The sequence below is a fragment of the Hippocampus guttulatus genome, chromosome 5, assembly GCF_054856545.1.
Source record: "Hippocampus guttulatus isolate MCC_2025c chromosome 5, RoL_Hgut_1.0, whole genome shotgun sequence".
Classification (NCBI taxonomy): Eukaryota; Metazoa; Chordata; class Actinopteri; order Syngnathiformes; family Syngnathidae; genus Hippocampus; species Hippocampus guttulatus.
In genome coordinates, this window is record NC_141265.1 from 2070891 (window position 1) to 2201337 (window position 130447).

At 42.7% G+C, this 130447-nt stretch overlaps 2 protein-coding genes across 6 annotated transcripts; one reads left to right on the forward strand and one right to left on the reverse strand.

Moving 5' to 3' along the window:
* Positions 1–757: 757 nt before the first annotated feature.
* Positions 758–20031, forward strand: traf2a (Tnf receptor-associated factor 2a). 4 transcript variants are annotated; one of them, XM_086111502.1, is made up of 10 exons: positions 758–1357; positions 2419–2497; positions 2768–2866; positions 4215–4376; positions 9674–9748; positions 9897–9971; positions 11424–11879; positions 15525–15702; positions 15796–15944; positions 17476–20031. In XM_086111502.1, the coding sequence occupies exons 1-10, from the start codon at positions 1170–1172 to the stop codon at positions 17692–17694; spliced, it is 1680 nt and encodes a 559-aa protein (XP_085967628.1). In that variant the 5' UTR covers positions 758–1169; the 3' UTR covers positions 17695–20031. The 4 variants fall into 4 exon arrangements, with proteins under 4 accessions (XP_085967628.1, XP_085967629.1, XP_085967632.1 ...); XM_086111503.1 differs by lacking the exon at positions 9897–9971; XM_086111506.1 differs by lacking the exons at positions 15525–15702; positions 15796–15944.
* A 2049-nt stretch (positions 20032–22080) lies between these two features.
* On the reverse strand, positions 22081–69329 carry tncb (tenascin Cb). 2 transcript variants are annotated; one of them, XM_086112012.1, is made up of 23 exons: positions 69049–69329; positions 55676–56230; positions 53411–54631; positions 52318–52581; positions 52115–52230; positions 51329–51482; positions 45861–46130; positions 44961–45146; positions 42576–42665; positions 41723–41986; positions 36367–36642; positions 31932–32204; positions 30789–30911; positions 29858–30001; positions 28628–28747; positions 27466–27609; positions 27195–27325; positions 26932–27064; positions 26054–26205; positions 25083–25179; positions 24530–24691; positions 24244–24407; positions 22081–23980 (listed from the first exon to the last, which is right to left on the reverse strand). In XM_086112012.1, the coding sequence occupies exons 2-23, from the start codon at positions 56160–56162 to the stop codon at positions 23870–23872; spliced, it is 5082 nt and encodes a 1693-aa protein (XP_085968138.1). In that variant the 5' UTR covers positions 56163–56230; positions 69049–69329; the 3' UTR covers positions 22081–23869. The 2 variants fall into 2 exon arrangements, with proteins under 2 accessions (XP_085968138.1, XP_085968137.1); XM_086112011.1 differs by lacking the exons at positions 31932–32204; positions 36367–36642.
* Between the last annotated feature and the right edge of the window lie 61118 nt (positions 69330–130447).

Sequence of the window (130447 nt, forward strand, 5' to 3'; positions counted from 1 at the left end):
GTGTTGTCACGTTTGCGAGGTGGTGGGCCCCAAAAAGCAGGCAGGAGGGAGGTGCAGGGTGTATTTGAAGAAGTGTATTGATAAAACACAGAAAACTAAATCCTAAACAAACAAAGTCCAAAGTAACAAACAAAAACCATGACTTAAACAAAAACTATCAATAACCAAAACACTACTAGAACAAACATGACAGCAGCAAAGGAACAGCAAACAAACAAACATGACAGTAGCAAGAGCAAACAGCAACAATGACCCGACACTGAGTGTTCGGGCAGGGAGTCCTTTTAAAGCCGCTAATTATCTAACGACCAACAGGTGTGCAGCTGCAGGGTAAAGCCACACAGTGCCACCTGTTGGTCACAAACCGAAACATGACAGGTGTTCCTTAAAACTGGTCTGGTTTTGGGATAACAAACACAGAATTTTAAATATTTTTTTGAAATCAGGTGTAAAGGTGAAATGACCAATTTCAAAGGCATTTTATTTTGAAATGCAACATCAGAGCTTAATTTGGTTTGTTTGAATACTTTGCGTAGCCTAGTGTTCCCTAGAACCGGTCTGGTTGCAGAATAACAAAAATTCAAATTGTTGTATTTTTTAAAAAAATTCAGATATAAATGTCAAAATGCAGATTTCAGATGCAGTTTATTTTGAAATGTAATATCGGATATTAATGAAAGCACTTTGGTTGGATACCTGTGGTGGCCTAGTGTACCCAAGAACTGTCCTGCTTGTGTTATAACGAAAATTGAATTTTTAATTATTATTTTTTGATCAGATGTAATTTTAGTCATTTATGCACATTTAAGATTAACTTCTATTTCCACCTCAACTTTAGAAGGTTTCATGATGCAATTCTTAATACCGTTTGTATTCTCCCTGGGTGATCTCATGGCTGCCTGAAACTGAATCGAAACCACCGACAAGCATGGGTTATTTGTGTAGCTTTTATTTTGAAGATTACCGTAATGTACGACGTTAACAATCGCTGTGGCGGTTTGGTTGACATTGAATGTGGAGGTTGGCTTGACCGCGGTTTTATTTTTCCTCCAGCAGCAATGTGTGTTTTTTGTTTTATAGCGGTAAATCCACTTTTAGCTGTGTTTCCTCCTCTGCTTTCTTGAACACACCCCAGTGAGCGAGTATCCCGATATTGTGCGAGGGGAATAATGGCTGCACAGGAGCCGTCTCCACCATCTTCCCTGGAAGGAAACAAACCGGGCTTCCCAAAGAAAATTTTAGCCAACAACCTCGAGGACAAGCATTTGTGTAATTCCTGCCTGAAAATCCTGCGAAGGCCCTTACAAGCGCAATGTGGTCATCGCTTTTGTTCGTTCTGTTTCAACAAAATAGTGAGGTGGGTATCGTGTCATGGTTGCTGACGATATTGCAGTCCTACGTTCATTTACATTTGGCCACTATGCTTTCTTAAAAGCATCATTTGAACGCTCCTGTGTACATTGTCACGGGCAACGCCAGACAGGATTAATTATAACATTGACATTCCAAATACATACCCTGAATTCGGCGTACGGACATTGCACTAATCGTAACTTTATCCCTTTTAATGGCCTTGGACGATATCTTAATTTTACAATGTCCTCATTTCACGTTGACCGTATTTTTGTGTCGCGTCCTTTAATGATAACTCTTAGTGGTAGGGTAACGGTTCATTATTGGCATATTCATCGATTAGCTAAGCAACGTTCATCAGCAATTTTAGGATGAGTTTGGATGACTTTTGTTACGGTGTGCTTCTGCTGATTTACATTTGTTTTGTTACTGATATCGTAAGACATTGTGGGTTTTTTGTTGTTGTTGTTTTTAAGCCCACTGCTTGTATCAAATGAGTAATAGACCAGACATTATTGGACAAACAATAAAAGGTAAATCAGCAGCTATCTGTTTATCGGCATTTGATCAAAAACAAAATGAACCAAATTAGACTGTCACAGTGTATAAAATGTGAATTTACATTGGTTGTAAATAACAGTGATGTTCAGGCGTACTGTATGAGGTATAGAGTGAATTTCAAGCGAGCTAGTACATAGTAATAATGATTTCCACAGCTTATGTGTCCCATATAATCATTGTAATAACTTCGGATATCCTTGTAACACTGAGAATTGCGGGATCTTTCTATCTAGCTGTAATTCATTTTTCAGAATCAAATTCTTTTGTGTACAGTGTATGTGAATGTAACTTCATTGTAATTTGCAACAAAGGCTGATTCAGAGTTCTGAATCTTTGAGGATACAATTACCTGCCATTTTAATCTAATCTAACCAATGCAACTTAATGATTATTAAGTAGATAAAGTTCAATGCTATGTTCTGTGCCCGCAATGTGACACATTGTAGATGTTTTAACAATAACACAAAACATTTATTTGTGGAATAATAATGTGTTGTCGTATAGTTCTGGACCCGAGAAATGCAATGCTTGCATCAAAGAAGACTTATTTGAGGAACCCACCTCTATTCTCAAACAAGGAGGTGTAAGTAAATTTTTACCCTCATCTTTGTTTATCGATTAGCTCAAACTAACATAACTGAAGTGATGAAATGTAGAATGTAATGTATAGAGAGCACTGCTGCGTCATTTTTCCTTTTATTTAATTGTAAAGAGCCAACACAACAACAGCTGTTGCTGCTTATGGTCGGCTCCTTCTTTAGGAAACTGCTACAGAGTAACACAACCTTCCAAACTGTAACCCCAAACACACAACAGCCTGCTAATGGACAGGATTCCCTGCACTTCTTTCCAGGCTTTTCCAGACAATGCAGCCCGGAGAGAAGTGGAAGCCTTAGCAGCCGTTTGCCCCAACGAAGGATGTATGTGGACAGGGACTATTAAAGATTTTGAGGTGTGTATTACTGCAGGGATTTGACTAAATACAGATTATATTCTGGTGATGAATGTGAAACCCAATTTACGTTCACTGATAGGCTCTAGCCTTGTACATTGAGTCCATGCTTAATTATGTATACAGGACATCTCGCTGGCATTGGGCTGAAACCTCCTTTGGCACAATTTAATGCGTTTATTTTTTTCCACAAATCTATACTATTGGTCAGTCCACACATGGTGTGTTATTATGATGATGATGATGATGATTTTTTTTTTTTTTATGCAGCAATCCTAGCCGAAAACTTGCACAGTGTTTTCTGCGAAAAAATTACAGACGTGGCCATCCAATCATCAAGCTCAAGGGAAACAATTTATGGTCGTATTTTGTTTCCGGACTTCTGTTCAATAAACACATAACAGATGATAAGATAAAGGCTCATTTTCCATGGTTGAATTTTCGATTTTTAAATGAAAAAAACTAGAGATAGCTTCTTCGTTCAACAGAGACAGCATCAACTGCGTCCTAATGGACGGCGGAGGGATGACCTTTCCACGCGTGAATATCTTGAGACTTGTGTGTGTGAATATCGTGAAATGGCAATTGACGTTTGTCTGAAAAAGAAATGTCGCCCCCACTGATCCACAAACACACATTCAACACTTCTCAATCAGATTTGAATATTTACAAGTCATGATAAATGCACTCACAATATTAGAAAGCATGTGAAAATCACACATCGATTTTTGGATCTGCAAAAACACATAAAGTCGCAGCTGTGTTTATGTAAATCATTTTGAAACATATCTCTCCCCATACTTTGCCACGTAGCACTTTGTATATAAAGATTGCCAATGCAGTGAAGCTAATACAAGAGAAATATTAATCTGTTCTTCAGCTTCTGGTTAGAACTCGTGCAGCAGGGTTTTGAACTAGATGGAGAGTCTTTATAGGCGTACTCGGGCAATCTATTAGCAAAGAGTTGCACTAATCCAGCCTTGGTACAACAAAATAATCAACTAGTTTCAGCATCAGCAAGGGCAAAGGAACATTTTTCTTTTTTTGCCAATTAAAAAAACACTTTTCTGGACTCTCTTTTGTGAGAATTAAAAGATAGCTCCTGATCCAGTGTGACAGCAAGATCCTTTGGTGTCGCTGGGGATAAATGCAAAACAATTGAGAGCAGTGTATATCACAGCACGGTGTCAGACAGGTGCTCAGTGCCCAGGGCTATAATTTTAGTTTCATTTGGATTTCCTTTGAAATTCTATCACATCAAAACATGAGCAGGAATTTTGACGTTTCAAATAATGACATTTTTCATGCCTGTTTATTCATTGAAAACGTTGTTGCTGATTCACTGTAGGCTTGCCATGAAGGCCACTGTGACTTTGCCATCATCCTGTGCCCTTCCTGCAAAGAATTGATGAGAGCCAATGAGCAGGAACGTCATGATGAGCGAGAATGTCCCGAGAGGACACTCAACTGCAAATACTGTAAAGAACCATTCCTTTTAAAGAACATCAAGGTGAGATTTTTCTACCATCTTTGCTTTTGGTTTGTAGATTTTTTTAAAAATTTATTTAGAAATGGGAAGACAAAGTTGTTATCTGGAGTCTTTGTCGATATGATGGTTCACTCTCCTGACAACGTGGGTTCACGTGAGTTTCCACTCAGTGAGGGTGTGAATGTGAGGTTTGTGTGTAGTCGACATGTCCACGTCACTGATGATAATAGTTTGAAGTCCGTCAATCGTCAATCTCGTGTTGTGCCATTTAACAACACGGATAACTCGAATCCCAAATCCATTCTAATGGATTACTTATTGTAAATACTGTATGTCACACACAGACATGAGATGTGTGTGTGTGCGTGCGTGCGTGCGTGCGTGTGTGTGATGTGACTCAAATCTGGAAATGCTCATTTTTAACACGCAGTTCGAGTCCTCACCGATTCGTGGATAGCCGAATAACCGTGGATATATATATATATAATTACCGTATTTTCACGACCATTCGACGCACCGTATGGTTGGGCGCAGTCTCATTAATGGGTGCTATTTCTGTATTTTACACATAGACAAAACGCACTGTATCATTGGGCGCAATTTTAAAGTGGTAAAACATACGGCATGCATGCGCGCACGCTAAAAACACGTTAGCTTGTAGCATACGGTAGCATGCCAAGACATACAGATACAAGCTAAAAACACGTTTTTAAAAAGGCAACGAAGCAAAACGGAGTTCCGTTGTATTTTATTTAGCCATCGTACAATGTACTCACGTTTTTCGATCAATCATCACCCAGAAATCCATCAAAGTCCTCATCCTCTGTATCAGAATTGAACAATTGTGCAAGTACCGGTAATCCATCAAAAACGCCGTGTTCCCTCTCGTTGTCAGTCACTCCCATTGCCATGTGGCTCCACAGAAATGATGCCGGCTTTGCCAAAAACCCGAACAACAGTGCAAGCAGACACGTTCGTCCAAGCAGCCACAATCCATTCGCAAATTGTGGCGTAACTCGCCCGGCGCTGCCTCTCACTCTTTGTAAAGTTGTGTTTGCCATCGTTCATTCATTGTTCCCATGCCGTTCGCAACTTTACTTTGAACGCCCGGTTGATGCCGATGTCCAGCGGTTGGAGTTCTTTAGTCAAGCCTCCGGGAATAACTCAGAGTTCATTTGCTTGACTTGGTTTTTCACCGCTGCTGTGAGATGGGCACGCATGCCAAAAGCATAACCGATGGCTTGAAGTTTGAACTGAGCTTCGTAGGCGTGTCTCTTTGTAGAATTTATTTTCGGGGGTTCTTAGAAACCAAAACCGAAGTTGTTTTGCAACAATGCACATAGCCACACTCTATACAGGTGTTGGTACCTGCTTGTAGCGTCCCTTTAGCGTCCACTTACACGCCCACCCTTCACTCATTGGCGGACTGCTTCCCCGCATGCCTGTCACTCATGTCTGCCTTTTCTCTCTCTTTCTCTCCATATATGTATATACACGCCCACCCTTCACTGATTGGCTGACTTCTTTGCCGCATGCCTGTCCACAGTCACTTCCGCCTTTTCTCTAAACAGCGTGTCGGCTGTCAGTCAGGTTTTGGAACTCAGCGCATAGACAAGACGCTCCGCATCATAAGGCGTCCTGTTCATTTTGGAGAAAATTTTAGACTTTTAATGGCGCCTTATAGTCGTGAAAATACGGTAACTAAAAATTAATCGTGACTACTCACGCATTTTTTATCGTTTCTGAATTTCCTTTTATATTTTTTTGTCCTATTTTTCCCCACTTTAATGCTCTCATCAACATGGAATCATGAATCAGTTTTCTATGTGCAAAATGCAAATATTTACTGAAATAACAATTTTCAATTTTACATGAACATTTTTCACTCGGAGCAGTTATTCACACATAATCTCATCCATCCATCCATTTTCCACCGCTTATCCGGGGTCGGGACGCGGGGGCAGCAGCTTTAGGAGGGAAGCCCAGACTTCCCTCTCCCCAGCCACTTCTTCGAGCTCTTCCTGGCGGATCCCGAGGCGTTCCCAGGCCAGCTGGGTGACATAGTCTCTCCAGCGTGTCCTGGGTCGTCCGCGGGGTCTCCTGCCAGCGGGACATGCCCGGAACACCTCACCAGGGAGGCGTCCAGGAGGCATCCGAATCAGATGCCCGAGCCACCTCATCTGGCTCCTCTCGATGTGGAGGAGAAGCGGCTCTACTCTGAGCCCCTCCCGGATGACCGAGCTTCTCACCTCATCTCTAAGAAAGAGCCCGGACACCCTGCGGAGAAAACTCATTTCGGCCGCTTGTATCCGGGATCTCGTTCTTTCGGTCACGACCCATAGCTCGTGACCATAGATGAGGGTTGGGACGTAGATGGACCGGTGAATTGAGAGCTTCGCCCTTTCGCTCAGCTCCTTTACCACGACAGACCGATACAACGTCCGCATCACAGCAGACGCTGCACCGATCCGCCTGTCGATCTCTCGCTCCCTTCTGCCCTCACTCGTGAACAAGACCCCAAGATACTTAAACTCCTCCACTTGGGGCAAGATCTCCTCCCCGACGCGGAGAGGGCACTCCACCCTTTTCCGACTGAGGACCATGGTTTCAGATTTGGAGGTGCTGATCTTCATCCCAACCGCTTCACACTCGGCTGCGAAACGCTCCAGTGAGAGTTGGAGAGCCCTGCTTGAAGGAGCCAACAGTACCACATCATCTGCAAAAAGCAGAGATGTTATACTGAGGCCACCAAAAAGGACCCCCTCAACTCTAGGCTGCGCCTAGAAATTCTGTCCATAAAGGTTATGAACAGAATCGGCGACAAAGGGCAGCCTCGGCGGAGTCCAACCCTCACTGGAAACGATTCCGACTTATTGCCGGCAATGCACTGGAGACGCTTTATTTTCAGTGTGTTCGCGACCACTGCACCGCTGAACTCTCGACGTGCACCGTCGCTGTCAGACGAACACAGAGAAGCTTCACCCCCATTATTTATATGGCCACGGACCACAGTAACCTTCCACACAAAATAGTTCCAAACAAGTAACAATCGCGTCAGTGGCATACATCGAACTCAACAGAATGCCTGCTCTTTATTCACCAGCCGCTCATCAACCTAGTCTCTTATTTCTCTCCCGAAGCAGTGTTTTCTCCCGCTTGGTGTACCTTAGCCTTCTCCGCTACGTACAATTTCTGTTCATAGCTTGTAATGGAGGCTCTCGCTGGCAATCCGGAGTGGAGTCGTTAGATGCAATGCGAATGATTTCAGCCTGAGTCTGGCTGTGGACAATGTTGACAGGCTTGCATGCAGTAGCCATACATTTAGCTATGGCTTCAGCAAATTTTTTTCTTCATCGTGTTATCCATTTTCTTCGCTTTGAAATGATCCATAGCTGTCTGTCTGAGACGAGGGGGCGGGCTACTCACGTCAGCTGTGTGCTAGGCCATTAAGTGGTATTTCAGACTCGACATGCTATGATGATAGCTCAGTTTACGACTGCAAAACAGACAGGTAACTTTGCTCTTGTCAGTGGAACTATCTGGCAACTTTTTAAAAGTCAACTTTCCATTCATAAACTCTTGAAGTATCCGTTTTCGGTGTCTCAAGCTGCCGTGGCTGGCAAAACAAACATGTGCGTGGACCTGTGCAGCGCGCTTGTTGTTTTTGTTTCTGGTTTATTTATAGAGCAACGTGACATCCGCTGTGACGTGTGCCGCGTTAATCTCGTGAGAAAAATTTTAATCCCGTTAAAATTCATTTAAATTAATGCCAATAAAAACGCGCTAAACTGACAGCACACACACACACACACACACACACACACACACACACACACACACACACACACACACACACGTCTCTTTACCATTTCAAAAATTGATTCAGATTTGTTCTATTGTATTCAGTGTTTATTAAAGTTTTTTATCTTATCACACTGCCCAAAGATGAATGTGTGGGATCATGTGCAATCGAATAATTGGTCCATTTTTCTTCAACGAGACATCCATTTCTGCAAATGACCATTTCTACCTTGGCCTTTGAACTGAATATGTGGCATCACAACTGAATGACCTTCAACCAACCATCATATTTCAGCAAGATGGTGCACCACCACATTGGGGGCTGCATGTTCGTGGGTTCCTCAATCAAACATTTCCAGACCGGTGGATTGGAAGGGATGAGCCGCCACGTTCACCAGATATCACTTCCCTGGACTTCTTTCTATGGGGCTATGTTAAAGATATCGTCTGTCAAACAAAGATAAGGGACATTACTGACCTAAAGCAAAGGATTACTGATTGCCGCAATTGCTGAGGCTATGCTACAGCAAACATGGCAAGAAATCGAGTACCGTCTTGATGTGCTTCATGCAACTCATGGTGCCCATGTCAGGTTAAAAAAAACTTTAATAAACGCTGAGTACAATAGAACAAATCTGAATAAAATATCTAATCAATTGCATTTTTAAAACATTTTTGAAATTTTAAAGAGACCTTATGGACATACACACACACACACACACACACACACACACACACACACACGAGGGTCATTGAATAAATAAGGTAAAAATTTCGGGACAAGAACCTCTCATACAGATATAGAAGCTTGTTTTTTTATTTTTATTTTTTCCAACGTCGTGTCGCTGTCCCAGCACTGTCACACACCTTTCCCATCTTGTGCACAAGCTATATTCCCTCAGCGTAAAAAAATCTTTGGATTTCATCATACCTCTCTCTCTCTCTCTCTCTCAGGGAAGACATTTGGGTCTTCCTCTCTGTCTTTTGAAATTCCTGCCACAGGAGCGATGGCACTTTCTTAATGTGGCATATTGGCAGCTGTAAGATTTTTGTAAATACCGCAACACGACTTTGAGGACATTCACTACTGTAATTTATATTAATAATAATAATAATAATAATAATAACAGTTGCTGCCATTGATTTACTGTATATTTGTAGGAAGTGAGACTTGAATATGATTCAGACCATAATGAAGTCACATTTGCAGTTACGTATTCTTTATCATCCTATCGCAAATATCCCATTGAGACTCAAAATGTACCTTGGAAACATTGTAAAAAGGTGCTTATGCTTGAAAAATGTTATGAAGTAGATCTATTTTGCATGCATTAGTTTGTGTTAAAAAAAAAAGACCTCTATTTACGATAAAAGCTTTTCATCATTTTAAGTTTTATATTAACATTTATATTCTGGGGACAGAAAAGTCACCACTAGCCACGAATAAACCTCATACTGTAATTAGGATACTATGTCAGGCTTCTGATTGAATTGTTCTTTTGTAATTTGTTTTGTAGGCTCATGATGAAATTTGCCCGAAGTACCCATTGATCTGTGAAGGTTGCGCAAAGAAAAAGATACCCAGAGAAAAGGTATCCCAAACATGGTCCTTAAGTGATTGTTTATTTACTTTTTTTGACTTCACAATTCTCTTCTCATTGACTCTCATTTAGCTTGGGGAGCTAATCCGACAAAGTAATCTGTAGATCATTAGCTTCTTTAATTTTTTTTGTTTTGCAGTATGTGGACCATATTAAGTTCTGCAGTAAATTTAAAGCACCATGCAGATTTCATGTTGTTGGCTGCGATACGTCTGTAAGTAGACATTTTCATCATAATTTGCTGTGTGTGACGCTCGCTAACGTAATAAACTGCTGAATCATTTTTCAACTTTTCAACTAATTAATAGGACGTCATATTAACACACTCGAGACAAGACCATCACAAGTTTCTTGGCAACGTATCACAACTTTCATGATGGAAACTTTCATTGGAAATCAACAGATATTGAAAATTGCTGCCAATATACAAAGTATTCTTTTTTTTTTTTTTTTAATTACGACTCTTCAAAAACCGATCATTAGAAGCTTTGAGACTTGTGACGCAGTCCTCTGACGGTGCCTCTCTGCTTCGCTGAAACATCTTTTGCCACTTAAGGCCTTGCAGAAGGTGTCAAATGTTTTTCTTTGGTGAACAACAGTTATGGGTAGTTGTTAGTGCATTTGTTATTTCTGGGTGAGAAGATTCTTATATACATGCCGTGTTCGATTATATTTCAGGAGGGGTTCTCCATTACCGAATCGGAACGCAGAACGCAATGTCTGTTCATGCAGCATACTAAAAAAGAAAAAATGGAGAAAAAAAATTACGGCCAGAAGTCATGACGGAAGTGTGGTTGAAATACACGATGGACTGACTGACTGACAATTCCAGTTTGGTTCAGCTTGAAAAAAAACGGCAACATTTTGTGAATTGCCCACCTCTGATGAATTGACATTTATGGGCAATTTCAAATGGCTGCTGTATACTCGATAACACTACTGACAGTTGTTAGCACTACTGTATGTGGTTGAGTGGACCCGTGGGTAGATTTCTTGCTCCCAGTAAGCAAAAGGAAAAGGCGAAAAAGCAGTTAGGGTCAAAGGTGCAGCACATCAGCCGTCAATCCCCATTGCCCTCTAAAAATGCCATCTTGAATTACATTTCATTTTTGGTTCTGTTTATTTTAATGTCCGAAATGGCACATAAATGGTGGATATGGTGCATGCATCCTGTGTGCTTGTGTTTTTGTTTTGTTTTTTCCTGACTGTACATCATCATCATCTTTCTTTTGCTGGGGTCGTGTATTGTAGGGGTCACCAACATGGTGCCCACGGGCGGCAGGGACCCCCACCCCACCCACTCCCCCAAGGACCACGTTGCGAGTAGCATGCAAGCCAGTTGTAAAAATGGTTCACCAGTCAACGAGAAACATGTCGTCGACGTGCCGATTTGAAAATGTAACCACTTGAAGAGATTTTGAGAAATAAAATGTGTTTTCTACCCTGTTAACGCATGTTTGGTCATTATTAGTGAGAAATCCTTGCCGTGATCAGTGTGTTTACACAGATGAATCACGTTCATGAACAAGAAGATCAATTCAAGGTAAATTGAGCAAATGTGTTATTTCCGAATTGGGGATCAAACCGGAATCACAGGTTGGTGACCCCTGGTGCTTTCTAAACAGGGCTGTTTTGTTCTTAATCTAATTTCTTCTCTAATACGCAGGTGGAGAAGGAGAAGATTCATGACCATGAGCGTCAATGTTCTTACGAACACCTCAACCTGCTTCTGCATTTCATCATGGGAATCAAAGTGAGCCTGGAGAGCCTGCAGCCTCAGAGCCTGGATGTAGCTGGCCACAAGCTGCACGAGCTCCACCAGTCCCTCAGAGACTTAGAATTCAAGATGAGCCAGCTAGGCGGAGGCGGCGCCGTAGCTTCCACCTCCTTCACGCCGCTGCCCAGCGCTTTGGGGGCTGCCCTGGAGCTACAGCTCCAAAGTGAAAAGACCAAGGTCGTCGAGCTCAGCCGACACTGCCAAGAGCTGGAGCTGAAAGTGAATACGTTTGAGAACATCGTTTGCGTCCTCAACCGAGAAATGGAGCGCTCCTGCGCCGCCATGGAGGCCTACAACCGGCAACATAGACTGGACCAGGACAAAATTGAGATCCTCAATAACAAGGTGACAAATGGCACACTGGAAATGTCTTTGTCTGTCACAAATATCGAGATTGTGCTAAAGTAAGTATGAAAGCTTGTTCAAGCAGGCATATTCCAACAATTTTGGCATTTCGTAGGTAGGTTCAGAGCCATAACAGAGGCACGGCACACCTTTTGAAAAGCCCGTACCTCGCTGAGCTGCGCAGGTTTGCACGTCTGTACGCGCACAACAAATGTGTTGGGTTCGTTCAATGTTGCAAACGGTTGCAAAGGCGTTGCAAAGATGTGGCACAGCCATTCCTAAGCAGGTTTAATAGTTGTAAACAGTTTTTCCGGTCGGCATCAAATTTAAACATGTTCACAATTTTTTATTTATTTTTTTGCGACAAAAAAAAATAACTGTTTGAGACCATCAAAATTGTTGGTGAACGTCTTTGCGGCCCTGACAAAAAGACATTTTTGCTCCTCTCGGTGAGATCCAGCCGTCAGGGCATTCTGCCACTCAAAGTGTGAACTTTTACACCCAGTTTTACCTGCCCTGTTGCGTTGGAAACAATTTTCAGCCGAAGAAATATTTTATGTACTGAAAGATCTATTTCATATTCGAGTCACAATTACAAACCATATCACCATATACTCGTGGAGTTATCCGACTATGCAAGATGTTATGTCACGAAGTGACAGCACACCCATTTGCTGCAATATCGCACATTGCTGGGTTTGCTTTGAATGGCAAAAGTGGCTTTTTGTATTTTGCAGCGTGCCATGAATCTTGATAGAGTTCAACTTTCAGTTCTATCTGGTTTTGGGCCATTGCTTGATGCATGATGAAGCTTCAGTTTGGATGCATTTTTCTTTAAATTGCCAGACAAAATGCTTTTGTTGACTTCAGCATTCATTCTGCTGCTATTGTCATGAGTTATACCATCAGCCAAGAACAGATGCAGCGATGCAAGCGCAAGCCTTGACATTACCTCCACCATGCTTCACAGATGCGCTTGCGTGTTTTGGATCAGAAGCCGGTTTGGAAAGTGGGCTAGGTAACGCTGACCCAATTTCATTGACCAACCAGTCCAAGCTTAGAGGAGGACCCACCTCTTCCTCCAGTGTTTCATCTTATTAAATGGACTCTGACATTATTCTAACCGACATTGTGTAGCACCATATTACGTGAAATGTCGACTCTGCATCCATTGCAGCCTGGTCATCCTGGAAGGGGGGGATTCTCCCATCTGCGGACCCTTCTCAATCCCCCCACTCCCCCTTTGTGCTCGTGCGAGTGAATGAAATTAATATTTGTCAGCTGCGGTGAAGACTTTTAAGACTTTGTGGTGATTAAGGCTGATACAGTATAAATTTGACTTGACTTTTGACTTGACGAATTGTTTTGTGAAGCACATGTAGATTTACAGTATTTTTTGGAAGACTATCGGTGAATTATCATTCTCGAGTTTTTGGAATAAAGCCCGCACCAACCCCTTAAATCAAATACCGCATGTGCTGGATGATGCCCCCATTCCTGCACCATTGCTATAGCAACCGGTCAGATGGGTCAATAATGTGGCCCAGTCTGTATAGGGCGGCGGTCGGCAACATGCGGTTTGGGTTAGGGTTTGGGTTTGGGTTAGGGTCAGGGTCAGGGTTAGGGTTAAGGGTAGGGTTAGGGGTTAGGGTTAGGGTTAGGGTTAGGGGTTAGGGTCAGGGTCAGGGTCAGGGTTAGGGATTAGGGTTAGGGTTAGGGTTGGGTTTAGGGTAGGGGTAGGGGTAGGGTTAGGATTAGGTTAGGTTAGGGTTTGGGTTCGGGTTGGGGTCGGGGTCAGGTTTAGGGGTTAGGGTTAGGGTTAGGGTTAGTGGACATTACTGAGCTTTATAAAAAATGTTTGAAAATGGAAAAAGATTTTGATAGTAGGCTAAGATAGCTCAAATAGATATAGATGTTGCAGCTCCGAAAAAGGAGAGCTGTGGTGTTGGTTTTTTAAACTGTACACTTTGTTTATGCTTTTAGGAGTCTCGACAAACACAGACACGTCTGTGTCCGACTCCGTGCCTTCTCTCATCTCGTTTGACTCGAGAGGCGTTCAAAGACAGCCTCAGAAAAACGGAAATTAATCATCACTTCACTGACACTAAGAAAAGCGAAAATAATGCACCAAAACAAAAAATCAAGCGAGGAAATTACAAAATAAATTCTATGGGGGCGTTTGTGAACACACAACAAAGGAATGAATAACAAACAATTCCGCGACAGTCCAGTCTCCTACATACAGTACATACAGCATGTGTTTCCTTCATTGTAAGTTTTAAGTTAAGAAAACCTTTATTAGTCTCGCAATGGAGAAATTCCCAATTCACAGCAGCAAAGTTATGAAAGGAAGAAGTAGAACAAAAAAATATAGGAGCTGCTGGAAAGGCAGCCACTCTCGCGGCGCCATTTTGAAGTCAAAATAACAAAAATAACACAACACAACACAACACATAGGACACAGACAGTCGTGCAATCTTCACCAATTTTCTGCATACACGTTGTCTGAAGCAGTTATAGATGAAAGAGGAGAGGATCAAAGTGTCCTTTCACCAGTGGATCAGAGACGTCATGCTGAAAATGTGCACACGTCTGCTACAAGCTAAGTTTTGAAAGCAAACACGAAGCTGTAGCATCCATTGACGAAAAGAGATTTGTTCACTTCTCCTGTCCCACGTAATCCGCTTCAAACTCCAAGCCGCGACTCCCAGTTCCAAATCCGCATCGGCGCTCCGCGCTAACGCTCCTTTCTTCTCATCGTCGGCTCCTCAAGCCTTACATCCATCCAGCCGCAGACCGTTCAACAGCACCGATCTCTCCGCTGAACAAAGCGGGGCTGTGAAAAATGCTGCCCCGGGACTGTCCAGCAACGACAGTCAAATTGCGCCGACATTCCTCCCAGTTAAAAACAGTGCTGGTATACCCATGCTGCCGAGAAGGCGCAACCACCCAGCACAGAGTCTCCTCCTTGATGAATGTCGTTTTTTTGTCCTCTTTCAACATTTTGGGTTGCCGACCCCCGGTATAGGGTCAGATCCCATTTGGACACTTGCTCAAACAGTGTGGACAGTCAGCCCTCAAAATCAAATTGGAGGAGGAATCTGATTGGAATCAGAAATTCCTGCAGCCTGAACGCGTCTATAAATATTGCATTGCATTTCTATTTTGAAAGGAGTTCAGGTGCTATTGTATTTGACTTGGGGAATTTGTGGATTTATCAACCATCGCAAACAGAGTGTGTTTGTTGTTGAGGGTCTTACGAATGATTTCAGAAATTAGCTTTGCATCGTCAAATAGAGCAAGCCATTGTCAATACTTTAGGTTGGTTAATAGTGAATAAAAATAACACCGACATGTTTGTACTGACCAATCATTGAGAGTTGTTAAAAACAAAAAAAGTATGGAATTTATCAAATTGTGACATTGGAGGTCCCGTTGCCAGCAATCTCTATATTTATATATGTTCAGAATGTAAAGCATTGTATATTCCTTTCCTTCCTAAAAGACAAAAGACAGTAAAAACAGTCAATCAGATTCAGCTACAAAATTCACATTTTGTCTACATCATGTACAATAATTCAAATGATTCGAATAATCATTTTGATTTTTCTTGAGTATGAAAGTTCATTTGTGTGTGTGGTTAAGGTTCGTCAGCTGGAGAGAACTGTGAGCTTGCGGGACTTGTCCATCGTAGAGATGGAGGGGAAGATGAGGGAGATGTCAGCAGCCACATATGATGGCATCTTTGTGTGGAAGATCTCCGATTTTACAAAGAAGAGGCAGGACGCTGTGGCTGGCCGAGCTCCTGCAATGTTCTCTCCTGGTAATTATCCGAAGATAAGCATTTCGATTATTGTTGAGAGGCTGATGAGTCTTTCTTTTTTGATGCAATAACATACATTCTCATGTTTTCTAGCCTTTTATACCAGTAAATATGGCTACAAGATGTGCTTGCGTATTTACCTAAATGGAGATGGGACAGGAAGAGGCACCCATTTATCTCTGTTCTTTGTGGTGATGAGAGGACACAGTGATGCACTCCTTAAGTGGCCTTTTAATCAGAAGGTAACGCTTATATACTAAGTAAAATGTCATCCATCCATCCATCCATTATCCGAACCAGAGGGTCGCGGGCGTACTGGAGCATATCCCAGCTGTCTTCGGGCAGTAGGCGAGGGACACCCTGTACTGGTTGCCAGCCAATCACAGGGCACACATAGACAAACAACCATTCATACTCACAATCACACCTAAGGACAATTAAGAGTGATCAATTAACCTACCAAGCATATTTTTGGAAATGTGGGAGGAAGAGTGCCCGGAGAAAACCCACACAGGCACTTAGAGCCCAGTGAGATATAAAATGTGTGTGTGTGTGTGTGTGTGTGTGTGTGTGTGTATACAGTGAAACTCCTCTACAACGAAATCATGTTTGCAGCAAGAAATTTTTCACAACAGGGGTTTTTTCACTGTAGCAAATTTGAACTCAGATGTAAACACACACACACACAAACATATGTGTACACACACACACACACACACACACACACACAAACGTATGTGTACTCTTTATTTTTATTCCAATAGTGCATAAGTATGAGCACACACTTATTTGTCACTTCATATAGTCTGTGTAGAAAGAAAAAAAAAGGGAAAGAAATTGCGAAATGTACGTTCAGCATTCACTTTCACTTACATCAATGTCTTGGATAATGTATTTTATTTTGCTTGCTCCGTCTGTCATTTTGATCACTTTTACCCTCTCTTCCAGCGTCAGAGCGTTTCTTGTCTTAGCTGCTTGACATCCAAAGGTCCATTTTGTAGCCATTTTAGCAATGCAACGTTCATGCTGCGTCCGAATCTAACAATAACAGATACTTCCTGGACCCGGTGGCTTTTCTTTCCACCATCTCACTGTCTCTAACTCGACCTCCCCTCGATCGCCACCCAAGACAGCGTTGATCAGCTGATGTCATGCAATGAACTTTTAAGCCAGCCATGAGACGCTTCGTAGTCCTCGATGGCCATAGGTAGCACGATGGAACTCGCCTTCTCTCTAATTAGCGCTCCAGTTAGTGTAAGGTTTTTAGCATGATAACAAGTAAAGCATTCCAGGAAACGTTCGTTTATTTGACGGTCTGTCGAGCCACAAGCAATTTACTCTGAGCAGCTAATCGGATGCATTCCACTCTATCTTCCACGGATCTAGTTACAGTATCTACACACATACTGTAGCTGAAGTAACCGCAATGACTTTTTAGAGCCAGAGGGTGTCAGTAATGAGTAACAAAGTAACACAACAGCTCCCCCTGAATACAGTATATTATCAGTCTCATTTGCGTGATCTACCAAGAACAATGAGTTGCAGTGGAAATGCAAACCATCTGGGCCACTGAAAGTTTGTATTCCCTGGAATTTATATAACCAGGAACTAAAGGTTCCCGGGCCTGTTGCTGGAAAAGGAGCTATTGAGGTACAAGCTTGGTTGTGGAACAAATGAAAAACTCTTAAATGGTGGCACCACTGTATAACAACTGGCCTTTTTACCGCATGTTGGAAAACTTGTTTTAAGGAAGCTGTCCACATCTGTACCCAGGTCACCCTAATGCTGCTTGACCAGAACAACAGGGAGCACATCATCGATGCGTTCCGGCCCGACATCTCGTCCTCATCCTTCCAGAGGCCTGTCAGCGATATGAACATTGCCAGTGGCTGCCCGCTCTTCTGTCCACTCTCCAAACTGGAATCTAAAAACTCTTACATTCGTGATGACACCATCTTCATCAAGGCCATCGTAGACCTCACTGGGCTCTAAATTGAAATCAGACATTTGTATTACCACTAAGTGACATTTTTCTTTTGAGTCTGTTATTTGGCAATATGCAAGAGTTTGTAAACTTAACTGCCAATGTTTCTCTTCGTGTACCCATCAACGACAGTGTTCTAAAAACACCAACACAAATAATTATTTGCTACCAAAACACATTACTGAGTGGACCATTAGTACTTCACTGAATTGGTATTTTTTATTTAACCAATATAGTTTAGCGAGTTATTAAAATAACCGTGGTGAAATGACAGTGTGCCTGCCTCATATAACATGGTTGAAACGCATACGGTTCATAAGGAAAAATAATCCCAAGATTTTGTTTATTCCATTTTAACATCTATTTTTTTAAGTTTCCCCCAGCACATGTATATGATGGACCAAAACGGATACCAACACATGTGCTGTTCATTTTGCCCCCCCCCCCCCAAAAAAAAACTGGATTGTAGTTGCATTAACTTGTTTTTTTTTTTTTTGATTTGATTAAAGGAGCAGTATGCTGTTGATACCACTTCACTTTTTCAACCGTGATCAGCGTGTGATTGTGGACTTGACTTGAATTCCATGAATTCTGAGTGCAGTACTTAAATCATGAATGTTGTGTAGTGTATGTGTGCATCTGAATGTATGAGTGCTTTTATTTATTTTATTTTTTTACTCTTGAGTTTTGTAACAATAGTCAAGTTGAATAGCCAAATTCCACCAGATGAAACTTTTTTGACCATACATTTCAGGGGTGTCAAAATTCATTTTTGCAGCGATTTTAGCAAGCATCATGAAAGTTGCCATCTTTGATTTGCTTTCGCGGGCCACATAAATGAAGTGGCGGTCCAAATCTGGCCCCCGGGCCTCTAGTTTGACACCTGTGGTATATATGGGCATATCTCACCCATTGTGCACTTCAGTTTAACTATGGCTGTTTTACTAATACAGTAACTGATGTACTAACAGTCGCTGTGATCATCTGAGGTTTGTGTATAGTCAAAATGGGCAGTTATTACGCTAATTTGAGATTGAACGGGGAAGCTATTGTTGTCTTTTACATCCCCTAAAATATTATTTCAGTGTTTCAGTGTTTCTTTACGATGGAACCTTCTTGAGGAGGAACAGCGGTAACTTATGGTTGATTATAAAAAGTCGGTGTTTGCATATAAATGGAGATGGAAAAAAATTGTTGCCATATCTTTTCTTTACCGTTTTCATTCATATTTATAATAATTATTATTTTTTAAAATGAAACAAAAAAATTCCAAATACTGTAATTGAACAAGTCGCAAAGTCAGCTCCAAATCAGCCACGACCCTCAATGGGTTAAAACTAATTATTAGCACCGAACGCCCATTCCACTCTGCGGTGATTGGATGAAAACTTTGATTGCGCCATGAAGAATCTTTCTAAATAGCTCCACGTACATGTAATCGAAAGTACACATTCTGTGTATCTGCAGGGTAAATGGTGTGCTCAAAAAACACAATACCTCCCCAAAAGAGTCAATGTGAACTCAGTTCGGTCCGTCTCATGTACGATATTTCAGTCAGTGTGTCGAGTGATGTGTTCAGAGGAAGTGGATGTCATCGTCGGTTTCAAGTCTGCTTGCTGCAGCGTTGGTGTCTTCATAGCTATCCGATCGGAAGTTATTCATTGTTGTTTTTCCATTAATTCACCATTGTTTTTACTTGCTTAATAATTGTGAGGTCTCAATCCATCTGCGGGACGGGCCTCTTATAAAGATTGAACAGTCCTAATGACCTTTTGTAATTATTATTGATACTACAATTGGCTGGGAACCAGTCCAGGGTGTACTCCACCTCTCGCCCGAAGTCACTCGGTCAAGGTTCCGGCTTTACCAATGACCCTGATGAGGAAAAGCGATATAGAAAATGGATGGATGAAAATATGTGGTCGTATTTGTTTGCTGACTTGAAGAAGGCTTTTTCTTGTCATATTTGACCATATGGGGTCTCGATCATTATTTGGCAATTTTTGCATCGATTTTTCTTGTTCCATTTCTAAATGTAAGTACCGGCACTTTTTGTTCCTGAGAGAAAAAAAAAATCTTATGGTCCTATTTTCTTTGCCAACTTTATGAGTTTAATGATCTACTCTTTGCATTAAAAGTGCCTGTATGATTTTGTTTAATGTTCCATGAAGTCACTGAACGTGAATGTGCTTTTCTAACAAAACTATTTTGAACTTTTTATGTGAATTTGGAATTGTCATTGTTTTACACTTTTATTTGCCAAAGTCTCAGTGACACACATTGTTTCAGTCATCAATTACAAACTCGAAACATGAATGTAATCACATTAAAGTGAGATATTGTCATTTCCATCTAAATTGTGTGTGATTTTGCAACTCAAATGGTATTCATTACCTGTGCACAAGAGGGGCAAGTAAAAGCTTTGCAACCAAAAGACAAGCCATTTAGCCACAACAAAATGAACTGTGGCATTCTCCTGTGACAGCGTGGCCAGACAGTCGGCAGAATAATGAAAATAATAGCCAGAAATGTTTACACTGTACAGTTTTGCACGGAGTGTGTCGATCATTTGGAAATTGAGGGTAAAGCAGTGAGTTACAAAATTAAAAACTCAATCCCAAACTGTTGTTTGGGCTTTTAGTTTTGCAAACTCTGTGAGTGGTTTTGCGATACATATTAGGGGGAAATTGTCCTAAAAGAATAATGTTAGTTTTAGTACTCAAAAATATACCGTGATCATTGGAATTATAATTTATTTTCCGATTGGAGGCACACATAAAAAACAAAAATCATGTCTCACAATCCTAAAATGATTGTCGTAAAATTCATATTTGACACAGCCAATGTCGTTTGCCCGAGTAGCTTGGCAGAGTGCACTACTTAATTTTTACACTAGGTGGCAAGGTAAGAAAGGAGAAGAAGTCGATGTTGGTTCTCAACGCTCGTGTTTCACTAATAAAGTGTTTCTCCCCACCGCGACTATTACTATCAATTGTCTATAAAATACACCTCTGAGTATTGTATCCTTATTAACACACAATATCGATAGTGACGTTGATTTTCTTCATCTGTGTTTTGGACGGTGTGTCTTTTAAGGGTTTGTTCACTGCACTTTATTTCTCCTGCTGTGGGTGTGCGTGTGCGTGACGTGCGCGCGCGCGCGCGTGTGTGTGCTTGTGCATAGGCAAGCTTTTTTCTGTACTAGAATAAAGTGTCAGTTAAAAGCAATTAGTTTTGGTGGCAATGCGCTCAGATTGTAGGAGTGCTTAAGGAACATTAGCTCGAAAGTGTAGTTTTTTTTTTCATTGAGCTTGCACACGCGCACACAAACACACGCACACGCAAATATACACTTGTACACATATCAGGGCCAATAATTCAAACCTCAGTTTTGTCCTGATTGTTGAAATGCTCTGTCATCCATGACGTCATATCTAAAATACAATTTCAAAGGGTTCCAATAGGCCCTGTATAGTGAGGAGTCACTCACAGAATTCTCATTTGCTCTCAAAATTATTATTTTTTTGTTTGATTTCATGTTTTAATGCTAATTGTTGAAAGATGCCCCCATTAAGAAAAATATTGGATTTAAGTCTCAACATAATACTTTGTATATACACAAGAACTGTGTCTACTAACGCATCCACCCATCATTTAGCCGAACTGCTGGAGCCATTCCCAGCTGTCTTCAGGAAGTAGGCGGATTGGTCGCTAGCCAATGATAGACGAACAACCATTCGTGCCCACACCCACACCTAGGGACAATTTAGAGTGTTCCACGAAACTACCGTGCATGTTTTTTGAATGTGGGAGGAAACTGGAGTACCCAGAGAAAACCCACACAGGCACCGGGAGAACATGCAAACTCCACACAGGAATGCCGGAGTCGGAATCGAACCCTGCACCTCTGCACTGTGAGGCCGACGAGCTAACCACTGGACTACCAAGGTGCCACCGACTAAACACATTTGGAGGATAATTACATCACGCGAGACAAGTTTTTGTAAAAATGTAAAATCTTTTAAAGTGGCATCTTACCCAATGGCTCAGGGAAGGTGACAATGATTTTTTGAGACAATGAATTACAATTTTTCATGCTGTTTTGGTTGACTTTCCAGATTACAATGTATGCAAAGCTGCCCACTTTTGACATATATTGAGGTCCAAATTATATTGCGTCTTATCTGGTATTCAGGGTTCGAAGAAATTACTAACATAGATAATCGCTGCTGCTATCATTAATAATATTATGATGGACAATTTAGGGGCATTTTTAGAAGGTTTTGTCAATATCCATGGTTCGAGGTTTCTTCAAAGTATATCTTAGGCCTGCAGGTTTCTTATAATGTGTGACAAATTTCTGTAGCAAAGAGGAAATTGTCATTAAAAAAACATCCTTTAAAACAAAGTTTTATTGTAATACAGTTTACAGAGAAACACCTGTTGTTCACCCAGTTATAAACAAACAAATCAATAAGAACAAAATAAACTTACACAAGCATTCTTTTGATGGTCAGTGGTTCGGTATCCTGCCACGGCGGGAAACGGGGGCTTGAAAACATTTAGCAGTTTTCTAGTTAGCTCATCCAAACATGTTCAACGACATAATGAGCTTGCTAGGTTTTTACATTTAGAGCGTCAAACTCTTGTGTGTCACAACACGACAAATCTTTTTGCGACATATATCTATTGTATTCGCATTATTCCAAGTATGAAAAAAAAAATATACTCAATAATAGGTCCTGCCTTGGTTTCATCAAACACATGAATATAAATGAGTGTCTTAAAGGGGACATATGAAAAAATGCAATTGCTTGTATCCAAATAGTTGAGTCAGAGAGTGCTTAACCACTCACCAAGTGTGATATGGAATAAGCACGCCAATCTTTTGAGCTGCCCATTTCTGAAAACGTGTCTCTGAGCGAACCATTCTGAATTTTGCATCACCGTGACCAACTGTGAGACTAACAGAACCTCCATAACGCGTTTCTCCAACCATGACTTGGCGACAAGTGGTGAGGAGTCCCAGTTTTCGGAACAACCAAAGGGGGTCTTCGTGTCCGGCCAAATGCGTGCGCCACAATCACTATCTGAAAAGTGTAAAAAAAAATAAAATAATGTGTGGCTTGGTTTAACCCTTCATGGGAGAGGCACAAGCTGCCTCCCCCATGAACACAGCCTGAAGCTCCGCCCCAAGTTGTCATGGCACTTGAAGCCAATTGGCTCTGTTGAACAAGGGTTGCATGGCCAGTGGCTCAATCGCCTGAGACCGAACCAATGAAATTGAACGTTATAAGTGGATATTACGTGAGTCGCTGCAATTATGCGAATGCATTATGATCAAGGAATACCAAGGATGTTTTATCAAGTTGCCTGGGAACCTTTTGGAATGGTGAAAAATGCGTAATATGTCCCCTTTAATGCACAGCGCAGTGGGGGGGGGCTCTCAAAATGAGTGGAAAGCATTGTACCCAATCTGTTTTTCTCTTTTCGTATCAACACCTATCCTATCATTGATTAGCATGTGTAGAGGGGTGTGAGGAAACCAGAGGAGGATAAAGTGGCACAGAGACAACAAAGTTTAGTCACACAAAGACCAACAAATGGCAATTTACGTGGAGGGTTTCAAGGGGGCGGGGCGGGGGGGGGGGGTGTCAGGTGTGGGGCAGGGAGGGTAGTATCTTTGATTGGACTTGTGCTATCTCTATTCCAATGTTGTAATCATCGATGTGCTTTGCCTGCCGTAAGACCTTATTTTCCAACTGTGAAATGCACAAAGTTAACATGGCTCGGCTAGTGAGATGCGTCAATTCACGACTGTACATAACGAAATGCCGGAGCTGCACACATGCCTTGCGACGAATGCTGCACACACAAGAGATTTGGATCATCGGGTCTTGCGCAATTGTTTTGTTCTCTTTGGCGTGTGACTTAGAATGTGTTCGGGCTTCAATTAAGTCCAGTTTGCAACATGCATATACGTTTTGGCACAGGCAGCAAGGGGGGGTGGGGGGTATAGGCAGCCTGTAAGAGAAGAGTAAGTTGTGTTGATCTGCATGGAAGCAGCACGGGCCTTGGCAGTGGCTTTGGTTGTTGCATGGCGGGGAGAGGTTTAGGTTTGGGTTGAGGTGTTTTGTGGGGAACGGTAGCAATGTTGTTGCAGTTGTTGTCGAGGCGATGCGCTTATGAGCGTTTCCTCCGTCCCTCCAGATTCCTGAAGTTGGATGGCCTAATTTTCATCTCTGCAAACTCAATGGAGTGCTCGTGGCCCTTCCAGTGGAACCAGTTGACACCCTGAGGACGGACAAGTGCAATTCGTTTCAAAAGAGGAATGGCTGCGACCACATTTTCGCGGGACACTTTGCATAAAAGTACAACTGATGATGTTGCGGTGGGAATATTCAGCCCCCGTTTCATGAATTTGTCAACTGAGCTCCGTCTCTCTGAATCCTTTCATCCAAATAGCGCAGCCGGTTGAAAGAAGTCGCCCATATACCGCACGTGTTGTATTTCTGCCAGCGTGCCCCGTTGTACGTCGTACTGCGAATCAATCGTACCTTGCTGTGACTGTTATCACCGTATCTTCCCATGAGGTTGACACGGTGGCAGTTTTTATACCAGAAGGCGCCCTTGTATGAAAGAGCACAGTTGGTAACAGCGATGTCGTTGTCATGGTCATAAGTGGAGAAAGGACGCCCATGGTGGTAGGTCATTGAATCACCTTCAAAGACAGACAAGGCGGTCAACTGTGGTTGAGCTACATTTTTTTTTTTGTGTACGCTACACAGGAGATTTTAAGTCCAAGAAGTTGAAATACTTTGGTTGGCTTTTATTCATTCTTACCTGCCGTTCCGCTGTATCCCCCAACATGGACTTTATAGCGAGTCCTTGGCTCGGAGACAGAGAACTTGTCGTAGTGAGCGTAGGCCGTTTCTCCTTTGTCCCTGAGGTCCACACGCAGCTCATACTGACCGCCTGCTGTAATCTTATGCAGGTTGGACAGACCTGAGGGGCAAAACAAAGTGTTGCAATTGCACTTTGGAGGATAGTGAAACACAACGTTTCCAAAGTTTCACATCCACAGTGTGCAGTATTTTTACTCACTTGAGTGCTCAGCTTGAGACCAAACTTATCTGAGTGTATTCTGCCGATCACTCACCAAACAAATACCGGTCATTACGGTAAAAATGTCAACGGGTGTCGAACGTACTCTGCTTTCCTTCACTGTTTCAAAATGAACACGAATAACTTGGGACAACATTTTTCCAGACATGGACGTGACGCTAATGTACTTAATGATTATTGAGTATGAAAAGTATGAAAACAGTAGCCGAACGGAATACAGTGTCCAGAATCTGGTACAAACGTATTTTGTGAGTGATTTACTAGAAATTACCCAGCCAGAATTCATCATTCATGTCTCCAAAGCCGGCTGTGTAATTCTTCCAGTTGCGGAAAAACTCCAGTCTGCCACTTTGACGTTTGAGGAAAATCTGTCATGGGGACAAAAAGGGACAATATGTGATTTTGCAGTTTGAACGTCCGGATGTACACTAGGTGACTTTCGCAGACGGGCCAGCTTCACGAGGAGATGTTGTCAAAACATGATTATAGCCATAATTTTAAAGCGATAATATCGTACTAGTGTATTCAGAGGAGCGGCCCGGTGGTCCAGTGGTTAGCGCGTCAACCTCACAGTACAGAGGTACCGGGTTCAATTCCAGCTCCGTGGGTTTTCTCCGGGTACTCCGGTTTCCTCCCACATTCCAAAAAACATGCACGGCAGGCTGATTGAACGCACTAAATTGTCCCTAGTTGTGATGGGACAATGGGCGTGGATGGTTGTTCGTCTGCGTGTGCCCTGCGATTGGCTGGCAACCGGTTCGGGGCGTCCCCCGCCTACTGCCCGAAGACAGCTGGGATAGGCTCCAGCACCCCCTTGTGAGGATAAAGCGGATCGGAAAATGGATGGATGGATGGATGGATGAATGTATTCAGAGGTTTCATGAAATATAACATACAATAAAATGTATTTAAAAAAAATAAATATGCTGATCAAATGCCTTGATGTGAGGCAGTAGAAATTTAGCATTAATAATGGGAGTGGTGAAGTTACTTTCTAAATGACGTTATAATAAAGAAAAGTGCATTAAGCTAGAGTGATGATAAAAATCCACCCATTTTCAACAACGCTTATCCTGAACGGGGTTGCAGGGAGTTGATGAAGCATATGCCAGCTGACTTTGGACGGAAGGTTGACTACACCCTGAACTGGTCGCCAGTCAATCTTTTAAAGAATTTGAAAATGATGCCAAAATAATGTTTACCGTCTCTGTCCAACACATGTTAAATACGTCAGGGACTCACAATCCATCCGCCTCCATCAGTGGTCATGTCGCAGTTGACTTGAAGGGGCTGGCTCTCATCTCCCCCCAGATAGATGGTATAAAGGCCAGATGTGATTTCACCATTTAGCAAGGCCTGGGAACAGTCCCTTGGATATTTGTAGAGCACACCAGCTAGAAACACGAATGCATATACACACACACACACACGCACACACACACACACGCACACACACTCACTTAAATTCTGGCTCTCTAATGATGTAGCGCAACACAAGTGACTGTTAAATGAAAATCATTTGATTTTGTCTCTTTAACTTTAATATTTAATTGCCAAGCAATGCCTTCAAATTAAACGCAAGAATAAATATGTGGCCTGGAAAACAAATATGAGACAGAAATGAAGACAGAAAATCCAAATAAATAATGAAGCCGCCTTTGTTATATTAATAATCTACATTTACCACAAAATGCCGGAGCTCCGTCTCCCCAGGGCAACAAGTTGTAGCGCACACAAACCATTTTATAGATGAACTTAGGAAGTGACTGACAATATGTTCTTTTAATCTGGGAAGTAAAATATGAAATGTTTCCAAATACCCCCCTGCAATGTGCTCATGTACCTCAAAGTTGGGAAACGCCACTGCAGTCGAGCATCAGTGCTAACCGGATCAAAGAACCAGCGAATACCAATATCAGGAGGTCGACAAGCAGGAGTGTCTTATTGAATAACTTCCCGTGGCACACGGTTTGATAATCATTGAGCTATGAAGAAACACAATGTTTATTTTGTAGCCTGATCTATTTATGGGGGAAATAATAAGGACTTATAGGTTGAAAATCCTGTCGAATGCCCCCCCCCCCCCCCCCCATGCAGTGGCCATGTTGTGCTCTACTTACAGGTCGTGAAGACAGTGCTGATGACTCTGCTTCTCTTAGGACCAGCGATGGCCTGCAGCCTAACTGAGTATTCTGTTGAGGCGCTGAGCTGAACCATGTTGTAGGAAACTGCAGTGGGACTGAGAACCACCTCCTGAGATGAGGTCAAAAGATGTCACGTTACTGAAAGCATTCTTTATGGTGAAAATGGGAAATTACAGAACAAATATTAGCAATGTCTGTCTTTAAAAGGTCAGAATACATGAAGTGCAATATCTATTTACCCGGATGATGCCGTCAGCAGACTCAAAACTGAGGATGTACCCAGTAATGTCAGCACGAGGGGGCCTCCAGCTCAACATGGCTGATTCTGTCTGGATGTTGCTCGCTGCCAGGTCCTGGGGGGCATCCACATCTTAACAGAAAAAGGCTTTTTAGCGGCTACGAATTGCAATGCTCTCGTCTAACGCACCACAATTTGTGTTTTGATGAACATTTTCATGAATTCAATCGGCAATTCAAATGCTGGATTCTTGAACGGAAACAAAAGCCCACCTGTGATGAACTCGGTTGTTGTGACCGCGCTCTTGGCCAAATCCCTAATGGCATAGACCTTGACGGTATATCGTGTTGCTGGCACCAAGGTGGTCATCACAAACTCCACCACATTTCCTGACACACGTTCCATCACCGGAGCCACTGTGGGGGTCGGGGGGGGGGGGCATGGCAAAAATGACACAGCATGAGAGTCTTTGTTACGTCTCGGCTGGATTCCTGTCATGTCCTTTATTTTGGAAGCTAGCCAGTCCTCCCTCGAGCATCTCCAGTTGGTCCAAAATGCCGATGAACTTCCTTCACTGACTCCCGTACATTTCATTACATCTTTAGATACTTTGATTTCTTTTCAAATCTTTAAATGGCCTCGCTCCACCTTAACTCTCTTCATTGATAACAGCACTTAATTTGTGCTATGATAAAAATACTTGATTCGTGTTATTAATTTACTGTTTTCACTGTTCTCTTGGTTGTTTAATGACTGATTTTTACTTCATGCGTGGTAATTCGTATGCAGCAAGGGTTGTTTTAAAGTGCTATGTTCATAAAGTTCAGCTGAGAGGGCTTGGGTGTAGTTTAAGTCAATTAAAGGCTTAATTTAAATATGTTTAATGATGGGCGGCCCGGTAGTCCAGTGGTTAGCACGTCGGCTTCACAGTGCAGAGGTACCGGGTTCGATTCCAGCTCCGGCCTCCCTGTGTGGAGTTTGCATGTTCTCCCCGGGCCTGCGTGGGTTTTCTCCGGGTGCTCCGGTTTCCTCCCACATTCCAAAAACATGCATGGCAGGCTGATTGGATGCTCTAAATTGTCCCTAGGTGTGAGTATGAGTGTGGGCGTGGATGGTTGTTCGTCTCTGTGTGCCCTGCGATTGGCTGGCAACTGATTCAGGGTGTCCCCCGCCTACTGCCCGTAGACGGCTGGGATAGGCTCCAGCACCCCCCGCGACCCTAGTGAGGGTCAAGCGGTTCGGAAAATGGATGGATGGATGGATGTTTAATGATGTGTGAGAAAAAGTAGTACAGGCATCCAACGCCTGACAATGAAGCTCTTCGAATCACTTCAGCGTCTTTGCAAATATGGCAAATAGGCTATCATGTATGGATGTTCACAGTTCGTATTTGGTAATTGTTCTCGGTTTCAAGCAATGTATATCCATTCTTACCCGAGTCTGCACTGTAGGAAATAACGTAGCCATCTACTGTAGCGATCGCAGGCTGCCAGAGAAGTAGAGCTTTGGTGTCTGTGATATTGACTGCAGTCAGACCACGGGGTTTATCTAAAGCTGTAACACAAACAAACACAGTAAAACATGAAGCTGGTGGGGAAGTCTGGAAAGTGCGATGGCATCCAATTCAAGAATAATTTCTTGGATGCATACAGGTCTTTCTAAAAAAAAAAAAAGCATATTATGATAAGGTTCATTATTTGTCTGCGATGTACTGATAAACATTAGGCTTTCATATATTTTAGGTTCATTACACACAACTGAAGTAGTTCAAGCTTTTTATTTTAATATTGATGATTTTGGCAAAAAAAAATAAATAAAGGAAAAACCAAAAATCCCTATCTCAAAAATAATGTGCATATTTCATCCGACCAATTGAAAAAAGTGTTTTCAATTCCAAAACAAAAGTCAAGCGTCAAATAATTATGTTCAGTTATGCACTCAATACTTGGTCGGGAATCCTTTTGCAGAAATGACTGCTTCAATGCAGCGTGGCATTGAAGCACGCCTGTGCTCAGTGGTTCTGGATGCTTCTACTCCAGACTCAGTTCACTGCTTCCACAGGTCCACCAAGGTCTGGAATCGGCCCTTCTCTATAATCTTCCTCAGGGTCCGGTCACCTCTTCTGGTTGTGCAGCGTTTTCTGCCACACCTTTTCTTTCCCACAGACTTCCCACAGAGGTGCCTTGATACAGCCTGGGAACAGCCTATTCTTTCTGTGTCTTACCCTCTGGTTTGAGGGTGTCAATGGTGGCCTTCTGGACAGCAGTCAGGTCAGCAGTCTTACCCATGATTGCGGTTTTGAGTCATGAAACAGGCTGGGAGTTTTTAAAAGCCTCAGGAATCATTTGGGGTGTTTTAGAGTTAACTCGTTGATTCAGATGATTAGGTTAATAACTCCTTTCGAGTACCTTTTCATGATACTGTATGCACATTTTTTGAGATAGGAATTTTGAGTTTTCATGAGCTCTAAGCCAAAATCATCAGTATTAAACCGATCAAAGACCTCAAATATTTCAGTTACAATAAATCTAAAATGTATGAAAGTAATGAACTTTATCACAATTTTTGGATCTTGCATCTCATTTCACTTGGTAGGTCTTCCTACTGAAGTTTCAAAGTGTCGCAAAGACTGTGTTTCTTTCGTCAGTGTCGCACACATCTTACCAGTAGTGACACTGTCTGATGCAGGCTCACTCTCCCTTTGAGACTTGAGTGCAATGACAGTAACCGCATAGGTGACGCCTGGTATCAGGTTGGGTAGTACGGTCTGTGAGTTTGATCCATCCACTGTCACGGTCTTAGCATTTCCTGAGTGTCCAAACACACGAGCACATACACACACACACAGATTGCAGATCATTCATGGAGGTAACATTTCATCACTGAACTTTTTTTATAAAACACAAAATTACTCAATACAATTACAGTTGTCAAATAATCTGGCAGTCTGAATGAATGATTCCACAATGACATTCAGCCAAACATTATTTTCATGCTGCTAACACCGTTCGCAACTCTGTGCTAACACTGTATCCAATAGCCAACAATGTATCTGTATACAGTCAAAAAGTCAATTTTGCAAAATACATTTGCCGGTATGATTCTCTTGAGCACGGCGGCCCGGTAGTCCAGTGGTTAGCACGTCGGCTTCACAGTGCAGAGGTACCGGGTTCAATTCCAGCTCCGGCCTCCCTGTGTGGAGTTTGCATGTTCTCCCCGGGCCTGCGTGGGTTTTCTCCGGGTGCTCCGGTTTCCTCCCACATTCCAAAAACATGCATGGCAGGCTGATTGGACGCTCTAAATTGTCCCTAGGTGTGAGTGTGGGCGTGAATGGTTGTTCGTCTCTGTGTGCCCTGCGATTGGCTGGCAACTGATTCAGGGTGTCCCCGCCTACTGCCCGAAGACGGCTGGGATAGGCTCCAGCACCCCCCGCGACCCTAGTGAGGATCAAGCGGTTCGGAAAATGGATGGATGGATGGATTCTCTTGAGTCACATTTTTAAGTAGCAGCGTGCCAGCGGTTAAAAGGATTCAGAATTTTTTGGTCGATTTCCTTGACAGAGATCATCATGTTGTTCTAACATGATGAGACTGACCTCCATGAGCAGGCACGTACGTGACCCTATAGCTGTCCACTCGGGCTCTCGGAACTGCCCAGTGCACAGTAGCAGATGAGTCAGTGACATCAGAGAAGCGTATGCCTTTGGGTGGGCCCAGATCTGGTGCAAATGACACAAAAAACACAATATAGACAAAACAGAAGGTTGTGAGTCAACGTGTGTTTTGCCTTCTTAGACAAGTGAGTACTGCAGAACGGGAACATAAGAATATGTGGGTCAATGAGTATGTAATTATGCAGGTAATCAAACATGTTTGCGTTAGAACACATGAGTTAAAGCAGAAAAGACTGTGATTCACAGTCCTTCACTATAAGGGACAGAGGAAAGGAGGGGAGGACAGAGAGATGATGAAGTGACGAAGACAGACAAAAGGAGACCATTGGAAGCCAGTGCTGACATAGAGCACTTCCCAGTGACGGCCAGGGGGAACAGTATCTTGCGTGCCAGACCTGAGGAGATGAACTTGCCCCCATTTCATCAAGAGACAAAACATCCGCCGCCACACAACCCAAGAGTAAAGGCTTACCCCCAGGGAGAAAAAAGTACACGGCCATAGACACCAGTTCTATATGACAAAGACAGTAGCCCCACCTCTTTCCCATTAAAAAAAAAAGAATCAAAAGACATCACTTGTAGGACAACCAGCCAAAGATGATATCACAATAGGATTGCATGAAAGCACAGTAAATGTCCTGAGTGGCAGCCAACTGACATGGCTGATGATTTTAGGATGAAACTTTGGACCCAGTTTTCAATATCAACATTTTTAATGAGGGTTGCAGTTCACTTCTACCACTCAGGAATACTGGTAGACGTCAAGCCACTGACACAAGGCCACACAAATACGACTACGGTACGTCAGAAAAAAACGGATGTTCTAAATCTGTTTCAAAAAGGACGATTTTAGAGTTTATATTGCTCCGTCAAGTTGATTGGAGATAAACTGTTCATTGTTTGGTTAGTAAACAAAAAATAAAACAGATACTAACTTGGACCTTTCCATGCTTGTGAGAGCGTACATAACAGGACAAAAAACACTGATCACGTTGACAAGACAAATACAGCGAAAAATTCCTTCCCCAAATGTTCATTTCTTAGGACCATCCTTTCAAGGTGTACCTGTTCTCACCCCTTCGATTACAGACTTGGAGCGCCTTCCCAAAATTAGTCCAAAGATTTCAATTTTGTACTCTGTGTCCTCGCTGAGGTTTGTCACTTGTGTGCTTCTCTCTTCGCCGCTCAACACAAGCTCTTGTGGTTGGTCTGGGCTCTCAGCCTGGCTCACCATTATGACAAAGGTGTCAAAGGCATCCTCTTCTGCCGTCCAGACCAACCTAAAGCTCTCAGGACTGATGTCAGACAGTAGGATAGCCTGCACCTGTGGTTCAGTCTCTGAGTGACAAAGGAAAGTCAATTTTGCTATATGTGAAATTCAAGAATGCTTTGATGTTAAAGTAACAGTGTGATAAAAGAAAATGGACCAGGTATTTCTGATATGGAAGATAAGCATCACGAAGCCCGGCTTTTGTTAGTGGACATAATCTCTCTGCAAATCCAGTACAACGCAGATTAAACAAATTTCAGACATAATTCCCTCATCCTATTGAAGTAATGAAAAGTATTATTTTGAATGCAACTCAAATTCATTATATGCTACCTGTTAGTTTCATACTGAAAATAAGTAGTGTCGTGAAAACCTTTGTCCAAACACCAAAAGATCATCAGCAAAACTGATTATATTTTTCATTTATAAAACTGTGGCCCTCTCCAATTTAATCCACCAGAATTCCTGGACTACAAAACACAGCAGATGAAAGAAAAAGCAGAGTAGAAAGGAGTTTAGTCAAGCGATATGGCATGACTCCTTCTTGTGACAGGCTTAAAGTCAGCCCTTAGGTCAAGAAGCCCCAAAATGTCTTTACGGATGAGACAATAATCCAAAATAACTTTTGTTTGAGTGGAACAGTTCATCCCGCCTCCTCTCATTTTGGCTGCTCTAAAATGGCAATGTAAGTGCCAGTTTTGCCTTTCACAAAACATATTTTATGTCTGTGTGGAGTCCTCCCAGATCATCCAAAATGAACTAACTCTTCAGCAAAGCAGATGCAATGCCAAGTGTGCCTAATTAGTAGATCAGGTTCCACATCTGTTTGTGTGCGTGCGTGTGTGTGGTGGTGGTGGTGGTGGTGGGGGGGGGGGGGGGGGATCAAGTGGTTTGTGCACCAAGTGCTTACAAATGAGTGTATCGGTTGATGGAAAGGTGCTAGATGAGCTGTTATCAGCAGCCTAGAGGAAGACAACAGTCTACAGTTGTTTGTGAAAACCCACGAGCTAATTAGACAGAGTAACCTCCGGTAGCACGTCTGGACATAAGGATACATCGTCCAGAAAGAACTTTAAAAGCAATCTGGAAACAAAAGGCATATTAAGGCTCAGACACGCCCGGAATAAAGCCTAGTGCCGCTGCTCATTAAAACAACACAAAATGTGGGGGTCACAGGGGTCCGTTTCCAACCCCTTTTTTCTTATGAGGAAAAAAAAAAAAGCATGAGGCATTTGCTGTGAGAAGAAGCAGTGGAAATGAGAAGCAGAGGAGACAAATCCCAGGGAGCTGCCACTCTTCATTAGCCACCAGCGGCAGCTTTAACTGGTCAATGCAACAGAAGGAGGGTCACATCCATCAGCTTACAAGCGCAAGCTCGCTTCTGATTTCACCCTCTCCGCCTCACCACCGCCACTTCCACTGTGTCTCCCCGCATACCCCCACATCCTGAGGGAACTGAACCCCCCGCTCACAAAGGCGAGCTTGTTATTTGGATGAGGCTATGCAGCGACGCCCGCAGTAACTACGCGTCACCTGACAACTTTACCGTTAGTTTGTGGTGGTAGAAATGCCGAGCGATCCAAGCGAATTCGGCATGCTGTCCACATCTGTTTGTGGTTCCGTCGGTCATTTGTTACATAAAACTATTTGGTGAATCAAAGTTTCCTCACTTAATGTTTTTCATTTGGAGGACTTAATCTCCCTTGTAATGTCTTTCTCCACTTGACTAGTGTTGGCTAGTGTGCACGACGTAATTAAGTTAGTCAGTCCCTGCATTCACTGCTTGGAGTGTTCAATGCTTTTGAAAAAAAGATGGTTTGATCGAGCATTAACATGCAGACAATAGTCTGTGTTGAGTGTATGCCATATTCTGCATGGCCTGAGAAGCCCCTGGCACCCAAGCACTAGAGCCCAGGGGCAATGGCAGCCTGAGAATGAAGAGCGGCCCGGTCTTTGGGGGACTTGGGATGCATACAGACGAGCAGCCTCATACAAACTGACAAAAGCCTCGGGGTTTTTATTTAATTCCTGTCAGTTGTCCCATTTTTTTCTCCACTCACTTGACTGATCTGAGTCTTTAAAATGTTGAATGATGATTAATGCCGGAATGGCACACACTCACAAAACTGTCAACGAACCCAGGATAGGCTCGGTTGTACTGTGATGCAAATTTGTCCGATGAGACTAAAGTGGTTTTATTTTCGGGTATGTTTGATTTGAAAGGGGTCTGTTGAGATATTACAATGCATCATTAGTAATTGCACTTGATTGATTACAGCCCACTGATGGAGTGAAATTCACAGCATTGTAATAAATGATAATGACTGTGATTGGTGAAGTGGGTCGGACAACAGTGCACCTGTTTTAACAGTTAAATATTCATGTTCTTCAACAGGTTTATGCATGCGCAGTCAAGGGCCCCTATTTTCTAAACCAGAGCAAGTTGAATGAAAAGCGCGGTCTAACTGTACGTATGGGTGGAGTTTTCTTCTGTTGGGGAGTTTTGCAGTTAGAAATGGGTGTTTGCGCAGTTGTGGGAGTGAACACAATGGTAGTTGCTTTTTCATTCCTTTTCTTTCACTCCGCTTAAAAATTGTTATAATTAACTGCAGTAACTGCACAGCCATCATAAGAAAAGATAAGAAAACCTGTATTTGTTTCACAATGGACTAATTGTGAAATGGAGAAAATATAGTTTTGTATTGCACCACTGATTACTTTGTCTCTGCTCGATGACTCGGCACATTGCCGAACAGCTGTCGTTGGGTGGTACGACTGCACAATGGTACCCTTATATGATGGAAAGTCTTTCAATACTTATATGCCATGTCTTTGTTTATCATAGTTGCTTTATGCCCTAGAAAGTTTTGACTGTTTTTATTTGTTATTTTAGACATCACAACTTGTTATTTCCTCTCAGAAATCAGTAATGTTAATTTTTTTAAAACAATCGTGACTGCAAAAACAGTCCCTTACCTTACCTCTCCATACCTGTCAACTTTTCGGAGCGCCAACCTGTATAAACTACCAAAAAAATCCTTATAAAGAGCAAAAAATCCTTATAACATACCAAAGCATTTTATGTCAAAATAACGGCACAGAAAAAAAAACCACGGAATTTTCAATGATATCTATTGTGGATCTCCATAATACAATGTCTGGTTAATGTCTAATCATCATTCTACTTAGTGGCATTACTGTGTTCAGAGTTGTATTCCGGAAATGAAAGCATTCGAGTAGACGAGCACCATTCTGGGCAAAAGCAAACGGAACTACCCGTTAGGGAGGGGGGGGGGGGGGGGGAACAAAAAACGGAAATTTTCAGAATCCGTATGATTTGTGCGATACGGCCATATACGTAAGATTCACCACAAAATCCGTATGAACTATGGCTAAACCGTATGAGTTGACAGGTATGCCTCTCACCTGTGGTTGAGAGGAAAGAAATTTCACCTGTGCTGTATGTTGCACATAGAGCACATTTGACAATAAAATTGACTTGACTCGAAGTTTGCTGATAAAATTATATGTACAATAAAAATACAATACTTAAGTCATGTTTTTTTGCATTTGACAACATACTACAAGGGAGATACTTCTGACTTCTCTGTATCCTGTAATGGAGCATTAGTGCCTGAATCTTGCTTCGTGATAGGATGTTGTTTGGAATTTGAATTGGTTAAGCTGCCGGAATGGTGCTTCTGGCATGAAGTCTGGCAGAGTGGGTGATGGTGAGTCTGTGTTTGTGTTCTCCTTTTAATGTGTTTTTCCAACAATTAAAATGTTTGTGCTCACAAATGAGCTGGAGGAAAGAGAAGTGCTTCATTTTTCTGCAGAGGTTAGACCAAAGATTTTGACGTCCATAGGAAAAAAAAATATATATATATATATCCATTGCAAGACTAATAAAGGTTTCTTATCATATCTTATCTTATATATACTGTATATACTCCATGAAGTTAAGCCAAGGGCAAATTTGAGGCTGCAGTTTACAGTTACTACAATGAAAGGGAAAGAAGCAAACACCAACTGTTTTTTAACCTCCACATGAGTCACCTGAACACTTTGGGACGGTGCCGAACACAGCGGAATTCCACGAAGACAATGTGACAGTCTCAACTACCTCTCGTTTGGAAAGTCCACACAGATAATCACTCTCACAGTCTGAAGCAGCAAGAGAGCACTCAAGCAAAGGAAAGAGGAAGGCCCCAGCATTGACGGTGTTTATACCTGTGATGGTGTCTGCAAAGACAGGGTCTAAGAAGAGGCCCTTGTACACCCCGTACAGATTGGCCCTGTACCAGGTGCTGGGTGTGAGGCCAGAGATGACAATGCTGCGAGCATCGGCGGGCACAGTGTGATTTTGCCACCCAGCGCCCGTCTCTGCATCGGTAACCTCGATCAGAAACGCTTCAAAGGCCCCCTCCTCTGCGGACCAGGAAAGGAGGAAGCTGTCCCATGACACATCGCTGATGGTGACATTAGTCACCAGGGGCTTCTTCTCCGCTGGGTGATGAAAAACATCAATATGGAGTTACATGGATGGTGACAATACAAACAATGAACAGGTTACCCTTGTGGTTTCCAAAAATTGTGGAGAGCCTCGCTGCCCATGAACACCATCTGTGTAGATGTCCATTTCAATCAACTTTTTTGCCAAGTGAATATCAATACATTATAATATAGTTTAAATAGTTCACGTGTAGAAACTGTCAGGATTCATTCCTGTCACTTTTCCACCGTTGCCATGCGTCCCTCTTTGGGGTCCAACTCACACTTTGAGAAACTCTGGGTTCGAACAAATATGGCTTTCAAGGTTTGCCTGGTGCTGCTGACAGTTTGGACTGGATTGCTGGTAGTGTAAGGACAATATTTTGATAAATTCCGCCTGATATTGGTCTGACCGTCGGCATACAAATACAACATTCTGGAATGTTTATTACATTCAAGCAAACAGCAGAAAATGGCCGTTGACACTAATGGTATCACATTTGTAGTTGCGTCCTTTCATTTTGCCGTCTCAATGGAAAATGCTGCTTTCACGTGACTGAGGTAGAAATATTCCGCAATTGTCACTACAAAAGACCAGAGCGAACAAAGCATCTCATTATTGACGACTGCCTATAGCCATCCCCTCCATATTACCATATGAGAGAGAAGACTTGAAGATTGAAAGCAGCAGCGAGACATGCAATGCAGTCATGTGCGGTCATGACCAAGAATAAGCCATTAGCATTTGAAGGTGCGGCGTGGACATGCCGGGAAGGTAAGAATGTACGCTGTCCACTTCTAACCTATGCCAAAGCCAAGCAGAACAATGCGCAGCAGCCTGTAATCGGAGTCCAATGTATGCGTGGCATTCAGAGAAAAGATAGAGGGTGCACACAAACATCACGACTCCCATTATCCTCTCAACACTGCCAAGCTTATGGAGAGCAGGTGTCATGAACGACAGTGTGACTGACATGTGGTGAGTGCCTCTGTTGAAATCACATGATCACTGCTGAAGAATTATGCTCTTCTATGCCTTTCCATTCCAATTCATTCTATATACAATTTTAGGGTGGGGCAGTATTTTAATAACTTTTTTTAGTTGCTTGCATCTGCGATTGGCTGGGAACCGGTTCAGGGTGTCCCCCACCTACTGCCCAAAGACAGCTGCGATAGGCTCCCGCACCCACTGCGACCCTAGTGAGGATAAAGCGGATTGGAAAATGGATGGATGGATAGTTGCATGCATATATACACAGTGCAGTTAGGTCTCGGGGGTTTTGTGGCCATGACTGGGAAGCTAGACTCCCTTGAAGCTTTGCCACTTTCAAGTGATGGCCAGCCAAAGCATAATTAGAGCTGCCTTGAAGTTATTATTATTATTATTATTTTTTTTTAAAGCGAACAGTGTTAGCTTCTGATGAGTGGCCCATATTTGATTCTTTGCTGAAGTTGTCGATCATGGACTTTGCATATCGGTAAACTAATCTAGGGGTGAGCAACATTCAACAGCCAAATAATCAGAGGTAGGCATTCCGACAGACTGACGGAAGGCCCATGACTGTTTCTGTCAGTATTTCAGGCCGACCGAGATTGGCCCAGCCCATCCCTTGTTGGCAACTGCCAGTCAGTGTCGAGAACATAATTTCCAAGTCACACACAGGCGCCGCAAAAGCTGAAATGCAGCCATTTAAAATTTGAACAAAAACAACAGGCACGTGCACTGTGTGGTGGGTGATTGGTGAGATCAAAACAACATGGGACACGTTATGGGGGTCTGTGGGAATAAAAGGTACCGGTACATAGCAGTTTTTAAAAAAAAAATTCTGTATTTGGTTAAATTGCATAAATTAAAGCCAGTTGCTGATGGTGCAGTGGTACACTCGCCGGATTTGTGTGTGGGCAGCATGGGATCAGTTCCCACTTGGTGACGGTGTGCATGTGGTTGAAAACGGTGGTTTGTCGTTTGCGACTGACTGGCGACCAGTTCCGCCTGAAGTCAACTGGGATTGGCTCCAGCAACTCCCTGCGACCTTGTTCAGGAAAAGCGGTCTTGAAAATGGATGGCTGGAATTTAAAGCCAAACTTAACTTAGCTTACTGTAGTCAGCTGTGAGCAATAACTCACTTTCAAAACTGTTGGGTGGAAAATAACCCATATTGGGTCAAAAAATAACCCAATAAAAAATAAAAAAGACATAACCAACCTTTGGGGTTAATTAATTTAAGTTTTTTACAAAGCAACCCAATTTCGTTTTTTTTTTGTGTGTGTGTGTGTGCAAAACAACCCAATTTTTGAGGTTCACTTTTTTTGTACAAAACTAAATTCCGGGTTGTTGTTTTTGTATGTTACATGCAAGTGGGTTGCCTGCGATTAAAGGAATAACCCAAAAAGTGGGTTGGTGCTTTTGTGGCCTAATTTGATTGATTATCGACCCAACTGTTTTAATGTCTTTAAAAAATACTATTTCACCTAACATTGTTCAATATCACGTTGATGTTCTTGCATGATTGTAAGTTGTTATCTGAGAGGCTTGGGTGATGCTTGTTTGTCATATAAGTCATGCGTGTTTTATATTAATGTTAGAACAGCACCATCATCTTCAAATTTAGAAATACATTTGAACAATTAACAAAGTAATTTAAATGAAATCAAATGCATGTTATTTATCTTCTAAAGTCACAGAGCGCTACAGCAGGATGAAAGAGCCAATTGTGCTCTGCGGGCCGCAGGTTGCAGACCCGCTGATTCGAGTCTATTTATTTCCAAGCAAAGTACATCATACCATGCAGACAGTGCAAGCTACCGATGAATTCAACAAAGAGAAGGAACGTGGTACATGAGCTAAAGGTCAACAATGGACACGCTGCCACAGAGGGCGACTGAACCGAAACAACTATTGTTCATGCATAACCGTTCATATAGGTCACAAAAGTGTCCCTACAGAATGACCACGCAAGGCATACGATGGCATGCTGGGACAAAATTGATTCGACCCTCATGATGACAGCGGTCCCTTTCTCCATTTATCATTCATTTCAACTGTTACATTGGTGTGATATATTTGCGTGTGGTGTTGCGTCTTAGCAGGTCAGTCTAAAATCAAATTCCTGTAATCCTCTCCATGGCATCAAGGCAATCAGCAGATCCCTGAAACAACCCCGTCTCACCTCCACCCCTCCTCTTTTCTCCAATTCCTCCTGTAAAATGTGTCCAATCTATGTTCGTGTCTGGAGACGATAAAGGCTGCAGATCAGCGCAGGCTGTGGATTAGAAGGCTGCTGATTTCGGAGACAATATTTTAACAGGAGTCCCAGCATGGGGCCTTTTATCTGACACGCCCAGAGTTCATCGTGGTCAAATCGCACAAAACCAGAGGAGAGCAAGGCTCACGTCAACAATTAACACATGAATGAACATTGTTCAATGACCCTCCCCCTCCCTCCCGCTCCCTTCCACCACACACACACACACACACACACACACACACCACTGCCATCACCCTGCCCATTATACTTTGTGTTCAGTCCAAAAATACACAATGAACAGTTATTTCTATAAGCTTTACAGATAGATCCCCCTCCTCTTTCCCCCTAGTATTTAGATTTCTGTTCACAGACATTGGATCAGCATCAGTGGAAAAATGAAATGTGTGGTTTGGAGTCAATTTGACCACTGTGTATAAGTCTGCCACAATTATTTCATGTCTTATTTTTAGAATGAAAAAGAAAATGAATACGGTATTGGCAAAGATATTCATACCTGTCAACTCATACGGTTTAGCCATAGTTCATACGGATTTTGTGGTGAATCTTACGTATATGGCCGTATCGCATCATACGGATTCTGAAAATTTCCGTCCCCCCCCCCCCCACCCCCCAGAATGGTGCTAGTCTACTCGAATGCTTTCATTTCCAAAGTAAATATGAACGGATGCTGTAACTTCGAGCCGATGGGTCAGCATTTGGAGTTGGTGAAAAAAGTAACGCAGGAATACAACTCTGAACACAGTAATGCCACTAAGTAGAATGATGATTAGACATTAACCAGACATTGTATTATGGAGATCTACAATAAATATCATTGAAAATTTCGTGGGGTTTTTTTCTGCCGTTATTTTGACATATAAAATTCTTTGGTATGTTATAAGGATTTTTTGGGTAGTTTATACAGGTTGGCGCTCCGAAAAGTTGACAGGTATGGATATTCCACCATGCTAAACATGAGCCCCAGTCGGATGCATAGTCAGAATTACTTCAAGCATACAATTTATAGCAATGAATAACCGACTACTGCATTAATATGAACTACAATATACAAATGGGCAGGATGGGCTAAGTTTCTAATTGCTTCCTACTCCCTTTTGAACATATAAACTGTGCTTAACAATGGCAATTGCTGATCTTTCTTGTATTTTAAAAATGTTTTGTACTTTCTAATACAATATCTTCTGTCCACAAGTGGTTCGGGAAAGCTACTGGATTGAGGATGGTTAGAGAAGGGAACAGCGCATATGAACAGCGGAGTCTGTGTGGAAACAGAAATGGCGTGACAGAATCGTAAATGGAGTAAAAAAAGCCATAAAGCTCATTGAAAATGGCGATGACGTTGTCACGGGTCCATGTTGACAGAAGCACTGCTATCGCTTTGATTGCAAAATTAGGAAAGCCATGCTTAAAAATGATTGCTGGAAGCCTGCGTTGCAAGGATTTTGGTTCGATTTCAATGAAAAGCAATGCGCTGTGAGTTGAAGAAAGCAGGCTTAAATGCCTAAAAAGAGAAATGAATAAACCTCCAGATATGTAATTAAACTGAAAAAGAGATGCAGAAGGTTATGTATTCATCACTCTGTTGCTTAGTTACAGTACTTTAGATGGGTTATGCATGGATGAAGGAGGGAGGCATAAAAATATTATCCCCAGTGAACAAAACCATAACCTGCAAACAAAAACCAAAAAGCACACAAATACGGAATTCCACATTTTTTCAGAGCGAGGCTTTGGCTGAAATCTGTTTTCTATTGTATGGATGGAGGAGGATGTTACATTTGTCAAGATCACTCCAAAAAGACTGCTAATCATTCATATTTACCGACCTGTAGGTGCCGAGATGGTAGATGGTGCACTGGTCCTGCGGCCCCGCTCAGCAGTGATGCTGATGGTATAAAGCATCCCTGGTGTCAGGCCTCTCAAGGTGTGAGACTCAGAGCCTCCCGGAACCACTTCCTCTCCCCTTTGGCCATCAGCGGAAACATGGACAAGTCGGTAGGAGTCCAGTTTGGCCAGGGGGCGCCTCCACTCCAACATCATCGTTGTTTCCGTCACCTCGGCAACAGTTAGGTCCTTGGGTGCATCCAAGGCTGAAGCAGAGAGGTTTGAAATTTGAGTTTGGACATTAATTCAGGGTCACAGGTGAGCCAGGGTTTATTTGAGCTCATGAGAGGCAGGGTACTCTGTCACTCCTGCCAGTCAATCACAAGGCAGATATTTTGCCATACAAAGCAATATAAAATGTTATGACATGAGTTCAAGTCAGGATACAAATAAAAGTGATTTACAGGCACAGGGAAACTAACGAAATACAGCAACTGAGATTTTAATCATTAACATTTTTTTTCCAGTTACTGACATATTGTACTTAAAGTGTGGCCCCATGAGCTTCTTCCCCTTGCTTTAGTCCTTTGACTAAATTATTCCGACATTAACTGCATACACACAGAACGGAAGCTAATCTGCTAACCTGACAGCCGAGAGAGACTGTGTGACACAATTACTGTCACCACTGCAAGGCCAAAGATTTGTTGGCGTATAAACTAATGCATGCACAAAGCAAACTGAAATAAGATTCTATTCGGGTTAATCTACCACATACAATTATTTTGACGTTTACAGACATTGTGAAGGTATAAATTAATTTATGGTCGTAAGAAACAAGTGGAAACGTCATACCGGTCACAGCATTGGTGGTGGTGGGCAGACTCTCCCGTTCACCTTTCACTGCTGTCACTCCCATTCCATACTCTGTGCCCGGTCTCAGACCTTGGTAAACATGCAAAATAAAACAAGCGATAGTCAGAACTTTGAGAAGGAAACAATGTCATATAATTGTTTGCTCAAATTCCTATATCTTTCACCCGGTTGAATGGCTTTGTCGTCAAGTAGCCAGCTGTTTCTGCTCATGGCTTCAGTGGCCATGGCAAACACAAAAAAAAACGCTCTCATGTGGCGTGATGGCACAATAGGTTGCAGCCAAATTGCATTTCATGGTAAGCTTGAGCTCATCGTGGACCAGGCTGGAGTATTTGCATTGATGGATCTATAGGGCCCTTGTCATGCAGCAGAAACACTACTCCCAATGATACAGCCGGCTTTGGAAACCCTTAGGTTTCCACAATTAAGCCCTCTCTCGGCCCGATCGCCTTTAATTCCTTTATTAACTCCCACAGAGGTCATCACACGCAGAGTTCTGTGGCATGAAATTACACCTAATACCCAGGAAACTCATTATCAATAAAATCACGAGCGTGAAGGCAATTACAGATAATAACTGTGTGAAAGCACTACTGAGGTGTGTGGAGAAGAGGGGGACGTCTGCTGAATGGACACAATGCTTTATTTCCATGAGATGGGCCTCCCGAGGACAAAGAATTGTGCCAGACAAAGACACTATTAGCCAAAGTTGTTTTCCTCTCTTTCATTGTGTCTAATCTACAAATAAACAAAAAAAAAAACAAAAAAAAACCACACGCCCTCACACACATCTACACACACACACACACACACACACACACACACACACACACACAGAGCTCAAAGCGTTGCTTTGTAACGTCAATAGCGTTGATAGATGCAAACATGCCCGCATCTCTTGCTTCAGCAAAAGAGAAAAAAGCTGCGGTGTGATTCAATTTAAAGAGCGAATGCCAAATCCCCCTGGGTGGTTTTCTCATAAAGTGGGCCTATTGTAGTTGGGAAAACATTTCACAATACAAAACAAAGACAAGCCATTGTAGAAATGAGCTGGCAGAACTTAACATTGTCCATTTAATAAAACAGACACTACGAGTACCGTCCATGTCCAAATAATAAGAATAAACATTTGATATTGCAAAACTTGATTTTGCCACAAATGTTTTTCAGTTGTGTCACTTGATCGTGTGGGCACTGAATAAAGAAGGAATACTTTGATCAGTACCGGTACCAGTCCCTTTGGTTTGGACACACATTCATTGGTACAAGGTCATAAAATAAGTTATCCTCCATCACTATTCTCTGTAAACTATACTTATAAATATCTGTGACACTTGTGGGGCCTTTTTGAAGTGGCTCTCCTATTTTCCCTGCACAGGATAAAGTGCATTGGGGATGCTCAATGGATGGATGGTGGATAATAACAGAAACACACTCCCATGGTCTGTATCTGTTTGCAGAAATAATCACATTTCTCATTCAACGTTCAACCTCTGCTGTGACCTTCAATTGTTTGTGGTGAACTGATTTTAGAGACCAACCAAGAAGACAAATGTGATCGCAGTGTCACAAAACGGCACTGGAGTCGCTAGGCCATCGTTAGGCCAAATTGAGTTTCACCATTACGATTTTTCAGAGGTGGGAGCATCAGTATATACTGAAGTGCTGGTCCGCCATTTGGCAGTGCCCGGGCCACCGATCCGTCATCGTGAGTTCATCATTAGTTCAAGCCTACCAAATCTGTCCCCGTCAATCCATCACTCCGTCATCATTATTTCAACTGCGCTCCCGTCATTGCAAACCTATTTACAATCATCTCTTTCACGCAAACATTGATTAATGCTTTTTGTCTGTCTCCCAAGCGATCTCTCTCTATCTCTTTGATGTACGCAGACGTTCCATTTGTGAAGTGGCGTGACGTCATCTTTAGCAAAGGCCTTCATCAAATGACGAAACCAAGGAGCCACCAAACACCCCAAAACATTTCTACCTCCTCGCTCTTTGATGGAATTTATGGTTAGATGTCCCGCGTGAACAAACACGCGAAACATGTGGCGCGTGTTTCCGTCAGTCTTCAGCGAAATGGGAGTTGGTCAGTGATGGTCTGAGATGATCCATAGGTTCTGACCCGGTTATTGACTAGTCCGGTGACGGATGAAAACCAACTTGTGTCGATGCTTAGTCTGTCCATTTTTTAAACGTTTTCCGTGATTCATCATTTGGATTGATGGACCTTCCGTGAGTACTGATGAAATGTCCACCTCTGCTATTTTCAGTCCAAATGACCATATAAGATGCTGGGCAGACTGCCTAAATTCCCTCCGTGCAATACATAATTGAGACTGAGACGGTGATTGTGTATACCGATTATCTTGGCCTGTGTTGTGTCTTTGGGTCCAGCAGGGAAGAGCAGTTCTCTGTGTTCGCCTCCAGACAGCGGTCCGTACTTAATGCGGTAGTTGTCCACCTGAGCTTTGCTGTTTTTCCACTCCAGGGTGATGCTTTCATCAGTCAGTTCCAGCTTCTGAAGGTCCCCGGGGGCATCCAAGTCTAACACACACACAGAGAAGTTGATTTCATACTGATCCTAAAGGGCTAACAAGTTGGTTCCATTCGGGGGCAATGGCTGAAAGCTTCTAGTACACGAAATACGTATTCATCGTTATTCTGAACTTGGTGGGATATGTGGTCCTTTAAAGAACAACCATCATTAAACACACCACAGTAGGATATCCTTCCTCATAAACCTATAGAATGTATGGTCTTTAACACACCTTTATTCCAACCTCTTCAAGGTGATATAATACTACACCAGATCCTCAGCCTGTTTGTCATGAAAACTACTTGTCTGTAGCTTTTTATTCAGGTAATGCACCTTTAGATTATTACCATTCAGAACAGTGTTTTGCAACTATCACCTTGGGACTCGGATATTCCTTTTGTTGCCTAGCGCCCTTTTTTTGTAGACGTTAAGAACAATAAAGACTATGTTTTGTTTAAATCTAGCATCTGATGACACATGTATAGCATGTTATACTTTCAAAAGCTGTTTAAAATTTGTTTCATGTACCACCAAAAGAATAGCGTACGCCATGACACCCGCTAGCCAAAAGCTGAGCTGCACTGTTTTTGTTTCCAGAGTAAATTAGTGGCTAAAGTGCAAAACAGCTAGACTCCCTTTAGCTTAACCAATTATGTTCCACGTGGGAATTTGGTACACCTCTGTACTGGTGTACAGAGGGTCTTACCCTGTAAGGGTCTTACCTGTGAGGAACGAGTCATAGACTGGGACACTGGACCGCTCTCCCTTCCGAGCTGTCATAGACACCTCATACTGGGTATCTGGGATGAGGCCTGCAAGATGGTATTGGGTCTCTGTGGATGGAAGCTCAACCACACTGTGATCAGCAGGGCTGGAGCCAGGCCCAAAAGAGATGCTGATCCCATCCACATTGGCTACAGGATGGACCCAGGTCACCAGCGCTGTTGTGTCTGTCACATCACGTGTGCTCACCTGGCTCGGGGCATCAATTCCTGGTGGAGTAAAGCACGCAAAAATACATTTTGTGACATGTTTCAAAACATGGCTAGATGTAGTCAAGGCACTTAACATAAATAATGAATAATAATAATAATACTGCATCACATTTACTGGTATATGGCACTTTTCTGGAGAAATAGACACTCAAGGCACTTACATTGGATATATTTTTCATGCACTCGCACATTCATACTGGCAGTAAACTACATACGTAGCCACAACTGCCCAGGGGCAGCCTGACCGAAGGGTGGGCGCCAGTGTGTGCCTACGGCCCCTCCAACCACCACCAACCATTCACACAGCTGCACATCAGTGTCAGTGGCACTGATGGCAAGGTGGGTGAAGTGTCTTGCCCAAGGACATAACAACAAATTATTTGGACAATCCAACAGTGGACCCTCTGGTTCCTGGACGACCCACTCTACCTCAGAGCCACAGCCGAATAATCAATATTCCCATCTGCTTTTCAGTTCTAATACAAAGCTACATCAATGCAAGTGCAGGACAACACTTTAAAAATGACATTATTGCACAGGCCAGAGAGACTCCATGGAAATGAGACTATCAACTCTGTTAACAACACTTGCATTTACAATGTGTTTGTTGTAAGGAGATCAGGAACTTGCACAGTTCTTCAGCTAGAGGGGCAGTGGTGGACAGTAAGTAAAACAGTCATTTTTCTTAAAATGTAATAAGTGCGACCAGTCCTGGGTGTATCCCTACTGTTGCCCAAAGTCAAATGGGATAGGCTGCAGCTTAACTGCAACCCTAATGAGGATAAGAGGTATAGGGACTGGATAGGTGGTGTTTTGATGGATGTACAATTTACTTGAGTGCATTTTGTTTTGGAAGCTCTGAACTTTGACTCCACCATGTAAGAAAAGCAAATATCACACTTTTGTTTCCATGACATCACTAAAAAGCATTTGTTACTGTTGCACTGGAAAGTTCCAAAAACTCGATATATTTATGAGCCATCTCTTGTGTAAAAGTGGTGTTGCTGGATCTGTCTCTTGCTCATCAGCGCCTCAGTTTGCTTGCAGGTAAAATCGAAGTCGGAGAGGCAAGGTGATGGGAGGTAGCTGTGCACCGCAAGTCATGGACTTGGCAGGGATTGAAGACGAAGCCGCTTCTGCTCCCCCTTTTTACCCGTGACCATACCTGACCCCTACGTGCTCACAAAGCTGAAGAATGATTCATATCGTTTTAAGTAGGTGCTCTGTTTACCACACCCAAATTTCATCATGGCCTATAAGGACATACAGAAACCGGGAGACGTCATGAACTGTGTGTGTGTGTGTGTGTGTGTGTGTGTTTTTTTTAGGTCATGAACGTGATTTATCACACACAAGATACCTAAGTCAAGCGCTCACTAATGCATCTGGTGAGAGCAACTTAGAAAGTCTGGAATGCTTTTTATTGTCTCTTGTGTATGCAAGTTAGCAAGTCGCACACGTCCTGCATAGCAAACGCACGCAACTTAATAAGTCGCACATGTGCTTGATGAATCCATAATACTGAAGGAATACTATCGGTATGCTTTAATGAACCATGTCCCTTCCTCCTAAATCAGTCCTCACCTCCTTTAAACGGGAGCTCAAGTTCATGGAGCTACAGGTAATAGGTACAGGTATTAATATTTTACTTGTGATACAACCTAGGAAAGATAAGAAAGAGGGCTGGCATATTTCAATAAAGCGCACCGGCACCTTACACATCTCGCAGACAAAAATTTAATTATTCAATACAGTACAGTAATCCCTTGTTTATCGCGGTTAATGGGGACCAAAACCACCCGGGATAAATGAAAATCCGCAAAGTAGCGACCAATAAACATACAGGTAAAAAAAATATATATACAGTATATACAGTATATTTTTTTGTTTTGCATTTTGAACGGAATTCTTTTTTTTTTTTAATCCGCAAACAACGGTCCGCGAGAAGCTGCAAAACAACAGCAGAGTCACAAAGAGCAACGTATACAGTACTGTACTACATGTGTATGAAAAAAAAAAAATTTTTTTGGAATATGTTTGAAAACATCCGCGGTGCACTGAAGCCGCGATAAACGAACCGCGAAATCACGAGGGATCACTGTACTTACTTATATTGTAACTTCTTAAAGCACGTTTGTGACTCGCTAAATTGTGCTCGCAGGAAATATCAGGTGGGTAGCACTCTATGGCGGTGCAAAGTATTTACAATATTTTAAAAAGCAAGTGCTTTTAATCAAGTCACAATTTGATTCAGGTACTTTGACTTGATTTGGAGCAACATTTGACCATGAGGATCTTTATTTTGACTTAAACCTTTGTCAAATTTGTTAAGCGTGTCTGCACAACCTGACCGTAGAATATGGTATTATTAAAATGGCCTCTTGAAAAATCTGGCCCCATCTTATGCCTCAAATTTAATTTTTAACAATCATTTCTAGACTTGTCACGGCTTCGAGAAACTGGCCAACCAGCAACTGTAGCACAAAAGGTGTGACTTAAAAAATGTTTCAAACATTTTTCCGTGCCCGCCATACATATCCACTCACATGCACACTCAGTTTGTCTGTTTTTCTGTTACCTTGCGCTGATTATTGCACATCTAAAGTAAAACAGAAGGAATTAGACAGCCCTCGGGACAAACAAAGGTCCAAGTAAACCGTGGCCAAATTTGTCATACTCACCGGGTCGTTAAAATGATCCCTCTTATATTTTAAAATGATTGTTCATTCCGAAAAACAACATCAAACCAGTAACACTTCCTGTTTGGCGCCTTTCCAACATGAAAAAGCCATGCTCCCAACGTAGCAGCCGTGGTTAACGTCTACTTGTACACAGTGCAAATTGGCTGCATGTTGCCCGCATGTTCATGAGGGCCGAAACTTTGGTCCAAGATGCAAAAGTGGGGTGAGGGCGAGTGAAGTGAAGCTATATTCAAATCTTGCTCACAGCTTGAACATCGCAGACGCTATCTTTTAAGTGCTTGGGCTGTGTACTTTGCTCACTGCTGATGGGTTATTGGCCACTTTATTTTATTCATATATTCAATTCGATTTTTAATTTCGTCAGCGCGGAGCAATCAGCATCAACTTTAATTTTGCTTAGTTAACACATACTGTATTGATGGAACAGTCTCAAAACAAATATGTTTGGAGATTTAGTCACACATTGGAAACAAAATAAAACGGTGAATTTTCAGAGAGATGCTAAGTGGAGAAAAAGGTACTGTCTCACAAATCAACTGAATACAAATATTTGCAAGCCGTTATTTTCCTAAATGGTTCAAAATTTGGTTCTTCCCCTCAACACACACACACACACACGCACGCACGCACACACACACACACACACACAAACACGCACACACACACACACAGTTAAGTATCATGTAAATGTGTGTATTGCTGTAACATCAACTCACTGTATAGTTTTGCGTATAGAAAAAAATATTGATTGTAAAAACAATCAAACCACCGTTCTACAAGATAATTGCACGTCTCTGATTGTCTTCAAATTTGTCACACAGCACACACCAATTACCTCTCGCGCAAGATACGAATGTATCCATTTAAACTAGAGTGGTATGCATTTTATATCGATTTCAGAAATGCAGTTGCAGACACGCTTTTGCATTTATGAGGTCATTTAAACATGATACAAGTCAAAGCCCCGTGATGGACACCTTTTCGCCAGGGCTTCAATCAATGTGTCACACACAGGCAACTTTAAGAAAGACATCCCTCTGTGCAAGTGTGATAACACACATTTGAGCTGAGCACAGGCTGTTTGTGACTCATTTGGGAGTCACAAGACCATTCTTTGGACAGACAGGCGGGTGGGTATACCTCTAAGCCTTACTTTGTGGCTGACTGGTACATTCTCAACATGGTAGCTGGCGTGAAATGGGAAGCGGAAGCGTCAGGGTTTATGTGACACATTTAAAGCTCTCAGCATGTTATGGGAGCCTGAATGACACAAGGAAGCGCATAATCTATCTTTTGCTGATGTATGGCATGTATGTGCTATATGTGTGCATAAAATGGCTTTCATCTTGAAGTATTGCTCCAGAGATGCATTCGGAAATTAGATAGGCAGAAGGTGAAATTACAATTTTGTGACAGTTAAAACTGTGACAGCTAAAATTGTCATCAGCATGCTTTCAAACTATCGAAACAAAAAAAGGTCTCATCACAAATTCACTCTCATGAAGACGCAAATCAGCATTTCCTTTTGCTCGGCCTCTGAACAATGCGATTATTGAATTCATCTGACACGCTTGACAAGTCAAGCACTTAATTATCCATGATAGTCTGAATGACTCAGGTTCTGTTTTTGCATTCCAAGGTAACAGATTGCGCATTTTTTTTCCTCATCGCTTAAACCGCTTCCCAGCTGTCTTGATAACATGACTGTGATATGCTTTCGGTCTCCTATTTGAGTCTCGCTGAACTCTTTTAAGAAGGTGGTATTGTCTCAAGCAAATTAGATATTGCTTGAATCTGATTTAAAGTCATTTTGTTTGGATTAACTCTGGAGAGTCCACGGTTCTCCGAAAAGCAAGGCACTTTCTTGGACCACAGACACCCCCGATCCATCTCTCTCTCTCTTTCTCGAGAACAATCTCCTCTGACCTAAAAGATGTATTTGCAAAGACATAAATTGAAATCTTGTGTATTGTTAAGAATATACAGTATTAACGGGATACTAAACGTATTCAGCCATTTTGAGCAGTGCAAGATGAATATTTTGTCAATCATGAATTTGATAACTTCATTATTTTTCAGGTACAATTAACAACTTTATAAATGCATTTTTCCACCAGCTGTCGACTGAAACCAATCACGGCTCAACCTGCGAACGGCACACGTGACGTTTCCAAGTTTAGCCCTGATTGGTCGTTACCTGAGCCCTGAGCACGTGATGTCATTTACAGTCGACAGTGAGTGGCAAAATTTGTTTTTAAAGGTGTTAACTGTACATGGTAAATAATGAAGTTATCAAATTAATTAATGACAACATAACTTTTTACTGCTGAAAATAGCTAAATAGGTTTAGAATATTTTTAGCATAACAAAAAAAAAACCAAAACGATGTGCAATAGTCAAAACATATAAATAGGGTGGCACATACGAAGCCCATTCAGCATCATCATCATCATAGTAGTAGCAGTAGTAGCTTGCAGCATGTGACACACTTACTTGTGACAACATTCTTGGAAGCAGGTGGACCACGCTTCTTGTTCTTCACTACCTCCAGTTTGACTTCGTACTCCTGGCCAGGGCCCAAGCCAGACTGCTCAAAGGTGGTGTCTGGTCGGCCAAGGGAGCTCAGAATCTCACCATCTTCCTCTTTCTGCCAGAACCAAAAAACACCACTGAGTGCAGAAAAAACAACAACTTTGTAGCCCTCCCTTTTATCAGGAAGAAGATCCTTACAACCCTTATAATAATATGTCATATAGATTTGATGATCCAATATATCCACAATCTGAATTGATTGCCATTATTATTATGCCAACATGAGGCATATCCTCCACTGCAGGAATCATTCAGACAACCATTTCTTTCCACACCTATGGTAACCAATTGGAAATCAATCCTACTGTAACTGCACGAAGGTCCGCGTAGAGTAGGACTACACGATGAGTGACAAGGCATGAAACCACATTGAATAGACTTTGAACTGATTTGAGTGGTAGTGTTTTAAAAACGCCTCTTCGGGCATGTGGCAAAACATATTAAATACGAAGACAATTTCAAATTTGGTTTCTTATGCAGTGAGTCTCCATGCTGTGTTTCATTGTTAGTCCGCTCACCCTAACGCAGGGTGGAATTATGAGTTGATTTTGGATTGTACACGATTCGCAGCATTCAAAACAAACAAACAAAACAACAACAACAAACAATACAATAACAGAGGCTGCAACAGCGTTTGGAAATCAACCCCGCACTGGAATAAAGCGACGATGTGTCAGCAAGACTCACGGTGTTTCTGAAGATGAGGTTCCAGCCATCAAAGGGGATGTCCAGGGGGTCCCACTGTACCTCCACAGATGTCTCACGCACTGCCTTGAACTTCAGTCCCTCAGGCTCAGGAAGGTCTGGGATAGTTAGAAAAGGTTCATTTATAACCCTTTTAATAGGCTTGAAACTGTTTTATAGTCACACGTGAACTGAAACTCTCATACGTGTTGCCACCCTTGCGGTAACAGGAATGCTCCTCTTGTTGTTGAGAATGGCATAGACGCTGATCAGGTACTCAATGCCCGGTTCGAGCTCTCTAATCGTGGCCTTCTTCTGGTCCCCTGGGACCCGCGCATCCAGTTCCAAGCCTCCGTCGGCTGTGGGAATGTAGGTGATGAGGTACTCTGTCACACGCATCTCATTCTCCCAAGACAGATCCACTGTCTCAGGTGTGACTTCTTGCACAGTTAGGTCCTTTGGAGGTGAAACTGTGGACAAACAGAGAAAGTACCTCACATGCATAAAAATGGGAACTGTCAAAAACCAAGTAACCCATGATCACAAAAGTTTGTATTTCTATTATTTGTGCACTTACAAATAGGATGGGCATAATATTTTATTGTGTCTTTCCAATTTAACCATGGCTATTCTTTGCTTTCTTCTGACCAAAAGAAAACGTCATTGTATTTGTTTCCAGATTTTCAGGCTGGGAGGAAGTCTGTTCTGGAAACTAAGCCATTTGACTCCTCATGTGATTAGAGCAGTGGTTCTTAACCTGGGTTCGGTGAATCGGTCTCAGGGGTTCGACGGAGCCTCTGCCATGGAGGTTAAGACACACCCAGTTCAACATGTCAATGAGTTAGGACACGCCCGCTTGGCCATCACTGGCTGCAGATGATCACATGAAATTTAGTTTGCTCAGTAGTCAGTGTGTGACTGTCATGATAGTTTGTCTGTCATGACTGACATGACTGTCATGATAGACAGCTTATCGTGTTATCTGGTTACAGCATGAAAGGGTTAAATGATTTTTGGACACATTAACATTTTTAAAAGGTTAAGGGAGAAATAAGCAAGTATAAATACAATTGGATTTGTTCACAAGAATCATCATTTTAGTTTGTCTCCCAAGATGGATAGCTAGTCAAGCACTGGAATTAGTGTACAATCCACATCTATACATGGTTGCATTTTTAAATAATTCTGTTTAAGGTTAACACCATTTAGATCTTTATTGAGAATGCATTGCAACCACTTTACGAGGCACAGCGATGTCTGAAAGGCGAAGTCATGGCCCAATTCCTGTATTGTCCTTACCCGCAGAGCAGTCTTCACCAATGAAACCCTCATTGCAGACACACACTCCATCTTCGCAGCGCCCCTGGTTCTGGCAGTCCCCAGGGCAGGTGAGGATGGAGCAGTCGAGCCCACTGAAGCCTTCGTAGCATACACAGATGCCGTCATCGCAATATCCTCTGTCCAGACAGTTTTTAGGACACGTCTTCTCACTGCAGTCCTCACCAGTGAAACCCTTGTGACAAACGCACTGGCCGTTCACACAGTGGCCACGGCCGAGACAGTCATTGGGGCAGGTCAGTTCACCACAGCCTTTACCGGTGAAACCAGCAAAACACACACACTTGCCATCCACACACTCCCCACGTCCCATGCAGTCTTTCGGACAGGTCTTGATGCTGCAGTCCTCACCAGTGAACCCTTTATCACATATGCATTGGCCGGTAACACAGCGTCCATGATCTTGGCAGTTGTTGGGGCAGGAGAGCTCACTACAGTCCTCGCCTTGGTATCCGTCATCACATAGACATTCTCCGTTTATGCACTGGCCTTTGTTGCTGCAGTTTTCAGGGCAAGACAGAACAGAGCAATCGTCCCCCTCGAATCCTGGGTCACAGATGCATTTGCCGTTGAAGCAATGGCCTCGCTCATTGCAGTTTTGGGGACAGGTGAGCTTCGAGCAATCCTCTCCACTGTAGCCGCTCTGACACACACACAGTCCGTTCACACACATGCCACGGTTGTTACAGTTGGCAGGACAAGTGAGTTCGCCACAGTCTTCTCCGGTGAAGCCGTCCTCGCAGAAGCAAGTGCCGTTGTCGCAGCGTCCACGGTCGTAGCAGTCGTTTGGACAGATGAGCTCAGAGCAGTCATAGCCCGTCCACGGCTCATCGCAGACACACTCGTCCTCAACACAACGTCCGCGACTCAAACAGTTGTTGAGGCAGTTTGTCTGAGAGCAATCCTCACCAAAGAAGCCCTCCTCGCACAGGCAAGCCCCGTCAACACAGTGACCGTAATCACCGCAATCCAGCAGGCAAAGCTCAGTGCTGCAGTCATCACCACTGAAGCCTTCAAAGCATTCACATTTCCCATCCACACAACGGCCCTGGTCCTGGCAGTCATTGGGGCATTCGGGTTCTGTGCAGTTGGGGCCTTTCCATCCTGGCTCACATACGCAGCTGCAGGTGTCAGCGCTCCAGTTCCCATGGCCATTGCAGTAAGGCTTTGTGGAGACTTCTCCTGATAGATGAGAAATAGGCAGAAAGACATATGAAGCAGATTTTGAACACACTAGCAAATGCAACTCACGCAAAGATTGGATGGGATTGGATTGGATCGCAATCTTACAAATTATTGTTTTGTTTTCATTGACTTCATTAGCAAATACCCTTGCATTGAAGCTCAATCAAACTAAGACACTAGTAGCCGATGGTTCAGATGGAGCAACAATCTCTGCAAAAGACAAAGACCATCCATGACAAGGGCTCTGTTAACATTTGAATTTTCATTAATGTGTGAGGCGTGGATGGTTGTTCGTCTCTGTGTGCCCTGCGATTGGCTGGCAACTGATTCAGGGTGTCCCCTGCCTACTGCCCAAAGACGGCTGGGATAGGCTCCAGCACCCCCCGCGACCCTAGTGAGGATCAAGCGGTTCAGAAAATGGATGGATGGATGGATGGATGGTTGTAGTCTACTGCAGATGCAGCTCAGTCATAGCTCTCACAGTGCAGCAGCTCAGCTCTCCGTCACTGCAACCGCCAACCAAAATTAAAGTTCAATTCGTACTCCTCCAACACTATCAACCAAAACTAAGTATTTTAGGTTGTGCAGAAGTACATCATTTTGAGGAGCAGGGGTCACCAACATGGTGCCTGTGGGCACCGGGTAGCCGCCAAGGACCACATGAGTAGAATGAATATCATAGTTATTATTCATAACATATACTTGCATTATTTTTTTTTTAAATGTGTTGGTTCAAAGCACACTCTGGCACAAATTATGGATCACATTTTCTTGTTTTGCCAGTAGACAGCACTGAAGAATAGTGAGACATAATTTACATTTAAAGGTTTGCCACTGAGCTTTTGATTTGTACATCTGCAGTGAGAGTTTGTTTTCGATGACTCTACAAGATAACACGTTTCGAGATGTTGTCGGAACAGTGGTGATGGATTTTCTTTGCCTTCTCTTCAAGCGCGCCTTTGAACAATTCTTTGAACATAGACCTATTTATATCACACGCACGACAGCAAACCCCGCATACAGTGTGTCATGTTAACCTACCGGTAACTTGAGATCCGCAGCAACCTGCGCCACTGCCACACTGTTCTCTCAGACTGGAAAGTTCTGACTCCAGCATCTCAAGCCTGTTTAGGATTTCTTTTATATCAGGTAGCTGGTTGTTGCAGCCACACGCCTGCTTGGGGATATTAATGCGGTGCGTAAAGACGATCTGATTGTCACCATCCACCGTGTGCTCCATGTGCTCAGTATTCCGCATGTCCAGTGGGCTATTCTTGTGATTGGGCACGGTGCCGCCAGGTGACTCGAGGTCTACGGAACACAGGGATGTGGAGGGAACGTTGATGTTGTAGACGTGGTTGAAGACAACTGGTTGGTCAGGGTTTGGCAGGGTGTGGTTCTCGTGGTTCTTCTTAGGCATGAGAGCCTCTCTGCGATGACGAATGACCTTCTTTACCAGGCCGGCGGCAGAGGGCTGGAGGACCACGGCCACAATCGCGCAGCCCAAGATGAGGCCTTTCATCCCCATGATGAACTTCCACGGGCACCAAGAGTGGACTCGATATGCTGAAGGTGTTCCAATTCTTCTTTTGAAACCTTTCATCAAAGACAATCAAAACAGAGGCGAAGGAAAGGAGAGGGATTTGATTGACTCTTTTCTTGAACATTATGGCTAAACAATATTGAACTCCATACATACCTGTTGCATACTGCATGTGGAATAAACGGTATGAATAGAAGCATAATCGTATCTGGCCTACGTACACATGGTCACTGTCGGGCGGAAACCTTCTATGCCCAATATATATTTTTTTTTATTCCCTGAAAAGTGTTGGTTTTGAAGATGTGAGGATTCTGCCCAATGGCAGCAATATATATTTATCGACTATTTTTGCGACTTGCGATTTTTGCGGTCGCCAGTGACCGGAACAAATGGAGGAGGCTCGTCGCCCAATGTTCCAAATAGGAGCGGGCGGAACTAACTAACTAACTAACTAACTTTGCGACTTGAAATGCCAATCTAGTGCCTGTTCAGACACATGCAGTGAAGAAGAAAAGAGCAACCACAAAGTGCATTTTTGTTTCATTTTCAGTGAGATGACAATGTTTTACCATGCACACCCAAATTTGAGCCCGCTTATTGTGCTTCTTTTAGTAGTCACAAATTACTCGGGCATAATATTGTAACTTAAGTATTGGCGTGTTCGTCTTTCCAAAATAAAACTCAATTCGATACGTATCGCAAAACATATGGTGCAACATGATTCAAAGACGGTACATTTCAAAGTGGAACAATTTCATTTAATTCCATTCAGTGGGATTACGATTCAATTCGATACGGCACGGCTCAGTTAAATGAACTTGTCAGCTCTGTACATGTGGCATTTCACTCAAAGCGAATGATCAAGGGCAAAGAAATGCATTGGTCGTGTTTGTCTCGTTTATTAACGGGTAACAACAACATGTCAGAGCACTCAGAGGCCCAAATGATTAAAGACAATTCAATTCCAAGGAACAACAAATCATTAGCAAGATTTAACCAATTTATGAATTTGTGATCGTTTTGTTGACCAGTCAAGCTATATTGAGATTGGTTCATTAATTTGTGCATGATGTAATCATGAGTTTTAGATCGAAAATAAAAATTCCCATTCAAATGTTTTTTTGTTCCCCTCCAAATAAGTAGCAGAACACATTTTTCTATTCACTATGATTTGACTTCTTAATGGTGTTCATTTCGGGCCAAATACACTGGGAGACGGTTGAATGAATTTCCCTCTATTTCTTTTTCTTCTCAAATCACAAAAATACGCACTTCCTATATTTTTTTCCTCAAGCCTGTATTTCGAGGGAGTACACATACAGTGCTTTTCCCATTCCCTCCAGTGCCCCCAATATACCGACGATGGTGTGTGTGAATTCTTTTGACTATGTTGACATAAACCAAGAAGCCTTGAAGGGCTCTAAAACACCTGCATGGTGGTGAGCAGGCTGCTCTTTCCGCCGCAGATGAAAGCTGACTGAGTATATTGGCTCAACCATCGGTGGGCTGCCTGTAAAGCACACCGGTCTGCAACTTGATTGTTACCTGGAAAATAGCAATTCAGCATTCCTAAATAGCCTTCCCGGCAACCACCGGGTCCTTCTTTGAGTTGTGTAACATGATTCTCATTACCTTTTACCAAACCTCTTTGAGACATGATTTGTTTAAAAGGTCTGATGGAAAAAAAAAATGCTGAGCTCGTGCATTTGTTCTCATGCTTGTTAAAACCGTGTGTGTGATTTATTTACTTTATATACCTGTACATAGATTCCGTGGGGGCTTTCAAGGCCTTCTCTGCATGTGCAAACACTATCAAAAACACCGGCCTACATTTACAACCTAAATGAGGTGGAAATAATTAATTTGCAGCAGTCTTTTATCTTCATTTAATTGCATATGTCTTGGCTGCGCGGCTTCCAGTCAACTGTGGGTTCATATTTTTTTTTGGTCCAGTCAAATTTCAGCTTCGATGAGTTGCCATGCACATATTGTTCCATTCAACGCCTTCGGAATCTCGAGTGCATGCGTCGACCACACATATACACACACCACTAAAATCAAATGAGTTTCTGCATCTTCCTATTGGTTCACCTACTATCGCTTCTGATTGGTTCAGCTCTAAGCTTGATTTAGGATGGAGGACAATATTGTACTATGATTGAAAATTCACTTTTAAGGCGTACTTAAAAAAAAAAAACCCGGGACTTTATGAGGTTATTTCAACCAATGGCTTGTATTCAATCCAGATTTTTGGGGGAGGAGCATTTTCAGAGGAGCTATCTTTGAGGCAACATCTTCAGGTCGAAGCTTCTGCATTAGCATCTCTGGTGAGCATGATATGATTTATGCTTTTAAAGTTTTCGTGTTGATGAAAATTGATTGTGAAGTACAGTACTAAATTATACTGTAATGGGTTGGAATTCTTGACGTGGTGTATTGAAAGATAAAGGCAACAGTGTTTTTTTTTTCTTTTGTTCACATCCGCAAATACGTGAAACACTCTTCTTTACTGCCACACATTGGCCTCTTTCATATTGATGTGTGCAGGTAAGAGTGCTCGGAAGGGACACTATTCATACTTTTGTCCGTGAATCTGCGTGTTTTAAGGAACAATTTAGTAACACGCTCTGCAGTGTGGTGAATGTATAGCTACATTGTGCCTTTTTTTGAGGAGGGGTAGATATTGTGACGTTATGACGTTATTAAGAGGTGGATTAGATCACAAAATACCCACTGAAGGCCCGTGTCCAAACCCACCGCCGCTACTGATATATATCCATCATCCATCCATTCTTCGATCCTATCCAAGCTGTCATCAGACACTAGACAAGGTACACCTTGAACTGGTTGCCAGCCAATCGCAGGGCACATACAGACAAATAACCATTTGCACTCACAATCATACTGAGGGACAATTTAGAGCATTCAATTAACCAACCATCCATGTTTTTAGAATGTGGGAGGAAACCAGAATACCCGGGGAAACCCGACACAGGCAGGGAAAGATGATGCAAAGTCACAGGAAGGCCAAGGCCATATTCAAACCCACGACTTCTGCACTGTGAGGTGGATGTGCAGCCAATGGCACGTTGTCAAGGAATTCACCCAAACATCTTGAACTTTGAATGAAAAGACTCGACTCAACTCAGGAACAGATTGTCTTTTGCTGATCAGCAAAGGGGGCGAATTTCCTCTCAGATCGAAACCCCACCTTCGCACCCCCGCCGACCACTTTTTATTCACAGGATATGCAAAATACAAGTAACATATCAGAAAAACATTCCTCCTCATTTGCATGTCGCGCTTCTCAGTCCAACCCACCAATATGCCCCTCAGTGGACACCTGGAGGCCAAAACATCTTCCGGTGCAAACAATGGATACCTTGTTAATATGATGGGTAGATTTCACATGAATTGTGACACTGTAACAAACTGAAGGACACCTGGTCATGCTGCCCTCCCAAAGTTGCACCTTCCTGCCTGTCTTATCGGTTAATGAGGCCCTGGCTTCCTTCAGCTCAAGTTGGCCCTTTTTTTTCTGTGTGCTCCACTGTGTACAAATTGTGAGAATATAGCGTTCGAGGTCAACCAAGCATATACTGAAATGAAACTTTGAAACATGATAATATTAAGTTTGTCTTTCTCCATCACACGTCCACTTCACAGGCATATATATGGCATATACATGAGTACGTCCACCTCACGGGGAAGAGGTCGTGGGTTTGAATCAAATCCTGGCCTCATAAATATATTCAACGTCAATGTTGCTCGTCTTTAACGTGCCGGGTTGAGTGGTTTTCGCCATGCAATTACACATAAAGTCAACGTTATTCGTGTTCCGTGTGAATGGGTGCAAATCCGTGATGATACATTTGACGTGACGCCAGTGAGGACAAGCACCTGCAAAATCGCTAACTCGCTCATTCGCTTGCATTGGAAAATTTGACATCAAAGTGATATTGCGGCGTAACAGCCAATCAGCAACGAAAATGGATTTACTACAACTCTTGCACACTCACACACACACACACACACAAACACAAAACAATTTACACACAAACAGCATGGTGAAATAAACAATGTAGGATGCAATAATAATTGCAGGTCTATGGGCACTGAGGTCTAAGTTTTAGCACAACCACTCAATCACTTGATTGACTGGGATTGTTCAAACTTTTTTTTTCTGTTGGAGGACACTCTCCTCTTCTCTGCATGAAAGAAACCCCCGTGTAGTTCCCCCAAAAATAAACAGGCACGAGACACATGGGGCCAAGTGATATTTCCCATTCGGTCTGAAGGGTCAAGGTGAGAGAAGGCCTTTAACAGCAGACTACGGATGGGTAGGAGGTGGGCAATACCAGTCTAGGCACTGGTTGCCAATAAACCGTACATGCACGCAAAGAACTATTCTTCACACTCACATTCACGCCGAAGTGCAGTTTACAAACAGATGTGGACACTGTTCTATTAATTTGACACACCCAGCAATTTTTAAGCTTCTGAATGATCTCCAGACAGACTTGGAGCCAGTCATTTCAGACAGTCGGCGACAATTGGTGCTGGCTTTTCCCAAAGCAGTTTTTTGGGTGTGCTTTCCAAAGTTTTAAACAAAGGGCTCTATATTCATAGACAGCGCAAGTTCACTCGAGCATACAAACTACCTCATCTTGAGGTGCAAGCCTCGTTTAGCGTGTTCAGGAATTTGGCTTATGATTCTTTGCCATGCTCGGCAATCCAGCGGGCGACAGGCATTTCATTCTCTACCCTGGCCGGCGCAGTATTGACGGGTTATCATGTCGGCCTCACAGTGCAGAGGTGCAGGGTTCGATTCCAGCTTCCTGGGTTTGCATGTTCTCCCCGCACCTGCGAAGGGTTTCTTCGGGTATTTTGGTTTCCTCCCACATTCCAAAAACATGCATGGGGGGTTAATGGAACACTCTAAATTGTCCCGAGGTGTGAGTGTGAGCGCAGATGGTTGCAGTCTATGTGTGCCCTGCGATTGGCTGGCAAACATTTCGGGGTGTCCCCGCCTACTGCCTGAAGACGGCTGGGATAGGCTCCAGCACCCCCCGCGACCTTTGTTTTCTTTAAAATGTGTGTGTGTGTGTGTGTGTGTGTGTGTGTGTGTGTGTGTATGTGCTTCAGCTTTATGCTGTCCTATGAGGACAAAGCAAAACAAAAACATGGGGATATTATGGCAGCCAGTATGTATAAGGATACAACAGGCACTGTTCCAGGGAGACATGCTCAGTCTTCTTGTCTCTACGTGAGACTAGACAAGGTGACAGATGAGCTCGGTGAGGAAAGATCCCATGGCTTAACCCACCAGTCTCACGATTAGACGGATAGAGATGAGCGCCTCCATGTTGGTTAAACTGTAAATGTGATCATGTAGCCTACTGCTGGGAGTGATGACAAAACGGACACGGGGGCAAAAAAAAATCCTCTCAGCGTCTCAATCGCTCACACACTGCGTCACTTGTGCTCACTAACACAGAAAAATCTAAGCATCTTAAACTTGGGATAAGATCAACTAAATGGCCCCCCAAAAAATTGCTTTGAGTTGCAGCTCAGGCTTTAGTTCGGGTTGGGTGGTTGGCTTTCTCACTTTGAAGGCTGGCTGCTCTCCACATGGACCCCTAAACAAGGCAACCCCGACAGGCTAGTGCAGCTGGGTGGAAAAATCTGGCTGCAGGATAACGCTTTATTCAGAAATAGTTGAAACAAACTTCTACAGATTCTGAGAAACATGGTTATTTTTATTCACCTACTAGCTGCTAGGTACTGCAGTACATGCAGAAAATCATCAATGTAAAGAGACTGAGAAAAACATATTTGGTGCAAAGAATGTGAAAATAGGGTGAAGTACCGGTATGTTTGATGGGTGTGAGAAGAGTTTAAAGAAAAAGTACAAAATCAATTTTGCAGAGACCAGGTGATGAGATAGGAAGGAAACAGCAAAGCCCGGCCATTGTGACTCCAGACACGAGCCATTGCCTCAAGTCCAAAATTCTCAGGAGCAATCTTACATATCATTTGCGGCTACATCTCGAGGAGACATATTTGTATTCTCGCTGTCAAGAAGATCTGTATTCATAATACAAGCATAAATCAGGATTTGTCTCAAACGCGGTCCGTCCCACATGTTCACACATTGATATTAGTACATTTCGTGAGACATATCCAAGATAAGTTATGAAACAGATATTGTTCTACAGGCCTTCTGCAGTAGACAAAATGGGCAGCTACAACGTGAAGATCTCTTGCAGGAACTAATGAGATCGATTCCATTATTCATATTGATGATTAGTCTTTTTAAAGAGAATAAAGTTGAGTTTTGAGTTAATTTTTCTACTGTCAGAGAGATTAACAATGGATTTATTATTGTGGTTGTACATTGCAATGTACGCACAACTGTACTGCATCATGCCAGTGCTGTGTCTAATATTTTTGACTCTTGCATAGCAAATTTAAAAAACAAAAAAACAACCACAGTCATAAAATATATTGTCATATCTGTCAGTTAAAAATGGAGCCTTGTTATTTTCAAAGGCTGTTTTCTGAAAAACAAAAATAAAATACATTTACAAACTATCAGTAGCTACGCAAGACTGCACATCTGATATCTGGACAACAAACAAACTGAATAATAGAGCGACCCAACCTAAGTGGTGGGTCAATGCTTGAAATATTCAGTAACTATAAACAACAACAACCCAACTTCCAGGATGTATCAGAAAAAGATTTGATCGGTTGCATTTTTTCTTTTAATTCCTCAAGCCGGCAGCCCGGTGGTGGACTGGCTTGCACGTCGGCCTCACAATGCAGAGGTGCAGGGTTCGATTCCGGTTCCGACCTTTTTGTGTGGAGTTTACATGTTCTCCCTGCGGCTGCGTGGGTTTTCTCCGGGTACTCCAGTTTCCTGCCACATTCCAAAAACATGCATGGCAGGCTGATGGAACACTCAAAATTGTCCCTAAATGTGAGTGTGAGTGTGGATGTTTGTTCGTCCATATGTGCCCTGCTATTGGTTGGCAACCAGTTCAGGGTGTCCCCTGCCTACTGCCCGAAGACAGCTGGGATAGGCACCGCGACCCTTGTGAGGATAAGCGGGTCAGAAAATGGATGGATGGATGGATGAATGGATTTCTCAAGCCTTTATCAAGCTCCCCTTGTCTTGTAGGTCACCCATGACAATAACTCAGTTTCCTTCAATGGTAGAGAATTCAAATCTGGGCCACGGTCATGACTAAATGTGGGATTATTGCCTGGAGCTCCTTCCTTTCACCTTGAGATGACATCATGCAGTGATGGGAAAGAGTCCCAACTACAGACTCTTGAATCATCGAACACGTTACTGCCTCCAATCATAACTTAAAAGCATGCCCCCCCCCTCCCCCCCAAAAAAACCGACTTATTGTCTGATAAATACAATGACCACAGTCAATGTGTCTGGAAAGTGAAAGAAAGCTAAAGCAGGTGAGTATTGATTTGGATCCTGCATCTCCACCAAGGTCATAGCTGGAGAGATAGTGAGTTGCTGAGGACAGCACTGTAACTGTGAGTTATGATAATCAAACCCAGAAATTAATTTCCAGGACGAGAACTATTGCTTGAGTCGACTGCTCCATCGGGATTGATGGCTGAGTTTTATGCTGCTTCTCAGAAAAGGTTTTTAACATTTTATCACCGCACGCTCTGGAGAGCACACGCCATTTTCCCTTTCTGGCTGTTATGACAGATGTGGCTGTCGCTGTTGTGCTGAACTACAAGAACCATTGAGAGCGGCATCAAAGAGATAACTGGTATGCTGACGGACAAAGTGATGCATTGCTGGAGAATACGACTGTGTACAGATTCCACGAAAAGGAAATGAACTGGGAAGATAAGGAATAGTTACAGCTAACTTACTGATTGTCTCTCCAATAATACAGAGAAAAATGAAATCATTCAAAGTGGTCATGGTTTCCAATAGTGATGAGCTCCATCATTGTCTTTTCATCTTTAATATCTGACTGGAGGCAGAAAGTAAAATAAGTTTACTGTCATGTTTCCTCTTATGAGGCCAAATAAATGATGATTTGGGAGGGAATGGTGTCGACAGATCCCATTGAACTCATCGGCTCTCAGCTCTGACCCCATTGGGTGATGACACAGATCAGAAGGGAGTAGTGGGGGTTCGTGTGTTCATAGCTGATAAGACCTGAATCCGCCGGAAACTGAAATGCCATGCGCTTTATGGAAAGTCACTGTCAAGACTGGGCCCTAATCGGCCTTGCGGAGCTGCTGGAGTGACAGAGAGCTTCGGTTAACATGCCTGATAGCATCCCCAAAAACTATTTCTCCAAGCGAAAGCAATTTTCGACTTTGACAGAAAGATATGGAGGCAAAGGATGTGAAGTGGATGGCAGCGCTCACCAGGTCAACCGTGCAGCAATCAGAGCTCAATCCCGTTTTGTGTTCTATTGTTATTTGGATGACTTCTTGCTGTGCGGCCCATCAATATTCTTTATGGCTCTTCCCCTGCAGTGACTCCGTCATCCGCTTCTGTTCTTGCTGGGTCCAGATGGAGAGGTTGGATGCAAGTCATTGTTCATCAGCTTTTTAGCATTACGGGATCCCGCTTTATTAGTCTATCCCCTGTGTGGGGCGCAGGCTTGGCAGCCTTGTGTGTAGCTTTTACACATCCACCTGCTGTTTTGTCCAAAAGCCTTGTAATTGGTCTGATCTTTGTTCTGCCCACTCCTTCTCCCAAGATTTCACGTTGCACTACATTCATGACAATAAAAATCTGGCTTGTACCTCGCTGCCTATTGTAACAAGCTTATGACATAAATTGATCTTGAAGGACTTGTTAGAATGTACCAGTGGGCATTCCTCCGCATAATAATGAGCTGCATTAATCTCAGAGAAGTTATTTTGCCTAATTGAAAGATTTAGGAGGTTTTAAGCTCAGACGAGTGTCTATAGGGCGTGAGTGGCAAGGGGACCCGATATAGTATCGATTTGCGTAAAAAGATCCTGTGGTATAGCTGACACGCTGAGAGATCCCATCTCATAATACACTCGCCGACCTCACTGCTTACCTAAAGAACAATTTTAAACTCTGCAAAAGAAAATGCCGCACTCAACGTAGACCCAGGGGTGTCAAACCCATTTTCGTCGCATGCCACATTGTAGTTACCATTTCCCTTGGAGGGCCATTATGACTGAAATCATATAAAAAAGTCAAGAATAACAGTTTATTCAACTATTGTTTAAGTTACTGTAATGAGGTGTTTGGCAACATGAAAACACTTCCAATGTCTCTCTTGTTTATTACATATGAAAATGTGAATTTCTGGTACGTATTTTAGCAAGCATCATGGAAGTTGCCATGTTTGATTTGCTTTCGCGGGCCACACAAAATGATGTGGTGGGCCAGATTTTGGGCCTTGACTTTGACACTTGTGATATAGACTATAATAAAGTTAGGATATGGACGCGAGAAGGACTTGATGGGGGGGGGGGTTCCGTTTTAGCATGTTATATTTAATACTTGTTCAATACTTCCATTCAAACTAGACAGCGGGAGTAATTCTCCTTCCTCTAGAAAGCCGATGAGTGAGTTGGCAGTGCAACTGGGACATCTGTTAGTCCTTGTCAGTGATGAAAGCCCAAAGCGTGTTGCGTGTCCCAATTGGGAGTGTCATGCATTCAGACACTTGTATGAGTCTTAATGACCCTAGTGTCTCAGGTCAGCTGCTCATTGGCTACCATTTGGCTTTTTTCTTCTTCTTTTTTTTTTTTTAAACATTTTTTTCCCCCAATTGAAGTTCTTTGCCCATTTCAAAAGAAGCCTCATCCTTTTCCAAGACCCCAATGGTGTAGAGTAGACATTCTAATGTGTGAGGTCACCAGTGGAGGCACAGTGTCACAGTGAAGAGTCTAACATATGTGTTCATCTGTTGGCCGCAACCAATGGTGGGCTGACCAACACAAAGCAATCCTGAATACCAGTGTTTCAAGGATTCTTCTCTTTTTACTTGACACAATAGCATCAGAGGTACATTACAAGCCATCTGGGATGGTTTAAACACAGAGATGCATTTTTTGGATGGCAGGGGCTAATCTGTGTTGCTCTGGAAAAGTAGTTATATCCCAAATCGAGACAGATTTAAATGATAGTTATAGGCTACTCTTAAATGAGCCCGGGTTTATGAATCGGTAATCTGTGAATTGTCCTGCTTACCAAGAAGATATTTTTGACACTACTGAGCATTTTTTTTAATATGTCAATGCATACTGTTTTGTAATTAAAAGAAATAATATATTTATATAACATCATGACATACTTTCACGGCGTCTATTGTCCTTTAGAGCCTTAAAAAAATACAAATCTCCGGAGGAGCATTCCACTCCGCTTCTGGTGTCTTCTAATTTCCCAGTTTTCTGTAGTACAGAAAAATATTTATTTTTGAGGTCTACACTGAGGACAGCAGATACTCAACTTGTAATCGATCAAGCACATTTCCTTACATTGAACCTCTGTAAAATCGCTATGATCTCACTGTACAATTCTACCAAAAACACAAATAACAGAAGTTCCACTATATGTACATTTCATCTCAAGTTTACTGTCGTTTGGATCTTGTGGTATCCATGTTCTATGGCGACATCTGGCCCACAGGTGGTCATATTTAAAGCAACAGTATCGTCCAGGTGAAATTATGCAAACAACCTCACCAGAAATCACATCAAGTTAGGTTCTATTTCAAAGAATGCTGCTGAATGTACCGTATATGCAAGTCAATGTTTTTTCTTCACGGGGCTGATCCAACCTCATCACTCCTGAGTCGTTCCGATCGTGAGTGTTCATGAATATCTACAATTACTGTTTGTGCTCCATCACCAGTCAAGGAGCTAAGTGGGGTTAAAACCGCCCTTTCATAGAGCTTTGTCGGGCACCGGGCATAGGGAGCCAACAGCTGTACAAACAAAGGCCCATTTCCCACTCAAGGTTATGCTGAGTGTCATTGTCTGACAGCGGCTACTCACATGTGTAGCCAAACAATCCTAAAAGACCACCTATGAATGGATAGCGCATATGCTCGACTGAATTTATCCCTATGTGAGCACGGTCCCACGACAATGTTGCTAAAAAAATAATGTTGTAAAGTTACAAAAGAAGCATCAGATGAATTGTACTAAAGCTTCACTGGGACTTTGATTTGTAGCTGATGAACACTGACATGCTCCTTTCTTGTATTTGGAGCTCCTCATCATACATAATTAGCATGCAAAACACAAAGCTCTGCTATCCTGTGGGTCTCTTCCATCACTTCCCCCCCCTCCTATTATTAGGAGGCTCACACTTTTAACTCTCTTACCTTTACTCAGATTTTTCGCAAAGAGCTCCGGAACAGTAGAAGCTATAATACAAGTGTTTTTACAACGTACTTTTCATCTGCAATGTTGGATTCCAGATACTGATACTAAAACTAAACCTACGTACTATAAAACACACAGAAAATGTATGCAGACAAATGAAACATAAACGACGACATTGCATAGTATGTTCACTAGACATGATAGCCATGTAATTGTGAAATGTAAAGTTCGTTTGCAAATATATGTTGCCGACAACCAGCCACTTCATTCCTTGTCAGCTATGGTACAATATCCCTATTTGCACCCACATTAGCATTCAGAATCATCTTACGAGTCTTTCTGACCACAGTGGACACTCCTCTGCAAATGTATGCAGAATATTTTCTTAAGTCTCAAAATGTACAACATTAAAAAAAAAAAAAACACACACTAAAACCTGATGCATACAATTAACCCAACTGATATCTACTGGCACATCCCTATAGTTGGTTCACAAATTCAAATAAGCGTTCTTTCTATGGGACTGAAGTCACTAAGAAATGATGCTGATGCTGGAATTGGAGAGAGAGAATCACACTGAAAGAACAGTCAGTGATTGTGTGTGACTGTGTGTGTGTGTGTGTGTGTGTGTGTGTGTGTGTGTGTGTGTGTGTGTGTGTGTGTGTGTGTGTGTGTGTGTGTGTGCGCCTATGAAGGTGGCAGTTTACAGCCCGCACTGTCTATGCTGGAGATCTGAGAGTGGAACCAACCGACAGCATCTAATGTAAAGCAGCTGTCTGTTTCCTGGGTAACACAAGCCCACTGTCTGCTGCCATGTACCATAAAGTACACATCTGGACGTACTCTGGACAACACACTTGGGCACACTCCCACACTCACACGCGAACACCACACCTACAGCGGCACTCTCGAATATTTCCCCAACCTTGAGATCAGCTCATGTACTCCATTAACACCGTAGCTTGTTCATACGTTTTCAAAGACATCACCCTTGAAATTGGTTTTGACGATGTGACAAGATGAAAAAAGTTGATCAGTAAAAAGTTAACACCCAGGTGTGTGCGGCTAGAATCTCGATTGGCTATAACATAAAAATGGATGACTGAAGTCTCATTTTGCAAAAGATTTCATTCAACATTCCTCTCTGGCCTCTGGCATCAGTCATGGCGACCCGATCGTCCAAACAAGCAGCCAATTAGCTGGCCATCGACAGAATATGCAATCTCCTCCTATTTTGGTAATATTGGAACCAAACAGCTCTGCTAACTACACCATTGCACATAAGACAAATTACTTACTCATAAAGGAAGCAAGGAAGCTGAATAATTCATTTAAAAAAAAACAGACAAGGATTGAGAGTAATGTTTTAATATTAACCTTCACTGAAGTGATGATAAACAGAGTTTGTGGTCAAAGCAGTGCGATGTGTCAACTTTGCGAATAAATCCAATAAGTCAACCAATTCGGCTTTTTGTCCATACAGGTAAAGAAGACAACTTACCTTCTGCACAACACCCACTCTTCACTGATTTGTGAATCTTTGCCCAAGCAGTAGTGAACAGCTTATCAGCCAAGCCTGTTATCAGCAGTCTGCACCTCTCAGAGCACTGACAGCTTTGTCATCATCTTGCTTCTCTCTCCTCTCTTTGAGTGTTTACTGGAGTCTACCAAGAGAGTCGGCTGATGTTGTGCAGCCAGTGAAGGGAGAGAGAGAGAGAGAGAGAGAGAGAGAAAGTGGGTGAGAGAGTGAGAGAGTGTGCGTCTCAATGAGAAAGAAAGAGAGAGCAAAGAAGGAGAGAATTCCCTTTCGCTCAGAGTGGACCCTCTGCAGTCAGACTCTACTCCCACTTACTGCTCTCTTTAACGCCCCCCACCCATTCACCCTCTTCACAGCATTGTGACTGAAAGCAAAAGAGCTGAAACGGGATGCCTCAAGGCTGGGGGGGGGGGGGTGAGAGAGAGAGAGAGAGAGGGATAGAGACGGACGATAGGGGGTGGGTGTCTGTGGTCCATTAGCTGCTAATTGTAGCGGCGAGCCAATAGAAAGTGAGATAAGAGTGAATGCACACCCAACATTAGCATAGTGTTTAAGGATGTGAGAGCAGTGACTGCAATGAGACAGCATCAGCTCAATTCAAGAGGGGGTAGAGCTTTCCCTGAGACAAAGTAACGAAAGATTTACTGGACTAAAAAGAAAAGGTGACATTTGTTTTTTTTTTTGCCCAATCCCACCAAAACATGGCCCTGTTAATTTGACTGGAATTGAATTTGACTCCGGAGTAACTACTGACTGCAGATCTACAAATAATTCTCTGAACTGACATTTCTCATGCTCACGTATGTAAGATGAACACATTTTGTTAAGCAGACATTTTACTTTGTTTTATGACATGCAATTCAATTAATCAAAGACGTTGTCAATGACATGATAGACTGAATAACCAAATTGCCAAACTCTTGCTGAGGTAAAAACACGATGACAGGAAATCATAGATAGCCAGATAATTAAATCTTTGCATCGCGGCCGCCCTCTTATTGGATCTCTATGTCACGGTCGCCGGCCATTCATGCAACTGTAGCCGGTCAAATGTTAATCCGATCCGGCCAGAGATGCAGCTCGACGTTGCGGTGCATGTGGCCCTTTTGAAAGCGTCAATTTGAGATATGCATCTGCTTGACAAGCCCCTCGGGTCAGCTTGGCAAGATTTCAGAGTAGGACCTATTGAGGATATGCGTGCAGAAAATGGATGGATGGATGCTGACCCTTCAGCCAAGTGCGGCCATTTAGCGGGCCTCCTTTTGGGATAAGTGGTGCTGGGCGTAGCCCCTGGAAGTGGACTTGGAAAAAAATAAAAGTTAAAATAACCCTTATTGATTGAAATTGAATATAGACTGTAATGACCTTTTAGCAATTTAGCATACGAAAATCCTCGCGGAACACATTGTGTTCATATAATAATAAGCACTATATTTTAAGAGTGCTAAGAGTGCAGTTACTTTTTTCCCGATTTCTACAAAAGAAACTGATCAAATTGAAAATGCAAGCTAATATTTTTTTGGAGTGAAAAATGGGCCATCCCGGCCGGGCGATCCCTTTAAACTTTCACCCTACCTTTTAGTTTGTGACAAATTGGCTCGACTATCAATGTGTAACATGTAGTTTTACTCTACACATTCCTCGTTTGGAAAAACCTGCGCAAGGTTTTATACCTCGTGCGGGCTGGTTTGGTCGACATTTTTTCAATGTTGGACGGACTCAGTGCGTCTTTTGCCTCCCGTGCTGCGACTGTCCATGCCGTCCGTGTTCAATGGCAGCTCATAAAAAAAAAAAAAAAAGGGACCTTAATAAGAAATTCAATTGTTTTAATGTATAAACGTAAAGTGCAGATGAACAAATGACCAACATTTGTTTATATTGCTGTCTACACTTCATAAAGTGTTATAATATGTGCCATGTCATCTGCCATCTAAATGCCATCTAAAATCGGAAAGGGGGTTATTGTTCCTGTCATCTTGTTCTCTTGTGTGTGTAACTTGTCAGTGCCGCATGTCAATTTGAAGCTATAAAAACAAATGTTCTTCCAACTGGCTTTTATCATTTCCACTGACAAATGCAGCACATGTTGATAAATGCTGGTGCTATGTGACTGATGATCCGTACTGAACGTCTGTGTGTGTGTGTGTGTGTGCCCGCGCGTGTATGTGATGAAGGTTCCATCTTGGATGAGTAGAGCTTTTCTCACCAGGGGAAATGATCCTCATCTTGTTGCAGAGAGCTGATGTAGCCAGTCAGGCAGAAAAGATCCCCTCTAATCCTATATACAGCACAATGACACATACGAAGCGCAGCTTTTGGGTAATAAACAAAACAAAAAAAAAAAGCATTTAATGACTTAAGGGGCACTGAATTCATTTTCGACCCAACTCCCCCCAAGGGAGAAGGAGGGTATCTATACTCTGGGCGAAGTATCGTGTTTCATGAATTCTGGCTATAATGATATCATTTAGATGAGATGATGGCTTGAAAGCTGTCTATGGAGAGCACCTGTTTTAAAAGAGTGTCAGTGTAGAGTGCCTGCATCACACCATCTGTTCCTCTTCTCACCTTCCTCGCTCTCTCTCTCTGTCTCCCCCCCCACCCCCCCACCACCACCACTCTCCCTCCCTCCCTCCCTCCTTCACAGCCTTGCAAAGCCTAAGAGGGAATTGCTGTGGGAGTTCTCCACCTCCCTGTTTATGGAAGCGTACCTGTACACAGATTTTCACCTATACAGTCCTGAGAAGGTTTGATTTCCCATGACAGCCCCGGAACGTGCACCACGCTAGTCATCGAAATTCTTGAAAGAACCCATTTCTGTTCCAATAAAGCCCAACAGCTTTCAATTTTTCAAGTGTCATTCAACAGACGTAGACATTCACAACATTGAATGAAAGTGCAGATATCATCCCAATTTAGATCAACAGCACGTTCAACTGTTTTACAGATGAACATCCTGCATTTGCCTTGTTTTGCTTTAAAGACGTCTACGTTATTCAGGTCTGTTCATTCCACAAATCCACCATGGAAAAAAAGTGTATGTCTTGTAGAATCCTTTTTGGAACTTGATCTGCCATCATTCACATCATCAGAGTGTTAGGGTTTGGATGTGACCCCAATAGCACGACAACAGGCAGGTATCGTGGAAGCCAACGCTTGGCGTAGTTTATTTAAGAGTCTTCGCAAAGTCACTCAGGAAGAAGCACGAGGAGTCCACAAGGAAATGTCCACACAAGGAACAAAAAGCTGCAGGAGATGGCAACAGAGTCCACCGGCGTGGTGACGGCACGAACTTGCACTGAGGAATGGTCTGTGCGTCAATTTGTACCAGTCCGAACGAGCAGATAGGCAACAGGTGGGTGATGAGCTGACGAGTTTCAGGTGTGAGGTGCAGAGCACCCTGGCTGAGGAGGCTGCCCGGCTGGCCCCTCCCTAACACAGAGCATTAACTGTTTTTGTGTATCTTCATGCAACTAGTCTACAGGGGAGTGTTTAAAGGAAGTATGTAATGTGTGAGGTATTTTTTTTTTAAACAATGTTTCTCATGAAAGTTTTTGAAAACGGTTTTGTTATAACCAAGAAAATATTAGCATAAAGATAAACAACTGATACTTAGACTTACCACGTCACTTGAAACAATTCATGCAGTTTGACTGGAACTGGAAGGTCGACTATAAACGTCCTGGATCTGCACATTTATGGAGATCCAAAATTACATTTATTGGTCTCTTCCTTGGTTTGCACAACCCTTCCATAATGTTTTATTATTTTTTTTCACGTGCAATTTTTGTGTAATCGTACAACTTACACGCCAAAAGGTGTGCATTCCGTCATCTTTCAAAGGCCCCACTTTCTTAGAAAACATGCAAGCTTCGCGAGGATGAAATCTGTGACTCCATTGATAGGCTGATGAAAACTAGGCAAGGTTTGCCTGCAGCATCTAAAAGAAGTCTTTCTTGGCTAGTTATAATTGTGGCGTAAAAGCTGGAGTACAGACGAAGAGAGGTGCGACGCCATCTCTCAATGACAGTGCGACCCAATTATGATATGGAGCCCCTGCAGCCATCGAGGATGTCAAAGTGGGCAGTAATAAGGCGCTGGTGAAAATACACCACCAGCCACGAGTGTGTGTGTGTGTGTGTGTATGTGTGTGTGTGTGTGTGTGTGTGTGTGAGCTCGCATGTGACCTGCAAAGACCTGTTTACCTCATTAAAAATGAATCACAAGGTAATAAGGGCCCTGCTCCTGTATTCTTCCTCCCTTCCAATGTCTGTCCTTCATCCATTATGTAGCAGTGAGGAGGGACGGGATGGGTTAAGTCCTCGGGGGGGGGGGTCACTTGGTCGACGACCCCGACCAAATCCTCCTTCTGGAGCCCCTGCCTTTCTGATGTTTTAATGAGACAATAGTAAAGGGATGGGGTGTATGATGATGGTGGTGAATACCGAGGATGGGAATGCAAGTGGAAGCAGACGTCAGCAATAAGCCAGTCACCGTGTTCAGTTGAACATGGATGGAAAGAGTCCATTAGGCTTTCACCAACTGAAAGAGTGGAGATATATTTAATGTATTTTTTGGAATCGGTAGCGTTGCCGGCGGCAAAACCTGCCAAGACAGCATCTCAATTTATCATCTTCAATGCATGTACAGTGCCACATACAGTGTCAGACTCATCGACTGACGTTACAAACGGTGTCAGCAGAATTCCCGATAATTCAGTACGGAAAGTAGCAGCAATACAATACCTGACTGGAAACAATACCACTGTTACTATATTACATCCTGCCTTCACGAAAATATCACATATATTAATAAACAGGGCGGCCCAGTAGTCCAGTGGTTAGCACGTCGGCTTCACAGTGCAGAGGTAGGGTTCGATTCCCTCCCTGTGTGGAGTTTGCATGTTCTCCCCGGGCCTGCGTGGGTTTTCTCCGGGTGCTCCGGTTTCCTCCCACATTCCAAAAACATGCATGGCAGGCTGATTGGACGCTCTAAATTGTCCCTAGGTGTGAGTGTGGGCGTGGATGGTTGTTCGTCTCTGTGTGCCCTGTGATTGGCTGGCAACTGATTCAGGGTGTCCCCCGCCTACTGCCCGGAGATGGCTGGGATAGGCTCTAGCACCCCCCGCGACCCTAGTGAGGATCAAGTGCTAATTTTAACTGGAGCAAAGCATTGCCGGAATGTTGCTTCTCTAATGGCCGTTGCCGAATCCCGGATGACACAACCACCTACGACTAATCCTGGAGAAAAGGCCACAAAGTGATTTACTCTTTGACATGAAGTGTCTGAACCACTGACTACTTTGCATGCATTTGTATGTTCTTGCGTGAGAAGTTTATATCACGTAGTTTGCACATGCGCAGTGGGATCGATGTACTCTGTGTGGAAGAAAACACAAAGGATAGTTCAAATCGCAAATTAATAAGGCTTAAGGGCATTTTTTTTTTCAGGAAACTAGAAAGCCGTGCAAGTTGATAATGCCCTTTTGGCAAACGCGACAACAGCTTTGTTCTCGGCACAAAAGGCAGCGCCTTCAATTTCGATTAATTGTTGAAAAGTCGAACCACCTGACATTCATGTGTGAATGGGAATAGATTTTACACGGCACCTGAAATGATAACGGCATCTTTTCTACTCTTTGTTCATCTTGCAACCTTGTAACGACAAGGTAGGGGCTATGGTACGGGACCACACACAGTCGCAACTGTTGCAGCCATTTTTTTTGTAAGTGACCTGTAAATTTCCTCAACATAATGTCAAGACGTTGTATCTGTGTCCTGGTTCTCTGACCTCTGAACCTAAATCTGTGCTCCTCTCACCTTGCGTGTTGTTACAGTTGGATCCCAGGTCCCCTTGACAGCCCAAGTGCTACAGTCATATAGCATGAAAGTGCACAGGGGTACGTCTCTGAATCTCTTTGGTCAATTTGACACGCGCACATAAAACAAGCCGACCAATCAAATCGCTGACCGATTTTGTTTCCTATAAATGAGTCGTACACTTCAAGGCCAGAATCTGATTTCTTACATACCCGCTGTGCTCTGTGAATAAAACTGGTCGAAATTTCCAACCAGAAGACAGAAATGTGTACTGCTATGACCTTTGACCGCAATTATCGCAGACACCTTGGTCAGTATATCACTTCAGCGGGGTTCTTTCACAGACAAAGAAAGAGTCATTTAAAGACAATCAGTTGAAAATAAGGACATTTGACCTCGGCTGCGGGCAGCTTGGTTGTATCATGTTCCTCACATCTGCCTCAAAGTCTTACATTTGGTTTCAAATTACGGCTCCATTCCTTCCAATGTGGAGTTTGCATCTTCTTACCATGCTTTAGTGTGTTTTCTGCAGACACTCCGGCTTCCTGGAGTTAAAGACAAACAAGCTTTGAATTTCCTGAGTAGAAAAAAAAACTTGCGTGTGCAATTCCTCACATTCAATGGAATGTAGGAACTTGGACCTCCTGGGTGAAATGACCCGAACTGACCTCCCTCAAAAGTAAACTGAAGAAAGCAATGTCAACCGGACCCAACGGGACAGCCAAAACTTCAGATGATGGCATGGAAGAACTTTTTTTTTTTTTTTTTTTTTACTGCCACTGACTTCCTTGAATCCTGTGACGTGCCCACTTTGATGATGGAACACACAACGAGATTCTAAAAGTTACACATCTGTTCCAAACATTAAAACGGTGGTTCTTAAGCTGGGTTCGATCGAACCCCAGGGGTTCGTGATTCAGTCTCAGGGAGCCTCTGCCAAGGAAGTTAAGACATACCCGACTCAACATGTCATTTGGTTGTGACACACCCACCCGCATGGCCATCACTGGCTGCAGATGATCACATTACATTGCTTGTCCAATCAGTGCTGCGGGAAATTTAGTTCGCTCAGTAGTCAGGGTGAGACTGTCGTGATGGTATGTAGCGATGTGTAGTTTTTTAAAATGTTTTAACAAATGCCATGTCCAGCAAAAAAAAAAGAAAGTGGTCGGACGAATATGTACAACATGGATTCACATGCATCACGGAACGTGATGGGACTCGGCGTCCTACTGATAATAGAAGATATAGAATTAGCGAAGGAAATGATGATTTCAAATGCCAAAAATCAAAGAAATAGAATAGATGAAGATGCTAGTTGATGAGACCAAGTATGCTAATTAAATTCTCATTAAAACTCTCATTTCAATGTGAACGATTACATTGCGTTACTTTTTTTTATTTATTTATGAGTTTTAATTTCCTGCGTATATCCTAAACCACACAGTACAATCAGGTGAGTCAAGGTGGTATCTTGGTCAATTATCTTTCACAATACTTTTCATTCACTGTGTGTAAAGGTAATGCTACCGACAAAGAAATGTGTCATTTATTTGTTGCTGAGTGTGTTCACTCTCATTGCAATATCGTTTTGCGAGGAGTTGATATGGCTTTCATCAGATAACGGTATAAAACCATATCACATTTGTAACTTGTAATTTCATCTTGTCATTCTCCATGTCTCATTTCTCTGTGGAACACATATCCGTTTTTTGTAATAATATGTCCCCAACGCCTGCGGTGACTTGGTGCTTATCTCTTCTATTTTAAGCTTTGCCGAGCAACCCCTATAGAACATTATGGCAGATCCCACCCGTTGTCTCCAAACTGAACCCAAGCTCACATTTAGCATCAAACAGGTGGAGACAGATACAGCACTCTGGATGTCAGGCTTTCTTGCTTTGTAGATTAAAATGTCAGTGAGTTCAGAACGTTCCAATGAGCCTATAAAGTCTGAGCTACAGTACATTAATAGAGCTGATCGTTTAAATAGGATGTAATTTGTGCCACCAACTGAAGCATAAGCTGAAGGAGTCAGTTTGACAACATGGAGTCAGAGTTGATGTGTTACTATCAGATGCAATTTGTCTTACTGCGGAGGGAAAATTTAAGTTCTACATTTCTTCCACAACTCACACAAGGCTCACACACAAGTATCCGTTGTCTGCGGAGTCCCAGAAGGCTCAGTGCATATGCAAGTGACAAAAATACAAGCAAGTGAAATATATCTCAGGTACACAACACAAACAAAATGTCAAACTCATTCACCCTATTTTTGACATCTTATTGCACATGCCATATTTATTACAACAACCCGCCCAGATAATTTACTTTTTTTTTTTTAAATCACAAGCAAAAGACTCTTGACGTTCCACCTCGTGTATAGATTCCATTTGTAAGATGGACGTTCACTTATAAGCTAAAGTGTGTTAAACGCGCTTTCACTTGAAAAGCAGTTTCCCATCTTTGAGGTACTGAACGCGCTTTAAAACTTTCTTCTCATTTTAAGTATTGATGACACAGTATCAGGAGCAACTGGGGGTTCAGTAGCCTGCTCAACATGATCACAATGGTTGAGGATCAAACCCAAAACCTTTAAATTTTGGCAAAAGTATTCGTTTTGAAAATATTTTGTGAACACTTACTTCCGGTAGAGTCACTGATAGTGTAGTGGTAAACCTGCCTGTCTTGTATGCAAGGATTGGTTCCTACACATTGACAGTGTGAATTTGGGTATTATTGGTTGTTTGTCTCTACGGCTGGCTGGCGACCGTTTCTGGGTGTGGTGATGTTGTATTTTTTTTTTTGATTTATTGAATGTTTGAGTCAAATAGATTCTTGTAAATATTGATTGTAAATACTATGGAATAATTTTCTTTTTCTTTTCACGGTGTTCCTTAATGGACGAGCAATAAAACGATTGAGGACATCAGTACGAGATGTGGTTCTTTATCGGAGTAGATACACTGCTCGTGTTCCAAATGTGTGCGAAATAATGAGTATTCATTTCTCAACACCGCCAAAGGAAAAGAAGCAGAAGATCTGGCAGTCCTAGGATAGTGGTTACAAATTGTAATTTAGCGATGACGGAAGTGCAGCTAATGTGTCAATGACGCTTGTCTGTGTCGCTGCTTTGAATCTATTAAAGCTGGTGGTAATTAGGGTGAGCCTCAAGTCATTAGCTTTCAGCATATGTGGGGTTGGTTTGCTAGCTTCCACTGCAAGCGCGCGATAACTACTTTACTGGAGACGACCCGCAGAATGACTCGGCGTCTGCCATTGGCAAGTTGACAACGTTTCTGTCACAAAATACGGACATTTGTAACAATTGGTAGCTCTGCTTTCCAAAATTTCATCACAGAGCTTCAGTAAAAGCTTGTGAGCGCTGTGATTGCGCAGATCCATTCAACCCTAGCATCTCTTTATGGTCACTTTACCACAGTCTGTCTGGGTAAATGGTTCAGGCCTGTGTCTTTACCTCTTTTGTCAGCTCTCAAAGAAGACGTGAATGAAAAGTTGGGGTCCAAACAAAAGGCCGATCATGGGTCTATTGATGGGGACAAATAAGCTTAGTTTGGGTAATGTCAGCCAAAAGGAAAGGGAGGTCCGAGGCTCACCTAGAACCGGAATGGGAGGGTAGATGGGTTGTTCAGGGTGAACAGCTGAGATCCTCCTTCCAAACAGCACATGCTCTGTCACTATCTGGCAACAACAGGCTCACACTGTTGATGGGTGGAGGAAGGGACTCAGCTGACGGGTGGTGAATGGGAGAGGAACACCAGCTGATTGCATGCTTCTCTATGGCAACCGTTAACTCTGATTGGGGTTGGAGTTAAAATGGGAAAAGTAGCAGGAACCGTGATCTGTGGATGAAGATAATTACCCTAAATCTGATTGCACTGCTGCTGCCTTTCATGCAGAAGGTCTGGGTTCGATCACTTTGACACCCAGCCAAGGATGTAAAGCATGGATGTAAAATGGTTGGTTTGCATTGGGAAGAGGCATCCTGTGTAAAACCCGTCACAATCAGATCCAGATTAAAAACGGTGCTTTTTTTCCCCCTCATTCATTTGTTAAAGTCAATTCACTCTACTGTTTTTGTAATTTAAGAAAGCTACATTTCTGTCCTTTGATTTTAAATCCCTTTGAATCTTTTGGCTGCAAAGGTTCTTCAATGTTATCAATAGACAGTATATTCTTTAAGTAATTTTAATAAGCTACTATTGTTCTCTTGGCTCTGCAAATGTCTTCAGTTGTTGTGTTTGTTAATGGTTTTACATCAATGAGTTGCCCTTTGTATGAAAAGTGCTATATCAATAATAAAGTTGCCTTGCCTTGCGACTGACTCGCTGTGGAGCAATAAGGACCTAAATTCTGACTATAATTCATCCTTTTTACGATTATGAACATGCTAATAGTATGATGATGTTCAAATGGATTTGTGATATTTTATTGTGTCATGTTAGCTTCCAGTGATACGTCCACGATTGAAAATGAAATCAAATTCAATGCAATGCATTTGTGGTGCTGGCATATCAAATCAGCATGTTGCCAATCAGTACAGCACAGCCATACTTGCCCAATAATTTTCTTCAAACCTTAAGTTACTTCTTTTGTCAAACAGTGATCTGATGCATTGAAGGTATATGAGCCAGCATGTCTGAGTTCAGCTGAGGTCAAATGGATGGATTTGCGGGATCATATTAGTCATCAGTGCTCTGTCAGATTAAAATATTAAAAGAATGGCCTAATAAATTATATTAGACAGAAGAGCAGCTAAGGTGGTGAAATGAAATAAGGCGGTGAATGGTCAAATCAGTACATGTTCCTGAAAGTACTAAAACCAATCAACCATTTTATAATATTTGAAACAAAAATGATCCTTTTTTGCTTTTTCTTTTTTTTCATAGTCTCCAGATCATTTAGTTTAAAGGTTCGCAGGCTGAAATTTTGTCACGAACAAAATGTTCTTAAAAATGACTTCAGATTTTCTATTGAAAACCTAGTAGAACGAGATTTACAAGATATTCATCGACGCTGCAATGCCATCTCTCGGGCCAAGTTGGACCATACTGACTCCCATTAAGTATTTATTTTTTTTATCTATTATAATCCTGATATGTTAAAACTGTGTAAACTGAATACACCTACAAATATGCCTTTGAAATACAGGTACAATTATTTTTAAGCAAATTGGCCGTCCTAAATCACAAGGTGGAGCCATACATACAAAGCAGTCACTTTTGATGCAGATCTGCTGCTTTTACTCACAAAAAAGCATAACCCCCCCCCCCCCCCCGCCTCCTCCAAAAAAAAGCCTTAAAACTATCTTGATGAGTTCGGACTGAGGGAAGAGTGGTGTGAACGTGGTCAAGTTTGAATTATGTCTCTGTGTGAGTGTCATTGTGGTCAAGTTTAAATTTTGTTTCTGAGCAAGTGTGCCTGGGTGTGAAATTCATGAATAAAGGCCAAATGGTCTCGGTTGTTTATGTTGCTTATGTTGATGAAAGAAATGCCTCCTGTATTAAGCAGACACGCTCTGCTTCAAAGCCAATATGAAAGAGCCTTTTCCGCTCTTGTCTTTTTGCAATGGACATTGATGGGGCTGAGCAAGTTTATTTCCATGCAAGTCTGCAAGAGTGTTTTACTTGGTACAATCAGGTGTCACTGCTCATTTTCAAGCTAGTTCCCATGAAGTAACACATGTAAATTAACCCTTTTCAGGGACAGCGGCGACTACAGTGGGCAGTTTGTTTATCATGCTATCAGGTTACAGGGTGCATGAAAGGGTTAATAGTCACGGCCTAAAAACATCCATACAACAATATTTTGTTATCCTTCATCCTAGTCGTACAAAGGAATTTCTAAGTTTACATTTTAATACTGTATACTGAACCAAGCCCCTTGAACACATCCAACTGACATTTTTTTTCGTAAAGTCCTCAAGACGTTTGAATATTGTCACTTTTCAACAAAGGGCATTTGCTCGGAGTGTTGTGGCCTTCTTGATGAAAAACCAAAAATTTTTTGTGAGTTTTGCAAAACACTTGCCATGGCAATGAGCTGTTCCCCAAGAAAACAATGTTGACTTTGAAGGTCTAAACATGCACAGAAGCTGATGAAACTTTCTACACATATCAGACCTGGCAAAAATAATCAATGTTACGAATGCAATGTGAGATTTTTGAAAAATGGCTCAATAGTGCCCCTTACAAATATTTAACAAAGCAGCCCTGGTTGTATGTCTCACCAAGTGCTTGGAAAATTTGGGAGGTATGTGTTATGTGCAAGACCTACAAAAGGTATTTTGGAGTCAGATGCTTAACCTAACAGGAAGTCAGTCATTTTTAGTTTACTTTCAAAGGTCACAAAGAAGTTTGACAGCAGTTTTAATGGTCGCAAACAGTTTTTCTTGTCGCAATGAAATTTTAACGTGTTAAAAATTCCTGGCGAAAAGAAAAGCTGTTTGGGAGCGTTACAAAATGGAATTATATATACTTAATAGTCTCACCTCTTAATTCAACTAAATTCTCTTTTTTTTCTTTGATTCAAGGTCATTGACCGAACCTAAAACTCTTCTTCCCCACACGTATACTAAATGTGAATGACGTGCACGCAAAACGAATATCTTAATGGTCTGTGGCTTATGCTCTTTTGTAAAATTGAAATGATTAATTATTACACCACTTTTAGAACAGGACCATTTTTGGTCCTTAAGACCTACAACATTCAACAAATACTGTATTAAAGTGCCTCAAAGGTTAAGATAGTCCCCTCCTCCCTCCCTCACCTTTTCATGGTGGAGTGGGATCTGTGAGGGACCGGACGAAGCACCCATATGATGAAAAACATAGAAAACACTTTCCCTCATCCAAAAAAGGTCACTGGGGCACCACTTTGGTGCTAGGCCTGAAGGTGCTATTTGATGGCGAGCACCTGGTGGGAAACGGTTCGGCATGGCTCGAAGAGACCACATGGGTCCCCCTTCCCATGGCCTCACCATCTGCGGGAGGGGTCAAAGGGATCGAGTGAAGTGTGAGCTGGGTGGGAGCCAAAGGGCAGTCCAATCCTCATTGAGCCGCGAAGGTTCGCAAGTGTTTGCCCACGGTCCAAATGTTGATTTTTCGTCAGATTTTGTTCGAGGTCGCAAACAGCTTGTCTTGTTGGCAAGAAATTTTGACCATGTTCAAAATTTGGTTGACAGGGAAAACTGTGATCGTTGTGATCGTAGTATTGCACCTGCGTTTTGTGGATGAGGTGGTTCTGCTGGTTTCATCAAGGTGTGAACTCTTGAACTCTCGCTGGAGCAGTTCACAACTTGGTGTGAAGGGGCTTGGATGAGAATCAGAATCGACAAATCTCAGACCATGGTCCTCTGTCCGAAAAGGATGGCGCGCCCTTACGTCAGGGGTATCCTTCCCCAAGTGGACAAGTATCTGGGGTACTTGTTCTGAAGTGAGAGAACAATGCGGCAGAAGATGAACAGACGCATTGGTGCAGCATCTGTCGTGATGTGGACTATATGTCCCTCTTTCATGGCGCAATGGAAGCTGGGTTAAAGGGCAAAGCTTCAAAACGATTTTATTTAAATAACGTCAAATCAACACAGAATTGTCTCAGAGCCCCAAAAAGCCCACATGAGCAAGTACTAGGCGACGGAGGCAAGGAAAAACTCCCTCTTGGTAAGAAATCTCAAGCAGACCTAAGAATGTGGGGAAGCCTGCTTCGACCTATTGGGTTAGAGAGGAGAAAAAGAGAAACACAAAGAGACATAAGAGAGAAGAAGGGAGAGACAGAGAGCTGTTGATCAATTCATCCAATCATACCATCCATGTTCGACACTTGAGGCATAAAGCCACAAAAATGAAGGCTATAAATCATCCCTGACCATGTGCTTAATAAAGTTTAAGTGTGCTCTAAACGATGAGAGTGTCAGCCTTCTGGACCAAATCTGTTATGTTTCGATCTGGTTACGTTTGGTTTTGATTCCTCATGTGCCCTTTTTTCGCCACCTGTTCTCGTTATCAGTGTTCCTTGTGCGTAACCAATTAGCTCCCTCAACCCTTTGTGTGTTGTCCAGGTGTTTCTCGTTGTCTCGTCACTTAGCTTGTATTTAGTTCCCTGAGTTTCTATCAGTCTTTGTTGGGTCATTGTGAGCTGTGAGTATGTGAGCATACGTGTGCTCCTGTCATGTTTTGATTCCTGTTGTAGTTTGGTTTGATACTTGTGGTTTCCAGGCATTTTTTTTTGAGTACTTCGACTGAGTGTTTTTTCCATTGTACTCCTGTGTGTATTTTTTGTTAAATACATTTTGGTCAATCCACCCTGCTCCTCCCTGCCTCCCTGCTTTTTGGGGTCCTACAACTACCATCACGCAGAACGTGACAAAATCAGGGATCTGGCTCCATAGAACAGGTGCCTGATACCTGAATGTTATCAAGGCCTTACTCGTGTCAAGAACTAGACAAGTGGCCGAGGTTTCTCCACAGGTTATCCAGGCTCTACCATAGACATAGGGTAAGAATGTTGGTTACTGTGAGAGGATCTAAATAGAGCTGCTAATCCTCCACATCAAGAGGAGAATGTGACCTAGGTATCGAGCGAGGATGCCTGTTGGACACCTTCAGGTGAGGTGTTTGAGCATATTTCACCAGAAGGCGACGCAGGGGAAGATACTTTCAAGAGACATTGTCTCCCGACTGGCCTGGGAATGCTGGAACCACACTGGGAGAGCTGGACTAAGTGAAATCTGGGTGAATTGATGGAGGGATGAAAGATTATGATTATTATTGGTCCAATATACTTGAGGTTTGCAAATGCATGTTTTTGTCATCATGGCAATTTTCTTCATATGCAGTCACTGGACATTTATTTATCTTGTGAAATTCCTCCTTTTATCCATTATCCAAACCGCTTATCCTCACGAGGGTCGTTGATGTGCTGGAGCCTTTCCCAGCTCTCTTCGGGCAGTAGGCAGGGTACACCCTAAAAACTGGTCACCAAACAATCGCACGGCATAAATAGACAAACGGCCATTCATATTCAGAATCACACCTACAGACAATTTAGAGTGTTCAATCAACATTGTTTGCTTGTTTGTGGAATAAGGGAGGAAACCAGAGGACCAGGAGAAAATCCATGCAGGCACAGGGAGAACATGCAAACCCCACATAAAAAGTCCAGAGCCCAGATTCGAACCCTCGGCCACTGCACCGTTAGGCAGATTTGCTCACCAGTCTTCCACCGTGCCACCCCATAACGTAAACAGTAATTTCCTGGTAAATTACAGTAATTCATAGAAATGGGAATTATTGAACAAGGAGTTATTTATGGTTAGTTTTCAAAAGAGACCCAATGAAGAAGGACATTGACCAAGTCCAAAGTTGCCTTCAAAACCTGATGAGATTGCTATATTGACACAATGATATGTTTGGCAAAGTCAATGCGACAATTGTTTTTCAACACTAGGGGTTTAGACAGGTTTTAAACTTCCCAGTATTGTCTTAGATGTCTACATTCCACCTCTGATACTATGTTGGAGGCTGGTAAATTACTGCCTTTCATGGATGACACATTGTTGTTTTGTACGTGTGAAGAGTTTAGTGGGTCTTTCTTTGAGCTGTGAGTGACTGGTGACCAGTCTGGCGTGTATCCAGAATCTGCTCCCAGCATATCCGTATCCATATATGGTTGCCTTCTTAAGAGCACCTAATGTTACATTTGCTTTATACTCTATTTCATTGCTTGCCAGGGTGTGTGTGCTGTGACAAACAGACAGATAATGTCAGAGACCAACTAAAAACACACAGAACCAATCTGGCTTGCTGGCACCTTCGACGGATACTGCGCAGAACCCTCAAGCTTCCTGGCCTCTGGTAGAGGACCCGAGCTGAATGAGGGACGGGCACCACCCAAGGGGTGAGACAAGGATTTTTTATTTTTATATACGTATATATATATATATACATACACATATACACCTCAAGCCTCGATATTTGAGCAATACCCATTACTTCTGATTGATGATTCCTTTGATCGGCTGAATGTAGTGAAACATTCACATCGATCAGGCTTATTTGCAAATGCAGGTGAATGAACAGCCAAATGAGATACTGACCATTAATACTCACCTAAAGTTGTTGTACTCCAGATTTTTTCCACTTCATCTCCAGTGAGCTATAGACCAAATTCTTAGTGATGGAGCAAGGATTCTGTGTCGCAAATGATATGGAGAAGTGCCATAACTTTGGATGCGCCACTTCAAAGACTAAGAGAATATGGATTTAGGACATATCTGTTTGTCACCACTGGAGTACCTCGGCTATGTAACTGATGTTCAGGGACTTCAAACGGCATCATCCAAAATCACCGTGATCTTTTTTGGCACTATTGGATGACTATGGTTGTTGTATTCCTTCCTATTCTGGCACCATTGTTGCAACCACTGCTCATGAGTATGAACCAAGAGCCAACTAGAGGCCCTGTCTGATTTCATCCCATTGTTTCTGCTTCAACTTGCTTATGATGCCCTACAGGTTTGGTACAGTAATCTGTTAAGGCCTGCCAAGTAGGAAAGGGAGAACCCTATCACTTTTGCTTCCAAGGCAGAGACCAACTATGTGCAGTGAGAAAGAAAGGCACAGAGCATTATTTTTGATGTTAGGAAATGAAGGAAACCTGAGATGTTGCTGGGAGCTTTCTATACAATTTGGATGTTTGCTATGTTTTCAGTGTTGCTGAGTCTGGGTCTGCTTACGCCAGGGACCTCTATATCACTCTCTTTCTCTATTTCTACAGCTTCCCATGTGTTTGTACATGTTTGAACACAATTGTTCAGTTTCCACAATATTTGGCATACAATACAATACAAATCAGCAGCTATGTTGAACATCTGTATGCCACCAGCACATCAGCCAGAAACTGTGAATGCTGCCTCGAAGGGAGAGGGTGCAGCTGAAGGTTGCTTGCTGTTCAGGATAATGATTACACACTGCAGAGGTGCACTCTTTGAAACAGTAGCGGAGGAATGTAATGGCTTCCATATGCATGTTACCTACATGCACAATTTTCCATACAAAGAGACACCGCACATTGCTCAGCCACCATTTTCAACCACAGTTTACACCTTTAACGCATGGACAGTATTTGGTGTGTACATGCTTTCTACAAATTGCTTAGCTACGTGAGCTTGTGCATGAACATCTATGCGTGCAGATTCATGTTGCTTACACAAGTATGGTCCATAGAGAGAGCAAGCTATTGGTCCTGTACCAGAGGCATATAATTATACAGGCAGCTCTGAGAAGAGAGCAGAGAACCTGCTGGGTAATTGCCACAAAGAGGGCAAAAGGAAATATGGCTCCTTTATTTTCAGCACTTATTCAAATGGGTCAACTCAAGCAATTTGAATCCATGTACTGCATATATTTGCAACCCTCTGTTTTCTATCAGAAAAAACGGCATGCCCTTACAGATGCTTGACAATGATCAATGCCTCTCCTCCTAGATTGCAAGAGTGTAGGGGTCGAATGACTAAAGATGTTTTGTAGTTGATGTGATCAAGGTTGATGAATTAACCATGTCACTGGTATATTCTTTGGACAATACAGTAGACCCCGACTTCTTTTGCACCACTTACTTGTGTCATGTTACTACATACTGCAATAGACTTTAATATGAACAAATTAAAACAAATGACTTAAAATCAGGGGTGGGACATAATGCGCAAATTATGATTAATTCATTACTGTGTACAGTTTTTTCTGAAACATTTATTTTGTGCAATGAAACACTTTGGTATTTTTTTCTTCCCCCCCAATTTTGCTGCTGTAGACTGCAAATTTCCCCAGTGTGGGACAAAAAATGAATGCCATGTTCCAAACAATGCAGAAACAGTGAGAACGTTTTGAGTCACAAATGGTGTCACAGAATGGAGTTCCTAAGATGAAGTACCACTATTTTTGACATTTTTACATATTTTGCTAGTATGCTACCGGTCTCTATTTTGGTGAAAGAGTTCCACATTGCACAGTATGTATGATGTTGGAGTCACTTTGCAAAATGAAAAAGAAGGAGGAGGAGTTGGCCCGGCCTGGAAAAACTGATGGATTGATCAAGGATTCAACTAATTAACGCCATTGAGAGTCACAAACTAAAAAACCTTCAGGCTGTCTAAAGTTGTGGACGGCCTGCTCCCAAAACAACTGTTATGTGGACTTTCACCTGTATGGAAAAATTAGCTTGGACGCGAGCATTCCTATCAGCCCTCTTCCCCTTCCTTCCCGATCCCGAGACTGATAAGGCTTGCCCTTGCAGCTTTGGATGCTGAACACGCATACACAAATAAACCACAATCACATGCTACAGAATGCCCTGAAATATCAACGCCTTCATTGGATTCCAGGCCCGCGTTGTAACTTGAGTGACAGAGCTATCCTATCTGAGCGTCTAGTTGGATTGGTTGTGACGCGTTCCATCCTCTCTCCCTTCCATCCTACATTACTCTCCATCTTAGACTAAATGTGCTCATTTTTGAGAGTACTTAGCATTTTTTGTTTGTTAGCTAAACATATTGTCACTTTGCCACAATTCCTACAAGTTCCATGACTTTAGTGAGAATTGTATAACAATCTGTCATTAGTCTCACTGCTGGACTGACACTGTTGATACAATCGCAGGTCTTCAGACATATAATCAGACTTCTTTTTATTGTGAAATTTTGTATTTATTCCCCCTCACTTTTATCTTTGAGGCATTTTTTTAAGGTTATTAATGAATTTGAGTTAAAAGAAAGTCGTCAAATCCTGTAAGTGGACGAGGTATTTCTAAAGGACAAACAACATGTATATAACGCAACCAAGAACTGCCATTTTTGCTATTTTTACCTAGTTTGCTTTTGGGATGTTTGTGATTATTTCACAGTGTCCAAGCAACAAAAATCAGTCTGCCTTTTTCCATCTGGTGTGGCCTCTTCAAAATATGACCAAATAATTACAGCGCAAGACACAAAATACATGGGCGCGCGCACACACACATACACGTTTTTTACACTAATGTGCATGCTATGGCAAGTCAGTAGAATCTTCAATATCCCCTCAAGATCTCAGCAGAAGGAAATGTTATTTAACTCTAACCAAATGCGTTTGAGACCATACTTTTCTGACATATTATGGAAATTGACTTCACATAAAGTGGGCTCCCTACATCATAAAACAACAAAAATGAGTCCGCTGCATGTGCCACATACACAGATCTGCACACTAATTTAATTAAACTTGTACTTCAGTCACTTGCTGAAGTCACTGTTACCTCCATGAGGGAAAACACAACCCACACTGTCTTTGTGGGGGCTCATGTCATGTGCGCCCTGCAGGTCACAGTTCCATTTTTAGATTCAGGGGTCAAAGTGCAGTCACCCTGAGCTCTGTCCTTAGTCAAATTGGTAACAAAATCTGTACTTCCTATGATTCCAGCAGTGTATGGGCAGCGGTGGCGTGAGTCAATTACAGCCCATTGAAATATCAGCTGATCAATCAAATTAAACATAGGGTCTGTGAAGTGTTCACTCATTCTTGGTCCTTGGGGTAACTTGACACATGGGAACCGTTTTAAATGACAGACTAGGATATTAGAGTACTGGAAGCTAGCCATAAAGCAATAAATGCCTCCAACACCCAGTATGATTCTATATTGGATTCATGGAAAGTTCTTAAATGAAAAATGTGGAAGTGGCTGACAGTTGATCCAACGTTTTGTCTAAAAGTTGGTTCTGTAGGATATTCAGCAGCGAGACAGCTTTTCATAAAAAAGTCTTGGGCCAGCGATTTATTCCATACATGAACATTGTGAGACGGGACGATTGACAAGATGTTCACAAGCAACAGTATGTAACATCATAGATTGAGTGAGCGAGAGTGTTAACTGAAATTTCACACTGAACACCTAATTTGCAAGTCAATGTGTTATATTACAAACCATGTAATTCCCCGACAAAAAGGCATATGCGTTTTATTCGGACGACCCTCCATATGATGGGGTCATTTGTCACTTAGGCTCAGACACAAACAATCAGCATCACTTAGGGCCTTTGAATAATTACACCCATCCATCCATTATCTGAGCCGCTTATCCTCGCGAGGGTCATGGGCGTGTCGGAGGCGATCCCAGCGGGCAGCAGGCAGGGTACACCCATTCATGCTCGAAATCACACCTTGGGACTATTTGGAGTGTTCAGTCAACCTACCATGCATGTTTTCCTGTTCCCCTACTGCTTCATACCACTCCTTGTTTAAAGGTCCCAGTCAGCCATGGCTAAAGAAAGCTGTGAGGTCTTGGCAGCTCTGCCGTATTTGTTTTGCTTGCGCATGTAAATGGAGTGGGTGCCCCAAACAAATCAAATGTGAAAGAAGTGTGGTGGTCCTTGTGGTCAAAACAGACTCGATACAAGTCAGGTGGACCCATGGGCGCCCGACATGTCCACAGATAAGATGCTGGAAATATACAGCTTGCTTGGGGCGTTGGCAACCCTTGCTACTGCACTGAGTGGACACATCAAGACATCTTGACTTATTTCCAAGGAAAGGATGTTCGAGAAAAATTTCGGAGCCTCCGCAAATCAATGCTGGAAGAACCGTGAAAGTAAGGCTGTAACCTACTTGTGTCAGTGTGCCAATCAATATGTCTACTTACTGCACAAGGTGAGATTTTAAACCAGAGAACTTCAACAAAATTGGATATAGCATTAAGGCAGCAGGGGGTTGCTGAATCCAAATATTTTCAGGAGTTCATGTTGGCAAACTTAGCCTGCGGTGGCTTTGCAGCCTTTGCAGTGTGATCCCATCCCATAGGGCCAAAGCAACATTTTAAAGTATAAACTTGGACAAACTTCAAGCAGACCACACAGAATACATAGACGCTTTCTCCCTCAACAACCTTAAATCATTCTGCAAGCACCCGTTAATCATGTGTCTGATTGAGGTGCAGTTAGGCATCGGCTCGTTTGCATGTGACTTTAAAACCTGGAAATAGAGAATCTACAATATTTTGCCTTTTCGTCACTCTAAGCTGATTAGAGTTCTGTATGGCTGTACTGTGATTCTTGGGTGATTGACAATCTCTTCTGTTTTGCCACTCATATTGAATGGGCGAGCGGTTCAATCCGTGTCACGTGAATAGCGTCTTTACATCAGGATATGAGCCGAGTTCCTGGATTAAACAGATCGAGGCTTGTGGTTTCTTCATGGTGATTTCCACTTCTTTCCCCTTCAACTAGCGTATACACAATCGGGCAAGTGCCTGTCGAGCAGGCATACAAAGAGCTCAGTGTGTGAATGTGTAGGTGAGGAAAAGAGTGACAGGAACGATGTTTATACAGTAGGTCTGTGTCAAAGCAAACACAGACACTAAGACTCCCGGCTTAACAGATGGCGAAAAGAGCACAATCACAACCTGGCTTTTCTGGAGATTTCTGTCAATCAGGGAGTGCAGAATTCGTGATTAGTTGTATTTGACTCGTTAAATAACTAAACCGCAGTGTGACCTGGGGCTCTCGAATAATCACCCTCAATTGGGTTTCACCGTTTCAACTACTGAAGAAAGAATATTAAAACAAACCAAATTACTTGAGATTGAGAGAGAGAGAGAATTTATTAAGACTACCATCACCTGCAATATTTGTCTCAAAGTATCACAAAGTGTTTTAATCGTTTAAACGTAGTATAATCAGCATTGAGACAATGTTAGCGGTGTGTAGTTAATCCAAAGGAAAATAAAATCCTGGTGCTTTCCGACCAATTTTGAGGTAAAGAGAACATTTTGGGCTCACCTTTTTCATGTCGCTACAAACACGTTTCCTCACCAGACACCAGCTGGGTCGGTCGAACTTATTTGAAGGCCTGGTTTTGAGCCACTTTAACTGCATATACCTGTAGAAGTCATTTGAGCTCCTGCTAATTCAAAACAGTTTTTGCTCTCTTCCACTTTATGCCTTTTTCCCGTCACACATTCATGTGAACCCGACACAAGATCATTTGACAGCGATTGAAAGGAGTGGACGGAAGTGCTAGTATTACATCGTTAAGAGCGCACAGCCATGGACTGATTGAGGGCTTGCACGCCGGCGCTGTGATGACGCGTCAACCAAAACCTGGATTGATCGCACGGCTGCTCCGCCGCGCGGTTGGCCCGCACCATCTGTTTCGAGGCCCGTTCTCAAACAATTCTCCCATTATTGCTAAAGCATTTTTAAAAGTGAAAGCTGCAGCAGATGAAATCTCGTCCTATATTGTTTCAATTCTCATGACATGCCAACATATCGGTTTCTACTCATCCCCAAAACAAGAAAGGTGATAAAACTTTCAGCAAGCAATGAGCTTCAACCCAGATATAGCCGACATATTGATATATTCAGCTTTACCAGAAGAACCTCTCGTCCGCACCGTTTATATAGACAAACATTAAAGTAATATTTTCCATCGTCAGATGAAAAAAAGATGTTCCGTGATGTTGTTTTGGGAGTGAAGCAGAGGTAAGCAATTCAGTGAATTAGTCCCTGGAGTCATTATTTAATTATAAGCTATTGCCTCTCTGGAGACCCGAACATGCAATGTAATCTAAGAAAGGCGTGCCATATGCTGGGTGATATAAAAGATTATTGTGCCATTGGATATTTGAGACCGTGGAACATCTCAATTAGTTTACGCCTTTATCACTCAAGTTATTGTTTTTTTGTGATCCTTTTGACCTTTGCTGGCCGGATTCACAAATGAATGCTTAAAAAAAAAGCTGCTGGGATTTACCATGATTCTCGCAAGTTTATGACTGAATGTAGGGCCCGTCATCGTGAACTGTACTCTCGAGTGGGATGGCACACTGGTACGCGTTTAGTTGCAAGGCCATTCTTGGACTACAAAGCTCTTACATTTGTAACTTTATTTCACGGAGGGGTGGTGATTCGTGCAGTTTGCATTCAAATAACATTTTGCAGCTAACTATTTCATTTGCCCGCACCGAGTTGTGAAAAATGGTTTCTATGTGGAAGTTGTTACAAAAGGACTGGAAATTAATGGACCTTATCTAATTGAATTACTTAAAATGCAAACTGAGAGAACTTGAGACAGTCCCTCTCACCTGGAACGGTTTTATTGATGGAAATTGTATGTCATTTTAATTGTGTTGAAACCTTTTCCCGCCTCTTGGGACAGGACTCCCTTGATGTTAATATGACTATTAAACGACAATGATACAGTGTCTGCCTGATTTTCATCTGAATCGCATGAATCAAACTCGATTCATCCGATCAAAACATTTTGTTCATTATCTCGGGGTGTCAACCTTTGTTAAAGTGACAGTGATCGGCTTTCCTTGTCAGCGGGTGTGTGTCATCGTGCGGTTTGCATGTTGCCCTCTGACATCCCCTTTTTTGGTCAATTGAAGAATTTAAATTATGTGAATGGTTGCTTGCCTCCGTGACTGACAGGGTTTACCGAGACCCTGCCTCTCACTAGTCAGCTTGGCTAGGTATATACTCTACACTGTGACTGACAGGTAACCTTTCTAGGGTGCAAAATACATCTTGATGCATTTAGTATTCATGAGTCTAAAAAGCACTCCAATAACTGCCATTGTAAGTGATACCTCTTCAAAGTGTGGATACGTATTGCAAGAAAATTACCAGTTGCAAATCCCACTGTAAAAGCACCTGCAGTCCATAAACAGCCAGGCTTTAGATGAGGTCTGTCGCGAGGGCTGCTGTAAATCACATTTAGAAGAACCTGAGGTCAGAATCGAGAAAATGGGGCTTTTCTCCCCACCTGTGGAAATGATATGCACACTGTATTGTCTCACATGAAAACCTGCGTGAAAAACAATGTGCATGTTTTCCAACAACAGAAGCTGAATGTTCTATTCATTTACTGTATTTTAAGATCAAATTCAACTCACACGAATAGGATCAATGACAGAAAACACACACACACACACACTCGCACTGTATTTTCCGCACAATAGGGCGCACCAAAAAGTCTTCAATTTTCTTAAAAGCTCACCGAGCGCCTTAAAATCCGGTGCGTCTTTTGTATGGTCATTACGGTGATACATCGACTCCAAGATGGCTCCTTGCTGGAGACATGCTTCCAATATAATATAATCATAATTTATCTTTGGCTTGACAAAGATAAAACAAGTGAAATGGAAATAGAAGGTTATGAAATGTTTGCAACTAATAGGGAAAACAAAAAAGGAGGGGGGGGGGGTTGCAATATATGTAGACAAAGCACTTAAATGCAGTAAAATCGAGAGATTGACAAACACAATAGAAAACCTAATGGAATGTCTAACCATTGAAATACATAATAAAAAGGCATCAAATATCATCATAGGTTGCATCTATAGGACACCAGGATCATGTATTGACACATTCAATAAAAAACTAACAGATATGCTCAGCTACTGCAACGATAAGAAAACACGAATAATGTGTGGTGACTTTAACGTTGACTTACTAAACCCAAATGGACACAAAAAAAACAACTGACTTCATAAATACTATGTACAGCAACAACCTTTACCCAGTAATCCTGAAACCTAGCAGAATAACAGTTGACACGGCCACATTAATAGATAACATATTTATAAATAAGACTGATCATAAAATGGAAAGTGGACTTCTCATTACTGATATAAGTGACCATCTACCCGTCTTTGCAGTTCTTCATAATTATTTTGATAGAAAAGCAAAGTCAACAACTCGCATAACAGAAATAAGACTAAGAACCCAACGCTCCATCGATGCTTTTAAGCAAGACCTAGAAAAACAAAACTGGACCGAGGTCTACTCAAACAAAGACCCAAATACAGCGTTTGAAGTATTTCAGTCTACCATAATCTCCTGATATGATAAACATTTTCCATGAACTAAAGTCTCCAAAAAGTATAAAGACCCAAGTAAGCCATGGATAACGAAAGGCATAGAAAACGCATGTAAAAAGAAAAACAATTGATATAAATTATTTTTAAAATTGCGAACTGAAGAAGCAGAAAAAATATATAAGACCTATAAAAATAAACTAGTAAATATTATAAGAACCAGTAAAAGAGATCATTATCATGCACTATTAGAGCAGAATAAAAGTAACACACAAGAAATATGGAAAATACTTAATCAAGTAATCAGAAATAGTCCTAAAAAAGTGGATTATCCAGAGTATTTTATCAAAGGCAAAAATACTATTTGGGGGAAAACTACAGAAATAGCAACTGAATTTAATGAGTATTTTGTCAACATCGGCAGTAACCTTGCAAAACAAATTCCTGAACCAACAAACTTGTTTGAAATAGATAGATACGTAGAAAAAAAACTCCTCCACGATGTTCCTTACTGCTGTAAAACTGTCACGTTGAGCCCGAAGCGACAGAATAATCGCTTCGTGCACAATTACTAGAGGTAAGGGGATCCCCGAAATAGCAGACACAGAAAAGGAATTTTGTCATAAAAAATGAGATTTATTATTACACAAAATCCCCGTCTAAACGGACAACAGAAAACGCTGGTCAAAAAGAGGACCGGGAAATAACAACGAGGCAACAGAAAACGCTTGCGAAACAAAAACGGCAAGGAGAAAGTTCTTAAGTAAAATACTAATCAAACACGAGAGGAATATCAAGGCACGCAATAATAGTCAACAGTCATTTAAGTCAGAGTTTTAACCGAGAAGGAATAGACGATAGCAAATGGCACGGCGTGGAATACTCCGGCAGTGAGTCGACTGCCGGAGCGCCCAAATATAGCAGGTGCAATTACCAACAAATGGTTGACAGGTGTGCAGGCGGCAAGCAAGAACGCCTGCCCCCTGCTGTCGAATCTGGAACGTGACAAAAACAAGAAGTATCAAATATTGTAAAAACTTTTAAAAATAAAAAGTCAACTGATTGCTTTAATATTGATATGACAATAATAAAGCAGATTATAGAATATGTAGTGCGACCTTTCACGCACATATGCAACCTGTCATTCAAAGCTGGTATCTTTCCATCAAAAATGAAAATTGCGAAAGTTATTCCAATTTATAAAAGCGGAGAAAGACATCTGTTTACAAATTATAGACCGATATCACTACTACCACAATTTTCAAAAATATTCGAAAAACTATTTTCTCGCAGACTTGATAGCTTTATACAAAAGCATGCGCTGTTAAGTGAGAATCAATATGGCTTCAGGGAAAAACGGACCACCTCAATGGCAGTTATGGAGTTTGTGGAAGCAATAGCCACTAATATAGACAACAAAGAATTTACTGTTGGGGTTTTCCTAGATCTAAAAAAAGCTTTTGACACAATAGATCACAGTATATTATTGAAAAAACTAGAAAGATATGGCATGAGAGGTGTAGCTTATAAATGGATAAAAAGTTATTTAGAAAACAGATATCAGTACGTGCAGCTCAACAATAAAAAGGCAAATCAACTGAAAATCACTCATGGAGTTCCTCAGGGGTCAGTGCTTGGTCCAAAACTATTCATCTTATATATAAATGATATCTGCAAGGTCTCAAAACAATTTAAATGTGTCCTATTAACTGATGATACAACTTTCTACTGTTCTGGAATAAATCTGAAACAGTTCCTGACAACCGTAGAAAACGAATTAAACAAATTAAAAAACTGGTTCAACAGAAATAAATTGTCACTGAACCTGAAAAAATCGAAGTTAATTGTTTTTGGCACAAGACCAATCAAACACCAAGCTAAAATGATGGTAAACTCAATTGAGATAGAAAGAGCGTATGAAACCAAGTTTCTCGGATTAGTAATAGACTCAAAACTATGTTGGAAGCCACATATCGATAACGTAAAAAGAAAAATAGCCAAAACCGTAGGGATCCTCTACAAAACCAAGGAAGTGCTAAATAAGAGATCTTCCATCCATCCATCCATCTTCTACCGCTTATCCGGGGCCGGGTCGCGGGGGCAACAGCTTTAGCAGGGAAGCCCAGACTTCCCTCTCCCTAGCTACTTCTTCCAGCTCTCCCCGGGGGATCCCGAGGCGTTCCCAGGCCAGCTGGGTGACATAGTCACTCCAGCGTGTCCTGGGTCTTCCCCGGGGTCTCCTCCCGGTGGGACATGCCCGGAACACCTCACCAGGGAGGCGTTCAGGAGGCATCCGAATCAGATGCCCAAGCCACCTCATCTGGCTCCTCTCGATGTGGAGGAGAAGCGGCTCGACTCTGAGCCCCTCCCGGATGACCGAGCTTCTCACCTTATCTCTAAGGGAGAGCCCGGACACCCTGCGGAGAAAACTCATTTCGGCCGCTTGTATCCGGGATCTCGTTCTTTCGGTCACGACCCATAGCTCGTGACCATAGATGAGGGTTGGAACGTAGATCGACCGGTAAATTGAGAGCTTCGCCCTTTGGCTCAGCTCCTTCTTCACCACGACAGACCGATACAACGTCCGCATCACAGCAGACGCTGCACCGATCCGCCTGTCGATCTCTCGCTCCCTCCTGCCCTCACTCGTGAACAAGACCCCAAGATACTTAAACTCCTCCACTTGGGGCAAGATCTCTCCCCCGACCCGGAGGGGGCACTCCACCCTTTTCCGACTGAGGACCATGGTTTCAGATTTGGAGGTGCTGATTTTCATCCCAACCGCTTCACACTCAGCTGCGAAACGCTCCAGTGAGAGTTGGAGAGCCCCGTTTGAAGGAGCCAACAGCACCACATCATCTGCAAAAAGCAGGGATGCAATACTGAGGCCACCAAAACGGACGCCCTCAACGCTTCGGCTGCGCCTAGAAATTCTGTCCATAAAGATTATGAACAGAATCGGCGACAAAGGGCAGCCTTGGCGGAGTCCTACCCTCACTGGAAACGATTCCGACTTATTGCCGGCAATGCGAACCAAACTCTGACATCGGTGGTATAGTGACCGAATAGCCCGTATCAGGGGGTTCGGTACCCCATACCCACGAAGCACCCCCCACAGAACTCCCCGAGGGACACGGTCAAACGCCTTCTCCAAGTCCACAAAACACATGTAGACTGGTTGGGCGAATTCCCACATACCCTCGAGGACCCTGCTAAGGGTGTAGAGCTGGTCCACTGTTCCACGGCCGGGACGAAAACCACACTGCTCCTCCTCAATCTGAGGCTCGACTTCCTGACGGACCCTCCTCTCCAGCACCCCTGAATAGACCTTACCAGGGAGGCTGAGGAGTGTGATCCCTCTGTAGTTGGAACACACCCTCCGGTCCCCCCTTTTAAAAAGAGGGACTACCACCCCGGTCTGCCAATCCAGAGGCACTCTCCCCGTTGACCACGCGATGTTGCAGAGGCGTGTCAACCAGGACAGCCCCACAACATCCAGAGCCTTGAGGAACTCCGGGCGGATCTCATCCACCCCTGGGGCCCTGCCACCGAGGAGCTTTTTAACCACATCGGTGACTTCAACCACAGAGATAGGAGAGCCCACCTCAGGGTCCTCAGACTCTGCTTCCTCCAAGGAAGACGTGTTGGTGGAGTTGAGGAGGTCTTCGAAGTACTCTGCCCACCGGTTCACAACGTCCCGAGTCGAAGTCAGCAGCGCCCCATCCCCACTGTACACAGTGTTAGTGGTGCACTGCTTCCCCCTCCTGAGACGTCGGATGGTGGACCAGAATTTCCTCGAAGCCGTCCGGAAGTCGGCTTCCATGGCCTCACCGAACTCTTCCCACGCTCGGGTTTTTGCCTCGGCGACCACCGAAGCTGCGTTCCGCTTGGCCAGTCGATACCCGTCAGCTGCCTCTGGGGTCCCACAGGCCATAAAGGCTCGATAGGACTCCTTCTTCAGCTTGACGGCATCCCTTACTGCTGGTGTCCACCAGCGAGTACGAGGGTTGCCGCCACGACAGGCACCAACCACCTTACGGCCACAACTCAGATTGGCCGCCTCAACAATAGAGGCACGGAACATGGTCCACTCGGACTCAATGTCCCCCGTCTCCCCCGGAACATGGGAAAAGCTCTGTCGGAGGTGGGAGTTGAAACTCCTTCTGACAGGGGATTCTGCCAGACGCTCCCAACAAACCCTCACAATACGTTTGGGTCTGCCAGGACGGACCGGCATCTTCCCCCACCATCGGAGCCTACTCACCACCAGGTGGTGATCAGTTGACAGCTCCGCCCCTCTCTTCACCCGAGTGTCCAAAACATGCGGCCGCAAATCCGATGATACAACCACAAGGTCGATCATCGAACTACGGCCTAGGGTGTCCTGGTGCCAAGTGCACATATGGACACCCTTATGTTTGTACACATTATATTCTTCATTATTATTACCATATATGACCTACTGTGTGGAAATATGGGGAAATGCCTGCAAAACAAACACGCTCCCAATTCTAAAACTACAAAAAAATAAGCAATTAGAATTATTAATAGATCAAAATATACGGAACCCACAAATCCACTATTTATCAAATTAAATACGATGACATTTTATGACCTGGTTGACACATAGCGAGAAAATGTCATCCTGAAAAAGACCATGAAAAGGAATTTGATGTAATTTGAACAGTCAATGTATCTCTTCACAAGTGTGTCACTCGGCAGCCTGGAAGTGCTGTTCTAGCGTGACGGCAGTCTGAATAATGCAGCCGTTTGTTCTGTGTGAATGGGAAGGAGTTGGCACCACTTTAGTTCTACTGGCAGACAATCTTGAGGCAGAGTGCCACCTTCTCTTAGGGGGAGCAAAAAGGGCGGAAAAAGTGATGAGAAACAGAGACTTCCTTCACAGAAATACAAGAGAAAGGAGGCGAGGAGAATTTGTTGATCCCAACAGTCTTCAGGTTTTGGTATTTGCTGACAAGTAAAAAAAAAAAAATTGGATAGGGACTAAGAGCAGGATGAAGTCATGGTGTGGTCAGCTCTTTCGATCAAAGCACGCCTTAGAAGAGCTTCTACCGTTGGAAAGACGGTCAAAGAGAAAAATAGCATCGTGTCTTTTTGGGGTATTTCTTTTCCTCCACTCACTAATACCAAAATAACTACTAACAGCAAATGGCTGCTCTTAGTTCAAGTCTCATTTATGCCCAGTCCAACAGGAGCTGGAAGCCAAGTGAGATACAAATTTTGCCAGCTCCCACTGCCAAAATGCCAGCAAGCAAGAACGCTTGGATGCTTCACGATTAGGTCGAGATTATGGGTCACACAAGGCTGGGCTTCTTGACTTTCTTGAGAGGAAATCCCTTTTTAGAGCAAATCATGGAAAAAGGTTGTTACTCCCAGGCCAGTGTTGACAAAGTCTGGGAGACGACTTGTCTCCTAACTAGGTCACTCGATCAAGTCAAACGAGAGTCAGGAAGCAAGAGAAGGCTTAATGCAGCGCCCAACCACCACGAACGCACGCAAACGCACACTCACGCACATACAACGCAGGAGATCTTGTTGAGAGGTGGCACAGAAAACTATAAGGGGAAATCGTTGTTCAACCAAGCCACCCTGGCTAATTTAAAATATCTCCACTCAGTGATGTGCAACGCATGCCACACACTGGCCAACTTTGGGTTGCGGAACAGTCTTTGATGTCACCACATAATTAGTTATGTGAACATGGTTTTGAAACCAACCAGAAAATGCACTTTCCAAGAGCTCTATTCAGGAAACTAAGAGACAGCACATGGCTATTCCCACATACCTTGCAATTATGCCCCCGATGAGCATCAAAGCGATGACACCACAGCAATTGGGTTCGACTTTTTGGAAAGGATTTGGCCATGGCATCTTTGAAGCAGCTTTTTTCTAACTGATTCTTCTTCTTTAAAAGGAACCCTTTGTTAGGAAAATATGCTTGTCTAACTTACCTTTAACAGTGTAATGGTGCATTCAGTTTTGTGTGTGTGTGTGTGTGTATGTGCATGAGAGGATGTGTTATATACCGCAGTATTTGCTAAGAATCCAACATGGACACTAAATCCTGTTCACTGTCAAGAAATATTTCGACACGTGAGTTACCAACAAAGCTGCCACTTGAAGATTGAAATTGGGTCAAGGAAAATGTTCACCAGTTAGCTACAGGTACAAGGAAACAAAACAGCTGTTTTGGTACACGCGGGACCCGGTCACAGACATGATAATAAACCCATTGTAGTTGGTCAAGGTGCGCTTGATTTTCACCTTTTTTTTTTTGTCTTAGCATATAATTATACATATATTATATAATTATACTAAGGCGGCCCGGTATCCAGTGGTTAGCACGTCGGCTTCACAGTGCAGAGGTACCGGGTTCGATTCCAGCTCCGGCCTCCCTGTGTGGAGTTTGCATGTTCTCCCCGGGCCTGCGTGGGTTTTCTCCGGGTGCTCCGGTTTCCTCCCACATTCCAAAAACATGCATGGCAGGTTGATTGGAAGCTCTAAATTGTCCCTAGGTGTGAGTGTGGGCGTGGATGGTTGTTCGTCTCTGTGTGCCCTGCGATTGGCTGGCAACTGATTCAGGGTGTACCCCGCCTACTGCCCGGAGACGGCTGGGATAGGCTCCAGCACCCCCCGCGACCCTAGTGAGGATCAAGCGGTTCGGAAAATGGATGGATATAATTATACTTATCGCAGCCATAACAGAGAGCACAGCTGTTATCATGCGATGCCGCAGAGTTTCATGTTCGTGTACTTAGAGTTGAGTCATCCATTGGTTTGCAAAGTGCTTTAATGATTTTAGTTATGGGTTATTAGGTGTCAGAGAGTCGAAAGGGCTTGCTTCAGTAACCTAGAAGTCTGCCAACACAAACGATCGTCAAAGTCATTGGTGGCTCTGGAAGATTTTTTTTTGTTCTATCCTGGAAAATACTTCCACTTCCACTAATGGTGTAACCAGAAATGTTTGCATCATGGAAGAAGCAGAATTTGCTGAGAGCTTGACCCCAAAAAGTCGAAATTTGACTTCTGCAGTAAGTTTCGTTTTATATTATACTGTAAGCTAATTATAACGATCCATTACATCCATTACACGGTTTAATTATAAGTTGAAGTTGCAAAATTGCACACAAACTAATACAGTGAGAGTGTTAATCCATAGATGAATGTCATTTCTCCATCAGCCTTCAGTTTACCGGGAGCCTGACTGAGATCAAAGCTGGGTTGATGGAAAGCAGAGCCTTAGAACTTAGATGCTGAATCCTCTAAAGACGTAAGCATATGCGTGCTGTCTGCTGAGCCAATATCATCACCCCCCCAAGGCCACCTACCCTTAAGTGGAGCAGAGCCCGGAGGCGTGCAAAGGTAACGTATGTGTGGAAAGGCGCTGTCCAATCAACTGGCTGTGAGGGCCTGGCACCGCTGAATGGCCATGGTTTCCTCTGCCTGAAGCTATTTCCCAAGCTTTGTTGTGCCCGTTATCTTTGGTTGCAGATAATCCTGTATTTGCTGCATGGATCACAGCTGCTTTGCCAGAAGTCTACCAGCAGCTCAGGATGCATGTTAAACTCATTACATATTCAAAAGGAAACTAAATCTCCTGCATATCTCGTTGCTGGAGGGGCGTGTGCATGAGTGCGTGCATGAGTGCTTGCCCGCGTGTGTGTGTGTGTGTGTGTGTGTGTGTGTGTGTGAGCGCAAGGGCGTGTGTGAGAGCTTTGGTCTACTTGATTTTCCAACTGGCTAGGCTACCATTTTCAACCCACGTTTCATCTTCCGCTCGCTCCTTACTTTTGATCACCATGGAAAACAGATTGACCCCAAACTTTTTTTGGTCTGTTTATTGTTGTTTGGATGGCTGTAACATAGCAACACAAATAGGACTATACAGATATGTATGTTGCCCTTGGAAACATTGTCGACTTTGGATCTAGATGTGAACCAAATATGACGTGTGTCATAAAAGTTCCAGGATCGGTGTAACACAAGATACATTACAATTCAAAATTACAAACTACAATATTTTCCCTTCTCAGTAATCCTCCTGGAGTCAAACACACTTGCGCGGTCTCCTCTGCTATGCCTTGATGCACTCCTGGAAGGATTCTTGCAGAATCCTCTGCTGCGCCATTCTTACAGCAATCATGTGTCATCCTTTTCTTCAAATCCAGTCCACATAATGACCCCCTTGACCTTGGGACTGAGGAAAAAAAAAAAATCACACAGCCCAAGGGCGGGTGAGTAGGTAGAGTGCACCAGCGCAGCGATGTTCTTCTCAGCCAGGAACTGTCAGCTGCCCAGGGCATTGTGAGCTGGGGTGTTGTCACGGTGAAGCAGTTGTCCTGCCACAACTCTCGTGCTTGTTTGTCCACTGAAAGAAGCAAAGGCGGCAAGATCTCTTGCTGGTTGATCATCTCGCCTACAGTGAAAGGACAAACTTGCACTTTGTTGTTTGTGTTTGATATACGGTATATCTGTCGTGTCACCAGTCCTGGAACTTTTCAGACAGGTCACCTTAAAACCCGTATCCCACTGAGGGACGAACGTTTGCGAGGGTTCGCAAAGGTATCCGAAGTTGCGTTCTGGTCAGGATTCGTTGACGGTCGCAAATGTTTGCTAAACGTTCTCCGACAGTTTTAATGTTTTTTCTTGTCGCATGGAAAGTTTGAACAACACCTTCAACAAACCCTGATGAGACCTAATGAAAATGCAAACGAACAATTTTGAACACTCCACAGCGAACCCTTCACCTCTGCACTGTGAGGCCGACGTGCTAACCAGTCGACCACTAATAATATATTCTTAATTCCAAAAAGTTCATGTTGTTTTATGATAAATATCTGACCATATGCAATATATTACTAAAATAACTGTATGACTATATTCAGCAAATGAAGATGTAGTAAATCTGGTCAATCACTGAGACCACAATGAGATGTCTCATTTGATTATTAGCATAAGACATGCATGGTCACTCACAGGCCACATGTTGTCCGTCTAATTATATCACATTCTATCCCCATTGAGTGTATAAAGCTCCAGCTCGATTTATAATACAGTGGACCGACGCCTGCTAAGTGATATGTAGAGCTAAGTGTTTCTGTTGCTAATCTAATGCGCTTGTTTGCATGAATGGTTCAGCCAGTGTCTGTTGATCTAAGAGTAAGTCTTCACCTCCACAGCCCCCCTAATCCTGTCCCCAGACAGACTGATGCCAGATCAGCTGACTTCAGGCTAGAGGGACCCCCGTCTCAACAAAAACAGTAATGCTGCTCACTCGTCAATGGATCAACCCCCCCCCCCCCCCCACACACACAAATTACAGCTCTAAAATGCATTTGTGAATGTGTGTCATGCTACTTTTAGCGAAATGATGCGTTGGAAATTAATTCAGCAGTATTTGGCCTCGAATGAATAATAGTATAGCACAGATGTCAAAATATTATTTCTAAATAATTGCATTGCATAAAATGTGAACACTGGTGCCTTTAGAATCCCACCATTCAGTCGATACAAGGTGCAGGAGTCTCCTTATATTATAAAGCCTAGCCTTTGCACAAATGATCCGAAAAATCAACCCGCAACTTCGGTACAGTTCAACATATTATCCTTCCCCAGAAAACGCATCAGTTGAATGGAATCCATATTCATCATCATCAACACCAGAAATCGTAAGTGGAGACGCCGATGAAGAAACTCCAAACAAGGACTTGTGGAGGACTTTCCTCAGAGCGGAATTGCTGCGAAGGTTTTAAAGATCTTTGATGAGGTTTTACTGTTGCTTCTGCGACCAGTACTTTTTGGACCTTAAGGACATGATAAAACTTCCAACTTTAAGTAAGAGTAAAAATGGAAAAAAAAAGCATTGTCCTTCATCTCACATCACTCGCATCTGAATTAGGTACATTCCACTGACGTTCAAGCATCTGAACAACACAAACACACAAAGCGCTTTAACACATAAGATCAATTTCACCTCCTGACCTTTGATATTTGCAGGTGCTTAATGGAAACGGAGAGATGCCGAGACACTGTGTTGGCTCAAGAAAAAAAAGATCGCGTGATCGGAATGAAATTATGTCTGGCGCCACAATACTTGAGAGCAAGCCATGACCACGACACTTCATCTAGTCACAACGTGTTTTTCCCTGTTGCCGTTTCGATCATTTGCCGATTTTTCCAAGCACTTCAAATCTAAATCCGAACGGTTACACATTTGCTCTTTCTACTTTTCAGATGTATAATCTTAACACGGAACACTTCATTATCAATTGTTTATTCCACTGAGTTTTGAATCAGAATCAGAATCAGAATCAGAATCAGAATCATCTTTATTGGCCAAGTATGTAGAACACACAAGGAATTTGTCTCCGGTATAACACGCTGCATTAGTATCATCGTAAACAACAAATCATTGAACCATTTTAGAGTAACCAGTAGCAGTATTTGTAGTACAAGAAGAGTGACTACGTCAGTGACTGTTTAAGGAGTTAATGGCTAGAGGGAAGAAGCTGTTTAAGTGTCTACTGGATTTGGTGCGCATGGATCTGTAGCGTCTGCCTGAGGGGAGTAGCTGGAAAAGGTGGTGGGCAGGGTGCGGGGGATCCAGGAGGATTTTCCGTGCCCTTGTCTTGATTCTTGCAGTGTGCAAGTCCTCAAGAGTGGGTAGCGCGGTGCCAACGATTTTTTCCGCCGTCCTAACTGTCCGTTGAAGTCGGATTTTGTCCTTTTTTGTGGCGGCCCCAAACCAAACCGTGATGGAAGAACACAGGATTGATTCGATGACTGCCGTGTAGAACTGTCGTAGCACCTCCTGTGGCAGGCCATGCTTCCTCAGCAGCCTCAGGAAGTACATCCTCTGCCGCGCCCTTTTCAGGATGGAGATGGTGTTGACTTCCCACTTCATGTCCTGGGAGACTGTGATTCCCAGGAACTTGAAGGTCTCGACGGTTGACACGGGGCAGTTGGATAGTGTGAGGGGCAACTGTGGAGAAGAATGTTTCCTGAAGTCCACGATCATCTCTACAGTCTTGAGCGTGTTCAGCCCGAGGTTGTGTCGGCTGCACCAGAGCTCCAGCTGCTCCACTTGTTGGCGGTACGCAGACTCGTCGCCGTCTTTGATGAGACCGATGACCGTGGTGTCGTCAGCGAACTTTATGAGTTTGACAGCTGGATCTGTTGAGGTGCAATCGTTTGTGTAGAGAGAGAAGAGCAGTGGAGAGAGGACACATCCCTGTGGGGCTCCAGTGCTGGTGGTGCGTATTGATGATGTTGTTGCTCCCAGTCTCACCTGTTGTGTCCGTCCCGTCAGGAAGCTGAGGATCCACTGGCAGATCGTAGGGGACACACCGAGGTGGAGAAGTTTGGGGGTGAGGAGTTCCGGGATGATGGTGTTGAACGCAGAGCTGAAATCCACAAACAGAATCCTTGCATAGGTCCCTGTGCTGTCGAGGTGCTCGAGGATGTAGTGCAGACCTATGTTGACCGCGTCTTCCACAGACCTGTTTGCCCGGTAGGCAAACTGGAGAGGGTCCAGCAGGGGTCCGGTGACGTTCTTTAGGTGGTTCAGCACAAGGCGTTCAAAGGACTTCATGACCACAGACGTCAGGGCGACAGGCCTATAGTCGTTCAGTTCCGATGTTGCCGATTTCTTGGGAACTGGGATGATGGTAGACTGTTTGAAGCAGGATGGGACCTCACACAGCTCCAGAGATCTGTTGAAGATTTGTGTGAAGACCGGAGCCAGCTGGTCAGCGCAGACTTTCAGGCAGGAGGGGGACACTTTGTCGGGCCCCGCAGCTTTCTTGATCTTCTGCTGCTTGAAGAGCCGTCTCACGTCCTGTTCGTGGATCTGTAGTGGAGAAAAAGAGGGTGGGGGGGTAGATAGAGTAGTTTCTGGTAGAGGTGGGTGTGTGTGGGAAATGGGGGTGTCCTTTTCAAATCGGCAGAAAAACATGTTTAGTTCATTAGCAAGACCCTTATTGTTCACTGTTTGGGGGGATGGCATTCTATAGTTAGTGATTGCTTTCAGGCCATTCCATACAGATGCAGAGTCGTTAGCAGAGAACTGGTTTTTCAGCCTCTCTGCATAGCTTCTCTTAGCGATGTTAATTTCCTTTGTCAATTGGTTTCGGGCGTGTTTGTACAGTGCCCGATCTCCACTTCTAAATGCGGCCTCTTTCTCTTTCCTGAGTTGCCTGAGTTTGGGAGTAAACCATGGCTTGTTATTGTTGAAGGAGCGGAAGGACTTCGTTGGTACACACATGTCCTCACAGAAACTGATGTATGATGTTACAGTGTCTGTGTATTCATCCAGTGTGCCCGTTGAAGTTTCAAAGACGCCCCAATCAGTGCAGTCTAAGCATTCTTGTAGAGCTAGCTTTGCTTCATCTGTCCATTTTTTCACAGTCTTAACAACCGGTTTAGCACATTTGAGTTTCTGTCTGTATGTAGGTATTAAGTGGATTAAATTGTGGTCAGAAAGACCCAATGCTGCACGGGCGACCGATCGGTATGAATTTTTGATTGTTGTATAGCAGTGGTCTAGAATGTTGCCTTCTCTGGTGAAACAGTCGATGTGCTGCTTATATCTGGGAAGTTCACGGTTAAGATGTGCTCTATTAAAATCGCCCAAAATTATCAGGGGTGACTCTGGGTATTTTAGTTCGAGGTTGTTTACTTGTTCGGCTAGCGTTTGTATCGCCGTGTTAGCGTTAGCTTGTGGCGCAATGTAAACACCGATTAGTAAAAAGGAGGTGAACTCACGTGGCGAGTAGAATGGCTTGCAGTTTAAAGACAGCGACTCCAGGTCCGGGCTGCAGTGTGCGTCGAGCTTCGTGACATCAGTGCACCATTCTTCGTTGATATAGAAGCAAATCCCGCCACCTTTCGATTTCCCTGATAGCTCCGTGTCGCGGTCGGCTCGGAGAAGGCGGAAGCCGGGTAGATGTAGCGCGGAATCCGGGTGGCGGTCACTGAGCCAGGTTTCAGTGAAGCAGAGCGCAGCAGAACGTGCAAAGTTTTTGTTGGTCTTTGTGAGGAGAAGAAGTTCATCCATCTTGTTTGGCAGAGATCGTAGATTAATAAGATGGATCGATGGGAGCGGGGTTCGAAATCCGCGCTGCCGGAGCTTGACGAGCACGCCGGCTCTCTTCCCCCTCCTCCGGCGGCGTTTCCATGCTCCGTACAGCGCAGCCGCTCCGCTCGCGATTAGCTCCGAAAAACCTTGTGGGTTTTCGCGTGCTGGTGAAAAAAGACCGAGCGTAGACTCCCCAATGCGCAGCAACTTTTCCCTCGTGTAAGTAAGCCGCTCAGGGTCGCCAAAAACTAACGAAAATGACAAAAACAGGGATAATACTAGGGAGCGTGTGACCGAGGCTGCCATACCTGTCGGCGCCAACGGTTCGTGCGAGGTCAAATAGGTCAAATCCGAAGTGGTTTATCACACATTGAGTGGGATTCACTGCCACTCATGTGCATGCTCAGAATCTCTATCAGGTACTCCTCCAAGCTGCCCCGCCGCCCGTTTGCATCTGGTTCAATACCGGCACAACTCCCTCAACCCATCATCCTCCTGCCACCCCCGCATTGTACATCATTCTTTGTCCTATTGCAATCTAGACAAATCTATAAAGGAGCACTTGGGGATCCGTTTCTGTTCAGCAAACTCACAAAGCAAGACATTCTGATGTGAATATGCCGGATAGAGCGACAAAAATAGCCTGTATCCGCTACAGCTGCTCAGCGCAAGTCGGCCACCAGTAAGGGGGTCCAGAGAGGCTTTGATTACACTACAAAGTCTTTTATCAATGCACTTGGGTCAATAGAAGGCAAACTTGGATCGATGGTGCGCCTGAATCAACAGCCTTGAGGGTTTGTCAACTTGATTAGATTCAGAGGAAATGGGTTGATGAGTAAACATGACAGCATCAATATTACATGAGACTGAGCATCTAACGATTTCTTTCTTTAATGTCTGTCAGAGATCTGGGTCGAATCCTTTAAAAACTCGGCATGACAACCTTTTTTTTTTTCATGGATTAAACTCCACTGAGACTCAGAATATGAACGCATAGAAAGTGTCAAGCACAAATGAAGCAAATTATTCTGCAAAGTAAGAGCACAGTAAAAGTATTGCGCATTTCTCACTGAAGCAACCCCCCCTCTATCTCATTGAAACGGTATTTTTCAAATGATAACACGAAAAAAAAGATCTGCCGCATACATTAAAGTTCCCAACAAAACACTGCAAATGATGGACCTCTCCAGATCCCGAAAGCCAAGCAAGAAGATGTCTACCTTGTTTATAGGGAGTCAGGCACACCAGGGGCATAGTCAGTGCTGTAGCCGACGGGTTCTTGTGTTTCCCCAGAGAAGCGAAGCAGATGTCAGCACAGACACCTGCTCTGGCTCAGCCTCCTTCAATGCTGCCTTGGCCCGGGTGTCGGGGGTCGCTGCCCTGCCCCAAATTATACCCATCTCTCAGCCCCCTCGCATGCTATTGTCTTAAGCACCGCAGCGGATTTATGCACTCATTAATACTTTTCCACACATTTCTCAGCTGCCGCACGATCATATCAGTACATGGCGACGGGAATTAAAGCTGCCTATCTGAGTGAAAAGACATTTCTTAAGCGCTTTGGTTATAATGATGATTTTTTTTTTTAATTGCTATGATAGCTTTGATAGAAGAAACTAAATTAGTGATAAGCATGAGGGGAAAAAAAAAATCTAAGGAGCTTACAGTCTCTTACCAAGGGACTACACCCAGGCTGGAAGGGGGTGTACGCGTGCGGTGGTGGTGGCTGGCCATCTGTTTGGGATGTTTCACAGTGGGCTCGCATCAACGCCTATGATTGATTGACAGTTTGGCAATCCAATCTCCGCTGTAGCAAGAGGCACAGGGGAAAGGGTCATCAAGCGACGAAGGACACCGAATCGGGAAGCCTTAACAAGAGCAAAGACTGCCAAATATTGTGTAACTTGCTTGTGGTCTTACGCTGGGTCCTCCTTTAATCAGGCCCTGCGCAGCTAAGGCATGAGGAACGCTGACCTACATTCGTCTTCATCTCAATGACAGATGTCCCCAGTGTCTTTGCTGCAGAGTAGTCGTACGTGCTGAGTCTTTAATGATCACTGTGGCACGACATGCGGCTCAAGCATTCACAGCTTCCACAGCAGGAAAGAAACTCAAATAGATGCTGATGCGTTCCATTAAGCTCAACAATGATACCTTGCACGGAAGCAACCGGGCCACAATTTTTGAACATGGTTGTCCTTTGACCATTCCAATGGCTGTATTGCCGACCGTACGAACAAGAATCATTTTTTGTTCGGAAAGATGTATTGACATGAGGTAGCAGAAGACTCTTCAGATTCCTTGTCAGCTCTCTACCCATCAGAATAAAGCACTTTTTTTTTTGTCCAAGTAAGACAATGATCGGAAATGTGACATCTGATAGTAGATGGATCAAGCACTGTATGTGGCTGCGCAAAAAATGCTTTACATTCCATTCCACGTCATCTTTGTCAGACTAGCAATAACTTATCAATGTGAAACTAGGAGCACTTCACAGGTGAAACTTCTGTTGTCACGGTCAACCAAATTGCAATCAAAGCGAACTCATGAATTTTGCGTGTCCAAATACTGTACATAGTTTTGACCTTCCGTATGTTGTTGCGGGCGTCGCACTTTCACTTGCAATTTTTAACGGAGAATACGAATTTCCATTTCCATCATCTTCTTTTAAAACGAAATGAAGACAAGTGGCAAAAATGACACAATTCCGCTGTTGTAAGTCAATACGTCTGCAGCTTTAGGGTGGATTGTGCTTTTGTTGTTTTTCACTAAACTTTGCGACTCAGTCAGTGGATCAAAGTTAACCCCGTTGCCTTTTCATATGAACATGACAAATGATGAAAGTGTGTCATTTATCTTCACAATGCAACAGACTCGGGCTCTCCAAAGGCCCCGACTAATAGGTGTCCGAGGAAAGGGGATATCATTGCTCATGTTACACACCTGCTTTGCTGTTCTTCAACGTAATGGCGAGCTCAGATTTCACTACACTAAGTAAGTTTATGACAAGTTATCTGTCATTTAAGACTTGTTCAATGTTGTTTTTATTGTGGGTGTCCAACTGGCTTTTTATGTTTGCGGTGTTTAATTCCAACTTTAAAGTCATCAGGGTTGGAATAGTTTTTGATTTTTCTTTATACTGTAGTGTTGTTGTTGTTGTCTCTTATTGCAAGATGAATACACTTAAGACATCTTCATCTTATCACAATCTCCAGGACTATTTGTCGTTTCGATTGCAGTAACATTTTTCTTTCTTGTTATTTTTTTTGGGAGCACTTATCAGTGGAACGAAAGTGATCATCGTTAAGGTGGTTATGTAACACAATCATTGCACTGCCCACAAGTTTCTCAAACTATTGCACTTTGTATTTATTGCTTTGACTATACAGATTCTCGCACATTAAGTATAAATAATTATTTCATTCATTTGTCGCTGTAATGTGAACATTATTACTTAGTGTTGATATATGCGCTGTTTCTTACTGTCCATTAACGTATACACATGACGTAAGCGCCTGTCTGTCCATCCATCCATCCATCCATCAAGTTCCCCACGTCATTATAATCTAGCTATTTTAAAGCAAATGTTACAATAACGTTTCATAACGTTAGCCGCCGGACAGTATTTGCAACAAAATCTCTCCTTTTCTAAACGTGCAGTTGTACTGCTAGTAGTTTAAAACGATGATTGATTTAGAAATCACCTTCAAACTGACCTGAGAATTATGTCTTGACTGAATGCTCTCTGGAAAGGTGCTAAAGACGTTTTTCTTTCTAGCTTTCTAATATTTCCAATAATCTTTCATGGAGACAAAGAGTGGCCTGTCAATCAACTGGGGTGACGCTGCCACCTGAGGGGTGGGCAACCTTTTCTTTTGCATGACCCGCCCCTTCTCTGCCTCCGATTGGCTCATCAGTCATCATGCTTGATGATTGTTGAATGACCAAGACTTGTCAAAGGTCGTCCTTGCTTTTTGGCTAGGGGACGGTTCAGACAGCGTCCGAAAATCGCTTCCGTCCACGTTTATTCCATCAAGTGTTTCAAGGTTCCCATCAGTCGCCAGTCCGCCAGCGAAACGGGAGTCTGCTGTCAGTGACGGACTGCCCGACCTTACATCTGTACCGATGGACTGCCCATTACTGGTGCAATCATAATCAAACTAATTTTAAAATAGCTTACCTCCTGCCTGAGCTACAAGTTGTAAACATGTTCTACAGGTAGACGACGCTCGCATCATGGTAGAGCCACCTTTTTGGACTGACTTTTTTCTATTTCCGCACGCTTATCCTGACGACACTGTCTACTTTGAGGTGATAAATGATCCACTAAACTTCACAACTACACTGGTGATTAAGTGTGTGTGTTTGTTGTTAATGATTTGGCAGGGAGTCCACAGGGGGCTGGAAACAAGCATGCATCAGTTGAAGCTAACGTTTATGCAGAAGCCAGCTGACGTTTTACTTCAAGTCCAGCGGTTCTGTAGATTGCATTCGATGAATTTATTTTTCCCTCGACATCTGTACTAATGAGACACATTTTTTTGGTTACCTTTATATGCAGCATAAGGTAATTTGTTTTTGTTTTTTTAGCTGAACAAGCGACCTTGATAAACACCACACTTTCCTTGTTTGGGGAGAATACAAAATCAATACGTATTTAAATCAAGAAAAAGAAAGACGATGGTCTTTTAACAATCATGAGAAGAATGCGAGGTGCATTGCTGACAATAGAACGTTGCATTTTTCTACGTGTGCAAGGTATAAGGTTGATCTTGTGGTATGTAATAGAAACCCAATTAAAATTACATGTGTCCCTTGTCATAGAGCTTGCTAGATCTAATAGAAGAGCGTGATTTTTAATGAAAGCGACTTGTTTTGCTATTGCCTTCCACGAGAACATTTGATATGGGGAAGAAAGCAATGCGCTTTTTTGTTTTGTTGACAAAAAAAAAAAAAAAAAAGCAAATATACAGATACCAAATTACGTGTGACAGATGCGCAGTGGGGTGTCATTCCTGAAGCCTATTAAAATGAATGAGGAGCAAAAGATTAGGTTCGATGTTTCTGCGATTGCCCTGCGGGACGTTTAAATTGATGGACTTGCTCAGAGAACAAGAGCTGCTCAAATTTCGATGATGGCCATTTTCACCTTTGATTGACACGACTCTGCTATAATAGACTTCACACACATTTAGAATTAATAGTGCATTAAAAATCTTGCTCGGGCAGTACTACGGTCTGGCAGCAATAGATCCTATCTTGGAAGAAGTGGACTGAAACTATAAAAACAGAGACCGTAAATTTAAAATGGTTTGTCTGTTCCTTTAAAATATAACAGATGGCAAATGGCCATCAATGAATTACATGAATGTCTACGTATTCGAAAGTATTGGCACTCAATCAAGTTGCGTTTTGCAGCGCTTTACAGCTACCCATTCAAATTCGCTTATTAGAATCAGAATCGCTAGAAGTGCCACTCCTTCGTGCATTTCGAAAAATAAATAAATAAAATAAAATAAATACAAAACTCAACAACAGCAGCAGTAGTGGTAGTGTGGACCGAGGCTTATATTGCACACAGGACACATATTGCACATGAAATGAAATGGCTCAGATATTGCTCATTATTGCACAAGTGAGGTAGTGAGTTCAGGTTTAAAATGCAGTAGCTTTGATTATTTTAGGTGGTGATTTATTGCAGTAATGGTAATTGATGTACTTAAGTATACTTTGTATAGAATTGTCATTCTCTGTGTGGCAACACACTTACCAATCAAAATAGAAAAAAAGACGTTTGTCGTGTGTGGGGTGTTGATCCATTCATTAACATTGCAAACGGGGGTGAATACAGTCTAATTATAGTCCAATAATTTGTTCAAAAGCAAAAAATAGGTTACTGGGACACAGGAAACTGTCTTGTCTTTTCGTGAAGTCTCTTGATGTTTGTCTGTTTAACATGAACGTGATGGAATCTGGGGCTTCAGGAGGGCAGCATCATTTCTTTGTCGAATTATTATCAGGGACTCCTGTGTGTCTTTCCAAAATAGACATTTGCGTGCACAACCTTTACAAGAACTATAAAATGCTGTCGTAGAGCCGACTGTATTATTATGGACATAGTGTTGGGCAGTATAAAGTTTGCTTTATAATTCCGCCCCCCAAAAAATGGAACCTGAGAATCAGTGAGGCACCATTTTCCTCCGTTCAGGCTTTCGACCAGTAAAAATGATGCTTGATAGATTTCCATCTGTCGTTCAATGTTTCCTGTCTTGAACAGCTCTTCTGCAATTTATCTTAGTGACATCCATGTACAGTATGATGACTGCACCATCTGAGTCACACGCAGTTGGTTTCCAACCACAGCCATGGCTCGCATTCCACACCCAGTCATACTTTTCCATCAAAGCTCACCCACGTTATATGTTGTTCTGATAATTACAGTTCGGAATTTGTGAACATGTGAATTCATTGCACTCCGTTATATCCGCCGATTACTTGTTCCTGCCGTATGGAAGGAAGTTCCAAAATGTCAAACGATAGTTTGGTCCCTGAAACTATTTTTCAAACGACGACTTGCTTCAGCACAGCCAGTGGATGTACTCTGCCGCAATCCTGTCTGTTCATCTGCTATCCCGTTTAAGACTCAAAAGTCTCGACTGTTTGTTTCTCCGGGATCTTGAAAGGTAATCTGGATTGATACGTGGACAAAGTGACGGCATGTCTTTGACAATTAAAGGAGACAGACTATCCTTTTTTTTGTGTGTTTGTTTTTTTTACAAATTAAAAAAAGACGTGCAAGTGAAACACTGCTCACTCGTCACCCCTGGATAATAGTCCTCACCTGGCTTCGCTCATATCTCAGAGACAGGAAATAATTCATACACATCAACAACTGCTTTTCCTACACTGCGCCATTGTCCCAAGGTGTCCCCCAGGGTTCTGTGCTTGGTCCTCTTCTCTTCATCCTCTACCTTCTACCCCTCAGCCAAATCATTCATCATCATGGTCTCCAGTTCCACTGCTACGCTGATGACGTCCAATTGTACATCCCGTTTAAGACTCAAAAGTCTCGACTGTTTGTTTCTCCGGGATCTTGAAAGGTAATCTGGATTGATTATCACTAAGCCACGAATTACATTTGTCGATGACTGAAGCTGATCTGTTCATGTGGTCCATGCAGCAAACGCAAATACTCGACCATAAATCGATAACTTTGCCGAAAAAATGTCCGGCTTCTGTGAGTCAATACTGATAACGCTGTTGTTGGCTAATGCTAATATGACTACTATCGGTCTGAAAGCTGCATGGAACTCTATTTACATTCTGTCTGTGACATGAAATTGCTTCTGTGTAGTCATGCTGCATGCATACTTTAGCAAGGAAAATGGCAGATGTTCTCCCAGGCATAGGAGAGGTATCATTTGAATGAGATGCATCACAATCAATCAGGTGATTCGCAGAGTGGGAATCATGAGTTGTGGCAAGGCTGGGAAAGAGACAGAAATGAATCTTCAATCAAACAACCTGAATCGCATCTGCAAACAGATGATTTGCAGAACCACTGCCCATGAATAAAACAAAACACAACAACACAATGCACGGCAACGGATTGTGATGTTAAAATGAAGAGAATACACGTATTATGTAAAGTCAAGGAACAATCAACTGGACCCTCGCGAAGGCCTCACCTTTGCAATGGATTGCATCTCTCTTAACCTGCATGACTCTGGTTGAGAAGCTGCTCAAAACCAAACTGAGCGTTATTCAGGGTTGTCCGTCTCTGTGTGTGCCATGTGACTGGCTGTCCACCAGTCCAGAGTGTCGTCTGACTTTTGCTTGAATTCAGTTGGAAGCTTCAGTTCACCACAAACCTGAATGGATGGACTGACATTTCACCCGTTTAGAGTAGTTTGTTGCACAATAAATACACCGCAGTTCTGTAATCAAAAGTTTGTGTATCTGAGACAGAACGATAAATACAATCGCAGAGGTCCTTGGACGCTTATGTGTGTGCGTGTGTTGTTTTCAGTTGCCTTGGCGAACGTTGGAGGATGGAGCTGCTTGCTTCCCAACCTGCTGTCAAGGTCGGATCGCGAGGCTTATAGGTGCAGCAGTGATTGAAGGGAGATGTCACATTTGATGTGGGATTTTTTTTCTTTGCTTAACTCCATCAGCACATTGGAGTTTTGTATCATTGTGGGATCCTGTTGGTAGTTTGTATGTCTCCTCTGTTTTTACTCGCTGTTTTTTGCTCTGCATCTGTTTGCTTTATGCGCATCAGCCATTTCCATTGTTAGCATTATATTTCTTGTGTGGATCGGATTCTGTTTTGAGATTTTGGTAGTTTGGTGTCTCCTTTCCGTCATGGGTCCGTCCACCTCTTTCAGTGCTTATTCCAAATATTGCCAGCTATTTTCTCGCCATTTATCATTGTTTTTTGTTTCTATATTGGAATGTTGTTGCTTAAAAAATGTATTGTATGTTCATTTGCTTTGGAGTCTGCTTCAGCTTCCAAGGTTGGGAAATATGTGATTATTACCACAGATTCAGAAAAACATGGCATGGAAAAGCAGTACATGTCGCTTGTCTGCTTCGTACCATATGGCAAAGCTGACAATAAGTTTACAATAACAATAAAATAAAAAGAATAGACTTTATTAAAGTGAGTTGCGTGAGGTCCTTATACAAAGCGACACACTTTCCAGACATTACATCAATCCTCTCTCTCCACTTTTCCAGATGCTTTCATGTATACAGTGTATTTATAGTAAGGATTATACGTCATATAGTTTTTACATTTTACTCGTAACAGCAGTTAACCTGTATTGACACTTACCCTATACTGTGTCACTAAATTCAGGTCTGCCTCCCAGCAAGGTGGTTCTGGGTTCAAATTTTGGCGTAGAACTGGCTGTGTGGTCTGTATGTTTTTGCCACGCATGTGAGGGTTTACTTTGGATATCCCTGTTTTGTTCCATGGATGTTCGGTTCAGTGAGGACTCTCAATTGCCCATAGCTCTTAAATGTTGTTAGTCCATATGTGATCTGAAATTGAGTGGTGACCAAACCAGGATGTACACTGGCCTCTGGTCCAAAATTTGCTTGGATTGGCAATTGAAAATGAATGAATTAATGAATCAAATATTTCGATTTGTCTCGTAATTTGTATGATATGAAAATGTGTTCTGTCTGAAAATCTATTACTATAGTAACTATGTCATATTGCAGCCATTTGGTTTATGCTGTCGATTAGTTGCTTTGCATCATCAGTCATTACTTTGCCATTGAGTGTATGCTGTATAAACTGTGTTGTACACATCATATGAGAAGTGTGCTGTCAACCAAACATACTACGATATCCTTCCATCCATTCGTCCATCCATCCATCCATCCATCCATCAATTTTCTGAACCGCTTTATCCTCACGAGGGTTGCAGCCGTGCTACTAGACATTTGCTTCGGGAACAATTTGTAAAAGTGAATTTTTGGCAAACGTGCACAGAAATAATTTTTTGGGCAACTTTTCCCATGTTAAGGCCTACATCTGCATGACTGTCTCTCAGTCAGATGGTTTTCTCATTTGAAAAAAAGGAACACCTCCTTAATACCAGAATGGAAAGCTTCAGGAAGGAGCACTGAGGTCCTGCAGAGCAAAGCATTCTCGGGTTACCAGGTTGACTATAACTCAGTTTGGACAAGAATGGACTTATGTCAGAGGTGGAGAGCAAAAAAAGAAACTCAAAAACCACCCTTTGATTAAAAAAAAAAAAAAAATAGAGAAAAAAAATGAAAGCAAAGACCACTCTCCTATAATTATGGTTCCGTGCAAAGTCGTAACTGATCAGATCCCAAAAATGCACACCAGGGGTGGATGAAGAACAAAAAACAACTTATGACAAAAACTCTCCAACTCTCACTGGAGCGTTTCACAGCCGAGTGTGAAGCAGTTGGGATGAAAATCGGCATCTCCAAATCTGAAACAATGGTCCTCAGTCAGAAAAGGGTGGAGTGCCCTCGCCGGGTCAGATGTAAATACCTGGGAATGAAGACAACAATGTTGTTCTCTTCATGTCGGATCCAATGTTTTCTGTCAACTACAAAAACAAAGGAAATGGCCTCAGTGTTTCAATATCTTTGGAGTGTAGTGTATTGGACAGTTTCTCGAAACACCACCAGGTATTGCAAGTCTTTTAAATGGAAAAAAAGTGCATTCATATAACAAAGTTTGAATATCATGATAACATATTGTCCCCCTACCATACTATTTACGAGCAACAACATCATCAATACGCACCACCAGCACTGGAGCCCCACAGGGATGTGTCCTCTCTCCACTGCTCTTCTCTTCTCTCTCTACACAAACGATTGCACCTCAACAGATCCAGCTGTCAAACTCATAAAGTTCGCAGACGACACCACGGTCATCGGTCTCATCAAAGACGGCAACGAGTCTGCGTACCGCCAACAAGTGGAGCAGCTGGAGCTCTGGTGCAGCCGACACAACCTCGGGCTGAACACGCTCAAGACTGTAGAGATGATCGTGGACTTCAGGAAACATTCTTCTCCACAGTTGCCCCTCACACTATCCAACTGCCCTGTGTCAACCGTCGAGACCTTCAAGTTCCTGGGAATCACAGTCTCGCAGGACATGAAGTGGGAAGTCAACACCATCTCCATCCTGAAAAGGGCCCGGCAGAGGATGTACTTACTGAGGCTGCTGAGGAAGCATGGCCTGCCACAGGAGGTGCTACGACAGTTCTACACGGCAGTCATCGAATCAATCCTGTGTTCTTCCATCACGGTATGGTTTGGGGCCGCCACAAAAAAGGACAAAATCCGACTTCAACGGACAGTTAGGACGGCGGAAAAAATCGTTGGCGCCGCCCTACCCGCTCTTGAGGACTTGCACACTGCAAGAATCAAGACAAGGGCACGGAAAATCCTCCTGGATCCCCCGCACCCTGCCCACCACCTTTTCCAGCTACTCCCCTCAGGCAGACGCTACAGATCCATGCGCACCAAATCCAGTAGACACTTAAACAGCTTCTTCCCTCTAGCCATTAACTCCTTAAACAGTCACTGACGTAGTCACTCTTCTTGTACTACAAATACTGCTACTGGTTACTCTAAAATGGTTCAATGATTTGTTGTTTACGATGATACTAATGCAGCGTGTTATACCGGAGACAAATTCCTTGTGTGTTCTACATACTTGGCCAATAAAGATGATTCTGATTCTGATGCTGGTAAATGTTTCTGCACAATTAATAAATGAAAGTAATTTCTCATTATCCCACATCACATTCTTTCCGAATTATTTGATATCCACATTTGCAGATCCAGTATCCAACCTCTCCAAATGTCGGAAGCACGACAGTTAATCCATCAGGTTTTAAGATTTCAAAGCTTTTGTCTTTCAACTAAGCTTTTATTTAGCATTCTGATACACTGTTGAAGGATTAACCATAAACCGATTACTGACTTGTCCTGGATTTCTGGGTGAGGTTTTTAATTTACACAAGGCTAAGTGTGTAATTAATATGCCGTGCATTTCCTGAAGGTTAGCGTGATGTGATTAACATCAAGGCAACTTTAAGTCAAAGGCCCATCATGGAATTACACTTTAACCAAAGATAACTTTAATCACTTGACAAATCTATTTTATATTGGTACACAAGGCTTTTGTTTTGTCCAAGAAGCACACACACACACAGATTGATTTCAGTAACAGTTTCTCTTGATCAAAAGTACTATTATTCAACTTGGCCATTGGTAACGTAGCAGATATCATGTAAGCCCCACAGCGGAGAGCCTCTGGGTTCAAATCTCAGCTCAGGCTTTCTGGTGTGCTGTTTACATGTTTTCCCCATGCTTGCATGTATTTGTTCTGGGCACTCGTCCAGTTCAGGGTGTACCCTGCCTCTTTCCCAAAGTCAGCTGGAATCATAACTGTAATTTATTGGTCATTTATATAGCATTTTTTTAGGGGTGTCACTTGTGGTGACACAGTGATGGGCATCATACAAGATGCTGGCCCACATTTAGGCGATTCTTTTTAATCACCTATTGAACTTGCCTTGGGGAACGACCCAGTTTTGATTGACCAATGTGTCACTGCGTCTCTGCAAAGCCCCTTGCTTGCCTACACCCATCGTTGCTATTCCACCCCCGCCTTCCCCTGCAAAAAAAAAAGAACTAAATAAACACAAGAAAAAATGCAAACGAGAAAGACATGCAAGAAGCATGAAATGGAGCCGCCTGATCCTAGCGGTCATAGAAGGAAGAGAGGAGTCGCATGCTAGAAGATCACATCTGGTATCATCATCAATGGTCGTCCCATCACGATCAATCGGATTGTTATCTCATTTGATAATCAGTAGGTCAATGTTAAATTCCCATTCTGTTTCTTTTTCACAGACACCCCACTCTCAAAAAACAATAATTGGACATCAGGTTTTTATTGGATTGGACTTTTTTTTTTTTCCATTCACATTTCAATGTCTGTTTTATTGTCCCCCGCGACCCTTGTGGGGATAAAGCGGAACGGAAAATGGATGGATGGATGGATGTTTTATTGTTATCAAATCATTTAGTACAAAAAAGCTATTTATACACATTTGCTTTCCTCACTTAGGGAGATACAGTTATAGTGATTTATCAGAGATGTTTTTTCTCCCAATGTCGATGATTGTTATACTTTGTTATTGTTAGCGTTGGGTTCATTCCGATAAGAAAGTGAGGGGAAAAAAAATCACATCTTAAGATAATAGGAACAGCTTGACAAGAAGCGCTTTGAGAATTACTTCCTTCTGGCGGTAGAACAGAACATCATCCATAAAAAACACAATAGTTCCATGAAATGATTTTCAAAGGTAACATCATTCATGCAGATAAACTGTGATTGACTTCCTGTTTTTTGATTGTTTGAACCCTTATCATGCCCTTGCCATAGTGCGACGTCCATGATGAATCACCTATAGTATTTACGTGTTGAACACTCAGTGGGTAATCATAAAATACATTGTCAAGGCTCCGGCCTACCTGTTCTACGACCTGTCAGTTGGAATAATCCTCTGTCATCAATGGACCAGTGTAATGGACTGCAATCCTCTGAAGCGTTTCACGAAGTAATATTCTCAGTGATGAGACTATCTTCAAAGAAAGACCCGACACCACAAATCCTCATCCTTCTTCCACCATCAATCATACTATTCCTCATGCTGCAGTGTTGGTCCCTTTTGAAGGGTTTGGGGAGACAATGGCAATTGCTTCGAAACAAAGTGTGTGTCAAATTGATGAGGAAAAAAAATGTTTGCATGATGCCAGCACTGCTATTACAAAGAGAGCTAGCTCATCATAATCCTGTGATAGCTGGAATCTCATTAGCCATGGGTAAGTGAGTTAGAATAAAAAGGCATCAGGTTATATTGCTGTGTCCCGGCATGAGAGGCTGTTGACACGACTATCATACGGTCTGTCATATCTGTCCCTGCCCTAAAGTCTACTCCACACGTATTCATAATGATTGCATCTTCATGAATTATCTATTCGACAAGGTGAATTAATGATTTTGTTCACACTACATACGATTTCCATTGTCTGTGTTTCTTACTGAAGCGTTTTCCTATTTTCCAGTTTCGTCGTTTCGTGTTAACTATGTGAGGAGCCGTTTTGTTGTGAGCACACAGCTTTTCCATCCCTCAGCGGGTTATCGAACACATGAATGACATTTTTTCATAATGCCCGTGGGCACGTTTCTGTTGACTTCGTCTTCTTATCAGCTCCCTTCACGGAAGCGCTGACGGCACTGCGCCGAATGCAGCGGTCAGCTGGTGAAGCTAGAGGGAGCACTTAATTCCTACTTTGGCACCCCTTCACCGGCTCCTTTTTAAGATCCTTTTATTTGTTTTCAAATCTTTAAATGGCCTCGCCTCACCTTACTTCTCTGAGCTCTGCACGGCAATGAGACGTTATGCATAGCAGGTGGGACACACACACAATAACGACCCGACTTCACCGTCTTCTCCTCCCAGTGATGGCCCAATTGAACTGAAGGTGCTAGCCTTGAAGTGGCCATAGTGGTGAGTCGACAACCTTTCCCATTCTGTATGCCTCTCTTTGTTACTGTTTTTCATGTTCCTTGAATGGGCTGTTAAGTCATTTTCGTTGCTCTGTACTTCCGTTCATGTGCCATGACAATAAAGATCCATCCCATTCCAGATTGAAAAATTAGTCTGATCATGTCGGTTTAATTGAAATAAATTAAGTCATAATCACACATAGGTTTCCACTTCATGCTCTCATTTCACAGTCAAAATCATTGTACAATCAGATACATTCACATCCCATTAATGTCAGTTGGTGGTTTCAGGCTCAAGAATTGCCAAAACCTTATTTTGGCTTGGCCTATTTGGTACTTGACCGGGAAATGCCCTGGGAACAATGCCAGGTGCTCCCTGTGTTTGAAGAAGCATGGCCCCGTGTTGATGACAACGTGTGAGAATGAGTGACTGGCGCTCCAGCATAAAGCACTTTGAGTTCAGCACCTTGATGTATCCGCGGTGACATGTGTTTCCTTTAAAAAAGCAATCCAAAATACAAAATATTGACCATTGACCACTGAACAGATGGCCATTCGATAGCAAATAGTCTGGTTGAGTGATTGCTCCAACCCCCTGAGACATTTTCACATTTACAAATACAGTACAGGAGATAATAACTATTCACTTTCACCACTGACTTATAATTGCAAGTTCAACAAGTCAGCCGGTCTTTAAAAATAAAGAATCAAAGCCATTGTGGAAGGACCTGAAATATACCACAATATCTGGACTACATAATGCCGGTTGTCAAAAAAGAAGTTGTATTAGGTCATGTACATTGTAGAAATTGTACATAAGACAGGGATTGAAAAGCAGAGGTATAATATCGAATGAAAGGCTGCAGAAAAATTTCTGGAGGGCCAAAACTCATTCTGTTATTTTTCTTGTAGGTGTAAAAGTCTGCACAGATATAGAGGTGAGGAATTGAAAGGGAATCCTGCTTTCAAACGGTATCATTCATCTTCTTCCACTTAAAGCCTGATTTTTCTATTCAAGAATTAGGAAACATTCCTTAAAGAACCACTTGTGGCATTTCCCAAAGGTTGGCGGACCCATATTCCTGGCTCAAGGGACAAATATCTCAATTTTTGAAATAGGTGACACATATCTCCAAGACTTAAAGCTTTTCTTGTGTGTGCAATATTTGTGCATACATGTGTCTGAGTTTATGTCTCTAAAATTGTAGCATGCCTTCCTAAATTCAGGGTTGAACCTTATGCGATTTTAACTGTATGTCAAAAATCTAGTATTGAATTGTGAGTCGCTGATGGTGCAGTGGTACACTCACCTGACTTGTGTGCAGGCAGTGTGGGATCAGTTCCCACCAAGTGACTATGTGGATGTGAGATTGAATGGTTGTTCATCTCTATATATGCCCTGTAACTGACTAGCAATCAGTTCGGGGTGTAGTTCGTCGTTCACCCGTAAGCTGGGATAAGATCCAGCACCCTCTATGACCCTGTTCAGGTGGTGTTGAAAATGGATGGATGGTTTGAATTCAAAGGTTCCATCATACCTCAACGATTTTTGAATCAAGAATCTTGGAAATACGTTCATACCAGATAAAGTATATGCACCTATATATACACAGTGAAAAGGGACATCATAAGACATTAGAACACTGGTGTCAAACTCAAGGCCCGGGGGCCAGATCTGGCCCGTCGCATCATTTTATGTGGCCCGCGAAAGCAAATCAACCAGGTAAACTTCCATGACGCTTGTTAAATCCGAACCAAAATTTCAAGTTGCCATATGTAATAAATAGGCATTGTTCGCGATTACAAGCATGATTTCAGAAACTTGAACAACAGGGGAACAAACTACTCTCCTTCACTTTTGATTTCAAAATCTAATAATTGTGTACTTTACAGTACATGGAATAATACGAGGAAGTGATTCAACATTTCTACGGTTTCACAGTCATAATGGCCCTCTGAGGGAAACTGTGACGACAATGTGGCCCGTGACCAAAATGAGTTTGACCCCCCTGCATTAGATCATTGAAAAAGTGAAAGTGAGAGAGAAAACTCCAGGACAGTCACGGTGAATTTCAAAATGTCTGTCATTTTTTCTGATATCAAGGTACAATAACTACTATCCATCGTACTTTTGAAATCAAAACTTCCATGAGATTTACACACCTTTGTCAAATGAAAACAGCTGTTAATATATGATACAAATATCATCCAAGTAATGTGAGTTGGTTAATCTACAAAATAAGCTTCTTGGGTATTTCACTAAAGTCCCTGTAAAGCAAAATTAAATGTTTTCTAAATTTGACACATGTCTGAGAAGAGTGTAGTGAACAACCCCGTCAGATTTGAATACCGGTAATTCTCCAACTCTGAGGTAACTGCTGTGAGGAAATCAATTTCTTCATTTTTGACTGCCCTCAATCACCCTTGGTAGTTGGGTAACACTGCTATTGATTGGACCACTCCTAAGCGTACTGCATGGACTGTTTTTTTTTTTTTGTCACAAGAACTTTTTGCAGTCTGATGTCATGGAACGGCTTTGGGCAAGTTTTCTATCAGGATCGCGCCATGGCCTTATCCACCCCACCGGCCGTATGATTGTGACATACATCTCCTGCAAGGGTTCACTCTCCCTATAGGAAGATTCTACAAAATTTCATTAAAGGAGAGAAAGGCAATAGAGAAGCACGTCTCAGAATCTCCGGCTGCAGGTATCATTTGGTCTTGGTGGTGAAAATGTCCTTAGAAGAATGGCGCCAACTACTGGGGGTACCAGAACAACCGTTTGTGGTGGAGACAGACCACAAGAACCTTGAGTACCTCAGAACTGCCAATAGTCTAAACCCAAGACGAGCTAGGCTCTCTTCTTTGGACGTTTTCATTTAATCTTATCTAACATCCCCGGGTCAAAAAAACACCAAGATTGACACCCTGCCCCACCGGTTTCCATCAATAAAGCTAGAGGGACCTCAAGCCCATCCTTCCACCACCTTGTGGCCTCCATGGAAATGGAGGCTGAGTCATTTGTCAAGAAAACACAAGGGACCACCCAGTGGTGAGTCTCAGAGAAATATTTTTGTCCCGGATTCTGGTTGCTCACAGATTCTGTAGTGGGCTCACTTACCTTCTGACCTGCCACCCTGGGATCAAAAGAATCTAAGACATCCCGCGTGAACGTGTCTGGTTGCCAGCCATGAAGACAGACACTCAGTATGTGCATAAAACAAAGCATCAAGTCAGCTCAGCTGTGATTTCCTCTGCCCATTACCCAATCCCAGCTGCCCTTGGTCCCACAAAGACCTGGATTTCGAAACTGGCCATCCTCCAGCCAAAGGTAATACAGTCATATTCACTATAGTTAATGCATTTTCCAAAGCCGCACAATTTATCGCGCTCGCCACACTCTCTTTCGCCACAGAAACTGCTGATTTATTGGTTCAACATGTTTCCGTTTCCATGGCATTCCTATAGATTGAGTTTCCAGTAGAGGCCCACAATTCACGTCCCTTGTTTGGAAGTCTTTTTGTGACATTTCCGTCAGGGTGACTTACGGTTGCCATCCGCAGACAAATGGAGAAGCGGAACGTACCAGTTCACAACTTGAAATTGTGCTTTGCATGTCACACACTCACCCTATCTCTTGGAGTTCCCAGTTAAATTGGAATTAATATGCCAACAATACTCTGCCTAGCGCCTCCCTACATATGTCACCCTCCTCTGTTCCCCCCCCCCCCCCCCCCCGCTAGAAGGAGAAAACGATCCCATCCTCCCAGTCGTTCTCCGCAATGCGGTTGCACAGCCCTACTCCATTTTAAAAGCTCCCGAGCACATGCCAACCATCGCCGCTCCCCCTGAGCTGGGGGCCAAAAGTCTGACTTAGCACAGGGAACCTTCCATTGAAGGGAGAATCTGAACAGTTATCTCCCAGCTTCATCAACTCATACGAGATAGAACTCATAATTACCCTTGTGCCGTGACACCCAGCCACACTGCGAGTTCTCCCAACATTTCATGTTTTGCAGATTAAAGAGTGTTCTTCCAGCCCATTGTCACCTTCACCTCCCCCACCACGGATGGAACATTGAAAAATGGGCATCCTGCATACACTGATAACAGCCTGCCTCCAGTACTTGGTCGATTGGGCTTGTTATGGACCTGAGGATTGCAGTTGTGCCCCAAGGCGCCTGAATAGAGACTTCTCTTATTAGAGACTTCAACTTTCATTGTGCGCCAGGTGGCGTCCTTAGGAAGTGGGGTACTGTCACGGCCCTTGCCTCTCCCCCTCTAGACCTGCTACCCCCTTTCCCCCTCCGTGTGTGTGTGTGTGTGTGTGTGTGTGTGTGTGTGTGTGTGTGTGTGTGTGTGTGTGTGCGTGTGTGTGTGTGCGCATACAAGATGAAGAGTACATCAGCTGGACCCAAGTGCAAGCAATCACAACCACCTGACTAAAAAAGCCAGTCCTGAACTGCACCTCGGTGCCAGATCGACTTAGGCTGTCAAGTTATCTTCCGCACCTGCTGAATTTGCCCAATTGCCTTCCTGGCTGCCAGAGCCCAGCATTTGAGGACATTTGCTGGCATGCCTGAAATAAACCCCTGAACTAATAACCTTTTTGAACATGAAATGACTTGCACACGAACCAGCCTCTCCTGTCTCTGCACTTGGGTGCTCATCCCACATCCTCAGACCCTAACGTTGGATCGCATGGCAGGAATCTTACAAAAATAGCGTACGGTATTACAATGAATAGAATTAGAGGCTTTTGGTTTCAGCCCTACTGCAATTTCCATTTTTAAACCATCATCTTTCACCAAAAAAATAGTCAGCGGAATGCAGCATTAGCATTACCCCATTCACAAAGCTATCTTGTTAGCACAAGAGATAATTTTAAAACTTCTGGGAGCTTGGACGTTCACTTCTGATAACCAGATTAATTGACACATTCTATACATTTAAATAAAAAATAGTACATATTCATCTTGAGTTATACAGATTGTAATATGCTTGCCAAGTACCATTTGGGTGCCGGGTACACCCGAGCTATTTTTAAATATCCAGTTTTCCACAGAGCTAAGCGCTGATTGGGAAGTCATATTGATATGCACGCTGTTGCTTGTAATTACTTTATTTTGTCGATACAGTAACACTTGTAGCCAAGGCGGTTCCCGTGGGCACGTTGTCGCCGGAGGAAAGAAATGTATTCAGTCTATGTACATACACAGTGTTGTATTTGGAAGTGCCGAAGCTCAAGCGAGAGTGAGTGGTCACATTGGTAGGTAGATGAAAGATTTAGTAGAGGGTCCTTGTGAGATTTCTGTTCATTTTAAAAGCATAACACTTGTCATTTTCAATATGTACACTTTTGCTTTTCAAGGTGAAAAATATGAATTCCTCTGTGGTTGTTTCTTATTGATTGCTTTTGGCAATTTATTCTTGCCGCAAGCATAAAATCGATCTTGGAGTGTTTTCATTTCATTTGAAATATGAGGAAAACCTGAATAAATTGAATTTATTTTTGACACACTCCACATTTGTGCAATGATTATTGAAAAAGTAATACATAGGAGATCTGCAAAGCCTTCGTGACTTTCTTATGTTATTGCTAATGATAGCAGGTTGTTTAACTTCTTCAAGGCGTGGAAAAGATTTGAACTCCTGTCGTGTCTTGTTTGTTCCATCGCCCCCAGCCGCGGACTGTGTACTCTTTGAAACCGTGTGTCTGTCTTTGTAAGAAATAATGAAAAGCATTCTAAGAAAGAGTGTGTTACAACACCAGCAGGGAAACGTGAACTCTGGAAGTGAGCGCAGACAGGCAGAATGTTTTCTGCACTCGTAAAACACCACATGAAAAGCGTCACTCGGGCTTTTGTGGGAATCTATTCTTTTTTCCTCAGATCCACAAGTTTTCCAGCCATGAGCATTTGTATGAATCATGGGTTAAATAGCGTTCCTAAATGTTGAATGCCAAATTAGCCGCTAGTCAATCCATCCACTTATCCATTTTCTGATCCTCTTATCCTCATGAGGGCCGCGGGCGTGCTGGAGCCTATCCCGGCAGTCTTCAGGCAGAAGTCGGGGTACACCCTGAATTGGTTGCTGCCAGCCAATCGTTGGGCACACACAGACAAACAACCATTCGCGCTCACAATCATAACTCGGGACAATTTTCAGCGTTCAATTAACCTACCGTGCATGTTTTCGAATGTGGGAGGGTTTAAACCGGTGTACCCGGAGATAACCCACACAGGCACAGGGAGATCATACAAACTCCACACAGGAAGGCGAGGGCCGGATTCTAACCCACGACCTCTGCACTGTGAGGTCGACGCGCTAACCACTGGATCACCGGGCGACCCTCTCTCTCTCTCTCTCTCTATATATATATATCTATATATATATACTGTGTATATATATATATATATATATATATATATATATATATATATATATATAAAGCCATCCAGCTCATCCTTTGGACGAAGATGTAGTTCGGAAAGTGTATATAGTTTCATTTCGTCAGAGATAGTTTGGCTGTCACACGACATACTCCTGGAAACATTTACAAAAGATTTGTTCATTGATAATCACAACTAGTCCCCATTTTCACAAATATATTTATCATTATTATATTTAATATTACAATACATCTTGATTTATATAGTGCTTTGTAAAACTGTGCTATAGTGATGCATGCCTTTATTTTGATGAGTTTTATGCAAGATGCTCATTGTCATTAGGGACAAGGCATTGCCAGTGCGTGAGCATGCAAAGGCCTGTGGTCTCTTCCCGTTAAATCCTGCACGCTAACTCAAGTGTGCCTGGCATGCTAAACTCATGAGGATGCATCTCCAGCTTGAGCCACATGAAAGAACAGTCTAGTGCAGTATGATAAGCGGCTTCAAATCAAGTGGATTGAAATACACAATGCGTCACATAATAGGGTTAATAATCATCAGTACTTACGTAAAAACATGGATCAATATGGAAATTCAAAGGTCTTTCTTTTGTGGCTGCACCAGACTCCTTCAAAATCCAGCAGTGCCGATGATAAATAACATTCATGAGTTTTTGCTGCCATCTACCTGTCAATAATAACAATGGAGAGGAAAACCACGTACATGATGGCAAGACTTAACATTCAAAAGGTACATTTTAATGTCCAGAATTAAGCATCAACCTGAGGGGGAGTCCCCCCTCAATTTCAAGCGAGTTAAGTCATTACTTACTGTAGGTTAAGCAAGTCATAAGTCAAGCCACACAATCTTGCTCACTCAAAACAATTGGAGTTACTGTATAATGGGTGGGGGGGGGGGGGGGGGGCGGTCGTTGATCATGATACAAAAAATGACAATTAAACATAAATTGCAGAAAGGAATAAACGAATTCTGAAATAAAATTTAGATGTACTGTACTTATACAGTATTTTGAAAAATGTGTTGTCAGATCCCCAAAACTTTACACATACCTGTCAACCTTTCGGAGCGCCAACCTGTATAAACTACCAAAAAAATCCTTATAAAGAGCAAATAATCCTTATAACATACCAAAGAATTTAAATGTCAAAATAACACACACACACGAAATTTTCAATATTTATTGTAGATCTCCATAATACAATGTCTGGTTAATGTCTAATCATCATTCTACTTAGTGGCATTACTGTGTTCAGAGTTGTATTCCTGCGTTACTTTTTTCACCAACTCCAAATGCTGACTCATCGGCTCGAAGTTACAGCATCCATTCATATTTACTTTGGAAATGAAAGCATTCGAGTAGCCTAGCACTATTCTGGGCAAAAGCAAATGGAACTACCTGTTGGGGGGGGCGGAAATTGTCAGAATCCGTATGATTTGTGCGATACGGCCATATACGTAAGATTCACCACAAAATCCGTATGAACTATAGCTAAACCGTATGAGTGTTTCCTGTTACCACGAACACTGTTAATGTGATGACATGTTACGTGGAAGCGGATTTAGGACGCAGAAGCAGACATGGCGAGCAAGTTGAAAAGTACGTTTTTATCGATGAAAATATAAAGTAACGACAGAGAGCAGTGCCGGATGCAGAAGACACAGAAGAGCGGGCACAGCTTGACGTACTGGCAACCTGTCAGTGAGTAATCTAAGTTTGTATACTGTGAGGCATCGAGCCGACATGACAGAATAAAGATACAAAGCATAAAAGAGACACATCAACTGCATAGTAGTAAAACAATAAGGAGGAACAAACAGCCACAAGATTAGAAAGGGGGCACAGCACCACTCAGCTTGTGAGGCAACTCGGTGGAAATTCTAAATCTGTGTAAAAATCTGAATGCATGGGAACAAAAGATAAACAACAGTTAGACATGACAAAGACAATGAACCAAAAAAGACAAAATAAAGCAAGGGACTAACAACAAACTGACAAGCATACCTGTCATCTTTTCGGAGCACCAACCTGTATAAACTACCAAAAAAATCCTTATAAAGAGCAAAAAATCCTTATAACATACCAAAGCATTTTATATGTCAAAATAACGGCAGAAAAAAAACACGAAATTTTCAATGATATTTATTGTAGATCTCCATAATACAATGTCTGGTTAATGTCTAATCATCATTCTACTTAGTGGCATTACTGTGTTCAGAGTTGTATTCCTGCGTTACTTTTTCCACCAACTCCAAATGCTGACTCATCGGCTCGAAGTTACAGCATCCATTCATATTTACTTTGGAAATGAAAGCATTCGAGTGGACTAGCACCATTCTGGGGGGAAAAAAACCCCCCGGAAATTTTCAGAATCCGTATGGTTTGTGCGATACGTCCATATATGTAAGATTCACCACAAAATCCGTATGAACTATGGCTAAACCGTATGAGTTGACAGGTATGGACAAGACAACAAGGAACACCCCGACAAGTGAGAGGGAGCTGATTGGGTCACACAAGGGGGGTGAACGAGCACATGCAATAATAATAATAATAATAATAATAATAATAATGCATTTAAAAGCGCTTTTCATGCCACCCAATGTACAGACAAGAAAATACAATGTCAAGGTCAAGGTCATCTTTATTGTCAAATATGCTTACGTATGACATGTAGCATAGATGAAATTTCTTCCTCTCAATGCTCAGTGCAAATATGCATGCAAAAAATGATAAGAGAAATATTATATAAAAACAAGACATAAAATCACAAAAACATAGGAAATGGAAGAAGCATGTGTTGTAGGCAGTCCTGAACAGGTGTGTTTTTAGACGGGACTTGAAAGTGGAGAGAGGTGTGCACATGTACAGTACATGTGGGTTATTAGACGTGACACTGACAAAGTACCAACAAAGATGAAATAAAGCAAGGAAAACATGCAAGACAACAAGGAAAACCTGGACAAGATACTAAGTCATAGGTGTCAAAGTCAGGTCCTGGAGGGCCGCTGCCCTGCATGTTTTCCAAGTCTCCCTGTTGCAACACACCTGATTCAAATGAACAGGTTCAATGTCAGGCTTGCGCAGAGCTTG

What these genes read in the sequence shown, in the direction of transcription:
- tncb (XM_086112012.1), bottom strand. Translation starts at nt 56,162, where the DNA reads ATGGGGATGAAAGGCCTCATCTTGGGCTGCGCGATTGTGGCCGTGGTC. An exon ending in TGGTGAAGACTGCTCTGCGG is followed by an intron (nt 52,582 to 53,410) that starts GTAAGGACAATA and finishes GTTTGTCCACAG; the next exon opens with TTTCACCTCCAAAGGACCTA. An exon ending in AACAACCGAGTTCATCACAG is followed by an intron (nt 27,326 to 27,465) that starts GTGGGCTTTTGT and finishes TTTTCTGTTAAG; the next exon opens with ATGTGGATGCCCCCCAGGAC.
- traf2a (XM_086111502.1), top strand. Translation starts at nt 1,170, where the DNA reads ATGGCTGCACAGGAGCCGTCTCCACCATCTTCCCTGGAAGGAAACAAA. An exon ending in TGTTTCAACAAAATAGTGAG is followed by an intron (nt 1,358 to 2,418) that starts GTGGGTATCGTG and finishes GTTGTCGTATAG; the next exon opens with TTCTGGACCCGAGAAATGCA. An exon ending in GGACTATTAAAGATTTTGAG is followed by an intron (nt 2,867 to 4,214) that starts GTGTGTATTACT and finishes GATTCACTGTAG; the next exon opens with GCTTGCCATGAAGGCCACTG.